The sequence below is a fragment of the Nyctereutes procyonoides genome, unplaced genomic scaffold (genome assembly GCF_905146905.1).
Source record: "Nyctereutes procyonoides isolate TBG_1078 unplaced genomic scaffold, NYPRO_anot_genome, whole genome shotgun sequence".
NCBI classification, from domain to species: Eukaryota; Metazoa; Chordata; class Mammalia; order Carnivora; family Canidae; genus Nyctereutes; species Nyctereutes procyonoides.
Genome location: NW_026575146.1, coordinates 45,849,619 through 45,993,797, shown reverse-complemented (window position 1 = coordinate 45,993,797; position 144,179 = coordinate 45,849,619).

Sequence of the window (144,179 nt, the reverse complement as noted above, 5' to 3'; positions counted from 1 at the left end):
TATCATTACTCGATAGGTCATATAAAAGCAAAGTAAGCTATCTTGCAGAGATTGCCAAATTTGGAAGAAGAAGACCTGGACCCAGGCCATGGCTCCATCTCTTGCTGGCTGTTTGATCTTGAGCAAGTCACTAACCCCTCTGTGCTTGAGAGCTCCATTGTCTATAAAATGGATAACAGAGCCGGACCTCTCCACCTTCCAGGCGGGGTGCAAAATTAGAATAAGATCCCCCAAAGCACTCAGAAGCTGCAAAGTGCAATGTGGATAAAAGCTTTTGTCATTTTTCCTCTGCTGTTGTGCTTTTTTTTTTTATGAGGGATTTAAAACATCAATTTAAGACATTAATTTCAATCCTGGGAGGCTTACTCTATCAAGAAAAGCACACTAAAGGACCTGCTGGTCGCTGGAGGACCACTGGAGCTTTTTATGGTCTCCTTTGCTTGAGACAGTGCAGCCACTGGCCTCTCTGGACATGCTTTCTAGTAGCAATGATGGAGTCTCCATGAGCACAGCAAGCCCTCTGGTCAAGGAATCGGCAAGATGCGCATTGAGGGTTGGGTTCCTGGTGAAACTCCAGAGAACACAGGGAGGCAGATTGGTCTGAGCCACTCTGACACATGCAGGCATAGCTGAGACCTGGCATGCATGCTGAAATCTCCATTTTTCAATCTTGGCATCATAAAAAGGAGCGAGCTTGGAGAGGACTGCATTCCCACCTAAGAGACAAATCCATGAACAGCCCTACTGACAGTCCAAGAGCCAGAAGTTTGATAGCTATGTGTTGTCCATCGAGTCACTTAAACTTTCTGAGCCTCTCAGTGTTGTAATCTAAATTGTGGGTAAGAATACCTCATAGCACTGTTCTAGCAATTAAATGAGGTAACCGTAGAGAGCCAGGCACAGCATTTAACATGGCATTATCAACCCTCTTTTCTCTCTTCTCTTCCTGCTCCCCACCTCAAAAAGTCATAACCCAGGGGATAATGGGGTCTGATTCGGCAAAAAACAAAAACAAACTTGCAGTAACATGACACGCAGCAGAGCAGAGTGATCAAGAATATGGACTCTGGGGCCAGATTTCTAGGGCTCAAATCCTGACGCTGACCATTACAAGCCATACACTGTCTTTCACAAGCTAGCTCAGCTCTGGGCTCAGTCTCCTCATTTGTAGAATAAAAAGAATAAGACCTAAGGTATGAAGATTAAACAAATCCATATTTGTAAAATGATTAGTGCCTGGCACATTCTAAGTGCCAGGTGAGCACTTGTGAACTACAGTCCAGTGTTGTGTGCCAGTCTTAGAACAATGACAGAAGCCGTCTGCCTAGAAAAACTCTAGCAGAGAGGGACCAGCACTTCCAAGGCATCATTTGGCTTCATTTCTTGACTGACAGCTTTAAAACCTAGATGCTGCAACTTTGACCATCCCCAATGCTACATAAATCTTTATAGAACTGGATTATAAAGAGCCAAATATTGGAAAACTGAAAACCCTAACACCCTAATCGATTGCCTGAGAGTAGTTCAATGGCATTCCTTTAAGCTCTGTAGCACCATCCAGGACCCACTATAATAGTCCTCCACCTTGGGCTCAGAAAGCAGAGGGCAATACCATCCTGCAGTTTGTCCCGGTGCCTCTCTGACTGTTGTCAAGTAGAAAAAAATAAATGTTCAAAGGAGTCAGTGTTCTTATTTAACACCAGCGTGTGGGATCCAGCTGTTGGCCTTACTCCCTCTAGCATATCCCTAGATTAGCTGCATCTGATCATATGTTGGGTGGGGGAAGGGAAGGGAAGGAGGAAGTAAGGTGCTGAGGGAGGGGAAATGCCACAATTGTTGCAGCCACAATATACTCTTGGTCTGGGCCAGAAAATGGGAAAAACAAAACAAAACAAACAAACAAACCTTTAAAGAAGAGGAGGCATTCAGCAAGATGGTGGTGTTAGTGTCCTTTCCTTGGGTCCTATGGATAAAATTCAAAGTCTCTTCTCTCCTTGACTGACCACAGATTAAAAAAAAAAAAATGATGGATAAAATCCTTCTCCAATGAGAGCAGCTGTCCCTGTCATAGTCTGTGCCTTCCAGCTCACACAGCCACAGAGCAGGCTGGGGTCCGAGCTCCCCACCAAGAGAGGCACAACGAACAGAGCCCTTGGGAGCCTGAGCCCTCTGCCCTTAAGAGGAAATGTCCCCTGAATGCCACTTCCAGCGCGTCATTATCCTCACTCCGTCTTTTGCTTCCTGTCCTCGCGACCCTGAGCCAATTTCGACCAGGCCGGCTTCAGGCTTGTTTGGATTCCTGCGCGCTCAGTTCTCGGCAGCCCTTAAAAGCTTGAGAGGAGACGTTCGAGAAGCCGTGATTGAGGCCAGCTGTGCCGCACCCCAGCCAAGCCCCGCGAGCCACCCTTCACGGTGATGGGCTGGCATTGCTGTGGCTGCGGGGCCCGCTCCAGGTGGCCGGGAAGGCCCCGGGCGCTCGGGGCCACCAGCCGGGCGGTCCCGCCAGGCCAGGACGCGTCCCTCCCTCAAAGCAGCTCTCAGGCAAACACCACTCTGAGGTTTTCCAAAATGACAAAATCACCTGAAGGGAAAGAGAGGAAAGAGTGTGTCAAAATGTCCTCTGAATGCTGGGTCCTTCGTCAGCCTGTCAATTGCCTGGTACATTTGCTTGTGGGGCTGAAGCTCAGGCCTCTCCTATTAGTCCCTTCAGCCACCCCCACGCAGGCTGCAGTTTGGATCTCTCGGGATGCGCACATCGTGCAGATGCCTATAATATAATCCCCTCGTCTCTCCCTATGTCAGATCTCTGTGTGCTGTGACTTTATAGGTCGGCTCAAGAGAAAGTGTCTCTTTCCTCTGCCCTTGAATTGGGACTTGCCCTGGTTCACTTTGGCCAGAAGTAGAAGGCTGCAGACATGACAGTGTGACATTTCCCAACTCTTGGCCTCAAGAAATACTTCTGCTTTCTCTCTCTCTCTCTCTCTCTCTCTCTCTCTCTCTCTCTCCTCTCTCTCCCCAGCCCTGCCCATTTTCCGTGTTATCAAGCCCAAGCTGGCCTGTTGGATGACAAAAGACCACGTGGAACAAAGATGAACCATCCCAGTTGAGGCTGTCCTGGACTGACCAGCCCCTGGCTCGCCCACCAGCTAACTCCAGACACATAAGTGAGCCCCGCTGAGACAAGAAGGAAGCCCAGCCCAAACGGCCAACCCCAGACTCATAAGCCAAATAAGTGTTTGTTATTTTAAGCCACTAAATATTGAGGTTGTTACATAGCAAAAAGCTCCTCATGTGGCGGATAGTTTTCAAAATGACAAAAATCACCTTAAAAGGAAGAGAAAAAAAGAAATTTTAAAACGGGGTTGGAGGGGGTGTTATGCAGAGAATTTCTGAATGTTCTTTCCTCCAGCGTCAATTACTTGAGATGTACTTACTCTGAATCTCACCAGCCCCGGTGGCCTCCAACCACATGTGGCTGGGAATGCCCAGGGCTTCTGGCATGTGTAAGAGGTTTCTCTTCACCAGGATCTCCAGCCCAGCTGACCCGTTTCTGGTCCTGGGGAAGGAAAAGCCTGTTGGGTGGACAGTCGATAAAATCCCACCTGTTCCTTTTATGGTAATTCTCCTGTAAAGGGGAAAGTGGTGTGCTCTGAATATGAAGTAATTTTATTAACATAGAAAAGCACTGTTTCTTATCTTTGGGGCTGAAAAACTGAGATGCTCCAGAGGCAGTAGACTGTATTGAGAAGCAGCAGATTCCCATGCTTGAGTGTGTGGGCGTGTGTGCATATGGATGTGTTTTTGTACGCCCCTTGCAAGTGGTGGGGAGAGCTAGCACTTATCCGATGCCCATTATTTGACTGGCATATTCTATGTCTCTGCTCTTTTTGTTACAATCTCACAACATCACTGTAAGAAGCCTTGATTAGTGTTGACTTATAGGTGAGGACACTGAAGTCCCAGAAGCTTAAATAAATTGCCCAAAGTAACACAGCCAGCAAATTGTAAAGCTACAGCTTGCCCTGTGCTGTCACACCTGGAGCTTTCTTAGCTGGATTGTCCAAAGGCAAGGCTCCTGCATGTAGATATCAGAAGTTCTACAAATATTTGATTAGAAGAGTTTTCTTATATTTCCCTATTTAAAAGACTATAATAAAAATCCATATACCCATAATATGCTACATTCCAACATTTAACATATTAGAGAACCCCATTACCATGTTATTTTAGGGTGTTCGTGTGCATTTTATTGCACAGACCTCAGAATAAAGCTGTCCTGATATATTTCACAAATATTTAAATACATATAGGGGCATCTGGGTGGCTCAGTCAGTTAGGTATCCGATCCTTGATTTTAGCTCAGGTCATGATATCAAGGTCATGAGATCCAGACACACACTGGGCTCCATGCTGGGTGTGGAGTCTGCTTGCAATTCTCTCTCTCCCTCCACCTCCCTCCTGATTTGTTCTAAATAAATAAATAAATAGATAGATAAATAGATAAATAAATAAATATTCTGATATGTATGCTATTGCTTGAGAATATTAAAAAAAATCCACATTGTTCTTTTTCTTTTTTCTTTTTTTTAATATAGGCCCATACATATCAGCTAAGTAGGTGAACATGTGACCTTGTTTTTAAATGATTTTATGTATGTATTTATTTGAGAGAGAGAGAGTAGAGGAGCAAAAGGAGAGGAAAAAACAGACTCCACACTGAGCATGGGGCCCAATGTAGGGCTCGATCTTACAACCCTGATATCATGACCTGAGCCAAAATCAAGAGTCGGATGCTTAACCTACTGAACCACCCAAGCACCCCTACCTACACCTGGTTTTTCTTATTAAAAACCAGGATTGCCCTGTGCCCAGATATAAGTCACTGCACAATTATTTGGGAACACATCACAATCCATCTATATTGTGGATGATTTCAAACTTTTTGGGGATAGTTTGGAGTATTCCCATCCTGCCATTTTTATTTATGATTAGAAGGGCAGGCATTTGTTGGGAAAGGAGAGCCAAGGTTAAAAGGATCATATGGTGACAGTGTCCAACCATGCTTGGAGTTACAGCTACCGAGGGGATGACAGACTGCACCATGATTGAGGTGATAGCTCATCCCCAGGCTCCTGGCTACCATCCAAGTGGTGAGGCTACTAAAAAGGGAAGAGGGAACTGCCCTCTAGCCTGCAAAGTGGGCCTGTACCACCTCTTCCCTGGAGGAATCCTCACTGGACCATTGCCACTCTCCCCACCTTTCCAGTGGGAAGAAAGAAAGTCAGAAGCAGTCATGACTGCGTTGGGTAAAAAGGAGAAAGCTGCCTTCCATGTCAGAGCAGAAGTAGTCTGGCTGAGTGAGACAGAAGGCCAGGTTTGGCTCTCTCAAATCTTGAATCGGTGGGTGATTCAGCTTTGAGACAGAAATGCCTAACTATTCCTATTCCAAACTTCTTTAGCAATTTAATTAAAGCTTCTTCTGAGATTGAAAAGCTATTTACAAAAAGTAAAACAACAAAAATTCTGCTCCTGTTTGTATACTTATTTTTGTGAATCCAGACTCTTTGGACAGAAAAAAATGTTAATGATCAGAAACAAAGTCAATGAAATTAGTAGAGTTTGTCTTTGTTTGCAAATACTGTAGTATGAAGAGCATCTGCTTTAGGATCTGACCAATCTGGATTTATTTTATTTTAAGATTTTATTTATTTATTCATGAGAATACACAGAGAGGAGAGAGAGAGAGGCAGAGACACAGACAGAGGGAGAAGCAGGCTCCATGCAGGGAGTCTGACGTGGGACTCGATCCTGGGTCTCCAGGATCACACCCTGGGCTGCAGGCAGCACTAAACCGCTGAGCCACCGGGGCTGCCCCCAATCTGGGTTTAAAGCAGCTTTGCCATTTACAAACTGCATGGGTTTGAGCAAGTAACTTCTTGAAACTCAGATTTCTAATCTGCAAAAATGTGGCTAATACCAATTCACAGGTTATTCAGAAAAGTTAATGAGATAAATATGTGAAATTTCCTAGCACAACAAAGAGTTGTCAAATAGATCCGCTTTTCCATTTTTATCCCTAGGGCCCTCTCCAATATGGCACTTGATATGCCATCTTATTTTTCTCCTACTTAACAAAATCTATAAGTCTGGTGAACTAAATCCATTCTGAGTTGTCACTGATGCTCAATGATTTTCATTTTTACAAAGGTCTGGGGCTGAAATCGGATAATTTCAGAATCAGATACCTGGAAAGTCGACATTATTTTGGACAGGGAGACCTTAATGACATCCCTAAAATCATTCCTCTATCTAGTTGGTGAGCAAAATCACCCATAGTCTAGGTCAGTGACCTTCAAAATGATCTTCAGGTGTGTGTTACCTGGGGGCTTGTATCGAGCATCCACCAAGGGGTAGGGAGAAAATATTGGGCCCTTTGTTTATATTTATGTTAAAAAGTAAGAACAAAATTAAACTTTCCTAATACCTAACATATAGATTGGTGCTAGCACTATCCATGGTCTTTTATGTCTAAATGTCATATACAGGAAAGAGCCTGATTTCTGCAACATATTGATCCATTTTTTCATTCTTTGCTTTCACTCTTTACCTGGCTGGTGGATCAAACCTTCATTCCAAAATGCAAATCATTAGTTGTCTCTATAGTTAAAAGTTCTATAGTTTTCCATTAATATATTCCACTGGACATGGGATTAAGGAGACTCTGTGGAGAATATTCTGGATTGAGACTCATTCTTCTACTGTATGGAAGCAATCTAAATTTCCCATTGATTTTCAGGAAAAACCACCACAGCCAGTAGAGTAGCACTTCTTGGTTCAAGGCATAAGAAGCCTTACGACAAAATGGCCAGATGGCAGTCCCAGCTTCCAGCTCAATGGGACCTTTGTATCCCCTGGCTGAGGCATTCATCCTTTGCGCATAAGACTTTTCAACCAGCAAAGCTCAAAGTTATAGTAAAGAGAAGTAAAACTTTTTCTAGTATGTAGAGATGAGTCACTCCCATCCCTGCCTCTTGGTACTCTGGTCTGTATATCAGGTTTTAAGAGAAATGCACCATATATTGGTCACTAGATCATAGCATATACTGTACTTTTACAGAATTGTACTCAGTCGCATGAAAAGCACTCAATTAGTGCTATACCTAAGTCTTCAATAGACTACTCCAACATTTCACAAGGTCAACTGCTTTGGATGACAGAGTATAAAGTAAAACAGTGAAGTCCATGGGCTGAAGTGATTGTTGCAGTACTTCACAATAAAATGAGCCCCTGGTCAGAAACAATGTAGTGTGGAATAAAGTAAATAAAGTCCATGTATCTACAGGCAGGTAGGCAAATCCAGTGTATTCCAGAGAAATCAAAGCACTTACCATGATGGAAATCTCTACTGCTGTGGCCAATTCATTCATCCATGATCCCACTGAGCAAGAATTGTGGTTGCTAGAGAAGGAGACCAACTGATATCCACACAATAGGTCATCTTGTCCTCTTGATTATTGAGGCTGTCCTCTGTAGTAGTTTTCCTTTGTTAAACATTGATGTGGGACACAAAAAATCCTCAAACTTTGTGCTTATTACAAGAGCCCTGTCTGTAAACTTCTTCCCCAGACTTCCTTTTTTCTTCCAAATCCTTGACCGTCTAGCCAAACCATGAGACTCCATCCATGAATGAGGAGAGATCCGTACTTCCCTACATTCTTCCCTACCATGAGGGAAGAAGCAAACGACTATGAGAAATTCAATGGACTTGCCTTCCCAATGTGCTTCAGAGCCACTTCTCTGGCAGACATTATAAGTGTGAGCTCCAATGACTTGCACCCTCATAGAATCCCCTCCCTTTTGAGTGTGGGTGGAACTTGAGAATATGGTAGGATATCACTCTCATGGTCATGTTACCTTATATGGCAAGAGGAAGATTTCCAGGTGAGCCCTTTAAAAGCAGAGCATTCCCTGTAGCTGGTGGACTGAAGTCAGAGAGACTCCAAGATGTTGAGCCTTTGCTGGCTTTGAAGAGGGAAGGGGCTGTGTGAGGAGGAATGCGAGTGGCATCTAGGAACGCAGAGACCTCCTTGCTGATAGGCAGGAAAGAAATGCGAACTTGAGACCTACAGTGAGGGCTGGATTCTGTCAACCAACTGAATGGGCTTCCGAGTGGATTCTTCCCCAGAGCCTTCAGATAAGAACTTAGCCCAGCTAGCAACCCAACTTTCACCTTCTGAGATCCTAAGCAGAGAACCCAGTAGAGCCCACCCGAACTTCTGAGATAGAGAACTGTGCAATAGGGATCCCTGGGTGGCGCAGCGGTTTGGCGCCTGCCTTTGGCCCAGGGCGCGATCCTGGACACCCGGGATTGAATCCCACGTCGGGCTCCCGGTGCATGGAGCCTGCTTCTCCCTCTGCCTATGTCTCTGCCTCTCTCTCTCTCTGTGTGTGACTATCATAAATAAAAAATAGATAAATAAAGAGAACTGTGCAATAATAGAAAGGTATTGTTTTTAAGCACTAAATTTGTGGATAGTTTGTTAGACAGTAGAAAACTAATATAAGTCCTGAATGGGGATAGACTTCTGCAGTTATCCCACTCTAGCTGGTAACCAGAATATCATGATTTGTGTTTGCGTGTATGTTTATTTCTCGGTCAGTTGATCACTGGGGACTCCCTAGAGACCAGAGGTATGAGCTGAAAGAGAGAGGGAAATTAAGCAAGAGGAGGTAGATATTCGTGTGCTAGGGCTGCCATAACAAAATCCCACAGACTGTGTGGAGGGATAATAGAAATTTATATTCTTACAGTTTTAGAAGCTTAAAGTTCAAGATCCAAGGTATCTGCAGGTTTGGTTTCTTCTGAGGTCTCTCTCCTTTGCTTGTATTCAAATGGCTGCATTCCCACTGTGTCTTCAAACAGCCTTTTCTCTGTGTACGGGCATCTCTGGTGTCTCTTTTTGCGTCCAAATTTCCTCTTCTTAAAAGGACTCTAGTCAGATAGGATTCGGGTTCACCTCTTTAAAGGCCCTGTCTCTAAAACAGGAACATTTTGAGGTACTTGGGTTTAAGCCTTTAACATATGAATTTGGGGGACACAATTCAGTTCATAACAAGGTACCACAAACATGGTTCATACTGGATCATATAGAAGCCAAGTAGCTTGAGTGGAAGCATCAAGCCACTACAGAGCCTTCTCTTGCTCTGGAACTCACACAAAATTGATGGCCTCATGTAAAACTGAGAGCAACATGCCCAAATATTTATTGTGTTTCTTCTGTGTTTCTTCTTCTTCTTCAAGGAAGTTTACCAGATGTTGTACCTGTTTTTCAGATATAGGTGGGGCAAATTTAAGAACTATATCCATTCCATATAATATTCCCAAAGTCTAAAAAAAAAATAAAAAAAAATTCCCAAAGTCTTAAAAGGTTGATGTATAAGTCTGATGTTAAAAACCAATTCAGTTTATCCCAGCTAGTGAAAAAAATGTTTCAGTTTGTATAACCGTACAGCAGCATTATTTACAATAGACAAATTATGGGAACAGCTCAAGTGTCCATTGATTAATATTGAATGGATATAGAAGATGTGATATATGTGTACACACACACACACACACACACACACACACACACACACACTGGAGTATTACTCAGCCATAAAAAAGAATGAAATCATGCCATTTGCAACAACATGGATGAAGCTAGAGAGTGTAATGCTGAGTGAAATAAGTCAGTCAGAGAAATACAAATACCATATGATTTCATTCATATGTGGAATTTAAGAAACAAAGCAAATGAGCAAAAGGAAAAAAAGAGAAAGAAGAAAGAAAGAAAGAGAAAGAAAGGAAGGAAGGAAGGAAAGAAAGAAAAGAGAGAGGCAAACCAAGAAACAGATTTTTAACTATAGAGAACAAACTGCTGGTTACCAGAAGGAAAGTGGGTGGGGGGATGGGTAAATAGGTGATGGAGATTAAATCAAGGAGTGCACTTGTTGTGATGAGCACTGGATGAGGTACGGAATTGTTGAATCACTATATTGTATACCTGAAACTAATAAAAGAAGGTAAAAAAACTTTCCTATAACCAAAACATTATCCTCACTTCATCAGACCCGTAGCAATGAGATTCTAGATTCCATTCAAACCTCTAGGCCTGCCTGCAGCAGAAGCTATGTGCATTAATGCAAACCATCAAGTTTTTACCTTGGTAAGAGAGAAGCAGAAAGCCCAGTAAGCCTGTTATATAAACAATGTCTACAGATGGTAGACAACCTACCCAAAAGAGCATAGATACATAGTCAAAGCTAAATATTAAAGCCACTAAGGTCAGGACTACAACTAGCCCATAGAGTGCCTTTGTGGTTATTAGAAATGGGCATCCCATGCTCCAGGTGGATGTAGGGCTACAATAGGAAACATGGCCTGCTGAAAGGAGCATAGTCCCACCCACTCACTCATTTAGTACCCTTGCAAAGGAACCAGTCTCTACAACCATTTGTTCACAATGACTCTGGCAAAAATCATGCATGAATGCAAAGACACACAATCAGCCTATTTAGAAAATGCTACAGGAAAGTGCAGACATGTATAGTTCTCTCCTGAATTCATAGGCTCTTTCTCCATGACTTATGGGAGTGAGAGCTCATATATGCAGAGAGAGAAAAACTCCCAGTAGCCTAGGCATCCAGGTAATGTTTGCTAGAATGGATTAGGGTAGAATTGAATCTCTTTAACTTGACCTTATCTAAATGTCTGTCTGTCTGTCTTTCTTCTTTCTTTTTTCTTTTTCTTTCTTTCTTTCTTTCTTTCTTTCTTTCTTTCTTTCTTTCTTTCTTTCTTTCTTTCTTTCTTCTTTCTCCTTTCCTTTCCTTTCTTTCCTTTCCTTTCCTTTCCTTTTCTTTCCTTTCCTTTCCTTTCCTTTCCTTTCCTTTCCTTTCCTTTCCTTTCCTTCTTTCCTCCTTTCTTCCTTTTTTATATTATGAACACATCATCTAAATAATGAAAATACAGTAATAACTTAAACAACCAATTAGTTTTGCCAATTAATTTTAATCATCAAATAGTTAATTAGTTCATATGATACATCTGATTCTAAACTAGGGAATATAAAAGTCTCATAAGAAATAAAACCCTGGAGATTTTAGCCACCTAGCTAGGGAAATGTTATTGATGCACAGGAAATAGGATGATTTGGCCCATAAGCATTATTTACCCCAGCTGGCAAGGAATGTGACAGTGACATTTGTTTGAATATTCTGCAATTTATTTGTAAATATTTATCCTCTAACCTTATAAAATATATAGCTCTCCTTTCACCACTTTTTTTAGTATCTAAGAAAATTTCATGGCCCTAAATATTTTTTCTACATCAAAGTTTCATCCAAGCTAAAACTGTGAAACCAGTCTGTGATGTGAGCCCTAGGCAAGAGTGCTTTCTAAGTATTTATAAAGTTAAGCCAAAGGGAGAGGGAGCTAGGAACAAGAGGGTTTGACCTCCAGAAATATCATATCAACACTACTCCATGCATCAGTAAATTTGTTGAGGCATTGAGGTATCCAGCCCCCATAATATTTCTAGAGCCAGCAGCCTCTATATGTGTCCACAAATATAAATCACTTGCAGAGATGGATCTCTGCATGGCCTCTGCTGCATCCCATTCATCACCAGGCATACCTGCTGTTGGCACCTCTGATAGTCTCACCCTGACCTAGAGGTACCACCTTTGCTGAGAGGCAGAGGTGAGTGAACCTCCTTCATCCCTAGTGTTTCCAGAATGTGAGTCCTTTCCCTGACCAATGAGTTATGCTCCTTCCTCCAACTTCACAGGGCAGCTTGTTTTGAAGTTTGAACCACTATAGCACCTAACACTAAGGCAATGTTCAACTACAAAAATAAATAAATAAATAAAAATGAATAGGACTCTGAAAGTTGGGGCACCTGGGTAGCTCATTGGGTGAGCCTTTGACTCAGGGTGTGATCTTGGAGTCCTGGGATCGAGTCCCTCATCGGACTCACACGGGGAGCCTGTTTCTCCCTCTGCCTGTGTCTCTGCCTCTCTCTGTGTGTCTCTCATGAATAAATAAATAAAATCTTACCAAAAAAGGGGCTCAAAGTTTATGGGGAGAGAGAGCTTGATGTCTCTTGCCCTTTTTTGTTTCATTAATTAAAAATCAAAACACTTGACATTTTTCTTTTATTTTTTATTTTATTTTTTTTTAAAGATTTTATTTGAGAGAGAGAAGAAAGCACAGAGGGGAGGAGGGGCAGAGAGAGAGGGAGAAACAGATTCCTCACTGAGCAGGGCTTAGGACCCTGGGATCATGACCTGAGCCAAAGGCAGACACTTCACCAAGTGAGCCACCCAGATCCTCCTTGATAGGCTTCTTTTAAAGATGAAGTTACAAATGGAAATTTGTGATGTGTCCATCTTATTCATACAGTGGTCTTTAAGAGTATTTAAGGATCACCTAACAAAATTGAATTCCTGGGCCTCGAGTCCTAAGAACCTGACACCATACAACTGGGGTGAACCCATGACTGGCATCCCCATTAAGCATAGCAGGTAAGATTCTGATGCAAGTGATTATTGGACTGCCCTGTGAGAACATTAGTATTTGGCCATTGTTCTTGTTGTTGCTGCTGTATTGGTATTTGTAGCAGCATTCCCTTCACATGTACTCATCAGTTGTTTACTCACTATTTACTGGTGGTGGTGGTGGTGGTGGTAGTGGTGAAATTCAAATCACAGAAAGGGTGTCTGGGACAAAGCATTTGCCAGGAGTCAGGAAACCTGAGTCCAAGTTCTATCACTAAACAACTGTATGACCTTAAGCCAATCAGTTAGCCTCTCCAGTATTCCATTGACATAAATAATTTTCAAGGGTCTTTTCAGCTTAAAAGATTTAGATATAATGAGCCCTAGTTACAGTGACCAATCTGTGCTTTCTTTATTCCACCTTTTTGAAGGCATTGGAGAATTCTGACTCCTAGTGTTGTGGCTACCACTTTATCATCTATGTTTATTTGAAGAAGTTACTCAATCTCCCTAAATCCCATTCTTCTCATTTGCATAATGAAAGATTAACTCCTCCTCTGTTTACCTCCTGGGGTAATGTTAAACTCAAATGCAATTAGGACAGCAAGATTTTTATAAAGTACTATGGAGACACATTATCTCATACTCTTCAAGTCAGAAAATATAACTGCAGGTCATAGGGCCTCATAAATATATCTTGAAGAAAGTCCAGTTGGGTTGGGTTCAAACAGAATGGGAGGTAAGAAAATGGAGATAGGCAGTATAGATGACACTTTTAGGAGTTCATTTTGTGAAAGGAGCAGAAAAATAGACCAGTCACGGTAAGAGTACACTGAGACAAAGAAGATGGAGGCAAGTAAGGTCAGGGATATTATGGCACATTTACATATTCAAAGTGGTGATCCAAAGAGAATGAGATAACAAAATGAAAGAATCAGATTGTAGGAAGCCATCCTCAAATAGATGAGCGGGTATGGGATCCAAAGTATTAGGTTGGAACAACCATAGCTTTTCTGTTGTAATAGGAAAAGGATGATACACAGGTATAAATGCAAGGAAGTTAATCTTTGGTGGAGAATGTAGAAGTTCTTTCTTATTCATTATATTTACCCAGTAATATAAAATCAAGGTCAGTATCTGAGACTGAAGAAGGAGATGGCAGCGTTGGAGGTTTGAGGAGAAAGGAGAAGATACCAACTTTTTTTTGAGGATAGTGGGAAGTGAACTGAAAGAAAAATGGTAACACTAAGAATGCACTTCAGGTTTAAAGTGACAAATATCAAGTGAGACCGTTCTATATGATTATGTGTTTTTCTTTAGCCACATGGGCTGCTTGGTTCAGGTGCAGAGTAGGTGTAAAATTGGATCTTTCAGTGTTGATTTTTTTTTTTTTTGACTAGTAGAGTACGATGGAGTGAATGAGTCAAGGACATGAGGATTATGCAACAGGGTGATTATGATGATGGGCTGTTATATATAAGCTTAGCAGGGACATATATCAGTGGATCGGTAGTTCTGATCATTTTGAAGAACTGTAGTCTGATTAGTACATGAAATAAACTGGAAAATAGGAAGTGGTGGCCAGAGAGTGAGATGTATAAAATTGAAGGAGTAACCTTGACAAGGTATAGGAAATGACCATGGAACTGTGTGAATAAGATGGAGTGAAAGAAGTATCATGGAGTTTGAGTAGGACAAGGAACTGAGAAACTAGGGTGTTGGATGTACTGTCTACATCAGTGTTTAACTTTCCAGAATGCCACATGAGTGTGCTAGTGGGATAGCTACAAGGCCATGAGCCAGTGTCTTCCTTTAGGAGAATGAAAGGAATAACCAGGGAGATGACGGAGGAATGGATAAGATAGTCCTCTGGCTTGTGCTTCAAAAGAAGATATTTGGAAGGGAGTAATGGTAAGGGAATATGGATAAATGGTGGTCCTAAAGAGACCCTGAGGAATGCAAAAGACAGCTACAGTCCCAGCAGTATGCAGGTGATTTTTATATGAAAATCCAGATTTTTATTTCTCTTGAAAAGGAAACTAGAAATTCCATCACAAGGGACCTTATTTCCACAGGTTAACATATAGCTGAAACTGAGCCTGGCTGCCCTCTCCCTTATTTTAGAGAGAGATTGAGAATCTTAAGCAGACTCCGTGCTGGGCTCTGGGGCTCATGACCTGAGCCAGAAATCAAGAGTCTTAACTAACTGAGGCCACTCAGGTGCCTCCGGGCTGCCCCCTTTTGATGGGTCATGTAATTTCCATTCTCCCCTAGTTTCAACACATCCTCTCTTCCCATTGGAACAGGGATCCTGGGTCAACTCCTACTTACTATGAGGTGTGTTATCTAAAAATAGATCTAAACCATCCATAATGTTTTACTACATTACTATTTTTATTAAAGAAGGGATCAAGAAAGAACAGGGGAAAAAAATGTTAGACCAAGAAGACTATATATTTAACTTAGCCTTCTCTTTTTTGTATTATCTGCCTGACCCTAGTAGGCATTTGATCATGAGACTCCTGCTCTAAATCTGTCTGATGAATTTATCCCAATTAAAATCTGCCAGAAGTTATTTTCCATAGACCAGAAATTAGAGTTTCTCTTATGTGATAATCCTATGGCTTTGAAAACCCAATTAGGCTTGACAGCACAATAAGAAATGAAACTCAGAAATAATAAGGTAACCTAGTTGCAGCTCAAAAAGAAAGTATTTGCCTAACATATGGGTGTTCCGAAGAGTAGATATAGCCCTCTGTGCATTTCCCTCCAACCTCCTGCCATCACGCCAGCCTTAAATCTTGGACTAGAACTACCGGTGTAGGACTGGGCAAGCCCACAGTTCTGGGATCCTTTGTCCTGGTGGATCCCTCACGCTGCACTAGCTGTCAAGACCAGCACACTTTGAATGTGCCCCTAGGAGAAGCAAAGGACACAGCAGGAGTTGCATCCATTTGCTCTGTCATGGACCTGGGACTTCAAGTGTATCTTTGGCATGCTCAAAAGTTAAAAAGATAATAAAGCAAAGGGAAAGTGACCAAGATCAAGTTATGCCTGACAGTACATCACGCGTGGATCAATCTTCTGGTTCTGGCCTACTTACTCTGCAATGCAGTAGGTTCCTAATCTCTTTGGAAGTTGCATTCTTAGAATTTTTCCCAATAAAATACTTCATCAGAACAGGTCATATTTGGGAGACTTCTTTAAAATACTCCATAACACTTAGAGTGTAGAAATGTTCTAGGAGCCTAAAACATAATTAAGAAGTTCCACAAAACATAATTAGGAAGTATACCCAGTTGCCTGAAGCTGAGTTCTAGATTATAATTACAGTGACCTTATGATTTATTGTCTAAACTAGGACACCTTTGAGAATAAGGAAGTATCGCTATTAAAGGTCATTCCAGGACAACAGGTGTGAACAGGACTTGCCAGCAAACCAGGTGGCATGGTCACCTTAGTTACATGCCATTCATCTGGTAAGACTACAGACCATGTTGTCTGGGGACCAGAAGAGCAAAGACATGGAAAAGATTTAGCAGGATTTACCCTTCTAGCAGCATTTACAGAGCTAACCTAGATTTGCTCACTCTCCCTGCTCAGAGTCAGGGACAAATTTTCCCAAATATATGCTTAATAAACTAACTTTCTTTGATCTCTGCAAAAAACTTAGAGGGATTTAGGGGAGTAATGGGTGAGGCACTTCTTCGGCAGGAGGCTTTTATGCCTAGCCCTAAACTGTTCATTCGCCCTCCTCCCCTTGTTTCCTTCCTGGCACCCCTACCCCCACCCCTACCCCACCAGCACCACCCTCTAGCATATCCCTGTTCACAGCCTCGCATAATTGGCAACAGGCTTTGTTGTTGGTTTGCCTTGCTGATGCCTCATTACTGGAAGGTTGCCAATGTTAGCATACCAGCTACATGCACCAATGGTCTGATCTGGGATGGGAAATCCTACTGTAGATTCCTGTGCAGGAGAGAGTACACTAAACAGCTCTGAAGAGGAACTAGACAAATGTTTGAATAAAAAGCAACTGAAGGGTAACTGGTAATTCAAAAGAAGAGATGGTCCCAGCTGACTTTCTTGGCTCCGTTCCTTCCTAGATTTTCCTGTGCTCTTTTGTTATCTGTGGTTTAATCCTCAAATACAGTTCTGGTACTATCCATGAGGCAGCATTTGTAAGTGCTAACATATTGGCTCAATTATTCCAAAAGAAGGGAACTAAAAATGTTTTTCCTCTTGAAGCTCCCACAACTCTGGACAGCTTACTTGAAAACACACATGTACAAAATGGTTCACCCCTTGCCATCATCCTCAAGATTTCCTTTTCCTAAAGAGGCTGCAGGATATACATATATATTTTTTTTTCATTTGTTCATATCTTTTTTGAAAGTTTTTCTCTAGAGAATTTTCTCTCCTTATTCCAACTCCCCCAGCAAGGAGGAGTTAAAAGTATCTTAAGAACTAAAAGAAAGTTCCCATCCTTTTTCAGGTTAGGTTTTCGAAAACTTTTTGTTTTCCACTTTAAAACAAAGAGCTGTATTAATTTTTTTGTTCTCATTTATGGGATAAGCAAATAGGTATTTAAAGAATCTTAGTAAAATCTTAGAAACTGTTTCATCAAAATTTCAAACTCATAGGTATATGTGTATATATATATATATATATATATATATATATATATATATATATATTCCTGTTGCCTCAAAGATAAGGAGTGACTGTACTCAGGATTCCTATGGGACTATAAGGGATCATTTTTTCCAAGAGGGAACTGCTACTGGAGGTTGCATGGAGACTTTTTTTTTTTAATCTGCTAACTGGTTTCCATTGTACTTATTAAAATCCCCCAAGCTACTTCTGTTTGTCTCCCACCCTCTTCCTTCAATGGAAAGCAAAGACACAAAGGACAAGCAAAGCCCTGACTTATTCTTGATAAATATGGCCCATATAGCATCCCATACAACTTGGAGCTGAGACCATTATTTCAGTGAAGCCTGTGATTGTTCATTAGCACAAAGAGTGTGTAATAAATATAATGAAAGACTGCCGGCTTTACTCTATCTTTGTCATCTAAAGCAATTCCATGAATAACTATAGGGATTTGTCTCCAAATGACTTATTTGCTTCCTTTCTAATAAATAACATGTAATTAGGGTAATATATTGTTTCCTAGTTATGTTAGCAATGTAGTGAAGGGAAACAAATGCACAATTTTAGATATGAAAGAATAGTAGATAATTTTTATATTATCCCTTAAAGTATTTGGACTCATGCATAAGTTAAACTGCTGGGAGGTCTAAGTACAAAGCAAGAGCCGAGATTCTACATTTAATGAGTTTCTTTATTACTCAGGGCATGAATTACCACCCTGATACTATAAAACTGCAGTGAGTGCTCTGCATCTCAGATGAGATTCTCTTTGAGGAATGCACTCGTCAGTGAACTGTCAGTGATGGGATGGACTAATCTGATTTAGAAAGGATTAGGTTGGGAACTGTGCCTCTGAATGTCAAGGTATCTACATCTCTCTACAGAGGAGTGGAATGTTTAACTCTTCATATCCAGGGCCACGGGTGCTAGGAGAGCCTCGTGAGACACAAGGTCACATCTATTACTGAGCATTGAGACAGAAATAAATTGCACTGATGGCCTCCTCGGGTCCCGTGAGAGAAATCCATCCTTGGTCCCATGATAGCAGGAGCTCTTGGCAAGCCTTAGCCTTGGAATTCAAAACATTCTTCTGGGAAAAAAAGAAAAGAGAAGGAAGAAGTCCTCTGTTAATTATTAGAGGAAAAAATAACAATATGAACCAAATCTAATCTCTCTTACAGTTCCCCTCCCTTCACTGGGCAAGAATGACTGGATAGTTACTGGAGGTAGAACCTGCTGAATGCCTGGATATAGGGCAGGGAAGAGAAAGGCATTAAGGAGTCACATCTTAGTGGACCAAAGTGAGGTCTGTGGAATCTTGTGACAGTACAGACTCTCTAGAGGTTAGGGTTCATTACTTTTGAAAGCCAGATTGCCTACCTGGGTGGCTCGGTGGTTGGGCGTCTGCCTTTGGCTCAGGTTGTGATCCTGGGGGTCCCAGGATAGAGTTTCACATCAGGCTTCCCACAGGGAGTCTGCTTCTCCTTCCGCCTGTGTCTCTGCCTCTCTCTGTGTGTCTCTCATGAATAAATAAGTAAAATATATTTTTTTAAAGCTAGATTGCCTATAAATAAAACAGAAGTTGGTTCAGTGAGGACTCTCTAAGCCTTGTCATGTAAGAGGCTCACTTCTTGCCCAGCTCCCTCAGAAACCTGAGTCCTGTCCCACCAGTTCACAACAGCCCAGCAGGCTCTGCACAGGTATTCAGCATGTATTAAGAGGAAAGTTAATTGGAAAAAAGATCAGGAGTATCTACCTGGCCTCAATGTGAGCCAGGACACACAGGTCCTCCAAGCTGGGGATAGAGGTGGGAAAATGGGTGCTTAAATAACTTTGATAGGGTCTGTTGAGCAAATCTAAGTTTGCTCTAAGTCCTCCATATGTATCAGTTCTTTCTATCTTTGCAACAGCTCTGTGCACAGGTACAGCCATCCCTATTTTACAGATGAGGAAATGAAGAGACAGAGGAGAAGTACCATGGCCACTGCCTCACACTGAGGAAGTGTCAAGATCCGAATTTGAACTTAGCTGACTGACCACAGAGCCCAGGCTCTTAAACCATTCCAGTGTCTCCCTGAAAGTAAACATCACTTCGTTTCTCAGTTTACCTTCCCACCACGTTAGAACTGGAGCTAATTCCACACTAAACAGCAACAAATCTGTGTCAGGAATGTTGAACTCTCAGACTTTCTACTTGGAAAAAGAAAAAACAATAGGTGTCTTGTCGATTCAAGAAAAAAGTTCAAGTTTGAATCTCAGCTGAAAGTTCCCATTTTCCTCCTCATATTTGGAATTGTAGAGCCACTGTTAAATGCATAAAGAACTCGTCATTTGAGGAGTAAAATTTTAGGTCCAGAGAGTCCAACTTTAAGCATATTTATGAAATAACTTATTTCGATGAAAAATCATTTTGACAGAGAGCCAGAGAGAACAGAAGAAAGCTTTCTTCTCAAATCCAGGGTGGAGAGTTCTCCTTCCATATTGTACAGAATTGATCAAAACTAGTTTCAAGTAAGATGCGGGAACAGCAACCAGTGTTCTAAGCAAGTAAATTGGAAAACATAAAAAGGCATGTTGGAACACATCCTTTAATAATACATGCTGGAAAAGTAATTTCTATTAATTAGAGTGTACATTATTAATAAAGTATTTAGAACTCTTACCTTAATTTAGGTGTTATCAGGAAATTAACGTACTACTAATTCCACTCTAAAGGTTGATGGCTGAATATTCAAAAGATAGCAGGCAAGTCCTGACAAGTTGCAAATGTGCCACTTAATGTGAAGGAAAAAGCTCCGTGGCTCACAAAGGACATATCTGATTTTAAGTAACGCACGTCCCATTTTTACTATCATCAAGCATGTGCACCAGCTATGCAACTTTTCCCTTAGAAATTCTTCCAGCACTTCCACTAAGTAATTCTACCTATAACTCTGCACACCATTAGCTCTGAATTCTGGAGAGGTCATTAGCATTTCCCTTCACATTTAGCTCTCAGGATAGGAAGGAAGCCTACCAAAAGGACCCGCTTTATGCATAAGCAGACTTAAGGGGTTCCTTGGGACCCCAAATTTCTTTCTCATTGATGCCTAAAATTTCTCTTTGTAACTTGGCTCCTACCAATTTCTCCTCATTCCAGTCCTCCACATATACATTACCAGTTTCATATTCCTAAGGCCCTAATAATCTGTCACCAAGGGCTCAAGGCCCTTTTAGTCTAGTTTCTGGGTGTGATGCTCTGGACCCTTGTATGGCTTCTCACATCATACCCAATGCCACATCTAGAATGTTCCCCTCTTTGCTAAGAGTCATTCATCGGTCATGTCCTGCTCAGATTCTCCTTTGTCCATCAGATGGTGTTGACTCGCTCTTCCAAACTACCATTGCCTGAGCATCTCCATGATAGGATTTACAAGTCATAACACGTCATAATCGGTTGTGTTGTTATGCACACAGGGGCAGTTTAAGCACATGGCCTATATTATTTCATAAAATCCTCAAAGCCAGCCCTGTGAGATAGGAATAATTGCTCCCTACATTTTACAGATGAGGAAACTATAGCACACAGAGGCTAAGTAACTTGGCTGAAATCACAAGGGTCACAAGTGGCGGGACTGTAATTCAAACCCAGCCAATATAAACTAGGAGTCTGTACTTACCCTTGTGAAATCTCCTTCTGAGGCTGTGTGAATGTTGTCTTGTTATTTATAGCATTGTCATTTCACTTTTGTGCACTTATTTTTGGTAAGCTCAAGGAATATGTCAGCTTCTGAAATCATGGGCCATTTCTGAGAATCCTCACAGTGCCTTACATATTTGGCACCCAATAAGTAACAAGTGAGAGCTATTAATTGTTACTAATCTTTTTCATTATCATTAATTACTGATTGATTTTATTTCACGCCTTGTCTTCTTCCTGCAATCCTCCTTCAAAATGCAACTTATCTTCATGCCTTGAAAATATTTCTGTGCTTTCCAAGTACTTTCATGTGGATTTCATGATTAGGTTTAATGGCCAGAGAAATAAACAACAGAAGTGATGGGAAGTTTTAAAAAGAAAAGCAAAGGTGATGCCACTGAAAGCAAGCCAACTCCATCCCAATTATCCACCTACAGCTGACTCTGCCATGTGACATATTGTTCTTGATTAATTGTACAATCGCTAATAGAAAACATTAACTAATGGATATTAATATTAATTTGTGATGAATAGTCATTGGCATGAGTCTCCGCAGTTTGCCGTATGACCGTCTGAATTTGATTTTAGAATCTGCATGTATGCCTATCAAGAGCCTTTTGAAGACCATGGGAGCCAAGGGTGTAGAGTGCATATGGAGAGAATAATGTTCATTATCTTATTAAACCCCAGTTCCTCCCAGGGAGGTTAGGATACAGCTGGCAAATTTTATCCCTCATTTACAGATGGAGACTCGTTGGCTTACAGTAATTCCATAATATGCCTTAAGTCCAGAAGGGAGCAAAAGCTAAGAATGAACAGCAAATTCTCTGGTACTGCCTGGAACCTACCTGCAGTTATCACATACCGAAGAACATAGTGCATCATGACAAGGACCAGTACAGTAGCACTTTTATGCCTCTGCTAAAGCAGGAATTCTTTATGCTAGCATCTGGCACAATCAGTTACCTTCTTTGGTTCTCTATATCTTCACCAAAGATGTTATAAGCTCAATTATAATATGTGCTTTGAAGTTTTCAAAGCATATTCACAAACCTGGTCTCACTTAATTCACAGGGTCTTCATGAGGTGTTGTTCTAGTAAGGCCCGATTTTTATAATCACCTGCCTGTTCATGTTTCAACTTGGAGAGTAAAATAGTTGCTCAAGTGCACCCAGCTAATAAGTGGAAAAACTGGGAACTGCCCCCGAGGTCTTGCTGCAACATGGCCAAAGTTTCTCCCCATCACCTATTTAAACTTTTTTTTAAAGATTTTATTTATTTATTTATTCATAAGAGACAGAGAGAGAGAGGTAGAGACATAGGCTCCAGGAAGCCCAATGTGGAAGTCGATACCACCCCTGGACCACTACCTAAGCCAAAGGCAGACACTCAATCACTAAGACACCCAGGCGTCCCCTGTTTAAACTTTCTGTTTGCCTCCCTCTTCCCCACAGATGCTTCTCACATAATGTAAACAAAGTGTTTGATGATGACGATGTTGAGCATGATGCTTGAAAAATGCTCACCTGAATACTGTCTTCTACATTTGGCCCACTGAGACCTGGTTCACGTTTCTTTCTTTTTTTTTTTTTAAGATTTTATTTATTTATTCATGATAGAGAGAGAGAGAAAGGTAAAGACACAGGCAGAGGGAGAAGCAGGCTCCATGCCGGGAGCTCGATGCGGGACTCGATCCCGGGACTCCAGGATCATGCCCTGGGCCAAAGGCAGGTGCCAAACCACCGAGCCACCCAGGGATCCCCTGGTTCACATTTCTTAAGGAAGAAGCAAGGTTTTGAATTTTAATTCTTCTTCCCAATTCTAGACCTCTAGTATAAACAGGAACCATTGAATATTAGCCTTTCTTGGTCATGGAAGCTATTCATTTTCTTTCTCCAAGGAACATTTCTTGATTATCTACTTACTATGTTCCAACCACTACCTACACAATGACAAATAAGAGAAGCACAACCCAGTGCCAGTTTTCAGGAAACTCACAGTCTAATGAGCAAGATAGAGACAGAAATAGTCTAGACTTTGGTTGGGATCCTTATGCCATTTAATAATTTATTGAATCCCATTTCCTGTATTTTGGAAAGTCCAATGTCCTCTCGAGGAGTATGAGATCCCCAAGGCCTCACATATTCATTCTGTGTCTGGCTCTGAGCATCCCCTTCTGCTGAATTAGTTGGGTTTAGGAAGCTTTTCACTGTCAGTATGCGTTAGTGCTATTCTGTCCTACATTTTCACCAGACATGAGATTCAGCTCTCTTCCCTAATTTACACACACGCATACACACGTATGCACCATTCATAGCACTACTGTAGTGAGTGAGTGAGACTTAATGGAAGTTTTGAGAAATGGAGAAATACATCTCAGCAACCCTGACAACCCCATCTTCCAAATACAGCTAGAATTTGACCACTTCTCACCACCTCCAAATTGATATCATCTCTCACTTGGATTATTGCCACAACTTCCTAATTGGTCCCCCATTTGCTTCTAAAACCCACTTTTAGGCAGCATCCAGAGTGATCCTTTTAAATTACAAATCAGATCGGGGAGCCTGAGTGGTGCAGTTGGTTGTGCATCTGAATCTTGGTTTTGGCTCAGGTCATGATCTCAGGGTTGTGAGATCTAGCCCCACATAAGATTCCATGCTCAACACAGAGTCTCCTTGAGATTCTCTCTCCCTCACCCTCTGCCCCTCCCATTCACACTCACTTTCTCTGTCTCTCTCTCAAATAAATAAATAAATAAATCTTGAAAAAATAAATAAAATATGAATAAGATGAAGTCCTAGTCTGCTCAAGATCCTCCACTTTCCTATCTTAGCATAAAAACCCATGGAGGCTACCTGTTTATAACCTTCACTTCCTTGCTGACCTCATCTCCAGCATTCTCACCCTCCCTATCCTGCTATAGACACAACAGTACCAGAAGTTTCCTCAGAAACAACAAACACACCCCCCACTCAGGGTCTTTGCATCTCCCACTCCCTTTGAATCACCTTCCCTATATATATGCATGCATGACATTGCCACTTGATTTCTCCAGGTGTCTAATTAATTATCAGTGAGCTCATAGCTCATAGTGAGCTATGAGCAAAGCTGCCTCCCCCTGTCTCCGAGCACCAGATCTGAGAATGATGTCTAGCATGTAGTAGATGCTCAATAAAAATTGTGGAAGAATGAATAAATGAGCTCAAAGTCAAATACTTAGAAATCCCACTTCTTAAAATATAGACCTTTGGCACCTCCACAGCTTCATCTCAGTCTCCCCTGTGTGGTATGGCTTTCAAGCATCACTTCCCCTCTGCCTGTCTTCTTGGTCACTTCTGTCTTCCACATCCCTACTCTCTTAGGACCATATTCCAGCCATATAACATATTCCCAGTGAAGCCTTAGGAAAGATTTTGCTTCTTTATAAAATAAGGATAAGAATGGACCTCTTTGAGAATGATGTTGTGAAATTAAGTGAGGGGCAGCCCGGGTGGCTCAGTGGTTTAGCACTGCCTTTGGCCCAGGGCCTGATCCTGGAGGCCCGGGATCGAGTCCCACGTCAGGCTATCTGAATGGAGCCTGCTTCTCCTTCTGCTTGTGTCTCTGCCTCTCTCTCTCTCTCTCTCTCTCTCTCTCTCTCTCTCTCTCTCATGAATAAATAAAATCTTAAAAAAAAAAAGAAAAAGAAATAAAATGAATTAATACATGGAAGACCCTTAGACCAGGCCTGGTCTTTACATTGTAAGTACCCAATAAATAGGGGAAATAAGTCAGTCAAAACCTCTCTTATTTTTTTAGGCAGAAGAATTAAAATCTTTCTATGCCCAAATATAACTCAGCCCCAAACCCAATTTTCATTATACAAACCCAAGACACTCCACAGAACCAGGGGGCTGCTCATCTGAATAAGATCCAGTCCCTTAGAAGGCATCCATGGTTATAAAAAGCACTCAGTTTTCTGGTCACACAAGTTACAACAATAAAATATTAATATCATGAGACTAGATATACATGGGGTGATAGGAAGAACACAAAATATCCTGGATTAGAAATCATCAAGGAATTCTTCTCCAAAGAAGTGATGGTTATCTGAGACTTGGAAAATGAATAGGAATTGCAGGATAAAGAAAGGAGATTTCCAAGCCAAAGAAGCAATGTGTGTGGAAAGCCCAAGAAGTGAGAGCATAGTGTGCTCCAGAGTTCTGAAAATGGAGCTCAGTTTGTACCATAAGGTCAGAACAAAGGTTGGAGTGAGACCACAATGGTGGTGTGGGGTCAGAAGTCTGGAGCCAAATCTTATAATTTTGTAATCTGAAAGTGATATTTTGATATTATCTCAAAGGTAGGGGGAAGAAGCCATTGAACTTGTTAGGACTGATACTAACAGTATGGGATTTGCTTTACTGGAAGATCATTACGAATGCAGATCAGGGAAAGGATCAGACTCACATGGGAGAAGAACCCACCCAGAGGCCATCAGGTAGCAGGGCAAGAGAGAAGTGTCAGTGGAGAATGAAGGCCATGACCCATCCCCCACTCTATTAGGGAATTTCTGGGTAATCCTTCAGAGTAGCTCTTGTTCCTACATCTTGTGGCTAATAGCACTACTGTAACCCATAGAGGTCTTTTTGAGAGTCAGATGGAAGTGTCCCTTTTTCAAGATACTTACTGCCTGCCATCTGCCAGGAAACTATTTGATTCACTTACAAAAAAGCAAGTTCATTCTTAACAATAACTAAAAGTATTTCTTGGACACAACTGTTGAATTGTGTTCTTACTCCTCTCATGCATAAAGGCCACTTCTTGGCCATTTCTTTCTTATTCATCCCTCTCTACAAGCTTCTCTACTTTTTATGTTAATCCAAGACCGTAAAGAAATATGTGGCAGCTAATGTGACTGAATCGAATAATTCGTGTTACTTTCTATTAATTTTGGCAAATCTAATTTGTCTTGGTTGTGAGTGGCAGCCATCTAGAACCAAGTCCCTGAAAAATCCCTTGTATGCACGAAATTAATATAATTCTGCTTGTGAACTTAGGTTCCTAAGGCAGTCTTCCCACTAAATACTACTTTGAATTCTGTCCTTTGTGTCCATGTTCTATTAAAAAGGTAGTCATCTTCCTCTAAAAATGTTCTATTTTTGCCAAAGTTTGTGCCTATCTTGTCCAAATCTGAGCCTCAGGACAGCAGTGTCATATAATGTGAAGAGTGGTCAATGGGCAGGAGACCTGGTTCAATGTCTGACCTTCTACCCCTGATTAAGTTCATGACTCTGGGCATGTCTCAGCACCCTCTGAACCTTGTTGGAAAGAGCAGTGGCTGGACATTATTTCAAATGAAATATTACCAAGACTTCTGCCCAATAATTAACACTAATTAAGGCTGCTTTGGCAGTATGGCCGGGATCTCAATCCTGTGCACTCAGTCTATTTCCACTTCACCAGACCTCAGGATGTCATCTGAAACTTTCCCAGATCACCTCAAAGATCTCTGCTCTCTCAAAGTGTCTTTGGTCATATTGGCTGTGACTTGCATTCCAAAACATTATGTGTAAATGATTTCCTTGACTTTAATGTTTACCATGGTGACTACACCATGACAGTGTCTCATGATTTCTGTTCTTACTAACTCTATCTCTTGATCCCTGCACAATATAACTCAACAAATACTTATTATAAGAATAATGATATGTTTGAAGGGCATTTGACAGTTTTTAAAACTTTTGCCTTCATCTTACTCAAACCTCATAACAATTTGTGAACCCAATATGTAATCACCACTCATCTTTGACAGCTGAGAAAACTGGAGTGCAAAGGATTTAGGTGACTTGTAAAAGGGCACAGGATAGGATTTTGTCTTTGTTATTGCTGTTGTTGTTGTTGGCTCATGTGTTCATAATCTGCTCCATCTGTGAGGGACTTGTGATAATTTAGAGAAAATTATTGTCCAACATCTTACAATAGCTTTACAATAGCCTTCTTTTTTTTTTATCTTACAATAGAAAAGAAATAGGTAAATAAACACATATTAGGACTACTGGAAATTAAAATAAAAGATCAAGATCAGCAGTGAAGAAAGGAAAAGATACATTATAGTTCACTTATCCACCATGGGGAAGAACTCCAGTGACACTCTTCCTGCTTTTCATCCAGGGATTGTCCTAGACTGCTATACCTGCCTATGATACACAGTGCACTGCTTTAGAGACTTGGAAATAGAGAGATGAGCAACCCTCTGTTCTAACCTTCTAATGAAAATGCATGTGATAAAATTGTTAAGAGCCTCTACTTCTTGGGGTATAGAAAATTGGAAAATTTGGGGATATTTGTGACAATTTGAAAAAAGAAAACTTGAAGATGAACAGCATAGCCTAGAAATACTCCCCCAAAAAGAAAAAGATATTATTGTAAGAATATTATGTATAATATATATAACATACAGAATATGTTAACTGACTTTATGTTATTGGTCAATGGTAAGCTATTAATAGTTAAGTTTTGGGGAGTCAAAAGTTATACAGAGATTTTCGACCAGGTGGGAGAATCTGCACCCCAACCCCCATGTTGTTCAAAGGTCAACTGTATTTTTAATCTCTCTTCAGTATTAGAATTATTTTTCCTGGTTGTTCAGGATTCAATCTTCTTAAACATCACACTTGATTCATGCCTGCCCTCCTGTTCTAACAAGGACAGGCTGGACATCCTAGACATCTCCCAGGCCCAGGCAGATGAGGGTGCTCTCTCACATTCCCTCCCTTCTACTGAGCCTGCTAGTCTGCACCAATTCCCTTCCTTGACTGTCTTCAGGAAAGCTGTTCTCCCTGTGTCTTGGTTGCCATTGCTTCTTCTCTCTCCTTGATCAGCCAAAGTTTCCTCCATTGAAGGAGGTTTAATTTCTGGATCCACCCCATAGGTCATTACTCATTCTTTGAAGGGCCCATGCAGACCTCCCACTGCATAGCCCCTCGAGTGGGTTTGCAACTTCACGGTGACTTTCTCGTGTCCCTCACAACTCTGTAAATGGCACATTCTGTTCCCTTTGGCTGTTGGGGATTTTTTTTTTACAGCCCACTGGGGCACAGTGGCACTGGGGGAAGGGGATAGAATTCATACCAACCAGCAAGCCTGATCCCAGGTAGCTTTAACCCTTCAGGCTGAACCCACAGGAAATGCTGTGGTGCTATGCAGGTTATCCTACCAGTACCCCCTCAATATTCCACCATCTCTCTCCAGATTCTCCTTATTCTAGAATCATTAGGGGCTCTACTGGTTCACTAACTTGGCAATTTTCAAGCAAGAAATAATCACCAGTCCCCAACTCAGAGGAAGAGAAAGACAGATCAGGCACTAGAAACAGTTATGGAGAGGTGGAGAGAGAACCTTTTTCCAAATGGCACCCCTCTCAAGAGCCAACCTCCCTCATCAGGCCTCCTCTTACAGCAAGGAAAAATGAGGAGAGGAGATTGTGATGATGGAGACTGTTTCTCTCAAATAAACCCACTCAGGAAGCACTAGGGAGATGATGCCTGGTCCAGAAAGTCTGAAGTTTCTATCGGGGACTTAGTACAATTTCCAAAACTTAGGAGAAGTCTAATGAGAAAGAAGTTCATCCTGTTATAAGTGCCTGGGAGTAAATATTTAAATTAGCTGGAAACATAAGAGTAAGAAATTAAATTCAAATCTAAAAACTTTCAGCATTAATAGAACTGACATTTTCTTTTGCCTCAGGCTCCCATATGGTTCAGCGTGGCACTGGTTAAGGGCTGCATTTTATTTTATTAGGAAATAATAAAATGAGTAGAGATGAGGGTGCTGTAGGCCCAAATGCCAACACATCTCTTCGCTGAGACAAGTGGGAGAAGAACTGAAAGCCAGGCTGAAGTGAAAGAGAAAACACTTTGAAGCAGATATCTAAAGACGCAGGGTTATCCAATATCAGGGGTTGGGGGATGCTGGTAAAAGTTCATGGACAGTCAATGAATATCTAGCATTTTCTCATCTCCCCTTTCTTGTCCATAATTCCCCCATCCCTACCATTTGCTTATACCTTGTCCAGAACTCATCTGATATAAGACCAAAGCAATCAGCTCTCCTCTCATACTCTGGACATGTAAATCTCTGGATTGATTCTATTACCTGTGTCTGAGCAGGTAACACACACAATAAATCTTCAATTCTGTTATGTTTTTGTTAAAAAGAAGTAAAAGGAAAGAGGAGGAGTTTGGAAGATGGGTCCCCATGCAAACAGGAGACACGTATTACCAAACCTCATTGAGTGTGCAGAGCTGGGCAGCTGGATGCTGAACACTGGCCCTGTCCCTGTCCTCTGATACTAGAGTGATGCTAGCAAGAACTTAGAAACAAAAAGGAAGCCACTTCTTCCCTTTTCCTGCCTCCTGATCTCCCTCTTTTACCTTCATTGGCAGAACCTAATCAGAAGCCAGCTGTCAAGTGCATCTAGGGAAAATAATTTGTAGACCTGACTAAAACATCATTGAGCACAACAAAGTATTGAAGAATAAACTTGGAGCCTGAAAGGCAATAGTTCAAGAGGTAGAACATGGGAAAGGAAGGAGGGCACAATAGGCAGGAATAGAAGGAAAAACTCAGGAGATGAGGCAAAAAGATCAGGCCAAGTTCTTGCTCCTGTGTGGCTAAAGCATTTGGTTCTGGGGGAGAGGGAAGAGCATATACAGGTTTATAAGATTAGGAAGGGAAGACTGAGTTCACATTGTAGAGAGCCCCTCATGCCATATGAAAGAGTTTTCATTCTTTCATTATTGGGGAATCATAAAAAATGTTTTGCTAACAAATAACATGTCCAGGCCCTGTTTAAGTGTGATAAATATGTATACTGGCTGTCACCTCTGGACATGCCATCCAAAGTGTCCTAACAAATGGTTTCTCCAGGTTCATTCACTTTGGCAGTCAGAACTTTGTGATAGGCCATGATAGTTGGATGAGGAGTTGGGAATGATAGCATGTGCTCTCCATGTATTCCTCACATGAGGGGTCCTGGGCAGAAGGGCAGGTAAGGAATAGTCAGAGCCTCACAGAGAAGCTCCAGGCCTAGTCCTCAGGGAGGTAGGAGTGGAAGGACAGAGAACTGGGCAGTTTGCTGAAGGATTCTGATATTTTTTCATTGAAAGGGTTAAAGGATATCATGTCAGGGGAAATCGTAACACCAAACTTTGTATTAGTACTGTCATCTCTGTGATAGAAGTTACCCCAAAGCAAACAAAATAAAAGACTTTTTAAGGTCATACATCCCATGTATCTTCAAATTCCCCAGAAATTCTGTTCTTATAGAAAAATAATACATGATTCTGAACAATATCAATTCACTTATTCCTTGTATCCATGGTCAGTCATTTATATGTATTATATACATATACATATGTATATAAATATGAACTCATGCACCGACCTTGCAAAAATGACATTCTTTCATTTTAAGAGGGAGTATTTCTGTATGTGTAAATATTTTTCTTCCCTCTCTGCTTGTGTAAGTGTCACTGTTTCTTTTCCTGTCATATATATACACATGCAAAAAGACTGCAAACTGCAAATCCAGCAGCTAGGGTCATTGGGCTTATTGCAGACTTTGTGTTTTCACTCAGTGGAATTGCCTCTACCCTCGAATGAGAAAATTTTCCACTAGGAGAACAGGTGCAGGAGGAAAAATAGAATATTAAAGTGCAGTTTTCTGGATGGGAGGTTTCTTTTATCCCAGTTAACTAGGGTCGAAGTAATTTTTGTCAGTGGACCTAAAATAATTAATCAGAGAAACTGTATCCTCTAATTAACTTGAGGAACATCCATGTAATGGGACAGCCACTAGGTGCAATAAGATGGTGAGGTGTTGCCTCTTTGCTAGTGCGGGAAAGAGAACTGTGGAGTCAGAAAGGGAAGAATCATCTGTCCTGCTGGAGGGTGTGCACCATTTATCATGCTGACTGGGCTGTCATATCAGTGGGAGGACCCTAGAGAGCCTGACCGTGAGATTGAAGGTTGGTGCCAATTTACAGCAACACAAATGCATTGAACAGGAAAGAGATAGCTCCTAATCTCTTCAATTTTCTTACATTACCCTGAAGGCCAGAGAATTAAATGAAACAGTAGCTGATGACAACTTTAGAGGGTCCTGAATGCATGACAGGAAAAGTATTAAAATAGCTCAATAGTTTTATTGTATATGTGTGTTAATCTTGCCCCTGAAAGAGGAACAAGGGTAGAAAATGCTGCCTTTTGGTTTTACCTATTTCTCAGTGAGAAAATGATACACTGTTTCTGTTTGCCTGTCAGATTCTTAGGCAGAGCACAACAGAAAAAATGAAGAACAAGACACAGAGGGGAAACTAAATCTGAAGATACCCTGCCACACACACTATCTGGATAATGGGACTCACAATTTGTTGGTGTGTCTTTAATGACATAGTGAATCCATTAGTCTGTGCCTTCCAGCAGCGTATGTCAGGAGAATATCTTTTAAAGAATTAAAATTAACCCCGGTCACATCAGGCAAAACAAGTCTCTGTTTAAGTACAGGTTTTATGCATCCATGTGGTTAGTTTGGATAAGATAAAAACAACCAAGCCATTTCTGTGCCATGTTCCATAGAAACTGAACAAGCACATAGCCAAACACCTTCCCAGAGCCTATCCCATTTTCCAACTTACTAAATTGTCATTGAAGGCCTACTAAGTTCCAGGAACTAAATTGGGTTCTAGAAGTGTCAAATTTCATTATGTTGTTGTTTTTGTCCATAATGATAATTTATTAAGAGCAGTGAAATAAAAGAGACAATTGAGTTTAGGGGTCAAATAACTTGTTTCAAATCATAATAGAGACACATCAGCAGTGCAAATTTGGGCAAGTCATCCTTACTAAGCCTGTATCCTCTTCTGAAAAACTGGGGGTGATAATAGTGGCAGTACTACAGAATAAGTGGGAGGAAGCATACAGTAAGCATTCAATAAAATACTCATTTTTATGGGCTACAATATAATGTGTAAAGAGTCATGGCTAGAGATGAGGAAGCATTTAATTCTGTAGGAGAAGGAAAGCTGGAATAAGGAGGTTTAATATCTGAGCTATGTTTTAAAATATGAATATAATTTGCCTGCTAGAAGGGATGATCTTAAGAGCATGAATACATCAGTTCAACTCAACTAACTAAGGCAAGTAGTTCTTTTCCCTTGGTTAGAGCATGGAGATCAGAGGTCAAAATCAGAGTAAAAATTAGAGCTTCTGTACCTAAAGTAGGAATGTCACGTCACACAAAGAGAAAATTATTATTCTGTGACCTCAGGTCATGCCCCCAAGCCCTACTTATTGGATATTGATGATCAGTGGGCTGTTTGAGGCTAATAGTGTAGGTTAAGCCCATGGAGAGTTTAGGATTATCAAAAATGCTGAAGATCACAAGTATTATCTTTCTACAATACTTGGAAGTTACCAAATTAATAAATCAGGAGATGCCTTATTCTATTTTTCTTTAAAACTAAGATCATAGGAAAATTTCAAGTTGAAACACATGCCACTAAATTATTCAACAAATATTTCTTGGGTAGCTATGTTGCACCAGGAACTATGCCAAGTGCTAAGAATACAAAGTAAAAACAACATAATCGAAGATCCAGAATATTCATTCTAGAAGAAAAAGTTTATAGATTTGAATTAGTGCAAGTTGATGATGCGTAAACTTATGGTATAACCAAGATCAATTGCATTTTATAAATACTCAAGAAAAAAGTATAGGCTAACTTTCTAACAATGAATACAAACAATGAAAGAAATTGATCAGGGAAATAACTGGCATATTTAATGATACAAGATTAACTTGCTGAGTTATAAAAAACTTGCTGAGTTATAAAAAAGAGATCATAAATAAAAATACAATACAATATAAATACAAATAGATTTTAAAGGGTTAATATCTATTACCAACTCTTCATATTGATGATAAACACTTTCATACTGATGAGATCCTGCTAGAGTCAAGAGACAGAAAACACCAAAAGCTTGAAAAATACTGTATGGAAAAGGTCAGCTTCACTGGTAATCAAATAAATGCAAATTAAAATGAAGTAATATTTTTGTCTATCAAATTAGCAAAAGAAAATAAAGGATAATTTCATATACTGATGAGGATGTGGTGAGACAGATGTTTTCATGCACTGCCGGTTGTCAGTAAATTGTAATGACCTTTCTAAAAAGTAATTTTGCAATACATATTGAGGATCTTAAACTGACACTACTCTCAATACTACAATTTTATTATTAAGATGTATTATTAAGATGTAAGAAATTGTTGAGAAATTTGGGCAGTGATTTATGTACAAAAAAAATCCAACTTTTTTATACTAGTAAAAAAAATTAAAATCACAATAATATAGATTTTTCCCAACAGGAAAATAGTTCAATAAATTCTGGTATACTATCAGGCTGAGGTACTCTTTGAAAATGTGGCTCAGTTGGTTAAGCATCTGCCCTCAGCTCAGGCTGTGATCCCAGGGTCCTGCCTGGTGTCAGGATCCCTGCTCCGTGGGGAGTCTGCTTATCCCTCTCCCTCTACCTCTCTCCCTGCTTGTGCTCTCTCTGTTTGTCTCTCTCGCGCGTGCTCTCTCTCTATCTCTCTCAAATAAATAAAGTATTTAAAATAATGAAAAGGTACATCTTAGAAGGGGTCATGATGCAATATTTAGAGGAAAAAGACAAGTAAATGGAAATTTAGTCAGCAAACGAAGTCAAGAAAAATAGTGTTTCTACTGTTCAGAGTTACATTGAAAATCAAAATTAATCCAGGAAGTTATTTTTACTAATTAAAAAGAGAGTTTAGCAAGATTCTTGGATATGAAATCAACATACAAATACCAAAAGCATTTTCATTTTCAGATAATAAATATGTAGAAAAGGTAATTTCAAAAGATACCATTTGCAATAACAATAAAAATAGTATACAGAGGAAAAAATCTTATAAAAATATGTGTAAGAACTTTGAGGAGAAAATTAAATTATAAAATGTATTAGGAATACATTAAAGAGAACCTAAAAGGTAATGATAGACCTAGTTCATATATGGTAAGATTCACTATTATAGAGATGTCAGCATTCCCCAAGCTGATTTATGCATTCAGATTTGAGTTAAAATCCCAATGGGAAATTAACAAGTAAACTTGAAAGTTTACTTGGACAACAATAACAAGGATATCTTAAAGTAGTAAAAGACCTGGCATGGCAGATCAGTGGGAAAGGAAAGGCTCTTGATAAACAGCCATAGGGTAGTTGGGTATCTAATAACATAATATAGAATTGAATCTATACCTCATTCAATATATAGGAATTAATGCCAAATGGATAAGAATAAAATGTAAATAGAAAAACTTTAAAGTTTTTAGGAAAAAACCTATAGGAGAATCTTTATGTCACCAAGCCAGGAAAAGATTCCTTGAATAAGACATTTAAAAGCATAAGCCATAGTAGAAAAAATTTTTTTGAAATATTAATCTATATTAAATTGAAAAATGCTGTTCATCGGAAGATACCTTTAAAAAATATTTTATTTATTTACTCATGAGAGGAGGCAGAGACACAGGCAGAGGGAGAAGCAAGCTCCTCATAGGGAGCCCAATATGGGACTTGATCCCAGGATCCTGGGATCATGCCCTAAGCTGAAGGCAGACGCTTAACTGCTGAGCCACCCAGGCATCCCAGAAGACACCATTTTTAAAAGAAAATCCACAACCTGTAGAAAGATGTTTGCAACACATATAGTTGACAAAGAATTAATTTCTAGATTCTATAAAGTACTCCTAAAATGAAGAAAAGAGTTAATAAAAGAACTCCTAAAACCAACCCTTATTAGAAAAAAAGTGGCTAAAGGGATAGGAATAGGCAATTTATAGGCTAGGTAGCAGAGAATGGCCACCAGTGTATGAAAAGATGTGCACCCTCAGAAGCAGTCATGGAGATGCAAATAGATAAGATATCAATTTACAGACATTCCGTTTGGCAAAGATTTAAAAGACTGATGATATCAAATTTTGGTGAGGATGTAGAGCAATAGAAACTTAGTAGTTGGGATGTAAATTTGTATAGTTAAAAATGGGATCTAAATCCCATAAAAGATTTTAATAGATTAAATTAAAATTAATTTATTGATTTTTAATCTATTAATAAAATTAATAGATTATCATAATAGAATTGAGATTTTAAAAATAATAGCAACTGCTGAAAGGGGCAAAAATATAGATAATGCCCAAAATAAGGAGGTATGAATACCAGAAGGGCAATAACTAGCAGGTAAATTATTTCTATTCAACTCATAATCCACATCTTGTACAGAAATAAACTTTCCTAATTCATTCCCCTACAATTTTTTAAATAAAATATTTTGAGGATTTTTTCCCCATCATTTTATATCTCCAGCTTTATAATGATCATGGTAGTGGACACCAGTTGCTTTATCTGTCCCAAAATTCCTTTGAGAAATGCACCTCTTCCTTTGGGACACATTAATTTTCCTGCCTAGGTATTCTGGGCTGATATTAACAACCTTGATTTCACTAACCACAGGGATTGGTCAAGGACTAGGAACATCATATCAGAGATAAGGAGTCTCAGTCCTTCTATAGAAGGCTAGAAGACATAGCCTTATAGTTATTAGTGGCTACGTTTTTACTGATATGGAAAATTCTAGACTAAGTGAATAAAGTTTGAACATCTGAAGAAGCAGTGATGAAAAAAGGAGATAGATACTTTTGAGAGAATATAATTCCCTATAGTGAGGCCTATGTACAACCTTGCCCTTCTTGCAGTTTTATTATGTGAGCCAATGTATTCCTATTTTAGTGTAAGCAAGTCTCAATTAAGTTTTGTTCTTGAAATCCAAAAATTCTTAACAATAGCTAATTTAAATTTAAAATCAATTTACCTAATTTATCATATGGGTGATTTTGTTTAAAATTATATAATTGAGTAAAGGCACTTCTTACAATGAGACAAAATCAAAATTTATAAATACAGTCATATTTATATTTTAAAAATTTATTTATTTTAGGTTATTTTCACAAACATGTATGATAAGATGAAATAAATTACAGTGAGAATTTCTTAGAGATATTTGATCTGAGTTATACCAATTGTTTTTGTAATATTGCTTCTAGTATGTGCTTTTCAAATTGTTTACATTCTTCTAGTATTGGTGATACAAATAGCTATGTGTAATTTCAAATGATTGGTTTATATCATATACTCTTCAATATTATAAATATTTTCACTAACTTAAAGTTGAGGTTAGTTTGGATTTCTGGAGCAATGAGATTACAAAAAAAAAGAAGAAGAAAGAAAATTAAAACTCAAGTGGCAGACTAGAAAAATATATTTGTATTACACACCTTCAATGAAGAATATATTATGAAAAAAATATATTTTAAAACCTACAAATCGATAATCAACACAAAGAAAAATCAGCATGAATTTGGACAAGTACAAGAGCATTCACTTCATAGAAAAGAAAAAAAGCTTTTAAATACATGAAAATATGTTTAATCTCATTAGGAGTCAATAAATTACAAAATAAAACAGTTAACATTTTTAAATCATTATATTAAGTTACTGTTTAAGAGTATTACGATGCTAAATGGCATCATACTATAATAATTGTAATAACCATGCAGCAACTAAAGTGATAGCTTTGCTGGCAAAAAATAAAACGATTGGTAGTATCAAATGCTCATTAGGGGCATAGGTACAGAAGTATACTTTCTACCATTGATGAGCATATGTATTGGTTTAGTTACTTCAAAGTCAATTTGAAGCATCTGTGATTCCTTGATGTTCCCCAATAAATTTTCACAAAAATAGGGGAAAAAACATGTATACAGCTGCTTCTTACAGCACTGTTAATTGATAGCAAAAAAGAGGATGTAAGGTGACTACCAATCAAGTATTAAATTATGCTACATATATTCTATAGACTACTATTCAAAAATTGGAAAGAATAATTTTCTCACTCTGTACTGACATGGAATATTCTCCAAGACATACAGTTATGTGAAAAATACATCCAACAGAACAATTATTACAATATTATTCAACTATTTAACTTCATGATAGTTTATCTGGGTATAGAATTCTAAGTTGCGTGTTCTTTCCTTTCAATACTTTTAGAAATATAAATTCATTGGCTTCTGATGTCTAGTTAATGTGAAGTCCTCTACGTATCTGTCTGTACTTCACAGGTCTTTTATCAAAACTGCATTAATTCTAAATGTCTACATTTCTAGGTATCTATATAGATTTATTGTTATTTATCTAGTTCAGCACTTAGTAAAAACTTACAATCTGAGGACTCATCTTTCTTCAATAATTGAAAATTTTCAATCATTCTTTTGGAATATTATTTTACTTTGACTCCTTGTTCTCTATTTCTAGACCTCCCATTACAAATATGTTGGAACATCTTGTCTCATCCTCCATTCCATTTATATTTTTTATTCTCTGATGTCTGTGCAATTTGTTCTAGATGTTTTCTTCATTTTTGTATAGCAATCCATTAACTCTTTCTTTGATTTCAAGTCTATATTATTTCTTATATCTGCAATTTCAATATTTTTTTCGAATTCTGGATTAATAATATTTCATTTTGTTCTGTTTTGTGGGTTATTATCATTTTATCTTTTTGAGAAGCTTAAACTTCCAGATTTTAAAATTTCTATCAGATTGCTCTATTATTTAGATTTTTTACTGAATATATTCTTTGCATTATTGTATTTATTAGTGTTTTTATTGCTAGGGTTAATTTTGCTCATTCATTTGGAATTTTATTTTTATGAGTAATTTTCAGTGAACATTATCTCTTATCCTTCCTTGTCTGGTAGTTTTAAAGAAGCCCTTACCCTTACTCCTGAAGCCCTCAGGCGATAATTTGTGTCTTACATTGGCTTTCTAGGAGTTTTGTTCTGTACTGGGATTACAGAAAATCCAGTCATCAAGCCAACAGGCAGTTTAGCACACTTCCTCATTATGTCATCACTTTGCTTCCTTTGACCACATTTGTTTTGTAACTGAATAAAACCTACATCCCTAGGAAGCATTCACTGAAGCATTCACTGTTTTTATCATTCGCCTTTATCAGTTTTGTGCTTAGGGACCCACTTTTTTACTCTAGCCAAATGTGAATGACACTTTTTAACCTACTTGCCCTGCAATGGTTTAATCTGTGGCCATTTCTGTCTGTGTGGGATTCCACACCCCAATAACCCTCAGCTTTAGCTGCCATATGTTCCTGATCCATTTCTTTTCCACAAGATTTCCATCATGTATTTTAATCCCTGCTTGATCATTTTTTAACTGAAGATGAGTGAGCACTTAAAGCTGGAACTCACAATGACATTTTTACTAGATTTGTGAAAAGAACTTGTCTGTTATGCTACCCTCTGAGAGGATGAATGAAAATGATGCAGGGGAAATATTTATGGCACTTTGACTTATGAAAGGTACTAAAAACTTACATTTGGACCAGAGAGAATAATTTTGATCTAACTAAATGAAAAAGTGATTAGGGGTGCCCGGGTAGCTCAGTCAGTTAAGCATCTGCCTTTGGCTCAGGTCATGATCCTGGAGTCCCAGGATCCCACCCCACATTGGGTTCCCTGCTCAGCGGAGAGTCTGCTTCTCCCTCTCCCTTTGCCCCTCCCCCTCAGCTCATGCTCTCCCGCTTCCTCATTCTCTCAAATAAATAATTTTTTAAATAGAAAAGAAAATGATTAATATTTATAAACATAATATATGAAAGTTGCCAGAATTCTGCCAGAAAAAGCAATTGATGTATGCATTATGACTAACTTGAGTTTACAAAGAAATTATAAACTAATTAAAAAGGAGTCAGCAAAGTACATATTTCAGAATAAATTTTTCTTGTTTTGTAAATTTGATCCATTTAATGTCATGTAAATTGAGCATTATTATTTGTAGAACATACTTAAAGTGTTCTGTTTTGGTGTGAACAGGGTGTAGGTAAAATCTGAAAGCATCTCCACAGATTAAATTTACGCAGTACCGATTTTGACTATTACACTACTGACTCAAAATAATGGTACCTTAGCAAATTTATTGGCCTGTATTTCATTGGCCTGTAAATCTTGCTTAAATCTTTAAAATCCTAATTAATAATTGTTTTTATTGGCCAGCCCAGGTGGCTCAGCAGTTTAGCACCACCTTCAGCCCAGGACCTGATCCTGGAGACCCGAGATCGAGTCCTGCATTGGGCTCCCTACATGGCCTGCTTCTCCCTCTGCCTGTGTTTCTGCCTCTCTCTCTCTCTCTCTCTCTCTCTCTCTCTCTCTCTCTCTCTCTCATGAATAAATAAATAAAATCTTTTTAAAAATTTACTTTTATCCTAAAACAATAATAAGAATAGGTGATTAGCTTTGTTCTAGTAAAGGTTACCCACAAATACTGCCTACAGCAAATGTAACTTCCTTAACACCAAAAAAGAAAAAAAATGAATTTAATTCCCAACAAAGTTGTGTTAACAATTTTATCCAAACCCAATCTCCTTTCCTAAGAAGAAATCTTCCTTTCTCTAGCTTTGTGATATTGTGTTTGAAGGACATTTTATGAAGAACATGTCATATTATCCTTTGAGGATATTAGTGTATCAGGTATTCAACCTGGATTAAACAGCCCTGAACCCTCATCTTAATTTCTTCCCTTACATTCAGATATGTCCCACATCATTTAAGAGACAGCTTTCAATGCTGCTGCTGCTTCTGCTGCTGCTGCTGGTGGTGGTGGTGATTTTAGTTCAGCTGTTTCAGTTTGATGGCAGCACACTAAATTAACTCTGAATGGAGACAGTAAAATTAATTCTCACTATACCCCTCAGCCATCTCCAACTATGGCAAGCACTGGCATTTGGAATAAAAAATTTTTTCTGTCCCACAAAAATCTTAGTGCCAGCAGTGCAGAATTATAAAACTAAACCTGAAGAATGCATTCCCTGTAGAGGCCAAAATATGTCCATTTCTCCTGTACAATTCTATTTTACTGCAATTTGCTATACTACTTCTTGCATCCATTAATCGGTTTTAAAACTTTTCCCGAGTTCTCTGAGAGATCTAATAGGAATACATTTACTGGGGTGGGATGATTGAGAGTTTAAAGATGGGGATACTGGTTTCAATCTTCACCCTTCCCGCCAACTTGGGCTGCGACTTCTGGGAGTGACTTAACCTTTCAAGGGGAACACACCTTCTATTCTGCTTGCTACATTCCTGCTATGCCAGTGGGTTCATTTGAGTTAAGCTACTCAGATTTCCTTTATGAAAAGTGAATTCTAATTTTCATAAACCTTTTAATACCAAAGTTGGGGTGGAAGGAGTTAAAGGAAGTGAGACTGAGTAAGAACAATGAGTGTACAAGTCCATGAAGGAAATATGAGAATACAGGACCAGCAGCAGATTCTTGCTTAGGGATCAACTATGTTTGCTCTTCTATTTCAGTCAGAGTCTAGAAGGCAGCTTGAACTTTGTGGGGGTGAGGAGGGAACAGTATCATTTTTTTTCCCATTTCTTATCTTCATAAATATCCTCATCACTGCCTTATTTCTACTTTTCCTATATCTTGTCATGGCATTTGGTCTGTCTCTGTCCTAAACAAATGGTCCATCATGTGGTTAGTATGGTCACCTGAGCTACCAGCTATACCAGCCAATGCTTTCCACAAGTGCAAGGACACAGATTAAATTTACAGTAATCCTTAGACTTTGTCATTAATGTAAGTAAGAACACGATTATACCATATAAATGTACTGCTATTTTATACTTGAAAAGTATAAATTATGAAATTTGTAAGCCTAATCAAAATATTCAAAGGGAGCTTACATTCTAAATGGAAGATGTATTCTGACTCTTAACTTTTGTCTTAAAAAAAGCAGCTGCAAATATAGAAACAGAAGAATCAGTCCCTCCCCTCATGTTGACTCATTGCTGGCTGGTTCAGCAGGAAGATTCAGGTGTAATCATTTTCATTTCAGCAGAGTCCTATAACCAGATTTTGAGATATAGCCTAAGATCACCTATTTACACTTGTCATATTGTAGTAAATGTCATGCACATTTTCAAAAATGACAGAATCATTGAGGTGACATCTTCTTACCAGAAAGGTAACTTATCAAAGTTGGTTTCTGAAACAATCAATTTATCTTTAGCTTCAACCCAATAGCCTCAGTAACAATGCCCTTTTAGGTAGGAAATACCATGACATTTGATCTAGCCATGGAGGGATTGTATGTGAATTCACTTCAAAAGAAAGAAATGATTAAATACTTCCTCTAAGAGAAAGAGTAGAATTGAATTACTGCTTCCAAAAATGAAATTATGATCGATGAACTAATTAGCCTCCAATATTTCCTTATAGAGAGATGAGGGAAGGGATGAAAAATTCACATATACTACCCAAAAGAATAACTAAGTACTCATGGTAAATGATCTAAGGGATGAGGGTAATGCTAAAATGAATAATTTGACAATATAAACTGTCATTGGAGGGTCTATCATTAAATTGTCATTAGAACGACCTCTTGTTATTGAGCAACACTTTTATGAAGAAAATAAATATTGCCAATCATAAGGAGATATAGAATTATATTTTGTAAACCTTAAGACACAACCTCAGGAGAAGTTTATTATAATATTATTTTTAGATGAAGAGGGCAAGAAAGAGCACACTCTCTGCTAGAGCAGCTATTAGACAAACAAACTGATAAAAAGCCACAAACAGTTCCAAACAATACTATTTATTCTAGAACAAGAGATCCTTAAAACTCAACTGCTTGCAAAAAACAATTTCTTCATTTTAACAATTACAAAATCAGTGTCCTTAGGGCTTCAGGGTCCTGTTTAAATAATTATTTTAATTAAAATTGTGTGGTTGTATTATTGATTACAATAATAGAATTCTCTCTGTGGTTGACCAATTTTCAGAAGACAATGTGGACTAAAACTAGATCATTACTAGTTATGTTTAGTTGGGAGAAGGTGTGAAATTAAAGCCAATCTATCACTCTAAATATAAGTTTGGTCAATAGCATCAACATTTAGTAGAAAATGCCATGCCAAAGAAAAGAAGAATTAACAAAAGATATTTTCTATTTTCATTTCCATAAATCACATTGATCTTTACCCAAAATTAAGCATCAGAAGGAAGAAGAGCAACATTTTTGAAACAACTATCTCAAGTTTTAGTGATTTTGCTGTGACAATGGAAACAGATCCAAGTTCTAAATTGTTAAAGAGCAAAATAATCCCACAGTGAAATTGGAAGCATTATAAGCCAGTATAATTATCACCTAATGCAGAGTCCAGACAATTTACCTATCAGTAGGTGTTTCCACCTTCTGCGAAAAGTTCAACCAAAACCCCAAAAATCATCCAGAGGCTTCCGTTGCTCTCAATTCTCAAATCTTCATCTCCAATCTACCAGCGAGTCTTAATGGCGTCACTTCAAAATTACATTCATTGTTGGCCACTTCTCTCCTTTTCCATGGCCATCATTTCTCATCTGTTCCGTGGCAATATGTGGGCTTCCTGAGTCCCCTCCCCCACAATCCATTCTCTCAACAGAGTTATTGACTCTTGTGATTGATAACCCCACAGTTTACCTATGTAATTTATGCTCAATTTGCCCCATAAGAATCCACACAATCTGGTAGCTTCCCACTTTTTCAGTTGCATCTCACACTTCTCTCCCCTTCTTCTGCCCTTTGGTCTTCAGCAGTATTAGTCTCCTTCCCAACCCTGAGAGACTTTGCTTTTAATGTTCTCTTTCTGGAAGGTTCACAGGCTAGCACCTTCCTATCAATGATGAGCTCAAACATCATCTCTCAGAGAAACTGTCCTTAACTACTATTCCAGGTAGCCTTTGAGATTACTCTCCAGCCCACTTTCCATTAGTAATTGCTTATTTGTCTTTCTCTGTTCACTAAAATGTGAATTCCATAAACAATGATAATTTACCTCACTCATTCATTCATTTATTCATTCCACATATATTTTAATCTCCCACTATTTGTCAAGCACTCTTCTAGACTTGGAACTTGACAAAGTATGTGTCCTTGAGCTTACATCCATCTAGGGGGAAAAAGAAAAATAAATGGCATAAAATTTCAATAGCAAGAGCTGTAAATAAAAATTAAAGCAGTTTGAGAAGTTAGACAAAGATGGAAGGTGTAGAAGGAGTGGGTAGATAAGGAAGGCATTTTCGAAGAGGTGACTTTTGAGCAGAGACTGAATGAAGTAAGGGAGAAAGCCATGCAAAAGATCTAGAAAAGGCCAAAGTGCCTGTTAAGGACTGTCTGCTCAAGGAAGAGGAAAAAAGCAAGTGTAACAGTCTTGTGGATCTTTTTCTGTGCCAAATGTCTAGGACTTAGCACAGGGTCTACTATTCTCAGTTAAATTTGTTCTATTCAATAAATATTTATTGAATGGATGAGAAAACATCCTGTAAAGATTTATTGAATGAATGGGAATTTGGTGCAAAATCTGCTAAAATGATGAGCTACTAGTTTGAGTTGACCAGTGTAGAATCAAATAAGAATTTTTAGCTGCTGTGAAAAGGCCATCAATCAAATGGATATAAAATTTCTCCGATTTATTCTAAGCATTGCTGGATTAACCAGGTCAAAAATGACCTTTTGAGAGTTAATTATTGTTGTCTTTTGACATAATTAGCCTGATATCTGATATGGGCTGAGTGGAAGGATAACATAAAAAGAGTATAACATTTGGTCAGGCTTTTAAGAAAATACCTGTATCAGATAATTTAAGTGGCTATTACTCAAAAATGTATTTCACAATGAACAGTGCTTTCTTTTATGTATTGAAAGATTTTCAGACTTTAGATCTCATATGGCCAACCAATTTTCAAAATAATCAACCACAGTCCTAAATCAGGTAGTCAGGTAACAGAGATGTCACTAAAAAGACAGGTACACATTTGCTTTTTCATCTTTGATAGCCATTTTTCCCTCTTGCCTCTGAACTTTTCTTAAAGTCAATTCTTTTTCCTGAGATAATTTTTACCTATGCCAACACTAGGTGCCAGACCTATAGGATTTCAATTTCTGCTAAAATTGTAGCTGGTATAGTGGATGCAAAGCTAATCCTCACTGACAGACTACTTCACTAAGCAGTTACCCAGTGCCTACTTTACCATGTTTTCCCAGATCTTGGACTGAGTGACTAAATCTATCCCATTCATTTGCATCTTTTTGATCATTACCACTACAAATCTTAAAAATAAAATTCCTATTGATATGTTATCTGAATTCAATAGCATCAGGTACTCTCAATCTCCAGTGCCTTCCACTTATCTTTTTTAAAGAACAGGCAATAATCTCTCATGGACTGTTTCTACTTTTTCCCATGTCACACTATGTACACTCTGCCAAAGATGAACTTATATGGAGAGGAAACACTCCATCTACCTGAGCAGTGTCTCCATGCTAAAGGAACCTCCTTTTTCTAGAACTGTGCTAGATTTTCTTATTCGCAGTCAGATTTTTCCCTTTAAATTTTTTAATTTATACTTATAGCTATGGCCTTTTAGGCATTATTTGTGCTTTCTTCATTTTTATGTGGAATTAAAAATAAGTAAGAAAAAGGTCCTACATTTCCAATATTTCTATAGGTCTGATTTCTTAGAGCCTTGTCTTTCTCCTTACTTGGCACTGTCTAAAATAGTTTCATACTAAGAATATTATTGGGATGGTGATTTGTGTACATCTCATTTGATCCTCAGTCACCCTGAGAGGTAAATACCCTTCCAGTCTGCAATTCACAATAGGAAGAAACTAAAGTGAAGGAATGTTAAATGACTTGCCCAAGATCACCCACTACTAATGGTGTAGATCTAGAACTTGAAGATGGATCCTTCCGATGTAAGTTTCTACACTCCTTCAGCTGTGCCCAAACACTGTAGGCCAGTGCATCTTTCTCATCTAGTCAACTGTCTCTCATTCTTATTTACATGTAACTATGACTCCTTTTTTATTTTCATTCTAACAGTAATACTTTTATCATAAACAAAGGAAAGATTATGCACACAGGTATACTACTTTAATATGTTACACATATTTTTCTAGAAATTCATGGATAGTAATCTTTTGGAAACTGCTTTTTAAATTAATGATAGATTTTGATGATTTCCTACCGTCTTGTACCTCTATAATTTTTAATGGCTTCTGTGAATCCTTTCTTCTGCAGCTATTCTACAATATATTTAGCCATTTTCCAAGTTGGGGACAGTTAGTCTGTCTCTAATTCTTTAGTCTTACAAACCAAATTAAAGGAGTCTCTTGATTCTACATTTGTTCGTTTCTATAAATATTTTTGTTGGGATATGTAATTTGAAAATGAATGTTTTGTTCATGATATAATTAGAATTAGCCAGATAACCATTTGGAAAATTTTCCCTACTTAGTCTTCCAACAGAACCCTAAGTGTACATACGTTTCAGTGTTCTCCAATGTAAGGTAATATACATTTTTAAAATTCTTGTCCAGTTTGATAGCCACAACATGGTTGCTTGTTTTCATTTATGATTTCTTTATTTAGAGTGAAATTGGATTTTTTCAAGTTTATTCATATTTTTATAGGTTGCCTGTCATATTTCATAAATCTTTTCCTTAATTATTGAGATAAATTTATGTATGACTTGCAAATATTTTTCTAGTTTATCTTTCATCTATAAATTATGTTTATAGCAGTTTTGACATATAAGAACATTGTTTTATCTGGTTATATATATATATATATATTCCTACATTCCTACATTCCTATATATATATATATATATATATATATATATGCAAAACCTAGAAATATTTTCCTTTATGCTATCTGGTAATTGGTATCCTAATTAGAACAGACTTCTACTCCCTAAGGTTATATAAATATTCACCTGGTTTTTCATCTACTTCAATGGCTTCATTATTTATGTATATACCTAAATTACTTTGGCTTGCTCTGTAAAGCAACGCTTTAACTTCCTTTTTTCTCCAAAAATCAACCAATTGTTCCAATAGCATCTGGTGAATCATCCTTTTCCTCACCAATTTCAAATAGCATAACAAACATGCTTCAAAATTTTATGTCTTTGGATTGATTCATAGAATTTTAATTCTCTCCTATTTTTCTTTTCCCTACTTAGGGTCAGTTCAAGTTCAATTATATACTTTTTTATCCAGAGACTAAGTTTTCTCTCAGTGCTCTTTTTTTTCTCAAAAATTCCATAGCTATTCCCAAGCAATTAGTCTTCCAGATGAACATTACAATAATTTTGTTAACTTGCAAAAGTATTACTCTGGAGACCTCCTTGAAGAGAATCGATATCTTTACACTAAATGTCTCCATGGAATAGCGTGATATGATTCTCCATGTATTCAAATAATCTTAGAGCCTGTGCCATGTAAACGCCATATAGTGGAGAATACATGACATATATGGTGATGTAAATGGAACCATGTTTTTCATTACATTTTTAAACGATTTTTCTGAAACATTAGAAAGCCATTAATTCTTGTGTATTTATTTTATAATCAACCACTTTTCTGAACTGTTTTATTAGTCCTAATGTTTTTAACCAATTATTTACATTTCTAACAATCAAATTATCTTCAATTGGTAACAATTTAGAATCTTTCTTTATGCATATTTGTATATTTTCCCCTTATCTTACAAAATGGAGTAAATCTTCCAGAGCAATAGTGAATCCTGTTTGGCTTTTTTTAGTGGAAAATTTGGAAGTTTTCATTAAGTAAAATGTCGACTGTTGATGTAAGAGATATTCTTTACTAAGTTAAGGAAGTTTCCTGTTATTTTTGATTTTCTGAGAGCTTTTATTCAGAAAGAATTTCAATTTTATCAAGTGCTACTGCAGCATTTATGAGTAATATGTTTTCCTCCTTCGGCCTCGATCATCTGGTGAATTATACAAGTGCAGCTCCTTGCACTGAACTATCCTTTCTCTTTAAGAATTAACAATAGTTGCTCATGCTATGCTGTTCTCAAATTTACCGTTAGATTTTTAAATAATTTGTGATTTTTGAATTTTTAAAATATAAGTGAAACTTGGGTCTGTTTTTTGCCTTTTAATATACTACAGCTTTCAGAATTTGGTATCAGCCTTATGTTATTTGTATGAAATAAATTAAGATGATTTCATGTGTGTGCACTTCAGAATAGTCTTAATTCACATTTTTAAAAAAAGATTTAATAGCCTGAGTACTATTACAATATATATACATACTACATCTTCCTTATCCACTCATCGATCAGTGAACACTCAGGCTGCTTCCATGTCTTAATGGTTTCCTGGGAAAGTATTCCACTTATACTAATTTTCTAATTAATTAATAGAAATATCCCATGGTATTCTAATATTTACTTCCATCTATCTGAGATTATATCTTCTTTTTTATTCCAAATGTTCTGCATTAAAGTTTTCTCTTTTTTCATTCAATTTCCAGAATCTTGCTGTTTATTTAATCATTTTAAATAATTGGAACTTATTTATTTTTAAAAATCAATTTTACATTTGGGCTTTCTTATCTATTTTTTATTTAATATATAAATTACTGATTCCCATTTTCTTTTTTTTTTAAGATTTTATTTATTTATTCATGAGAGAAACAGAGAGAGAGAGAGAGAGAGAGACAGGCAGAGGGAGAAGCAGGGCTCCTTGCAGGACTCAATCCCGGGTCTCCAGGATCATGCCCTGGGCTGAAGGCGGCGCTAAACCGCTGAGCCACCCGGGCTGACCTGATTCCCATTTTCTTAGGTTTAAGTCATTATTCTTCTCTTATAAGCTTATTTATTTTAATTATTTCCTCTGTGTAGACTTCTGGCCCCATCTCATAATTATGGCTAATCAAAACTCTCATTAAAATTATATTCTAAATAATTAGTAAGTACATACTTATTTCTATTTTTGTCTAGGAGTTATTGATTAAATCTCAAAATTAAAAAGTCGTGTTACTATTAATTTCTAGTGCTACTCTTCTGTGTCAGACAGAAAGGTCTATACAATTTTATAATTTGGGGAATTTATACCTTTTTTGACCTAGATTGCTATCAGTTTTTATAAATATTTTATAACCAATTTAAAAATGCACATTTTCTGAAAGGGAGAAAGTTCAGCATAAGTCTATTAAGTCAAGCTTATTAATTTTGCCCACGTGATTTATCAAAGACTAAGAAATGTGCATTAAAGTTGTTTATTCTGGGGATCCCTGGGTGGTGCAGCGGTTTGGTGCCTGCCTTTGGCCCAGGGCGCGATCCTGGAGACCCGGGATCGAATCCCACGTCGGGCTCCTGGTGCATGGAGCCTGCTTCTCCCTCTGCCTGTGTCTCTGCCTCTCTCTCTCTCTCTCTCTCTCTCTCTCTGTGACTATCATAAATAATAAATAAAAATTTAAAAAAAATAAATAAAGTTGTTTATTCTGTTATGATTTCTTATATATTTATAATATTTTTGTTTTATATTACTTAGTACAGATATACTCATAACTGCAAGAGTTTCACTTTGAATTATATTGTATGGCTCTAACTTCAAGATTAATCCTTCTTTTCCTTATACTCCACTTTGCCTAATATTCCTATTGCCAATAGCCAATATTCCAATTGCCAATTGTTTTTCCATTTCCCCAATACAATTTTGCTCATTCCTTTATGTTATGGGTTGAATTATGCCTCCCTCCAATTAATGTGTTAATAACCTCAGCATCTCAAATATGACCTTATTAAAAATTGGATTGTTACAGATGCAGGTAGTTGAGATTAGGTTATAATGGAGTAGAATGGTCCCCTTATCCAACATGACTGGTATCCTTATAAAAAGGGGAAATTTGGACGTGGACATGCACACAGGAAGAAAGCCATGTGAAGATGAAGGCAGATATCAATGCGGTGAGTCTACAAGCTACAGAATGCCATGCCAAAGATTTCCAGCAAACCCCAGCAGCTAGGTGAGAGGCATATCACATACTTCCTCTCAACCCTCAGAAGAAACCAACTCTGTCAACACCTTGATTTTGGACTTATAACCTCAAGAGACAACAGATTGCTGTGGCTTGAGCCACCCAGCTAGTGGGCTATGTTACAGCACCTGAGAAACTAACACACTTTATTTTGAGCCTTCCTGTTTGTTTTTACCTTTGTTACAACTCTTGTGAATGGTATACGATGAATGAACTCAAAATTAATAAGGATAATGTAAGCTATAGGATCACAGATAACCCCAAGTCACTAGCAAACCAAAACTCCAGTGACATTTTATTGTCCAGTTTGTCCAGTTAACATTCAGTTTAATCAGAGTTTAGATTTGCTATGATTAAGGTCCTACAGGTAGCTAGAACTCACTAACTTTCCAGCGGGTGTAATACTTGGGTATTTGTTTCTTTATGCTGATTATTAGTCCCTCATAGTCAGGATGAGATGATACAAGCCTTGAGGTGAAACTAACTTAATTTCTCCACACCTTGAATTCAAAAGGGCTACTATATGTTCACCTCTGATCTCCTGTCCTGAGGGAACCAGAAGCACTAGTCAGATTTATGGTCTCCCTACCTTCCTACCTACCATTGCTTTGTGGTTGAAATGACCTGGAATTTTAAGCCAAAATTATTGGTATTACCTTTTTCTTGTGTATATATATATATATATGTGTGTGTGGGGGGGGTGGGTGTTACATACACACATATTCTTTTTCAAAAATTTCTATTAATGCTACATGTTTCATAATTGTGTTAATATGACTTCTCTATGTTTTATTATATTATTATGTAATATTTAAGGCCACATTTTCCACATCACTTAGGTTTTTATGAATTTATTTTTCAATTGCTTATAACTGTTCAACATTTATTCGGAATGTTACTCGTGTTTCATTATTTTTTACCTTTTACAGAATCTGAGAAATTTTTTTTGGTTGCCCTCACACATATATGGTGAATATACTGGATACAGAAATTTTTTTGCAACAATATTTTAATATTGAAACTCCATAGCTATTTCTGTACTTTTCCTGGCATTTTGGGTCGCACAAAAGTCTGTTGCCAATCTTATATTTTTTCCTTCTTTGATAACCACCTTTCTCTGTGTGGATGCCCATCAGATTTTTCTTTAATACTGGCAGTCAAAAAAATTCATGAAAATTCATCTAGTTGTGCATCTTAGTTACCAATTTCAATTGTCACTCAGTGTGTCCTTTTATTTTAAATTTATGAGTTCTTAATAGGAAAATTTTCTTTTGTTCTACTTTCAGATATTTCTTCTCTTCAATGTCTCCTCTTGTTCTGGGATTCCTGATACACAGAATATCCTTTCCCTAATCAATACTTTTCCTCATCTTTTAAATCTCTTTTTTCTTTCCTCTGAGTTCTTCAGAGAATAACTAGTTTGTGCTCTAAATTTCTGAGGTTGTTTTCTTCTGTATCTAATGCAGTATCCAATTAATTAAAAAATATGATAAATATTTAAATCCCAAACTCCAACCTTTTGGACTCATAGTGAGTTCAGGTCTCAAATGGATCATGCTGATACCAGTTTCTGCTTAGAGCTTTGGCTTTGGCTCTCTGATATGTGAGTTTTACTTTCTTCTGAGCTCAACTATGGATTTATAATGAAGCAATGAGATTAGTGTCTGGCCTGGTCCTATCTGGCCCATATTGCTTTTATCCCATACAGTGTGGTCTACAATGGGATGTTTGCACCTTGCTTCATTCATGATCCTGATTAGAGATCATAGCATTTCTGTTCTGTACATGTTAAACCTAGTAATAAGTAGTATATCTCAGATTATCTGACTTAAATTTACCTTCACTGGAGATTATATTTCAAAGTGATTCTTAAACACCTAATGTGTAAACTTAGCTCCTCTTAGAGACTCAGTGAATGAATTCCCCAGTTGTTCAGTGCAGGGACACTTCCTGTGTGACTTACTTAAATGGCCCAGGGCCCAGATGCCTCCCATGTGACATTATTAAATTCCTATGCCGCCTTTTTACTCCATAACAGTTTCTCAGGAGAGCAACTTAATCACTACAAATGTAATTCTGGGTAGCTATCACTGCTACAAATAGAGAATTAATGCCATATTTAAAGTCTCTGAGCCACATGTTACTATGGACAGGCTGATTGAAAGTATGGGAGGACACAGATTTACCCAAGGCCCCAAGAGTTATGCTAAGACCATGTCTAGGTTGATAAGAAAATATAAATGCTTTATTTTAACTATCTGAAAACAGAGTAAGTCTCTCTCGCAGGCATTACTTTATACAATCTAATTTGTCGTAATAGGTTTTGAAGTCATTGCATTGCTTTAAAACAGAACATTTGATTTCAGTGGATCATAAAAATCATTTAGTCCAAATTTAAGATTTTAGAGATGAGGGCATTCAGGCCCAAAGGGTATGGTTGACCTTGGACAAGTCAACCACATCTAGCTAGGAGTTATGAACTGGGTTTCTGTCTCCTAGTGTAAGTGCTGTTTCCTCTACTCCATGCTATAAAACATATAGAAAAATTCTACATGTCATTATATAGTATTATGCAATATATTTATTTCTTTGCCTTTTAGCTTGAAGCAGTGATTGTGATTTTTTTAAATCAATATTTTAGTCAATTATAAGCTCACTATTAAGCTCCTGGAAAATCACAAAGGCCCTTTGGGGGCCAGGAGAATTTGCTAGGGACCAAATGCTTGACACTATCACTTATTCACACTTGTTCAAGGGATAGGAAATTTTGAAGCATGTAACAGTTCAAAAATCCTGACACATGCTGTGGGGAAGAAAGGAATAAAGTAATGCTCCTCATTTTCCAGGTTGTCAAGTTGACAATCAGTGTTGGGTTTCATCTCTGAGGCCTGCTGACTTGGCACTACCAAGCAATAGATAAACGTAATCCAAGTGACAGTGTTCAAATCAGAACTGATTTGATTGTTCACTTGTAATAGATACCAGGAGCCAAAGAACTCTTTCACTCTCTTTTAAATGGGAGAACTTAGAAATGACAAAAATGCTTTGATTTTAATGTGCAGTTTTTATTACCTTGATGGGGATCTAAAGCCCTTGCTGGCTCTCAGAGAGAAGCCAAATTTTCCAGTGAAATTCACTAATTTATGAAATTATATCTACATTTGGCAACTGGATTTTTTTTTAACTCTTCATTGCTTTGCTCCATGGAATTAAAACAGCTAAGATGTTCAAGAGAACCTACAATTTATAGATTGGTAGAAATGACACAGCTCACTTATAATCTCCCTTAGAGAATAAAATGAAAGCTGCCTGAACCAATATGAGAAAAGGCTTCTTTCAAATTCTATGCCACGAACAAACTCATTGTTGCTCTTTGAGAATAGGAAGACATGATGGATCATATCTTATTATTTAATATTTAAATAAAAAGTGGAAAGAGTTTCATTTATTTGATCAACAAACATTTATTGAATGCTTAGTATGTGTTAATCCATGTGCTAGAGAGTAGGGTGAGTAAGATACGGCATCAAACAACTCACATATACAGAAGAGAGAATTAACAGATAATCTACTAAGCATAATTATATACCACAAAGAAGAAAATACAAACTATCAAGGAACATAGAAAGTGAAGTAACTACGTCATGTCATAATTGGGTAAAGAGGGAGGACAAGAGGCAAAATGGAACACATAAAAAATATTTTTATAAATCTATATCCATGTTCAAAAGGAATAAAGTAAATCTCCAGGGAGCAACAGTAGGGAACATAAAGTGAAAAAAGGTAAGCAGAAACTGATGTTAACCTGACCCGTTTGGGAAGCAGACTCAGAAGCCTACAAAGCTGAGGGCCAGGATTATAAATGTTCATGGGAAGAGAGATATCATGGTTCCTAGGCCTGCAGGGCAAGGGACTGGTACTAATAACTATGCTTAAAACCTCTGTTGAAAGACTGACCTCTCTATTAAAAAGGAATCAAGAACATTTTTGCTCATTGTCCCAGAGAAATGGCAATTAAACTTTCATCTGTTAAAGGTGGTGGATGAGGAGAAACACACAGAGGGAAACAAAACCTAAGCCTGAGTCATATTTAATTAATAGAGAATTGTCAAAGCAGAAGAAAGTAATGGAATGTCTTCAAATGACTGAGAAAAGATAAAAATCAACTTAGACTTTTATATTCTTCCAACTATCATTCAATAATAATGGTAAAACAAAGTTTAGTATACACGTGGATCCTCACCAAAAACGTATTAAGGAATATACTTTGCAAACTAATGATATTAATAATATGATAATGATAATAATTACAGAAGGAAAAATCAGGATAAATAAGCAATGAGAAGCAGAGGAATTGATAGGTACTTTGGCAATATAAATCAGCATTGACAATGATGATGATGAGATGACTACAATACACACACTGGGGTTTAAAAATAAAGATGGATTCATACTGAATATGTTATAACTGCCTATTATACCCCTATTTCAATTAATTTACCCTTCTTTAATCAAAATGATGTTTTACTTATTTTACCTAAGCTTTATTTTGGGGGGGTACTTACAATAGCTTTTTAATTTTTTTTAAGTATTTGCCTGATATATATTTTTCCATCCTTTTACTTTTGATCTTCCTGATCCTGTATTTTTGGTGCCTCATATAAATAACATACAGTTGAATTTTGCTTGTTTTAATCCAACCTCAGAATTTTTTCTTACAAGTGATAATTTACTACATTTATATTTGATCAATAAAATATTTGAAACTCTACCACCTTATTTGTGCTATTTGTCCTACTTTTTTCTATGCTTTTTTCCCCTCCTTTATTTGGGATTAATATCATTGCTATCCTATTATCTTCCCTTTATTGTTCTAGATATTATACAAGCTATTTCTATTGTCTTAGAGTCTCAAGTTAATCGATACCTCTGGAATAATACAAGACCTTTAGAATACCAATCTCATACGCTGTCTCTTACCTATTACTGTTGTCCAATATTTAATCACATCTTGTATTTATAATCCTCAAATTTGATAATATAGTTACTGTTTTTATTCAGTTAAATATTTACCCATGTTTTTGACAATTCCTTCCTCTCCACTCTTCCTTAGATCTCAAACCTTTGCCAGGATAACTTTCCTTCTTTTTTACATAATCTTTAAAAATGTCTGTTAATATCATTTGGTTGCTGGTAAGCCCTCTCAGTTTTGCTTTGCCAAAAATGTGTTTATTTCACATCTATTATTGAATACCTTGCAGGGTAAATAATTATGCATTTACAATGTTTTTCTATATATTGATGGTAAGTTACACAATGTTTTTCTATTATTTTAGTGGTTATCCTTCAAATTTTAACACCTAGAGACTTTTTTTTTTTTTAGAGACTTTTTTAAATCCCACCTAGGCTTCATTATGAATACTAAAGCTAAGGATTTCGATCTTTCTCCATTATCAAAAACTCATTTGATATTGCCTCTCCCTCATCATATGCTTTGATTGACAAAAATTTAAAGTTTGGAAATACCAAGTATTAGCATTACATGTGGAAAATTGGAAAGTTCATATATCTCAGAGGAGAATATAAATGGGCAAATTGCTTTAAAGAGCAGTTTGGAATTATTTAACAAAGTTGAAAATGTTCATTCCCACGATGTAGCAATTCCACTTCTAAGTATATACACATAGATACTCACGTACATTCACAAGGAAATGTGGGCATCCATAGCAACATTATTGGTAATTGCAAAAATGTGGAACCACCTAAATGTACACTGAGATGGATAAACAAACTACTATATTAATATAATGTTAAATTAAAAATTAATTACACAGCAGTTGAAATTAATGAAAGCAATATAACTATATTAAAATGGATAGATGTTGAGTATACTTGCAGTATGATGCCTTTTATTTATTTATTTTAGTCAGTATTATCTTTTGTTATGTACATATTAGCAACTTGTGAAGATTTGGATGCATGTCACCTTCAAGGAAAGAAGGGAAGAGAAAGGTTTGAGAAGGGAGAAGGAGTTAGAAAGTTCAGGGGATTCAACTATATTTATTTATTTTTATTTTTTTTTAAAGATTTTATTTATTTATTCATGAGAGAGACAGGGAGAGAGAGACACAGAGACACAGGCAGAGGGAGAAGTAGGCTCCATGCGGAGAGCCCGATGCAGACTCGATCCCAGGACTCCAGGATCACACCCCGGGCGGAAAGCAGGCGCCAAACCGCTGAGCCACCCAGGGATCCCTGGATTCAACTATATTTAAAATGTGTTCCTTTGCAAAATGAAAATGGGCTAAAGCAAAATGTTCACATTTTCCAGATTTGTTTGTAGAGCAAATATTTTTGATATTTTCTACTTTGATTTTTGTCTATCCCTCTCTGTATTTTTTTAATTTAAATTCCATTAGCCAACATATAGTACATCATTAGTTTCAGATGTGATTTTCAGTATGATTTAATAATTAAATTGTATGTATAAATAGCAGTATGTATGTATAAATAACAGTATGGAATTAAATAGCATGTATGTATAAATAGCAGTATGGATTTAAAATCTAAGAGCGACAGATTTCAAACACAGTTTCATCCTCTTGATTTATGCTTCTAAACATTCTAAGACATAGCTGGCTGCCACTATCTCTAACATTCTTACCGTAGTTGCTCATCACTTCAATATGCATGTAGACAATCATTCTAGTCATGGGTTCTCTTCAGTAATCACTACCTAGATGTCATTCGCTCCATGACCACTGGCTTCTACCACCTAACTACCCAGTTTGTTCCATCTTATACCTCAATTCAAACAATTCCTCAGCCACAAAGAAAGCCACAATTCGAACTTTACCACTGCTCTGACTGCATGTCGCTCCATGTCCTCTGACTCCTACCTCAAGTACTAAATCTGTCATTATCTCTTCCTTGCTCAATACTCTTCTAGCTGAACCAAAATTTTACTTGATCTCCTTGCTTTGTCTACTCTGGACTTGTGCCAAGATGGGTGAATATAGCTGGAGAGAAGCCCACAAACTGCTGAAGGGTTTCTCTTTTAATTTATGACTTAAACCTTCAAAAGACCCTTATTGCCACCCACCAATGAAACTAGTTTCTTTATCCTCTCTTCCAAAATTTTAGAACATTATTTTATTTTATTTATTATATTTCCTTTCACTTCCATCATGTCCTTCTCCCTCTTCAATCAGTTAATATTCTTGCTAGGAAGCAATAAATAAATAAATAAATACATACATACATACATACATACAAGCAATTAGAAGAGAACTTGTACACATTCCCTTCATTATACTAACCAGTCTTCCTGCATCTGCACCCACTTTCTCTGCCATCTACTGCTCCCTCTTTACTATAGATAAACCATCTTTGCTCCTATTTATATGTAATTTCCCCCATTCTGCTCTGATCCTATTCCCACTCACCTACTCAAATCACCCCTCCCTCAATTCTTTCCTCCTTCTTCTATATCACCCATTTTCTCTATATATAGATTCATTCTCATAAGCATGAAAAAGCTATAATTCCTCCAATATTTAAAAAAACTCACCTTGTCCCAACATTCCCCTCAACACTCCATTTCTCTGCTCTTCTTCATAGCTATACCTCTTGAAAGAGTTATAACTCCAGCTACATAGCTTTCCTACTTCCTTCTTTCCCTGATGTCTTGAACCTCTGCTAATCAGTCTTTCATCCCTACCTCTCTACAAATAGCTTTTGTCAAGTTCACCATTCATCTATACATTGTCAAGTCTAGTGGATGATTTTTTTTTACTTCATCTTATAGGATTTAGTTATGATATTTGAAGAGTTGATTACTCTCTCCTCCCTGAAATGCTTTCTTCACTTGGCTTGTTAAGTTCCACTCTCATTCTCTTTCCATGATGGTGGAAATCCAATGTAGTCCTCTTTTCTTCCTCCTTTCCTCATTTTCCTGACCTGTGAGCATTGGAATGTCCCAGGCTTCAGTCCTTAAACTTCTTCTCTTATATATCTTTGGTAATTCTCTTGATGGTCTCATGAAGGATAATGGATATAAAGGTCATCTATATGCTGATGACTCCAAAAAGTTTTATCTCGCAACACTAGCCTCATAGAGCAGCTATCTACTCAATATTTCTGTCTGAATGTCTGATAGTCATCTCAAATTTATTATGTCCTGACAGAACCCATGATTCCCAACTCCTCTCCAACCTTAAACCTGAGCACCTAACAATCTTCCCTGCTCAGTTAGTGGCAAGTCCATTCTTTCTGTGGCTCAGACTAAAATCCTCAGCTTTCTTGACTCCTCTTTTTCAGCTCATATAACATTGACTCTGTTAGCAAATCGTATCAGATCTACCTTCAAAATATTTCTGGAACCATTCTATTTCCAGCCATCTCCATCTCTACCACACTGCTCCATGCCACCTTCATCCATCTTCTGGACTGCTGCAGGAATCTTCCACTGGTCTTCTGTCCTTGCCCACTCCTAACACTCTCTCCACTAATGCTACAAAGTGATCATTTTAAGATATAAGTCAGATCTTATCACTTCTCTGCTCAAACCTTCCAATAGCTTCCCTTTGTAAGTTAGAGTGAAAAGTAAAATCCTTAAAATACTACCCTACCCATGGTCCTCTCTGGCCTCATCTTCTGACTACTTCTCACATTGCTAATCCTCCTCTAATCACTTCAAGGTTTATTTTTGTTCCTAGAAAATGGGTACCCTATGGCAGTTAACAGTATAATTGCCAGGGCTATTATTACTTGTTGAATTCCTTTTTTTAAAAAAAAAGATTTATTTATTCATGAGAGACAGAGAGAGAGAAAGAGAGAGAGAGAGAGAGAGGCAGAGACACAGGCAGAGGTAGAAGCAGGCTCCATCCAGGGAGCCTGATGTGGGACTTGATTCCCGGTCTCCAGGATCATGCCCTGGGTGGGAAGACAGACGCTAAACTGCTGAGCCACTCAGGGATCCTCTACTTGTTGAATTCCAACTCAACCTACTAGATGTATGATCTTGGCTAGGTTACTTACTCTCTCTGTTTCTTTCTATAATTAGAAATGATAACCATAGAATTACATCAGTGGTTCTCAGTGGGGGATGATTTTACCCCCGGAAGACATTTGGCAATTTTGGGGACATTTCTGTTTTCCACAACTTGGAGGTGCTACTAGTATCTAGTGGATAGAGTTCAAAGGTACTTCTAAACATCCTGCAACACATAGGCTAGCTTTCCAAAAAAATTATCTGGCTCAAAACATTCATAGTGCAATGATTGAGAAAACTTGGATTATGTTATAATGATTAAACAACTCAATATTTGTTAATCGTTTAGAACAGTACATAGTATGTATTAAGTACTTAATAAGTATTGGTTAAATTTTTTAAAATATATACCTTATTTATATGTACAGCATATGCACATCCAGCAGTCCTGGTAGCTCCTTGTGCATGGAATGCTCTTCCCACAGATAGCCACATTGTATACTTCTCACAAATCTTGCTCAGATATCACCTCATCAGAGGGAACTTCTCTGACTACCAGTGTTTCCACTTTCTCTCTTGTTCTGCTGCATTTTTCTCCCATTGCATGTGCAGCACATAAAATACTACCTACTGACTTAATGGTTGATTGTCTAAGCTCCAACAATAATTGGTTGCTGCTCCAACATTACACTTATCCTGCTGTGCATTTGTTTTAATGCTACAAAATAGATTGCAAGATGTTTGCAGTCATGAATCATAATTTATTATGTGTTATCAACTGTGAATTCTAGTGTAGCACTCTGCAAACAGTGGGTGGTCAGCCAAAATTTGTGGAGATATTCAGCAAGCCATTGGAGACATAGCCTTTAAGTGGGGAAGGAGTATGAAGTCAGATATGGCTATTTTGGAATCATTTGAAGTATGCAATTATCCAAATAATTTAGACCCAGAAAATATCTTTTAATTTAAAAAGTACTTACTAAGAGGAAATTACCCACCTCACTGATCTTCATTAATCTTAGTCTTATGATCAATCCCCAAATTCTTCCTCTGAGGATGTAACGATTTTGATGATTGTGGAATATAAGTCAGGTAGCAGTTCAGAGTTTCAGAACCAATTGCCAGAGGGCAATATTATATCAGGAATTGAAAAAGGAAGGGGAAGGAGAGCAACTGGGATTTTCTTGAGTAAATACAATATAGAGTAATTCAACTGTGAAGAGCACATATGAGACCCCCAGTGCATCTACATTTGGGGAGAAATGGAACTTTAAAGATGTGCTTTCATGTGGGAAAAGCCCTTTTTATTACAAATATACTCCCAGTAAGTGGCAGTTTTCATACCAAAATGGTGCCGCATTCATAGCACATCACCTGTCTCATGTGACAAAAGCATGGAATGTGCAAGCCATTTCTGAGTGCTTTAAATTCTTTGGAGACTGTGCAGATTATATTATATGGTATTTACGGAAGTAAGTGCTGCTTTAGTCAGCTGGTAAAAACACTTCCAGTGTTACCCTCCCCCATTTTCACAAATCTAAAACTCCTGAGATGAATTGTCAGGGGCTGATGTCAGCTAACAAGTGGTGTTTGTTGCTTTTGTTTTAATTCTGTTTCTCACCTCCCATTAGTATGATTTAAAATCATCTTAACACATGTGAATTATAATAATTACTTTTATTTCATTCTCATTTCAAGAGAACTTTTTTTAACTTAAGCAAATAATAGACAAGCTTAAAGTACAGACTTCATGAATGCCCAATTCCTTGGAAAATTGCTATTGTATTCAGGAAATAAAAATGTTCAACAAATTTGATATATGCTAATTTGTTGTAATGCTTTTTCATTATACTTGTGTGTGTGTGTGTGTGTGTGTGTGTGTGTGTGTGATCCAGGCAATAAGAGACGTTCCCTGGAGATACTTTTTTTTCTATTTTCTTGAGGATTTTTTTTCTTTGTTAAACCATCCTTCAGTGTTATTCATTTAATATGAACCTCCCTTCCTCTACAAGCATATTATTTACTAGTGATCCTCACCATGGGCTTTGTTTGGAGGACCCAATGGCATCCTAATTTTTTTCCTCATGTATTCTCACATATATGCCTGTACATTTCCACCTTGGCCTCCTTTCTCAGGACATGCCTCCATCTCCTCCTTCTCTGCATGTCCAAATCCTGTCCTTTCTTCAGTTCATACCTCAAGCCCTACCTACATTATCAGATTTCTGCTTGACCCACAATTATTCTCTGTCCTCTAAGCTTACAATAACTAAATAGTTGTAAGTTTAAAGGGTAGATTAAGGAAGAGATGCCTGCAAAAGAGAAAGAAATGAGGTATAGTTGATTCTGGTTATTCACTGTAGTCATAGTCTGTTAGGTTACCACAGACATTGAATTAAAGAGCACTGAGCCTTTGCTCCTAGGGGAAGTACAAGATTGGTTCCTGCAAGCCTCTGGTCATATTTTCATCAGTCGATAAGCACATATCGTTTTATGGGTTTCTATACAAAGGTATCTTAATTAATACATATTACTGATTTATTAGCATTGAATTCATGGCCAACAGCACTATACCTTATGCCTGAAAGAACACATTTTTTTCATAAGGCACATCACGGTTTTCTTGCCTGTAGATGTTAGCACTTCAGCAATATGCTTTAAGGCCATCTTAAACAGAGACAATCACTGATAAGAAGCACAAAAATGCAAAAAAAAAAAAAAGGCACTAAATTGACTGTGACAAGGACACTTGTTTTCAGTATGAGAACTGAAAAAGAAAACCAAGCATTGTCTTTGTACAACCCCAGCTAGGAACATACACATCAAGCACCTCAAATTTTTAATCACTCTGTGCATATCCACGAATGACTGAGAAATGGCTACAACTATGATTTGGGAGCTACAAGTATGTTTTAGCGACCAGGGAAAATACAGAATCTTCCAATAATGAGGAGCTGCTATAGTCAGACATGCTCTAAGGAGCCCTGGTGAATTTGTAGTTCTTAGATCATAGGAAAGGAGGAAGAAAATTTGCAGTGGAGTGAAGAGTAAGAGTTTAGTGATTTGAAGCGGCCAGAGTGTTAAAGGAGTAAATCTAGCAAGTTTGAAGGAGAGAGCCTACAAAACAGAAGGCTTCTTAAGGGTTTAAAAAAAAAAAAAGACCTACCCTTTCCCCCAACCAAATCAATGATACAAAAATTAAACTGATTCCAATATAAGTATATTCTACCTAATTTGAGAAAGGAGCCAGAAGAAAGTGGGCACTTTGAGCTTTAATAAATATCCCTACTTGGGTCGCCTGGGTGGCTCAGTGGTTGAGCATCTGCCTTCAGCCCAGGGCACGATCCTGAAGACCTGGATTCGAGTTCCGCATCGGGCTCCCCACATGGACCCTGCTTCTCTCTCTGCTTGTGTCTCTGCCTCTCTCTGTGTGTCTCTCATGAATAAATAAATAAAATCTTTAAAAATAAATAAATGAAAATAAATATCCCCCCTTGATAGCTCTATATGCAAGGTTGGCAATAAACTTTGGTTAAAAAAAAAAATTTAGCCTTCGTATGGAGCAACCAGCCCTGGAAGGGTGACTCCATCAGTGGCTTATAAGATGGTTCTAAAAGAACACAATGATATTGACACATTTTCTTTTTTGTAGATTTTGAGCCTCTCACCTCACTTGACGTATTAGCGGACTCACTGGAGGAAAGTGGTTTCCAAATGCATATTATTCTTTAGTGTTCACAAAGTAATGTTTATCTGAAGTTAATTATAACTTCAGATAATTAAAAGTACAACATTTAACATTTAAAAGTACAAATAAAAAGAAAAAATCTGTGTCTGTTAAAACTCTGTATAAAGCTAAGAAAACTTCTTTTAAATTGAAAAATGATATATCCTTAATCTGTTCTTTTAAGGGACCACTAAACACATCCTTTTACGTATAAACAATTTAAATAAAATGAAAGGAACAAAATTCTTCAATTTGCAGAATGGCTGTTGAATCAACAACCAGAGAGAATTTGCTACAAGAGAAGACAGATGTTTTCAACTTTTTTTTCTCACATAATCTCTAAACTCATATTTTATGTGGAGAAAATCACAGTTTGTAAGAAAGACCTCTGTGAAACAATTTATAGGGTATTATTTATGTTTTCAACCATTTCTATTACATTGTTGGAATAAAACACTGAGTAGCCAAAATAAAAGGGGGTATTTAAGCACCTGGAAAAAATTCACTGTGTAAACATAGTTTGACAATTCAGGTGAATATCAGGTTAACCTCTGAAGCCCTCAGCATAATAAATATGTCAGAGTGAGTAGTAAGAATGGCAATATGGAATTCCACTTCTGGACTAAGTTCCCTCTGGGCTGACTCCAGCCAAACCATGAGATTCAACTACCTGAAAGGACTGAAAAGTGAACAAGTGTATAGCTTAAGAAGGAAGTCAACACTTGGAAGAGGAGACCTGTATAAGGTGAGTTCCCCATCAAAAATTTGGAGAAGCCCAGCTAACAATGACACAGTTGATGATAGAGCTTCTGTATGAGGCCAACAAAATTCTCTTCTACAGTGGCTGGGTAGCTGCTAAAAGATGACTCCCCCACTGAAACAGTTCATCCTCTTATTCCACTGAAAAGTGAAATTCAGGGCAGCCCTGGTGGCTCAGGGATTTAGCGCCACCTTCAGCCCAGGGCCTGATCCTGGAGTCCTGGGATCGAGTCCCACGTCAGGATCCCTGCATGGAACCTGCTTCTCCCTCTGCCTGTGTCTCTACCTGTGTCTCTGCCTCTCTCTGTCTCTCTCTCTCTCCCTCAGTGTGTGTGTGTGTGTCTCATGAATAAATAAATAAAATCTTTAAAAAAAAAAAAAAGAAAAGAAAACTGAAATTCAAACTCCAACTTCATCATAGCCTCATATCCTTAAAAGCTGCAGACCCTGTAGGAGTTCACTTTTCTCAGTTTCCTTTGGGGCACTTGCCCTCACCACACCAAAAAACAACGTTGAAAATATTGAGAAAAGGTTCACAGAGAAGGCCTACAGCCACCAAGTATCCAGTTGGTATGATTTTTTGCCCCCATGGACAGATTTCAGATGTTCAATTTCAACGGCACACAAGCTCAGGACTCTCATTCTATGACCTTCTCTACATGCTATTGTCTTCTGAGGAAGTGCTCTCATAAGAGTGATCCTTAGGTTTTTGGATGTGTGAGAATTTTGCATCAATGATGAACCCTGTTGGTGGGAGTCTGGTTGAAACCTGCTCTTCATGTATTTGTTTGTCCAATTGGAAGGGGGTAGCAAAGAGGGGTTAGAAATGTTGTTTTATTGTCTTATTTCATAGTAAGAAGAGGTATAACCTCCCTGAGAGGGTGACAAATTCAGTTATAGTCAACCAGTACTTGACAGGCTTTATCAGAAAACCAAACAAGGAAAGAGTATGTATGCCTGCTACCAGCTGTCACAGTATTGAACAATGAATGTTTGATGAAGCCGACCTGCAAATACATCTCTGTGGAAGTCGGCTTTAAGTAGCAACTAGCTGACAAAATTAACAAGAAAAGGCCTTGGTGGAGGATATCAAAAGAAAAGGGGGGAAAAAAAGGAAACCAAAAACCTCCCAGTCCCTTTATTTGTTTAGGTGGTGTATTGAAAGAGTCTCCACACAAGGTAGAATTTGAAATGCAGTTGCAGTTCCGTTAAGATACATACACGGTCTTCATCTCAGCCTCTGTTGAAAATACAGTTTGGTTAATTGTCAGATTTTCCAAATGAGTTGTGCTATGAAAATGAAAGCTGGTCTGCTGGAAATATGAGGGTTTGGTCGTGCTTCTGAAGCTGCTCCTGGCCTCCTGCTGACAGATCAGGGATGGACAAGTAGCCAGGGTGGCACAGATGACAGGACCCATCCAACTGCCCTGCATTGCACAGGCCAGCCACAGATCTAGTTACCCTGTTCAGAAGCATTTTTTCCTGAAGACTGAAAAGGAACTAAAAAATCTCCTTGAGCCAACAAAAAGACCTGTAGTTAAAGATTCCTTTTTTTTTTTTTTTTAACTCCAGCCTCTTTTCCTCTGAAGTCAAAATCAGTGGCATTTTCTGCCTTCAAAAGAAAATGCCATGATTATATTAAGCTATATAGTTAACCCAGTTTTTCTCAGAACTTTAAATTAGAGAAGAAAAACAAGCATTATTAGTGATACTTCAGGGATGCCCGAGTGGCTCAGTTGGTTAAGTGTCTGACTCTTGATCTTGGTTCGCATCTCAATCTCAAGGTCGTGAGTTCAAGTCTACACTGGGCTCCATGAAGGAAGTGGAAACTACTTAAAAAAAAAAAATGAAACCTCAGATCAACCAAAAAACTGTTTTCCTCATCTGTACACTCCCCTCCCTGGTATTTACATTGTACTTTTTTGATATTTCTATTACTAAGTCCAAGATGTGTGTTTTGTTTTTTTAATTTTTTGTTTAAATTCAATTTGCCAATATACAGTATAACACCCAATGCTCATCCCATCAAGTGCCCTCCTTAATTCCCCTCATCCAGTTACCCTATCCCCCACCCACCTCCCCTTCCACAACCCTTTGTTTCCCAGAGTTAGCAGTCTCATGATTTGTCTTCCTCTCTAATTTTTCCCCACTCAGTTTCCCTCCTTTCCCTTATAATCCCTTTCATTATTTCTTATATTCCACATAAGAGTGAAACCATATGATAATTGTCCTTCTCTGGCTGACTTATTTCATTCAGCACAATACTGTCCAGTTCCATCATGTCAAAGCTGAGTAATATTCCATAATATATATATACCACATCTTCTTTATCCATTCACCGAGATGCATGTTGACTTGCGTTATTACTTTGTGTGTTTATGACTTCCTTGATATGGAGGATCCAATCTTATTTTGCCTTCATTCCTCTGCAGCTCTAGCCAATTCTAGCCACTACTCAGGGCAGGCCTCAGTGAGCATGGTGGTGGAATTGCCTGTAAACTCAGAAACAGTTAAGGGACTTAAATGAACCAGGCTGTGGCCATCCCTGACAGAGTCCTATAGCCCCTACGTTATTACTGTAATGATATGCCTCTAGTTCTTCTTTGGCAAAGCAGAAGAGTAAGTCCAGTAACTATAGAAGGAAGACACAAAAGGTTACATCCCACACTTTCCATTTAGCCAACCAAAATGAGTAGAAAACTCAGGAAAGAAAGTCCACATCCATATCTCCACATAGAGGTGTTAATAAAATGTAGTATATCATAATTAAGCTATCTTTCAACCCAATAATGCATTTTCACATGTGCATTTTCCTTGTGAACTTACATTCTGTCTATACATTTTTAAGGCCCACCTCATGATAGTATCTTTTTTTTTAATATTTTATTTTTTTAAATGTTTTTTTTTAATTTTTATTTATTTATGATAGTCACACAGAGAGAGAGAGAGAGGCAGAGACACAGGCAGAGGGAGATCAGGCTCTATGCACCGGGAGCCCGACGTGGGATTCGATCCCGGGTCTCCAGGATCGCGCCCTGGGCCAAAGGCAGGCGCCAAACCGTTGCGCCACCCAGGGATCCCTAGTATCTAGTATATTATGGCAAATAGAGTGGTGTTCTATACATAAATGATGCATTCTGTCAATCTGAAAAAGCCACAAATATTATCTATTGGGTAATAGATAGATTATCTCACTTCTTATCTCTGCTTCTCCAAATTTTTCCAATCCATATTGTGTTAAAGAATTTTGAAGATTTTTTAAAATGTTTCATTATTTATCTATTTCCAGAGTGGTGAATAAGGTTTAATCTTAGGCAATAAAGATATGGAGATGAAAAATGTTTATGATGGATTCAATAAGTAAGAAATACCTGTAAAACTAAATTACTCTTCATGCTGCACAGATGTGGGTCTTCATATGCACCTGAAGGGCAATAGTTGACTGTAGATTGATAATTTGCTATTAAAAATATGAAAGAGGGAGAAATTGCAGAACCCGAATACATTTATATAAACAAAGGAAGGGACAAAAGTCCTCAGAGAGAATGGTCACAAAAACATACTCTATGGAGACCAGTTAAAAAAAAACAAAGGTCAGGGTTAACTTGACAATGGCTGTTGTATAGAAATGCAACTTAAAAATAGGAGAAAAGACCTACTAAGAAACATGATATCTATCTTTAGTGTAATGATTGAGACACCATTTAGATATCCTTATGGCCAATATCAGGAGGAAACCTAGGGAACAGTTCAGGGAGCTCACCACAATCCCAGGCCCGCAAGAGGCAGAGGAGGAAGAAGAGGAGAAGGAGGAGCTTGGGGGAGGAGGAATAATATTAGCAGTTATGCAGAAAAACCATAATAGGTAGTCGAATACAGTTATACTGATGGTGGGTATGTGCATCCCTTAACCTAGAGTTTCAGAAACCAGTGTGGAAATGGGGGAAAACTAAATTTTTAAAAGATTTTTTATTTCTTTATTCATGAGAGACAGAGAGAGAGAGAGAGAGAGAGAGAGGCAGAGACACAGGCAGAGGGAGAAGCAGGCTCCTTACAAGGAGCCGGATACAGAACTCAATCCTAGGACTCCAGGACCATGTCCTGGGCCGAAGCCAGGCACTAAACCACTGAGCCACCCAGGCATCCCAAGAGCTAAATTTTAATACTGTTCTTCATCTGCCTCTGTTACATCAGTTTCTGTAGCTGTATTGCAAATACACATCACACACCTGTGAGCTGGATATGTTGTGTCCATGATGTAGCAGACTCTCTTACAAATATTCTTGCCAAACCAGAGACTCAATTACATATAATGGAAACAGTCCATTCCACCCTGGAGCTTCGTACTCAATGAGGAGAATCTGGGCTCTTCTTAGTATTATCAGTGTAGTTAGACCATATGATCTAGCAATCCTACTTCTGGGTATACATTCAATGGAAATGAAAACAGGGTATCAAAGGGATATGTGCACTCCTGTGTTCATTGTAGCATTATTCACAATAGCCAGGACATGGAAACAACCCAAATGTTTGTCAGTGGATGAATGGTTTTAAAAAATGTGAGATATTATCTGCCTATCTATCATTTATCTATCCAACCATACACACACACACACACACACACACACACACACATGTATACATACAATGAAATATTATTCAGCTATAGAAAAGAAATCCTGCATTTGTGACAACATGGGTAGAGCTTGAGGGCATTATGCTAAGTAAAATAAACCAGAGAAAAATAAATACCAGATGGCATCACTTGTATGTGGAATCTAATAAAAGTGGTTGACAGGGGCTTGGAGGGGGTGGGAGAAATAGGGAGAGGTTGGTAAAGGTACAAACTTTCAGCTATGAGGTGAATAAGGTCAGACGGTCTGAGGTAAAACACGGTGACTATAGCTGATAACACTGTATTACATAATTGAAATTTGCTGAGAGAGTAGAACTTAAATGTTCTCACCAAAATAAATAAATAAATAAATAAATAAATAAATAAATAAATAAATAAATAAATAAATAAAGTGATGAATTTATTAATTAAATGAGGGGAACACTTTCACAATGTATATGTGTATCAATTTGTCACAATTTACACTTTAAATGTTTACCATTTTATTTGTTAATTATACTTCAATAAAGCAGAAAAAATATCAGTGTAGTCAGAATGCATTTGAAACTAGGAATGGAAACTGAGATACAGAAGGATAAGGTGAGTTTCTGAAAATTAATAGAGAATCAGTAGCTGAAGAAACAGATTCATTTTTCTGATAGAATATTGGCATTCACCTTAAAGAATTTATTGATTCCATACATAAGATGTGCAAGGAGTATTAATCAATGTGTATATATATGTATATATATATATATGCATTTTTTTCCTACTTTTCTTCTTGAGCACCAGAAAGAAACTCATTGAGGAAATATGATTGATTCTATAATGCATTGGCTGAGAAATCATGTAAGTGGACTTATTGCTGGTGTTCTGTGTTTATGCATAAAAATGCATATATAGACACTATTTATAGCACATATAGACTTCTTGCCATTTTGATAGAAAATATAACCTAAAGAGAGAGCTCACTGCTGTCTGATTGTTAATTAAACACCCAAAGAAGGCTGCCATAAAAATTATTTGAATGGAACACACCAAATCTGTAGAGAAGCCCAAAGAATGGGCTTGAAGGATTCATAGATGTTAATTGCTATTACTGCCTGCATGTTGAAAGTAGCCTCCTCAGTAACAGGATTTAAAAGGTACCAGGAAAAACCACTACCCCTAATTGCCTCCTTCAAGTGCCACCTGACCTGAAATTCTACCACTAGAAAGTCATCTTGTAAGCCTAGAAGGAGCTGATCAATAATTCTTACTGATTGGTGAGAGTATGTGTGACTTATTTTTTTCTTTATACATTTTTCTTAATTTTTTCAGATCCCCTATTTTAATCACACTGTAATACAAAGGTATTTTTTAAAATGATTCTTTTGAGTAACTGAGCCTATAACTCTGTAGTCTCAAGGATCTCTGGTGCAGTGACAAACACAGAGTTGGCACATAGTAAATATGGTGCTGGACAAAAATACCTATTTATTTTGTTTGGGCCATCATCTCCAGGAGTTGTTCAGTCAAATTTCCTTAAGGTACTGACACATTTTCAGCAGTTCTCAGGCTTTAGTAGACATCTGAGTCATCTTGTTCCCAAATCTACTGACAGTCATGGTGTTTGCATTTTAAAGGTGAGCAGGAGTCCGCAGGGGCTACCAAGAGGAAGACAGGAGCAGGGAAAATCTGCAAAGACATCTCTGCTGCTAACAGAATGTGGTCCACATTGTAAAAATAGCCAGAAGAGATAAGAAGAGTGGGTCTCAAGCCACATTCCACTGAGTCATGGGTTCCATGTTGATGTATCAGAGAACATTGAAAAGGCAAAGGGAAGGGTATTCCTAGTACGTAGCTTCCAGGTCCCTCATCTGAACTTCAATTAGAGCAGTTCACTGTGGATCAATTAAATATATTGACATCTCAATTAAATATATATATATTAAAAAAATATATATTTGACGTACCCACTAGGAATGTGCCCACTTGAAGAAAGGATTCTTTTGCTGACAGAGAAATAAAGGAAGGATGGAAGGCCTGAAGGAAGAAAGAAAGAAAGAAAGAAAGAGAGAGAGAGAGAGAGAGAGAGAAAGAAAGAAAGAAAGAAAGAAAGAAAGAAAGAAAGAAAGAAAGAAAAGGAAAGAAAAAAGAAAAGGAAAGAAAGCAAGCAAAACAAAACAAAGCTTCATTGGTTTCAGGTCCTGACCCTGGAGGAAATTTCCATTTCTAAATGCAAATCATTTGAAAGGCTAGAGAAGGGAGAGGGTTGTCTACTTTGTGAGCCGATAACAGAAAGCCTCTGCTCCATTATGCAAGTCTAGAGAAAAGAATGGTTTATAAACATTGGTTTTTCAGTCCATCAGGGCGCCAGGACCCTGCGTTGCCAAGAGACACCTCCAGCGCTGAAATGAAATAAGAAGACCATGTTTACATTAACATCCCCATTTGATTCACTGTTTGATTAAGACGGAAGAGAGGGAAGAATCAACCTGCCCAGCGTCCTGATTGGAGAAGACATAACACGAAGGGAAGCTGTATACACAGTCCCCATCAGAGACAGAGAGTAAAGCAGGCATTTTGTGCTCCAAATCCCCACTTGTCTCTGCCCTGCCCCGCGACTCCAGTGCCCCCTATGATCCCACCATTATAACCGGATAGTTAAGAAAGAAACTGATAAACCTTCTCAGCCAGTGCAAAGAGGTCTGAGAAAGAAACACAGAGCACTGAGAACAGGATAGGTTTTGGCGTCTGATGGGGATGGGGTTGGGAAAAAAGTAATTTATTTTCACAGGAAAATGAACAAAAAGGTCTCGGTTGCTAGGAAGGCTTCCACCTATTACCTCCATCTGCCATGTACTTAATTACTTCTGTGGGGAGAGAATAAGAGTAAGAGTGCTGTCGCTGAATGCCGCAGAGGCCAGGAGGAGAGTGTTTTCATATGCCTACTCTGTCCCTATCCTTTTGAGAAAAAAGGTCAGAAGAGGTATGTGCAAACAGAAGCATTGTGTATTGATGATTTAAGGCAGATGTTCTTACCACGACCCTAACGCGTGAGGGACACGTGGATGAGCTGCTGTTGGTTAGGGGAAGGGGAGGGAAGTGTGTAGAGTGATATTCCTAATGAGAGCTAATGCCCCCGAATGTCTAAATAGTTCATTTGCTTTTCTGCATTCAACAAAATTCAGTCACTCCCATAGTAACATCAGTTTTCCTCATCCATATTTCAGCTTTCTAGAGTTGAGTGAACTAGGTCACCATATAGGTAACCAGGAAGTCATTGAAAATGTGCCCCACCTCTACTCTTAGCCACACAAGAACCTTTTGGGGAAGCTTTCAGAAAGATAGCGCCAGAGACTTCTGACTGACTTCTCTGAACTTTCTGTCAAAATCTTAGTATGAGAGTGTATTACGCCTATAAACATGTCCTATGTCATGGTTGAAAAGAGCTGAGGACCTCTGGTCAATAAGAAAATGTGTTTCCCTTGATTTTACCACATCACTTCCTGAACTGAATGGCTTCACCCCCAAGGAGATTTCAAATGGGTTAAAAAAGTGGAACACGCCCAGAACAGTGCCTGATGCCACATGCATCAGTGGCAACTGTCGTGTCCTGAGTGAGATTGGGTCCCAAGCTTGAAAGACGCTGATAAGACTTATTTCTTCAAGATTTGCTGGAATGAGAAAGGAATACCTTTGCACTCTCTAATCTCTGTTTAAAACGCACTAAAAGGCAATAAAGCAGAATCAGGAGGAAATTATTAACAAATGGTCTGCCCTTTTATCTGTCCTCTAAATTAGTCTGCCACTGATTCTGCTCTTGCCTGCATTTTCTTTCTTCTCAGATCACTTGAGACCAGGCCTTTATACTCCTTCTTCTTAGTTCACTTCTATAAACATTTCTCAGTAACTTCCTATATGCCAGAAATTGTGCTAAATAAGTTCAAACAAAGACGACATCTGGAACTTTATTCTTCCACCCTCACGTAAAAATCTTGTTCCCTTGCATTCTGTGTCATTCTGCGGTATACCCACTTCTCTTCTTTCTTCTATTCTCTTCTCCCTTCAAAGTCATCTACAAAATTCATAGCCACTACCCACATTTAGTTAAGATTTGAATTTATAGTCTTTCTACTCTTCTCAGCTCTTCTCAATATCAAGTGTGTCTTTAGTTCCCTATAGGTGACCCTTTCTTTTCTTTCTTTCTTTCTTTCTTTCTTTCTTTCTTTCTTTCTTTCTTTCTTTCTTTCTTTCTTCTTTCTTCTTCTTTCTTTCTTTCTTTCTTTCTTTCTTTCTTTCTTCTTTATTTCTTTTCTTTCTTTTCTTTCTCTTTCTTTCTTCTTTCTTTCTTTCTTTCTTTCTTTCTTCTTTCATCTTTTTTTCTTTCTATCACAAGCAGGGGGAGAGGCAGAGGGAGAGAGAAAGAATCTCAAGCAGACTCTGCATTGAGCATGAAGCCTAACACAGGGCTCAATCCTATAACCGTGTGATCATGACCAGAGCTGAAATCAAGAGTCCAACGTTTAACCAACTGAGCCACCCAAGTGCCCCTGGATGACCCATTTTTTTAACAACCTAATATCTTAGTTCTTCCTTTACTTCCTCAATTCCATTGAGCTTGCTCTCTACCCATTCACCCGCATTTCAGTCAGCATCCATGGCCACATCTTGGATCTTATCATTATCAAGACTGTTCTACAATGGAAATTACCATTTCAAATATCCTACCCCTGACCACCTCCTATCTGTCCAGCTTCCTTACTCCACTCACCACAGATATTTAGATCTCATTTAGATCTTATTGAGGTGTGTGATCTTTGGATCTCTCCTCTTTGTCTCATCACTGCTTCCTGTCTGCTCTTCTACCCATGTCTGGCTCAACTTCATGGTTGCCTCCAGGATTCATTTCCAAATAGTCCAAACCCCCCTATCTTCATGTCCTTCCAACATGTATGAAACAAACAAACAAAAAATCCAACCAGTCATTAAAACTGTCCTCTTGGGGCCAAGGGCAGAATATTGACCTCTGCTGGAGTTAATTCCATATGCACAAAGATTGGTGCCACAGTAGATTTGTGATCTCCAATCTCAAAATTAAAATTCACATATGCCTGAGAATCCTTCCATTTTTTTTCTGGTTGGTCAGTATTCCATCTCCCAAACTTTCTATTTAAAGCTTTCTCTGTTCTTCTCAAATTCTTACCATCTCTTCACTCCCAAAGAGAACTTTGCTTCTCGTTTGCCTAAAGGTAAAAGAAATGCTCAAGTGGGACTTCTCTCAGATTCCTATCTGTATTCCTCCATGAACTCACCGGCACTTGCTTTCATTCTTCCCCTGAAACTCTCAGGCATTCCCCTCCTCTTATGTAAAACTAACCTTCTGATCTGTGCCCTGGATCCCAAGCATTTCCCCTCGGGGATGTTGTTCCATTAGTTACAGATTCTAGTGCAGTGCAGTGTGGCAGCTAAACATGAAGGCCCTCACAGAGAACTACCTATCTTCAATTCCCAGCTCTGCTCCTTATTATTCATGGAAACTTGAATCTATGATACACTATCTCTGTTCCTCAGTTTCTCACATAAATGACAACCTTCTTTCAAAGCCTGGTACATATTTCCCACCTCCATTTCTCCTCCTTCACCTGGCTAGTTTTTACATTATCTCAAAACTTAGAAAATGTCACCTCCTCCAGAAGCCTTCATTAATCCTATCTGCTGCCTATCTCTGTGATCTGGAACAAGTCGAATACCTACCTGCCTCCATTTCTGCATCTGTAAATCAATGATATGTATAACAATATCCACCTGACAGGTGCATTGTGAGGATTCTATGAAATAGTGGTAAATAATGTTTGTCACTGTGTCTCCTGTTGTTCTCATTCATGTTATTCTTCCTATTTTCCTAAGGTTTCCTTTCATGTGTATTTTAACCAAAGGATAAAATCAGCAGGAAGAATGCCCCACATAAGACTGTGGCTGCCGAGGTTGCCCATGTAGGAAGGAACTTTATATCGATGCTGCCCAGCTCGTCGTATTTGAAGGGACCAATGTGTGCAATCTTCCTTCTGGCTCTGGTTCCACACCTACTAAGAGGTGTAGAAGAAGATAGGAATTTGGCTGAGCATGAACAAAATTTAAGGATGCTTCATGGCATTTAATTACTTCGGTGCATGTCAGAACTTGCATGGTCATGAGGTAGAGAAGAGAGCTCATAACGTGAGAAAATCTAGCAGACATACATTTTATTTGGTTCATCAGTGAAAAATAAGGTAGTTAAGTTTCTCTGACCATTTACGGAGAGTCCTGTTTTCAATGGCTCAGAAGCACTGACATTAGAGATAAGTAGATTCTACAACTGCCTGCTGTAATTTCACAGAGTTTCCTACTATTCTCCCTTCACTGTATCTAAAATGTTATTGTTGGAGCTTGGTTTTGATCCTTTTTAAGCATAAATGTCCCCTGGGGAGTAAACACTTCAGGCTGTGATTGGTCATTTGTAGCTGAGGATTAATGAATGTCAGAGTCTGTCCTGAGCATGTTTTGATAAGTCAGGTAGAGGATAGGAAGCACCAGGTCATCAAATTCCCTAAACTATGAAGACAGAAAGCTACCGAGGGGGGAGAGATTCTAATCCAGGAGACAGAGTGTGGTGAACATTCACACCACATGCTTCATCATACACCTAGCAGCAGGCCTACTTAGAGGAAAGAGATTCAACATTTTTTAACAAATGTGCCATGCTTAATCTCAGCCTCAAGGTGTATCATTTTGAAAATAGCTGAGGAAAAGTTCCTGAGGCATTTTGAGGCACTGGAGAAAGAAAAATAATTGATAGAGGTTTCCCATTTTAAAAATAGACTGTATTTTGAATGTACTACAACTTACTAATATTTTGCACAGTATTAGTATCGGGCAGATTGTTTATTCATTTAGATTGCACACCTTGCCGTGAAAATCTCAGCAATGTTCTTCTCCTAAAGTTTATCAGATAAAGGCATTATCTCTCTGAGCTCAAGACTCATTACACTACAAAATAAAGTTCCTGCTAAATCAGAATAAAAACATTTCTGACGTTTAGATTTTTTTGCTACCTTGGTATTATATGTCTGTATCATATAACTCTTTATATATCAGCCTAAATATTATTCCACACAGAGTTCTTCTCCTAAAACACTCAAGTGGTCTCCATACAAAGTAGCATGTTTGGTGGTTTGGTGGAAGGAAGGGTTTGTATGCATTCTCCCCCTACCTTTGGAGTGGGTTTAATGGAATCTGTGCTTCACTTGCCTTTCTATGAAACAACTATACTACCTACCCATGGGCACTGTGAGGTATTGTACTGTGGCTATTAACTGACACCATGCATATGACTGTACTTTGTAAACTCCGTACTCTGTATTTTTTGTTTTATGAGTGTCTTATACCTCATTATGTGGAGACACATACAAAAATCATAGCAGAGTACCTGGGTGACTCAGTCAGTTGAGCATCTGACTCTTGATCTCAGCTCAAGTCTTAATCTCTGGGTCATGAGTTCAACTTCCACATTGGGCTCCACTCTGGGTGTGGAGACTACTTTTAAAAAAAATCACACATTTCTATGTATAAGTATAAAATTTGGCCACTAAATTCTCCGTGGGGGGAAAAAAAAATCCCTATATGTAAAGAAAAAAAAGAGAAACATGGTCACAAAATGTTCTATGTTCATATTTAAAACATGGTCATTTAATAATTCTCTATACACGCATGAAATATGCATAAAAACAAAAGCAAGAGCAAATAAATGACTGGGTTAGCCCTCGACTCCTCAAATAAAATATCCTGCTTCAGCTCCCTGGCTCATCGAGCTTATCACTGGCTGATTCACTACAATAAGATTGACAACAGTCTCTAAAGGCTTCTATACGTACAGCACGTACAGAGCACCAACACAGTGACATATGTCAAAGGTCAGATGCCAACTCTTCAGAGGAGACTTTACTATTACCCATTCTAAAGAACTACCATCCCTCTAATCACTCTCTGTGCCAAATTTGTTTGCTGTCAATCTGAAATATCTTACTTATTTTTTATTTATTATTATTTTTATTTATTATTTTATATGTCCATATAACCCTCATCCCTACAAATATATAAAATGTGAATGTGGATTCCTAAAGAGTAGGGGGTTTGCTTGTTCACTGTTATATTTGCAGCACCTGGAACAGTGCATGGAATTGTATTTAATAAATAGACATTAAATAAATAAACATCCATGTAAAAAGCATAATCTCTGTATATAACGTGACTTATAGGTTTATTTCTATTACATCTGTTCTTTACCTTAATCAGATCTGTTGACACCATGTAATGTGTCTTTCTTCTAGAACTTTGAAAGTACTGGATCAATGACTCTGCTTTCTGACCCTGATTTTTCCCTGACAATCCAGGTATTGGGTCTTGAAGTATTGAGGCCATTTCCTCAGAACTGGGGAAATATGAGCTAACAGATTGTGAACTGCCAAAAATCTCCCTCCAGCTCAGTCAGAACATTGTCTGTGACAGTAATGTTGACAGTTTTCACTTCAGAAAATATAGGTATAATGTGATTTCAGTTATTCATCTCCTCAGGTTGATGGGTGGAATTTTGAAACACTCTTTTTAGACACTTGGCGAGGAATCTGTAGTCATCCATTTCCTCCTCCTCCTGACAAAACTGCCATCATACTGTTGTATCTAAAGAATCTTCCAGTACATGAAGGACAAACAAGTTTTGTTAGCTTACTTCTAGACTGTCTTCAGTATACACAAGTATCAAGAATTTATATTCAATTACTTACACCTACTCTTATCATCCTGCAGTACTACGGTTATGAAAGCACCTTTCTTTTTTCTATGATGCATGTAGATTTTTACTACTAAATAAAGTAAAGTTTGGCAATCTGGACAAAAATGGCGTAACTGGTCCCACTATTTTTTTTTAGCATACCAGAACTCTGAAGATAATACTAGTGGCTTGGTGACCAAACACTAACTCACTCCAAAATAATGTAAGGCAAAATGTAATAGGTGATCTGTAAATAGCAGATTCCCCTTCCCTTGCAGAGTGAAGAGATAATGATTAAGATAAGGAGTGGAGGGATCCCTGGGTGGCGCAGCGGTTTGGCGCCTGCCTTTGGCCCAGGGCGCGATCCTGGAGACCTGGGATCGAATCCCACATCGGGCTCCCAGTGCATGGAGCCTGCTTCTCTCTCTGCCTATGTCTCTGCCTCTCTCTCTTTCTCTCTCTGTGACTATCATAAATAAATAAAAATTTAAAAAAAAAAGATAAGGAGTGGATATTTATGTTATATGAACAAGAATAAAGACTCTGTGTTGGCTTGTAAGAATAGTATTGGCGGGTGGTTATTCTAATGAGTTATTAGGATAAATCTCTCAAGTGTCAAAAGAACTTGATTTGGTAGCAGTGACTTTCAGGTCATCTTTGATGCAAGTTCAATATATATAATCCTTAGGCTATAACATGTAAATTGGGGCATGAGATTGTTAATCTTATGTGTCAACTTGACAGAACCACAGGATACCCAGATATTTGATTAAACATTATTTCTGGGTGAGTCTGATGGGGTGTTTCTGGATGACATTTTTATTTGAATCAACAGACTGAATAAAACAAATTGCCTTCCCCAATGTGGGTGGACATTGTCCAATCTGTTGACGGTCTCAATAAAACAAAAAGGCTGTAAAAGGGAGAATTCACTGTCTCTGACTTGCTACTTTTGAGGTGGATTGTTAGTGTTCTTCTACACTCAGACTGGAATACATACCATCTGCTGTGCTTGTTCTCAGGCCTTTAGATTTGGACTAGAACCAAACCATTGGCTCCTCTGGGTCTGCAGCTTGTAGATGGCAGATCATGGAACTTCTCAAGTTCCATTATCACATGAGCCAACTTTATATCTCTATCTATCCATCCATCTAGATCTCCTCTTGATTCTGTTTCTGACCTGAAACCCTGACCAATATGGTGCATATATATAGTCCTTGAAGACCCATGAGATAAAAAAAAAAAAATTACACTCACAACCATGTATCTTTAAAAGAGTTTCTTGCAGAAGGGGTGTTTGGTTGGCTCAGTCATTTGGGTGTCTGACTTGATTTCAGCTCAGGTCATGGTCTCAGGGTTGTGAAATCAAGCCCTGTTGTTGGTCTCCATACTAAGCATGATCCCTGCTTAACATTCCCTCTCTTCCTTTACCAACAAAGGTTGGAGCACCTGGATGGTGCAGTAGGTTGAGTGACTCTTGGTTTTATCTCTGGTCATAATCTCAGGGCTGTGGGATTAAGGCCCATGCCAGGCTCTGCTCTCTGTGGAGTCTTCTTGAGTTTCTTTCTCCCTCTCCTTCTGCCCTTTCCCAACCCTCCCTCTATCTAAAATAAATAAATACATCTGGGATCCCTGGGTGGCACAGCGGTTTGGCACCTGCCTTTGGCCCAGGGCACGATCCTGGAGACCCCGGATCGAATCCCACATCGGGCTCCCGGTGCATGGAGCCTGCTTCTCCTTCTGCCTGTGTCTCTGCCTCTCTCTCTCTCTCTCTCTCTCTGTGACTATCATAAATAAATTAAAAAATTAAAAAAAAATATATCTTAAAAAAAATATTTCTTGCAGTCCAGAACATGATCTTTGATTCCAGCGTTTAGTGGAGTAAACATGGTTGTTTTACCTTTCTCCTTTTCATAATCACCTAATAGCAACAAGAAGATTAAAAAACAAGAGTTCAGTGGTGCCTGGCTGGCTCAGTCTATGTAGTATGTGACTCTTGACCTCAGGGTTGTGAGTTCCAGCCTCATGTTGGGTATAAGGATTACTTAAAAAATAAAAATAAAAATAAATCTTTAAAAAAACAAGAGTTCAAACTCATTCTTGCCAAATTTTGGAGGCGTCTATAATCTAAAATTACAAACTCAAGGAAAGCTAATGAAGGCATTGAAGGTCCAAGACGAGTTCCAGAGGAAAAAGATGCCTATAGTTGCAGGTCTCAGAGACAACCTCAAGAAATAGTTCAGAATCATTGCTTGAGGGGGCTGGGTGGCTCAGTTCTTTAAGTGTCTGCTTTCATCACAGGTCATGATCCCACGGTTATGGGATAGAGCCCCACATCAGGTTTTCTGCTCAGCAGAGAGCCTGCTTCTCCCTCTCTCTCTCTCTCTCTCTCTCTCTGCCCTGCCCTCCCCCCGACCCTGCTTATGCACTGTTTCTCTCACTCTTTCTTCTCTTTCAAATAAATAAATAAATAAATAAATAAATAAATAAATAAAATCTTTTTTAAAAATGTCACTGCTCCAAATCTAGAGGTAAAACCAAAAGTCCCCTGCCTGGAACATTGAGGTGACAATTTTCCTGAAGCAAAGGTAGTACTGAGTCTCAAGAAATGTACTGGGCAGTCATATTTGCAAGGCAAATTATTTGTGAAGGTAGAGAAGGAAAAGTTGGCACTATGAGTAGTTCTATAGGGTCAAACTTAATTAGGAAAAGTAAAAGCTAAGAGAAATTGCTTACTCACACAACACCCTCATTATTTAAATGGTTTTCTTGCAGCCTGAAACATGATCTTTATTCTTTCTACCACATGAACCTCCAATAAGCACACCTTAATGCAAACATAAATAATAATCAAAAATGAGGGATCCCTGGGTGGCGCAGCGGTTTGGCGCCTGCCTTTGGCCCAGGGCGTGGTCCTGGAGACCCGGGATCGAATCCCACATCGGGCTCCCGGTGCACGGAGCCTGCTTCTCCCTCTGCCTGTGTCTCTGCCTCTCTCTCTCTCTCTCTCTCTCTCTCTCTCTCTCTGTGTGTGTGACTATCATAAATAAATAAAAATTTAAAAAATGAGCAAGCACAGGAATTATATGAAGATACTATGAGAAGAATATGAAGATAGCAATGAGAATAACAAAGAGCAAATGAATAAAACACACTATGGAGATGCTGCTGTAAATACATGAAAATTTTAAATGAACAGGAAAGTTTTAAAACTATATAAAATGCAAGAGCATAAAGCACATGTACTAAAAATCAGATAAGACACAAAAGAATTAAAAAAAAGACACAAAAGAATAAAACATGAATATGCCGAGCTCAAGAAGTAAGAAAAGCAAAATAACCACATTAAAGAAAGCCAAGTTAGAAGGAGCATAAATGAGAACAAATAGTTCTATTTTTTTTTCATTTTATTTTTTTATTCATGAGAGACATAGAGAGGCAGAGACACAGGCAGAGGGAAAAGCGGGTTCCCTGCGGGGAGCCCGATGTGGGACTTGATCCCAGGACCCCAGGATCATGACCTGAGCCAAAGGCAGATACTCAACCACTGAGCAACCCAGGTGCCCCAAGAATAGACAGTTCTGAAACTATATTAAGAAATATGGGGTCTAAGAAAGAAGTCCTAGAAATACACATGGAAAACCATTTTAAATATCAAAATGTGAGCATTTCTGAGTATTCACAAAACTGAACCTATAAAAGAAAAAAATGATAAAATGATAAAATGAGGTATAAAAATTAGCTATGTAAAATTCAAAAGTTTCTGTGTGACAAAAACATATTTTAGAAATTCCAAAATATGACAAATATTATTAAAAAGTCAAAAATTAAAGGTGCCTGGTGGCTCAGTTGCTTAAGTATCTAATTCTTGGTTTCAGCTCAAGTCATGATCTCAAGGTGTGAGATTGAGCCCCAAGATACACTCAGCACTCAGAGGGAAGTCTGCTTGAGATTCTTTCCCTCTGCCCTCCACATGTGTGCACATGCTCTCTCTCTTTCAAATAAATAAATCTTTAGGAAAATAAAATCAAATTAAAAAGTCAAAAGTTTAAAAAAGACAAATGAAAACAGAGGAAAATCTTTCAACTCATATCACAAAGATCTACTATCCTTAATATGTAAAGAATATTTACAAATCAATAGGACTAACAACACAATAGAAAAATGGGAAAAGGATACAAAAGGGCAGGTAATAAAAAGTGAAATACAAATGACAACAGTTTGGTTAAAACATTGTGTTGATGAGAGTTTGAGAAACAGGTATTCTCATACATCAAAAGTTATTACAATCTCTGTGAAGAGCAATTTTTCAATATCTATCAGAATTTAACATACAAATATAATTTACAAATCCAGAATTAAAATACAAATTTAAAATACAAATAAAATGCAAATACACATCTAGGTGTTTCTCCTATTAGTGTATTGTAACATGGCTAAAATGATGTATTTGCAAGGTTGTTTTTTTTTTTTTATTTAAAGTCAATTGACTAACATATAGGGTATTATTAGTTTCAGAGGTAGAGTCTAGTGATTCATGAGTTGTGTATAACACTCACTGTTCGTTATATCAAATGCCCCCCATAATGCTCAATCACCCAGTTACCCATCCCACCACCCACCTCCCCTCCAGCGACCCTCAGTTTGTTTCCTATAGTTAAGAGTCTCCTATGGTTTATCTCCCTCTTTGATTTTGTCTTGCTTTATTTTTCCTTCCCTTCCCTATGTTCATTTGTTTTGTTTCTTAAATTCCACATATGAGTGAAATCATATGATATTTGTCTTTCTCTGACTGATTTATTTTGCTTAGCTTAATACCCTCTAGTTCCATCCACACCATTGCAAATGGCAAGATTTCCTGTTTTTGATGGCTGAGTAACATTCCAGTGTTTGTGTGTGTGTGTGTGTGTGTGTGTGTATTATATACACATATATACATATATATGAATATATCCATATATATACCATATGTAGATAGATAATAGATGATAGATAGATAGATAGATAGATAGATAGATGATAGATAGATAATAGACAGACACACCATATCTTCTTTATCCATTCATCTGTCAATGGACATCTAGGCCTTTATCATATTTGGGCTATTATGGGCATTGCTGCTATAAACATTGGGGTGCCTGTGCCCCTTTAAATTAGTGTTTACATTCTTTGAATAAATATCTAAGTAGTGTAATTGCTGGGTCTTAGGGTAGCTCTATTTTCAACTTTTTGAGGAACCTCTACACTGTTTTCCAGAGTGGCTGTTTCATATTGTATCCCCACCAGTGCCAGAGAGTTCTCCTTTTCTCCTTTCTCTGCATCCTCACCAACATCTGTTGTTTCCTGTGTTGTTAATTTTAGCCATTCTGACTGGTGTGAGGTGGTATCTCATTGTGGTTTTGATTTGTATTTCCCTAGTGCCAGGTGATGTTGAGCATTTTTTTCATATCTTGTATGTCTTCTTTGGAGAAATGTCTATTCATGTCTTCTGCCCATTTCTTGACTGGATTATTTGTTTTTTGGGTGTTGAGTTTGATAAGTTCTTTATAGATTTTGGATATTAGACCTTTATCTGATAAGACATTTGCAAATATCTTCTCCCATTCTGTAGGTTGTCATTTAGTTTTGTTGACTGTTTCCTTTGCTGTGCAAAAGTTTTTTATCTTGATGACGTCCCAGTAGTTCCATTTTTGCTTCTGTTTCCCTTGCCTTTGAAGATGTATCTAGCAAGAAGTTGCTGCAGCCAAAGTTTCAAAGAGGTTGCTGCTTGTGTTCTTCTCTAGGATTTTGATACAGTCCTGTCTCACCTTTAGGTCTTTCATCCATTTTGAGTTTATTTTTGTGTGTGGTATAAGAAAATGGTCCAGTGTCATTCAAGTGGCTGTCCAATTTTCCCAACACCATTTGTTGAAGATATTGTCTTTTTTCCATTGGATATTCTTTCCTGCTTTGTCGAAGATGAGTTGGCCGTAGAATAGAGAGTCTATTTCTTGGTTCACTATTCTGTTCCATTGATCCATGTGTCTGTTTTTGTGCCACTGCTATACTGTCTTGATGATCACAGCTTTGTAATACAGCTTAAAGTTCAGAATTGTGATGCCTCCAGCTTTGGTTTTCTTTTTCAACATTCCTTTGGCTATTTGGGGTCTTTTTTGATTTCATACAAATTTTAGGACTATTGGTTCAGCTTTGTGAAAAATGTTGATGGTATTTTTTATAGGGATTGCATTGAATGTATAGATTGCTATGGGTAACACAGACACTTGAACAATATTTGTTCTTCTAATCCATGAGCATGGAATGTTTTTCCATTTCTTTGTGTCTTCCTCAATCTCTTTCATAAGTGATCTATAATTTTCAGAGTGCAAATCCTTTACCTCTTTGGTTAAGTTTTTTTCCCTAGGCATGTTATGGTTTTCGGAACAATTTTGCAAAGTTATTGCCAAATTGTTTACAATATCAAAGATTATAAATAACTAGAAGTGCACCTACAGCAGACTTGTTAAATAAATTTCTATTTCTTTGCAATGAAATGTTATACGACTTTAAAAAGAATGAGGTAGCTCTATACAGACTGATTAGAATGATCTATAAGATACATATTTTTAAGTGAAATAAACTTCTATAGACTTTAAAATATATTGTCATTTATGAGAGTATATGTTGTATGTGCATAGAATGTCTTTGCAAGTCTATGCTAAAAACAGATAAATTTACTTCTGGGAACCAATGTGGCCACAGACAGGAATAAGAGGTGTATATTCACTTTCCAGTTCCTTTCAAATTGTGTTTCATGGATATGTGTCAGCTACTCAAAAACAAATGAATAATTTAAAATAAAAATTAATTTTAAAATAAAGCACAAAAAATATAAAATATTAACTACACAAAACCTCAATGATTTTGCTTTTAATTTAATTCTACTATAGAGCTTCAAGGAGAACATTGTAAAGCTTGAAATATTGTTCTTTATTTGGTGGGTGTCATGTGATTCCCTAAAGCTATGTAATGAAAGAAAAGATGTGAATGACAGGGTTGTGGTCCTTGGACATGCACTCAGGAGTTCTCCTGGGACTGGGAGTGAGGTATTGTTAAAAACTGCTTTTGAAATTTTGGAAAACAGAATGAAAAAAATTGGTCTTGCAATTGGTACTTCAAAATTCACGTCTTAAATTTACTATGAGAATTGTGATTTTATAATTCCCAAAGACGTTAAAGGGATTAGACCTCTACTTTAAAAAACAAAAACATTTTTTCAAAGAACTCTTCCCCCAACATTTATTTAGTTAGTTATTTAAGACTTAAATAGAGGTAAGCTGTGTGGTCTCCTTTCAAACCATCCTAAAAGACCTTGTATTCATGTTTCCCTCAACCTATACCCTCACCTCCTGACTTGCTTGAGAACAAAACAATGGCTAGATTTTAACTGACCATTTCTCTTTACAAAAGAATCTACATTTGAAGGGTAAAGAGAGCTCTCTTTGGGAGTCTCAACAAAGAAAAGTGCCTTCACCAAGGAAAACACAACAACCACCTGTAATCTTTCTTAATGCTTTTCTCTGCCTTCATTATGCTCACATACTGAAGCAAGACAGAAAGTTCGACACTGTTCCGTCTAGTTTTGGAAGAAATGACTTTTTAAGTTGGTTTAAACAAACAACAGGCTATTAAATTTTGTGGAATGAATGAAAAATGTTTATCATCCACACTTTGCTCTCTTTGGTAGTGTTATATGTCACAGTGCCCCTTAAACTGAATAAGACATCATCAGCATTGGAAAGAATGCCCCCTTTGCTGTATTTATAAATGTAGGAAAACAGATCTATCCATAAAGTGAAGACTGAAGTTATATCTTGGTAAGGAATGATGTGATCACTATTGCAAAATACCTGATCAAGGAATAAGCTTACCTATTAAGAACCAGTTGTCAACCAAGAAAAAATTCACTGAAAATTTAAGCAAATGGGCATTGGGCAATTCAAATTGCAAAATCCAGAAAGCAGATTCTGGTAGAAACAGGACTCATTCCCAAGAAAGACAAAGAAGAGGCAGAGTTCCGAAGATGAGAGGTCACAAGTGCAGTTCTCATTTAGGTCCTCTATGCAATACAGGGACTGAAACTAGGTTAACTGGAATTGGTTGTGTTAATACGCAAATGGCAGTTTAAAACTTGTCAAATCCGATTGGCTCCTTAAGAAGTGAAAAATATGAACATTTGGGTGTCCTGGTGAGGAGGGAGTTAAGTTCTGAAAACTGAGGGCTTGCAGTTAAAAAAAAAAGTTCATAGTTTCTCAGATGAGGGCAATGAGGATATGCATAAATCCCTCCTCCTTTATGGCCTCTGAGCTCTATTTTAAAAGAGACTTTCTTCACTAGGCTTGCTTGCTCCATTTTGAAATCTCCTTTTACACAATAATTCTATACCTCCATCTTACAGGGTTTCAATCAAGGTGACCAGAAAAGCATATAATCATAAACAAATATCCCAAAGGTTAAACAATCTCAGGGAATCAAGAGAGATGATTATATGCCACCCACTCGATAATGGAGAATATCGTAATTTATTCCAGCAGCTAATTTTCTCCCACAATATTTTTCCTTTGCCAAACAGAACATTAATATCCTTCAAATGTTAGTCCTCTCTCATATGATTCCAAATTAAAAAATGCACACCAAGGACTCACGTGCATTACCCCCCCACACACACACACACAGACACACATATTTGTAAACAGCCTTTCAATTTCAAACTCAAAATATAGGCAGTCAGTTCTTAAAGTACCACCTGTTGCTACATGGATCATGGGAAAATGGGCTGGCTTTCCCCTGCCCTGCCATCATCCATCAAAAATTCAAATTCACTTTAAAATAGCCTCAGCCTAACATAATCAGGAGACTAATCCACTGGAAAAAAAGACATGCAGTAAACCCTCCATAATCCAAGAGGTTAGTATTTGGCCTTCAAGAAAATAAGCACCAAAATGCCAATGAGGAAAAGAGCTCATGGCACATGTACTCAACAAAACCAGAGATCCATAATAAGGATCTTACCGCTGGAAATCTACAGATTTGTCTATTCATTAGTACTTTGTCATCTTCTGACAAGCCACTGAGTAGGTAAGTCTGCCTTTCCATAGCCACTCAGTGATTTAATTTACAAACATTTTTTTTTTTCAATTACATGTTTCATGCAAAAGGAAGAATGACAGTGACACTCTTTGTTAAAATCTGTGTACACTGGCATGGTGCTCATGTGATCACAAAAATCATGCAGGACAGATGTTGTATTAGTTTTCTACTGCTGCTGCTGTAGGTTACCAGTTTAGTGGCTTAAAACAACAGAAACCCATTCTCTTTCTGTTGTGGAGGCCAGATGAGTTTTATAGGGCTAAGAAACAAGGTGACAGCAGGGCAGTTCCTTCTCGAGGCTCCAGAGGGAAATCCCTTCTGGTGGTTGCTGGCATTCCTTGGCTTGTGGGTGCATTGCTTGAATCACATTGCATTCTCCTCTTCAACAGGTTTCTCCCTCTGCTTTTCTCTTACAAGGATACATGGAATCAAATTTATGGTCCACAAAGACCCTTTCCACCTCAAGGTCCTTGACATAACCATATCTGAAAAATCCCTTTTGCCTTATTAGATAACAATATATTCATAGGTTCTGAGATTAGGATGCAGACTTCTTTAGAGGGCACTATGTAGCCTACCACAGATGGTATTATTCCCATTTTATAGATGAGGACACTAGAAATCAGAGATGATTACCTGGTTGCCCACTTTCATGGGACTTGTACATTCATGATTCAAAGTCCTTGTTGCTTGTTGATTCCCCTAAACCAGGCAAAAAAGATTTTGTATTTGAGAATTATATACACATATATAGATATACAGATACACACACACACAGACACACACACACACGAATGTTTTAAATTGACAATGTGATTTGAGATCTTTGTTCATAATTGATGGCTTTATGTGTTTCAAAAAGACATGAAATAGGGAAGACTGGTGGCTCACCCAGTTGAGCATCTGGCCCTCAGTTTCAGTTTATGGAATCCAGCCCTGCATTGGGCTCTGTGCTCAGCAGAGAATCTGCTTGAGATTCTTTCCCTCTGCTCACACACTGTCTTTCGATCTCTTAATAGAAGAGATCAATAAATCTTCAAAAAAGGAGGAATGGGGCAGCCCGGGTGGCTCAGCGGTTTAGCGCCGCCTTCGGTCCAGGGCCTGAACCTGGAGACCGGGGAACCAGTCCCACATCGGGCTCCCTGCATGGAGCCTGCTTCTCCCTCTGCCTGTGTCTCTGCCTCTCTCTTTCTCTGTGTCCTTCATGAATAAATAAATAAAATATTTTAAAATATATTTAAAAAAAAACAAAAAAAAGACACGAAATAAAGTTAGTACTATTGTAAAAATATACCTAAGGTCCATGCTACAAAGGGGTAAAATCCCACCTGCTTTCCACAAAAAACAAAACTTCCAGGTATATTCATGAAAATGTTTAACCATGTGAGTGTGAAGTTGTTGGCTACAGATCATCTGTGGTCATTTCCTTTTAAAGCTAAATAGAAGTGTTCTCTGGGATTCGAGCTCCAGGAGACGCTCCAGAGGCCTGGAAATGGGGAGGAGGGACAGGGCAAGACAGAAGGAGGAGGTTGAGCAGGCTAACATGTATACCTGACAACTGGAGCTCTACTTGTCTCTCTTTGATATTTCGGACTCCTGACTGAAAATCTACCTAGAAGTAATTTTTCTGCTGCTAAAATTAACTTGAAAAATCACTAGTCTTAGCCTGTAAAGACTTAAATAATTTCTTAGGTGTCTGCTATACACCTAATACATTTGTGTGTGTGTGTGTGTGTGTGTGTGTGTGTGTGTGTGTGTATGTGTGAGAAAGGGACAGGCAGAGACAAAGAGAGAGGCAAAAGGGAGAAAAAGACATGAGACTGAATCTCTACACAGTGGATGCTTCCATCATTTTCCCATTCCAAAATAGCTGCCGGCGCCTCCAGACAACTTGGCCAGGTGAGTCTTTATAGGTTGCGAACCTGCTCAGAGGGAATGGGTCAGCTCTCCCTGACACAACATGTTCAGCCACTCTTTCCAGCCACTAGGGTCTCTTCTGTAAACCACTTCCTCAAGTGTGCTTGTCTATCATTACAGCAATAAATGAGGAAGCCCTTTCAACATTGGCCATTGACTCCCTTCTCTGAGAACCATAAATGCAGGCACTTTAGTCATGTCTACAAACATATACCAGGAGTAGAGGGGAAACAAAGTAAGAAACTGTTTATCTGCAAATGACTGCTCAAAAACTGTATGATCTTCTAAATTTATTTTCAAAATAATTTGGCCGAATATGATTTGTTTGCGTGGTTTTTGCACCTTCAAGCCAGCCGTTGTTCATTGATGCAGCCTTTTATATTTGTGAGAAGTACATAAGGACTTCAATGTCCTGTGGTCCCTAGTGTTATCAGCTAGTAAGCTCAGCCCCCACCAGGAGATAGCAGAGAAGTTACTCCTATTATATAAACTCCTCTCCTTATAACAGCTTAGTAGTCTAGAAATCACACTAGTGCTGAAGGACTACCAAAATACTTCAGTACTTCATACCATCACCCAGGCTCCTGGAATTACCAGAAAGATATAAAGCAACTTCAAAAGTAGTAGCTTAAATCAAGCTACGCATTAGGTCAAACTGGCTCCTTTAAAATAACTCATTCATTCACTTATTTCTCCCCCCACATGTACCATTCCCTCTTTCGAATTAGTGAAAGGATAAAAGCCTCCAGTTTTGATGTCGCATCCCATTTTTGTTCAATGAAGTGTCCAATGCTTTTCCTCCCTTAAGAATTATTTGCGGAACCTGCCAATTTCATATACACTTTTTCCTCCAGTGCTCATTGAGAGTTACAAGAGATGCTTTAAGTCAAAAAGAAAAGCTGTAACTCTACTGGATATATCCCAAGAAAATACCATGGATTGAAGCTACCACTTTCAAAATGGTGTGCGTGTTTATTATTTGTAAAACATTTAGAAAACATGTCTTAAAACACTTGTAACATCCTATGGTGGGCATACAAATACCATCACTCCCTGTGAATTATATTTCAGGATAACAGCTCCTGTGAGTTAGCAGTTCTTGGAGTCCTAACACGTAACACAGAATATCCCTGAGTTGGGAGGGTGGGAAGGGACTTCTATGCTGACAGAGCACTACAGACATATGCAGAGGAGATAATCAGCTATCACTGGGATAGGCTTTGAGCTAAGTGGCTTAACAAGCATTATTAAAATTGCCTCTGGCAGCAAACAATCAGCCCAGGAAAGACTGAAAAGAAGGTGAGGACACCAAGGTGGGGGGCAGGTAATTGCCTAAAAAAAGAGCTCACCTACTTAAGTTCCATTCCCTAATACATGAGGCTTTAGGAAGAGAGATTTCTCTCTGTTTGCAGGTTATGCTGGTTCACGATTATTACTTACAGCCCTCACTACCTGACTTAAATCTTTTTCCATTATGTTTCCCAAAAAGACCACATTCCTAAAGCATGCTCAGTAGAAATGGAGTTGCCCAGATGAGCAGCCCGTAACACCAAAATCATTTGTAAGGCAGCAGAATGGGGCTCTGGAATTGGAGGGCCTGGCTGCAACAGCTCCACACGCTTTCCTCTTTCCATGAACATGTTGGCTGTGTGTGCTCTGGTGAGCCAGAGTTCAAGTGCTGTTATGAGTCACATTTCACACCCCTTGGCTACCACAGAGTGTTTCAGAGGCAAACACCTCATCAGCCTTGTAGACTTAGATGAACAAGCCTCTTGAGAATCACAAGTGATTTTTTTTTCCCTTTTCTGAGTAGGCGCCCTCTCTGTTGCTGTTTCAATGTAGTCTCTGAAAGAAAATCTTCAAAACAAAAATGCAGAAACTCAAGCAGATTAGACGTGCCAGTCAATGAAGTTGCAAGAGTACAAGCTGAGATTGAACCAAAGGACAGTTAGTGCCATCCTCCCATTTCTCCTCCCTGCTTTATCTCCTGTGGCTGTGATAGAACAGAATGTCTGGTCCCCGGGCATCCTACTCTATGAACTCATCGAAATTTGGACTGGTCCTCATCTCCTTTGGTAAGCATGAGCACCATAAAATGAACAAGTTGCCCAAGTCCAGCCCCTATGCCTCTCACCTTTTTATGCTGGTGAGGGCCAGCTGACTGCAGCTTTTCACCCTAACTCCATTTTTGGTCCCAGAAATGTTAGCTTCTTCAAAATTGTGTTGAGGATTTGAAATACAAGCTGCTTCTGTGGGGGGAAAAAAGTCACAATCTCATGTTTATGCATCAAGAATCTGCTTTCTGATGAGTCAGTTCATACATGTAATGGGCTTGATAAGCTATGATGGAGAAAAGCACACTTTAACTAAAGTGGATTTTTTAAAGTATCTTTTTGGTTATGAAAATATTTCTGGTACTATTTATTGCAATTTCTAATGGAATAAAAATTCAACCACATATCATGAACTGTGCCTACCTTATCATGATTACAGCTGTAAAAAAAACTTCCGCTATTCTTTATTGAGATTGAAAACCAACTATTCCTTCCATCTCTATCATATGAATATGACCTGATCAAAATTGGGTTATAAATACCTAATTTTAAACTTCTAAGAAGTCTTACCAATTGGATCCTCAGCTTCAATGCTTTTCTGTAGACTGACCAAGTATAGTCATTTTTTTTTAAGATTTTATTTATGTTTTAATTATTCGAGAGAGAGGAGCATGCAAGTGTGCAAGGAGCAGAGGGAGAGGAACAAGCATACTCTACACTGAGCACAGAGCTGACATGGGGCAGCCCCATGAACTGAGACCTTGACCTGAACCAAAATCAAGAGTCAGATGCTCAGTCCATTGAGCCACCCACGGCTCCTGACCAGGTATAATCTTTAAATCACCCATGCCCAGGGATCCAGTTGGTTAAGTGTCTTCCTTTGGTTCAGGTCACAATCTCAGGGTCCTGGCATGAAGCCCTGCATCCGGCTCCATATTCAGCAGGGAGTCTGCTTCTCACTCTGCCTCTCCCCCCAGTTCATGCTCATGCTCTCAGTCTCTCTCAAATAAATAAATAAATAAAATCTTTTTAAAAAGAAAAAGAACAAATAAAACACTCATGCCCACTACAACTTAAAAGCACAACTCTTTGCCTTTGTCTATCAGGACTTACTTTGTTCCAATCTGCCCATCACATCTTACCTTGCTCTCCATGCTTTAGAAGACATTTTTGTTCCATTCCCAACATCCATCCCTCATCTGCCTCCTCTCTTTCAGAAGCAAACAGATATCAATCATCTCACACATAGATGTGTGACTGGGAACACAGTGAATCTTGTTTGGTCTGAGTCAATTTTAGCGTCTCATTCTCCTTGCTTGTAATCAGAGGAGGCACGGGTACAAGAAGTGATTCTGACCAAAGAGACACAAGGAAGAATGCAAAGGGGAGCTGTGGATAATTTTTCTTTACATTGAAAAAGAGAGAAGAGATTACCTCTGGACATTTTTAGGACTGGATCTGATGCCTGAATTCCTGAAGCAATCTTAGAACAGTAAAGTGGACTAGACCCACTCTGTTCATCAGCCTTAGGTTGCTATTGAGCATTTGAGATGTTGCTGTACCAAACATCTCCCTACTAAATATATTGATATATATGTTGAAATGATAAACACTTTTTATATATTGAGTTAAAGACAACATATTATTAAAACTAATTTTACCAATTTCTCTACCCTTTTAAGTGTGGCTACTAGAAAAGTTTTAATCTCATACATGGCTTGCTTTATATTTCCATTGGACAGCATTGAACTAGTCTGAGGACAAAATCCAAATGCTAAAAATTGAAGAACTGAAATGTGAAGAAAACTTAGTCCTAAATGATGTCATTAACCAATATATTGACTTCATTTACAATTCTCGAGTTGATCTATTTCAGAAATTCTTTCTCTGTAGAATAGGAAGTCTCCCTAATTGTTTAAGACATTGTAAGTGGAGTTTTCTGTTACTTAGAGCTAAAAAATCTTGACACGCTGCCTCATCCATCATTACCTGGAGAGACCACTTGGACTATGGCAGTCTCACAGTTGAAAGTTGTGTCCCTGAGACACAAGACCCTGACTTGCTATGAACACAAGGCAGAAAGCATGGAGTTTGGGATCCTCATTTTCACTGGAATGGTGATGACACCTCACAGGAATATTGTTAAGTATTGTCACATAGATGCTGTGTTGGTTTACTGGGGTTGCCATGACAAAGTATCACAAGTGAGTAGCTTAAACAACAGCAATTTATTGTCTTACATTTCAGAGGGTAGAAGTCCTAGATCAAGGTGTTGGTAGGATTGGTTCCTCCTAAGGGCATTGAGGAGAATCTATTCCATGGCTCCCTTCTTCCTTTGGAAGGTTTGCTGGCAATCTCTGGCATTCCTTGGCTTGTACCCCAATCTCTACATCATGTTCACATTGCATTTTTCCCTGTGTGCACATATACCTCTATGTCCAAATTTCCCTTTTAAAACAAAACAAAACAAAGCACCAGTCAGGTTGGATTAAGGCCCACCCTAATGACCTCATCTTAACTTGATCATTTACAAAGACTCTAGTTATAAGTAAGGTCACACTCACAGGTAGTAAACATTAGGACTTCATCATTCTTTTTGGAAGACAAATTCAACCATAAGAGATGCTATTGAGTTGAAATTAACTGTGCTTTAAAAATTGCAAACCTCCACCCAAACCTATGCACTATGTGCTTACAGAAAAAGCAATACATGTCCCTGCTGTCCAAAAGAGGGCATAGTAAGTGTAGACAGCAAACACTGCATTCACCAGATTCTTTGAGTGGGTTCAGAAAGATAGTTGCTGTAACTAGATAGTTAATAATCAAATATTTTGGTCACTGATATTTTAAAACTGTAGTCAATCTGTATATTCTAATGAGTAATAGACTCATTTTATGTCAACTTGCATTTTTTTTCTGATTTCTGTTTTGACTTAGATGAGTCATGTACGTTGACCCTTCTGTGGTGGCATTTCCCACAACCTGCTGCTAAAACAGCTATTAGTTCTCAGAATTACTCCTATCCTGTAAGCCCCAGCTGCTGGGATTATAGCTAAATAGAGAGTTCATTGGAGCTGAATGAATGGCACTTGTGTCACAATCCAATGCAAGTTTGTCTTTAATAAGTTATTTAAGTTTAAAGAATTGATTAATAACCCCAATCAATGAAATATACTTTGAGCTAAAAATTTTCACAGCCCTCACTATTAACTATTACAGACAGATTTAGTACATTGTCCTGTGTCAACCATGAATCCTTTTTATTTCCTTTTGTTCCCCCAGAAATACAAAAGCATAAAGATCTTGGGTTCCAGAGATTTTCTAATAACTGACAGTAGGTAAGAACAAAGATGGAGGGATCCCTGGGTGGCGCAGCGGTTTGGCGCCTGCCTTTGGCCCAGGGCGCGATCCTGGAGACCCGGGATCGAATCCCACGTCGGGCTCCCGGTGCATGGAGCCTGCTTCTCCCTCTGCCTGTGTCTCTGCCTCTCTCTCTCTCTGTGTGACTATCATAAATAAATAAAAATTAAAAAAAAAAAAAAAGAACAAAGATGGAGAAGATTGTCTGCTTTTGTTCTCCAAATTAACTTTTCCCCAGTATGGCCGCAGTGTTTCTCTTCAGCTTACCTAAGTGCCAAGCTCTGCTCCGTTGGAGTGGCATCTGGCTATAAATTAGACAAACAAAGTCATGAAGCTTTCCCATGTTTGCATTCCAGGTTCAAATATCCACAGGGAATTTTCAATACTTGTTCTTATTTTACAAAGATGTTTTAAACTACAGGGATCCCAAGTTGTGCACTCTTCAGAAGGAACAGAAGAGGAAGAATGATGTTCAGTAACACCTAGTAACAGTGGATCATGCTTTAGGAACTGTGCTAGGTGTTCACATACTTTAGCTCCACCCTCCAAGTGAGTCTTGTTTGGTCTGAGCCAATTTTAGTATCTCATTCTCCTGCAAGAAAGGTATTATTGTTTCCTCACGGCAGAGGAGGAAAGACTCAGAAAAATTAGTTGGCAAGAATTAGAGCTAGGATTCTACTCCAAGCATGACTGCCTACTCTCTTGCCCTTTTATCATAACATTAATACTTAATATTTTTCATTTCATAAGCTAAGTAAAAGGTAACCCCAACACCCACTTTTGATATACGCATGAGAAAAGATTATTACAGTAATATATAATTGTTCTTATTGTTTGAAAAAAATATTATATGAATATCCTTTCTACTTCTGCTTAGAATGGAAATCTGCAGATATCTGAGTCATTCATAAGGAATTGTAGTTCTAACAGGATAGGGAGAGAATGTCATCTTACATGCCAGTTTTGAAAATAAAAATTTATAAATGAATCCCTACTTGATTGAATTCAGCAGAAAACTAATAAGAATTTATAGCATTCAACAGAGGTCAGTAAACTATCTCATCATGGACCATATCCAGCCTGCTACCTGCCTTTGTACAACCCATGAGCTAAAAATGTTTTTTGCATTTTTGAATGGTAAAAAATAAATCAAAATAAGAAGACTATTTAAGAAGCCTATTTCATGAGAATTATGTGAAATTCAAAGTTCAATGTCCACAAATAAAGGGTTTTTTTTTTTTTTTTTTCTGAAATATAGCCACCCTCATTTGTTTATGGACTATCTGTGGCCTTGAGCTACAACAGCAGAGATAGTAGTTGTGACAGAGATTGTACGGCTCACAAAGCCAAAGATATTTACTACCTGACCCTTTACAAAAATTTTTGTCAAACCCTGCTATTCCAGTTGCTATGGAAGATTCTATTAATGTGATCAAGATAGAACAGACTCTGCTCTCCCGGAAACTACAATCTAGGAGAGGAATAGGATGCATACACTTATCTTAAGAACAGATTAAGCAAGAACAGTGTCATAAGGGATGTTATAGCTCAGTGACTATTCAAAGGAGAGGAAAATATAAAAGGACATGGATATGATGACTTAGGCTTTTTCTTCTATCCTGGTTTATAAGTAACTGAAAATCAGGGTTAGTGCACACTGGGCCTCTTTCATCATTCTTTACTCGGCCTCACACACAGATGCACACACAGACACATGTAAGATCGTAAAAACTATTTTTCAAGCATGACTTTATTTTCAAAACTCTCTTTTTGGGATCCCTGGGTGGCGCAGCGGTTTGGCGCCTGCCTTTGGCCCAGGGCGTGATCCTGGAGACCCGGGATCGAATCCCATGTCAGGCTCCCGGTGCATGGAGCCTGCTTCTCTCTCTGCCTGTGTGTCTCTGCCTCTCTCTCTCTCTGTGTGACTATCATAAATAATAATAAAAAAAAAAATTTAAAAAAACTCTCTTTTTATTAAGTCCCCCAAATATACCAGTTGAGCCCAAGTTAAGTAGATGAGACTCTCATCGGTTGCCCATGAATTTTAGAGCTCAAAGGAATTTAGACTTTATTTAATCCAACACCATTATTCTACAGATGAGAAAACTGAGCCCAGAAAAGTAAAGAGGATTTTCCAAGTTCAAACAACTGGTCAGTTACTGAGCTAGCCATGGAGCAAGGATGGATCTACAATTTGTGGAATACCTGCTTTCACATACATTTTCTAATTTAACTCTCAAAATAATCCTGCAAAACCAATATTATCTCCATTCTATAAAAACAAAAATGTAAAGACAGAGAAAGTAAAAAAACATATCCAAATTCTCACAGATACCTTTTACAGAAGCTACAAACTGGGGACACCTGGGTGGCTCAGTGGTTGAGTGTCTGCCTTTGGCTCAGGGCCTGATCCTGGATTCCCAGGATTGAGTCCCACATCAGGCTCCTTGCATGGAGCCTGCTTCTCCTTCCTCTGCCTGTGTCTCTGCCTCTCTTTCTGTGTCTCTCATAAATAAATAAAATCTTAAAAAAAAAAAAAAAGAAAAAGCCATAAACTGAAACTTAAGTCCTAAATCCTCTGATTCCTCAACTTTATAATCTTCTGGAGACCTTCAGTAGAAATCCTTTTATTACTCTAGGGTACACTATTTGCCTAGTTCCAAAAAAGAAGATATTCAGCTTCAAAGCCATGTATTGCCCAGAAAAACTGTGGTTTTTCTTAAACCACCACACATGCTACCTTACCCTTGACATAGATTCAGTAAACTTTCTAAAATAATATTGGTCATCCTTTCAGCTACCATATGCCATTTTTCCTAAAATTGAATTTGTCAAGATGAACATTTAGAAATGTTGATTCCCATGCAGGAGGGCATGAGGTAAAAATCTGATTGTAATACTCTTATTATACATTAGATGTGCACTTGGTAAAACTAAAGAAGCATTTCTCTTCATTCAAAATACAGGCTTACATGTTAACTGAACTTTAGTAGTCAGACTCTTGACCCACTTAATTGTTACAAAATGTGGTTATGGAGTATATGCTTATATGTTATATGTTATAGTATGTTGTATGTTATATAACACTGTACAATACATAGTATAGTATAGATAGATAGTATAATAGTATAATATGTTCAATTTTATAAAACCGAAAACACACTGTAACTCTTAGCCCTCAAAGGCCCTATTAGAAACTGGCAAGACGTTCACTTTGACCATTTCCTCTGCTTCCTGACCCAAGGACTAGACTACATTTCCCAGCTTCCATTGCAGTTAGGTGTGGTCATGTGACTGAGTTCTGGCCAAAGAAATGTGGGCAGAGGGAACCACACTCCTCCAGGCCTGCCAATAAACCCTTCAGCACAATCATCCATAGTGCCTCTCTTTCCTCATCTGTTGGCCACATACCAAAAACTGCTGGTGATCCTCAAGACCATGCAGAAGGTGACTGACTCACTGAAAGGAAAAAAACTTGGTCCCTAGTCACAAGAGCCTGGGGCAGAGCACTTCCCTCTCACCTCTACTGACCATCATTGGATTGCTAGAAAAGATCAAAATGGCTTACCTTGCTAAGTCTCTGAGACTTAGGGTTGTTTTCCAGCATTTATTCAGCTCTAAAGATTCAAAAGTGATTCCATTAGAAGATGATGTATCATGGCTCAAACGTTCCTAGCTGTTTGATTTTCTTATTCCCTTTGCACCTCAACCTCACTTTATTTCAAATGTTCATGTTCTCAGTTGAGGCAGCTCTTCATTGTTCAGAATGAATTTGAATATTGGCAACAACAAATGACACTTGATACCAAATTTTGTAAATAAAGATTAAACAAACTTTAAAAACCTGTTAAAAAATTTAAGCAATTAATTTTTATGAGTCAAAAGTAATATGTGACTTTAAAGCAGCGCCTCTACTGCAAATCCAGCCCACTGCCTATCTTTATAGATAAAGTTTTATTGGAACGAAGCCATATTCATTGTTCACATACTGTCCGTGGCTCCTTTTACATACCACAAGAGCAGAGTGGAATAGGTGCCACTTGGCTGACAAAACTTATGAGTGTTGTTATTATGGGCATAATTGTATGCGTGTGAAGACACTGAGTGATCTTGAACTGTTAAAGTAATCAAGAAGTATAACAAATAAGGAGGAGAGAGAGAAGCTATAGAAAAGCTTATAAAATGGAAAATATGGTATTCTTGTTCTGTGCAAAAGAGTATACCATGATCTGCTGGAAATTCAGATATAGCATGTGCTCTTTGCCCTCAAGCAGCTTGCAGTCTCAGAGAGTAATATGTGTACATGTTAAAAATGAACAAATGATCCAACAGTCGTGCTCCTTGACATTTACCCAAATGAGCCGAAAACTAATGTCCACATCAAAACCTGCACATATTAAATATTTAAAGCATTAAATGATATTTAAAGCATCAATAATGATATTTAAAGCGTTAATGATATTTAAAGCATCATTATTAATAATTGCCAAACTTGGAAGAAACCAAGATGTCCTTCAGTAGGTCAATGGAAGAATGTGGTACATTCAGATAATAGAATGTTATTCAGAACTAAAAGAGATGGACTATCAAGGCATGAAAAGACATGGAGGAAGCACAAATGTGTATTACTAAGTAAAAGAAGCCGATCTGAAAAGGCTACATGCTATACAATTCGAACTCTATGTCATTCTGGAAAAGGCAAAACTCTGTAGACAGTAAAAACTCAGAGATTGCCAAGGGTTAGGAGGAAGGGAGGGATGAATAAGGAGAGCAGAGAGGACTTTTAGGACAGTGAAACTATTCTGTATGATATTACAATGATAATACACATCATTATACATCATATACATCATATACATCAGACCCCATAGACAACACCAAGAGTGAACCCTAATGTAAACTGTGGACTTTGGGTGATAATGATGTGTCAATGAAAGTTAATAGATTTTACCAAATGAACCATTCTGCTACTGGCTGTTGATAGTGGGGGAGGCTGTGCATTTATAGGAGTAGGGATATATGAGGTATCTCTGTGTTTTCTGCTCAATTTTGCTATGAAATAAGATTATTCTAAAAAATGAAGTCTTAGGGGACCCCAGGGTGGCTCAGTCGATTAAGCAGCTGCCTTCACTCAGGTCATGATCTCAGGGTCCTGGGATTGAGCCCACATCAGGCTCCCTGCTCAGCAAGGAGCAAAGAGCAAAGAGTCTCTCCCTCTGCCTCTCCTCTCCACTCATGTTCACTCTCTCTCTCTCAGATTAATAAATAAAATCATTTTCAAAAATGAAGTCTTGGGGGGAGGAAGAAAAAGAAGAAATAATACAGTCCTAAGTTCCAAAGGTGTGGGTAAGCCAAAATGCTAAAGATCCATAGAACAGGGCCATCAAGGAAAGATAATAAGAAGACAGAACTGGGCTGGGCCCAGGAACCCAGGAAAAATCCCTGAGGCTGACAAGGAATCCCACCCATCTAAACCCTGCTGAGGAGGAGGAAAAGGAGACCCCCTTTTCCCAAGAAGAAATTTAAAAAGCTATTATCCAAACTGTTTGCATTAAAAAGAGCAATAAACACTCATCTCAATAAAACTCCTTAAATACAAAAATATTTAGTATGCCCAGTCTGGCTCCTCTTGGTTATTTATTTATTATTTATTTATTTATTTTGTTAAATACTCAATGCAGAGTACAATTTACTTCTCCATTAAAAAAAAAATTTTTTTTTTCCGTTCTGTTTTGGTTTGTGGGTTTTTGTTGTCATTTCTTCCTAAAGCGCTGTTTCTTCACATTTGCATCTCCCAGCCTTTTTAATGTGATATTCCATTTAAACTGCCTTTTAATTGTACGTGCTGCCTTGGCAGAACATGACTGATGTACTCGCGTTAATTAGGGCTCCAGTCAGCAGCCCGTGCCAGCTGGAAACTGAGAAACAAGCGTAAATTATTCTGTCATCAATCAGCTCGAAAATGTTTGAATCACTAATTAGTTTGCAATTTGGGTGACAGTTTATCTGACGCAGGCGGTGTCAGAAACTTCAGATCTTAGATGAATAATTTGCCAGGAACAAGCACAGATTCCCTGCTTTTAAATACATGAAGGTTTATCTGCATGTTGAAAGGTGGCTCAGCAGTCTTCATTAACTTCCAACTGGGGCTATGTAAATCAGGAATCAGTGTGAGCCTCTTCAGGCCGTGGTGGCTTAGCAGATGATATTTAGGACAAGAAAGCCTCTTTTTCTTCTTCTTCTTTTTTTTTTATTAATAATTCATAAACTGATAGACAAGGATGTTTGGGCTTTAACAGCTTAAAAAAATCACAATGGTTTTATAAAAAAAAAAAAGCAATCACCCCCCTTTTACATGAAAATTAGTTGTGCTGTATCTTGCTGCTTAACTGATTTATTCTCCTTCCCCATCATGTGACTGGAATGTTAAACGGGGGAGTGATTATTAGCCCTTGTCCTTTCAAGAAGGATTGTTATTGGGATTTTATTAAATGGCAGACTTATGTTTCCGTTTAAAGAGAAAAGCATGTGGACTAGGGTGAGGGCAGGATGGAAGAAGAAGCAATAAAAAAATAGAAAAGAGGAATTTTGTCTAAATGCACCATAAAAATCTGTTGTTTACTTAGTTATGGATGTTAGAATGGCCCCCAATTGTGTGAATCAAGGTTCAGGCCTGCATAATAATTCCTTGCACTAACTGTTGATGGGGGAGGGGGTGTTGTCTATGGGAGACCTGAAGATTCCGGTGAGATTTGGATCTATCTGTGTCTCCATCAGCCCCGCATTTATAGGCCACGCACTGCTGTCTGCACAGAAGACCCAGGATGGAGGAAGTTGTCACCTTTCAAAAACTCATTTGCAAGAGGTCAAATCAGGCCATCCTATTAATTGCGATAGACCTCATGAGCTGGGAGTGGCAAAAGCAATGCTGTCCACTTCTAGAATGGAGAAGGAGAAGAAAGAAATAAGGTGCGTTGAGACTATCCCATGCCATGTTCAGACTCCACACAGTTTCCTAGAGGGAAATATTAAGTTGACACCACCCTGCTTTGCTCTTGATTCAGTTTACCCCCAGTTCTGCTCTAACCTTGGTATCCCAGTTTTTTAGACATGGAGTTACTATCTAGTCCTCATAACTGTGTCCTTCTTTCTCACTGGCTGAATACTTGGTTTGACCCCCATGAATCAGTTCCCTTCTCATATTTCCTTCCTATTGTGTTTATTTCTTGGTCCTCTTTCCATGTATAGCATTCCCCAAACTGGGTTTCTGCATTATTCAAGTGGAATCGCTACCCCATTTATCACTCAATTTAATGATGAGATGATTGAACCCCAGTCTCTTTGGAAGACAAGCCACTTGCTAAGCTAGGCAGTCGTAAATTACACAAACTATCTCTCTTCCTCTCCTCTGTCTCTCTCTGTTTCACACACACACACGCTATAGATACATCTAATATTGATCTATTATTAATTGTATTATCAATTATGTGTCACTTGTCATTTTTCCCTCATTGACTTCTTTCCTAGTTTGAGATCAGCCTTCAGATTATTGTCCTGTGTGTTCATCCCTTGAATCACTAATTTGGGATCTAATTACCATTTGTAGACTTCTAGTCCTTTTTTTTTTTTTTAAGATTTTATTTATTTATTCATGAGAGACAGAGAGAGAGGCAGAGACACACACAGGCAGAGGGAGAAGCAGGCTCCACGTAGGGAGCCTGACATGGGACTTGATCCTGGGTCTCCAGGATCAGGCCCTGGGCTGAAGACAGCGCTAAACCACTGAGACACCCAGGCTGCCCTAGTCCTTTTGTTCTACCCCAGGTCCTGATATTGCCTTGTGCTCTTAGGCAGAGCACATAACTACTTTAATTAGAGTGTGCCTTCCTGGAGTTTATGTTGTAGTTAGCTTTTGCTAGGCTGTGCTGCAGTAACAAATAAATCAAAAGTTCAACAGTTTACTACTATAAAGGTTAATTTTTTCACTCAGGTTACGTGTTGACTGTAGTTCTATTCCATGCTCTCTTTATCTGGGAACAATGTGTGAAGGAGAAGCCCTTATCTGAATGTGCCAGCCTCAAGACAGGGGGAAAAGAGGTAACAGGATAAATGATGGCTCTTGGAGCCTCAGCTCAAAATTGGCACACGTCACCCCCACACAGGTACCATTGACCAAAGCAAGTCACAATGCCAAGTCACACACACCAATGGAGTAGAAATTATCATCCTTTCACAGAGACAAACCTGATAGAAAAGGGCCCTGTGTCTTTTTTTTCTTTTTTTTTTTTTGGGGCCCTGTGTCTTTTAACAGAAATAAAATCTACCAAAAACTATCTAGAAATGTTCCCAAGAGCTTTCTGGGCTGCCTGGCAATGGCTATTTAGGAGTAGGGATGCCTTCCCTGCAGTAGGAGATGCTGAAACTTTACACATCTCTTATGGTCTCCATGGACTGGGTAACAGGCTTTTGCATCCTTTACTATAAACATTTGACTCATAAGCTAAGTGTTTTGGGCATCCAAATAGTCTCTTTAATCCCCTACTAACAAATATGCTCTCAAGCCTGTTCCATAAAAAGGAGAGCAATAGAGTAGACAGGATTTGGGAAGGGTCCTACCCCAAGAGCATAACCACCAAGCTTCCACCAGACCCCAGCACAAACATGCCTTCACACAGCTCATGCAAAGCTACAATCTGTACGCCTCTTCCTTAATCCCTACTGGGTTGATGTTGTGGAATTCATTCTCACTCCAATCTTCCATGTTGGGGCTTTGATTGACAAGGCCTCAGTCAACAGACTGTTTTCTTTCCTCCTCAATATCATAATCAAAATGTTGACACACTGCTATGTTGGTGAGCAAACCACAGTCTTATATTCCAAATAATCAACTTCCTATATTCATAGTTATCTACATCAAAAAGGATTTAGTGACCTCTTCCATTCTATGTGATTGTTCTCAAAAACAAACAAACAAACAAAAAGAAACATAGCTGTTAAATGCCAACAATTATTAACATTAGTCCAATGCCCTTCATTTTAAAAAATTTACTTATTTTACTTTTGCCAAGAACTCAGTCTTTTCCATAGCTTGGCAACACGATTTACCTATCACTTTGATTTTGATTTTGATTTAATAAGGTTTCTTCCATTCAATATTTCTCTTTGGTTGCCTGCCCTCTGTGCCAAGAGTTTTGGTTACCGTATTTTATTTTGAATACTTAAGTCTACATAGAAATTTGCAACAACATTAGTACTATAGCAGACTATATAATGGACTCTCAGCAAACTGAAGTACTTTCCCTTTCTACACCTTTGCAAGCATCAAATTTTTTAGCACAGATAGAAAATAATTTTTATTAAGTAAATGTCTGGGGTTCTAAATAAGCAACTGCAATTTCATGGTGTATTAATTTCCTAGGGCTGCCATAACAAAGTACCGTGGAGTAGGTGGCTTAAAACAACAGAAATTTATTATCTCACAGTTCCAGAGGGGACAAGTCTGAAATCAAGATGTTGGCAGGGCAATATTCCCACTAAAACCTGCAGAGGATCCTTCCTGGCTTTTTCCTAGCTTCTGGTGATTTGCCAGCAGTCCTTGGGGGTTCCCTGGCTTGTGGCTGCAACACTTCAATCTCAGTCTCTGTCATCACATGGCATTTTCCTCTCCTGTGACTGTGTCTCTTTGTTTCTTCTCCTCTTCTAATGAGGACAGCAGTATACATTGTTTTAGGGCTCATCCTAATGTCCTCATCTTCACTTGATTACATCTGCAAAGATAATAGGGTCACTTTCATAGGTACCAGTGGTTAGGACTTTAACATACATTCTGGGAGGACACCATTTAAGCCAGAACACCAGTTAATACAGTTTAAATATCAGATACAGTGCCAATTATCTAAGTTACCAGGTTTGAGCCAGTTCCGAATTCAGGGAGATAATGCACCACCTTCTTGTGAAAGGTGTATCTCAAGTAGAATCTCCTTGGCGGGGGATGGTGTCCTTCTCAAACATCTCTGTTTCCAAGTCAGATACGATACACTGAATGACAGATTTATTAGCCATTCTTCACATATGCAATCTTGCCCCAAATTAATAGGCACTTGTTCATCCAGCACATGTTGTACATAGGTTCCAATTCCTCTTCTTTGAACAATATGTTAAGTCTTGACAGTGTCGCTTGCAAGGCATAATGAATCTGGATGGAAAGAAAAGTATTATTTTGTTTATTATATGTCATGTATCAATGTTGTTGGTTTGTCCTTTTTACAAAAATAGCAGTTTGGCATTATGGAAAATGTAAAAAAAAATAATAAATTCTGAAAATTGTTTAAGAAAAATAAAACATTATAGCCCACCATCCTCATTCACCTTACTAGTATTTTATATAGCTCCTTCTACCCTTTATGCATACATTTGAAAATAATTATGAACAAACCATAAATACAAATCTGTATGCTTTTTTAAGTGAGTGGCTTTAAATCTATAGTTAATTGTGATGAAGGAGACAAGGGCCACTGGTTCCTACTATGGGGAAAAAGGAAAAGGAAAAAGAAAATATCCTATTCATAAACTCCAAGTCTTAAAATTACAGGATATGAGTGAGAAGTTTTTAATAGATAAGTATTAAGTCTTTAGTTTTTAAGAGGCAACTAAGACAGTAGGTCCACCCAACAAAGATAGTAAGTTAGATAAAAGGGGTCCAAATAATGCCATTTTGCATTCACCTCAGGCACATAGAACGTGACAGAAATGAGTCTGGTTGGGGTTATCACATACACTGCTAAATAATCAGCAGTGTAGAATCCCCTAACTAAATAAGTTGCTGTAAGTTTCCTGCTTTTCCTGAAGAAAATGAGAGGTGATACATTTCTTAGAACTAGTAAAATAGGTGATGGAAATATAGGGCAATATCTTTAGTTTCTGACTTGTCTTCCTTTCTTGTTATAATTCTCAGCAATTTCAACACACCTGCACTGACAATTCCCCAGACATCCTAGCCTCGCAGTCATCCTCCTCAACTCAGGACTGGGATGTCTATGCAGCTAAGTTACTCACTGATGAAGCCACGCCTGAAATCCAGCCAATTCTCTCAAAATTCGCTCTACCTCTCTATCTACCACCTCCTTAACTTCTGTCCTGCTTATTCTCTCATACTTAAAGCATGTGCAGTTCCTTGGAAATTACCAGTTTTCTTTCTTATGAATCTCATCTTGACCTCAGATCTCTCTATAAATCCTCAATGTTTAGCCACTCTCCACCTATTTGTTCCACTTCCACTATTGAGCAGAATTGAAGAAGGCAGGAAACTATGATTTCTAAATGCAACTAAGCCTTCATTGTTTAAGGTCTCATCTTGGCGTATCACAGATCCCACACTATTTCCATTTTCACATTCTCCAAACCTCAGCCCTTCCCCAAGATTCACTCCCCATACCTAGGAAATGGCCACACCTGCACCTTCAAAGGGAAAATCAGAGCCTTTGTGCTCAGGCAGATCTGGGACCTCCACCTGGTAGCTCTCTCACCTTGGGGAAGTTAGTCTGTTTCCTGAAAGCCTTGGGCTACTGTGAGGAAATAAAAAACAAGTTTTATGAAAGGACATCATCCAGTGCCTTGAAGTGTCAAAGTGAGTAGAACCCAAAAATTGAATTTTAGACAGCCACCTACACTGTGTTTGCTTACGTCTGGCCCAACCAGAGTTTCTGACATTCAGACTCTCCCCTCACAGAGACAGAGGGATAGAAGGTGGTGATGAGAACCAACAAGTTGGATCAACTCAGGTTACCTGAGTTTGCTGTCTCTCTTTTGCTTTTATTGGCCTCTTTCCAAGATGAGTGGACTGAGGATTTGCAAAAACCATTGAAGAGTCAGAAGAGAAGCTCATGGTATGAAATCGAGAGAGAGCAGATCTGCATTTGTCAAGATTGGTTAAGGTTTCTTTTTTTTTAAGATTTTATTTATTTATTCATGAGACACACACACAGAGAGAGAGAGAGAGAGAGAAGAGAGAGAGAGAGTGACAGAGAGACAGAGACACAGGCAGAGGGAGAAGCAGGCTCCATGCAGGGAGCCCGAGGTGGGACTCGATCCGGGGACTCCAGGATCACACCCTGGGCTGAAGACGGCACTAAATGGCTGAGCCACCCAGGCTCTCCTTGGTTAAGGTTTCTATGTTCACCTGCTAGAACTAAGTGGCAGAATTTCACGTCAGCTCATCCATAGTGATGTACAGTGAGGGCTAACCTGAGGCACAGTGAGTCTTCAAAAGTTGGCTTTTGCGGTGCTTTCCCACTCATTTTTTATGTTCCTTATTAGTGGTGGGCTCTTCCTGCCCCCCCTGGCCTCTACCAATTTCACATTCCATCCAAACCTCCCCTCCTGGCTAATCCATGAGCTTCTTTTTCCTATCAAAATTTATCTCTCCTGTGTTCTATTCCCTAGGGACCAAGTGACAGGCATCCTCTCTAAGAAAGAAATTTTGCCAAAGATTGCTGAGATGCTTGTGAGCTCCTATTCCAACTAATGTGCTGTCTTATTAACCCAATCCTGTGGCTCTAATGCTGAGAATTTTGGTCATTTTAACAGAGCATGGGGAGATACTTTTAGACATTCAGTATGTACCTTGTAGCCCCACTATGGAAGTGACCAACTTTATAGTTTCCATGGAAGTTTAAGCTGCTGTCAACAGCCCATAAACAGCAAAAACCCACAGCTACTGATTCAAAACAAAACGAGATGCTTGAGTGATCTGGGAGTTAATGAATGTCCTGACTCAGATGAGCTTTTTCAGTGAGAGGCAGTTACCATGGACCAAACTTTCATCTCTCAATGGAGTTGCAGCATAATGTCTCCAAATGCTAAGCACCATATAATTTTTTTAAAATCTCACCTAAAATAAAAGTCCTTACCCAAATGAGAGGAGGAGTATGATGATGCTAATATATGCTGACATCTGCTAGTGGCAGACCCTGTGTCAGAGACTACATCTCCTGCCACTACTCACAGGTAGGATAATATTGGGGGGGGGTGCCTTTATGTTCCCAGTGTTATTCAAAGCACTTTACTTGTAATAATGCATTTAAGCTCACAATAGTCCTCTGAAGTAGATGCTATTATTAACTCCGTTTTATAGAAACAAACATAGAAGTGCACAGCTGGCAAGATTCAGAGTATGCACCACTTCACTCAACCCCCATAGCAATCTGTGAGATGCATGTTATTGTTTCTCCATTTTATGTAAGAAGAAACTGAGTCTCATAAAAATGACATAAATTGGTGACAGGTAAAGGTCACATAGATTTGGTCCTAGATCTTTTGGGCTCTGAAGTCTGTCTCATCTCATCATGTCATGATGTCTGATACTCTGAATTCACAAACTCCTCCATGAAGAAATGACAACTGACAACCAAATGGATTCCCATCAACAGGCACACAGGATAGATGAGGTCAGGTGTCTTGGCAGATCTCCCCTGTACATTATGGGTTCAGCAAAGAGGGCTATGAAACAGGGACAAAAGGGCTTACAAATACCAAAAGTCTATAAAATCTCCTTGGATTTGTTTTCTAACAAATCAAATGTAAAGCAAAAGCCATCTTGTCTGTCTCTGAGTTCAGCAGAGAAGACCTCATTCTCAGTCCTTTCTCAATAGTTCATAGTTTGCAACACAAAACTCATCTTCTGTTTTCAAGATGCTGTTATTTTTGCATGGGACAGCTTTAAAGCTGGTCAGTGCTTCTCTTAAGAGCTCTTGATTATTCCCTGATTCTGGACTGTGTAAGAATTCCCTCCCCCACACACTGAAAGAGGACATGTTTCTCCCCTCCATTCCACCTCAGAAGAAAATGATTTCTGACATCAAAGATCCTTGGAGACATGTTAGTGTCCTGCAGTGGTTGATAAATAATAAAAGAAAAAAAAAGAATTTTAAAGATGATTATGAAGGATGTGGCCACTTGGACAACAGAGAATGCATGGATGGGTTGGATAGAAATATAAGCGCAATATAACTTATAGCTGTTTGACCATTGAGATAAAAATTTTGCTCTGCCAAGGAAAGCCTTAGAAATGTTAGATTCACTCACTTTATAGAGTTTGATATTTATGTGGTATTAAAGATATTCCAAACACATAGTAAGTTACATTCAGTAAATTACTGTTGAAAGAATGGATTAATACAGTTACTAAAAGGGGATAATGCCATCTCTAAAATTTTTTTTTAAAGATAGGCAGAGAAATGCTTTAACATTCATGATTTACTTTACATGTTGGGAAAAGCTTATTTTAAGATATTCATTTTCTTTCACCACAGCTTTTGCAGCCTTTTCCCCCTTATGAATAATGCTAATACATTGAGTAAGAAACATGTTGTTAAGTATACTTTATTGAGACTGTTACTACTGAGTTCTTGTGGATTTTCTCTTCCCTAAAAAAGTTAACTTTGGCTGTTCTGAAATGACAATCAACGGAGGCAAGAAAGGGGACCATGATCCATTGTTCTGTCTGTCTGTCTCTTCACTCAGTATCTCACCAAAGAAAGAAAGAATGTAAAACCAGCTGTGGTAACAATGTCTGCTGTACATTCCGTTCAGGCTATTTATCCAAACGAGGCAGTCAGCCTTGACTGCCAAGTTGAGGTTGGATTAACCCCCCACTGGTGGATACAGATAGCAGAGAAGAACCCGCCGAAATGGGGTGTATTTGCGAGGGTGAGGAGTGGCTGGTGGCAGCTGAGATCTCTAATAACATGGTGATTTCATAGGAAGAGTCTTTATCAAGAAGTCAGCCAGAAGATAGAGTGAAATTAGGGCAAGGCCTGGCAGTAGGAGTGACGGAAGTGGTGGAAGCAACAACTGGAGATCAATTATAAATATTTCAGGTAACATAATGAGGAGGAGGACTATAAAGACCCATACAGTAGAGTGAGTCTGATTCCCAATGAAGTGGATGTCTAAAAACAAATTAAGGAAAATGAGCACTAGACTGACTGGGAGTCATTCAGCCCACCTGGGTGGCACTGGGCAGGCTCGGTATCCAGGGTACCAATGAACCAGAGAAGGGAGTGTAAGTTATCTAACTGGGCATCAAAGAAATGCAGGCACAAGGGACCACTCAGAAGGCCTGGACTTCCTATGAGGCTGTAGTAACTCTGTGGGGATATCTGGTGCTCCTGTTTCTTAGCTTGGAGAAACTAAGATTGTCCCCAAACATCTCAGGCTCAGAGAAAAAAGATAATCAAGGATGTATGCTGCCAGCAGTCCCCAGTTGGTTCCAGGAAGAGAGGTGAAGGTCTGGGGCAGATTGGCAGCTGGATAATATAAATAACTGAAGGTTCAGGATTCATTCATTTAGTATGAATTTATTGGACACCTACTATTTCCTACTATTGGGCCCTGTGTGGAGGCTTTGGCTGTGGACAAGACAGAAAAGGTCATTCTGATGTGGAGTTGACAGATGAAAAGCAGTTACTGATACAGAATGAGAAGTGCTACCAGCATAGTAGTCCAAGGTTGGGTGGAAACACAAGAAGGGCTGCTAGTCTAATCTTGGGAGTTAAAGAGTGTTTCCAAGAAGTGACACCTACCCTGGAACATAGGAATAATGAACTCTTCTGCAGATAAAAGGGTGAGTGGAATGCTGAAGAGAAAGGAAATGTCAGGGTTTAGGATGTGGAGACTGCACTGTGGAACGATGGAGAACTGGAAGTTACCCAGCTTCTACTAGAGTGGGGTATATTCAGAAATGTGACAGGAGAGATACCCAAGGGCCAGATAAAGAAGAGCTTTCTAAAGATGTTAAAGAGGATAATCATCTATGCATTTCAACCCACCCCAGTGCTGTTACACGAATCCGGAGGGTCAAAATCCCATCATCTATTTTGTTAACACAGCTTGAATGCTACTGTTGAGCAGAACTGGTTTCCATCCTGGCTTTGCCATGTCTTGGGTGAAGGTGGATGATGCCTCGAACACTTGGAGCCTCAGTTTTTCATTTTGTGAAATAGGAATTCTATTCCTATATTGCATGGTTATTTTTAGAATTAGAATGATTTGCACATGGAAAGGGAAGCCATCCTTTTGGGGAGGAACATTTGGTAAATAGAAATAATGATTCATTCATATTTCTTGCACTATTTTTAATGTTGTACAACACTATTCAAATTTCTCAGTAAGAAAAGACAATGAACAAAGGAAAAGATTTAAAACCCTCTCTCTAATGTGCTGCGAACAGTGTGAACCAAGGTCCAGAGTAACGTGGTTTCCCCTCTGTAATATAGGGGCAGTAACACTTGATTCCTCACTTCCAGGCATGTTGTAAAGTTTAATTAGATGTTATCCATAAAGTACTATGAACTTCTTAGAGGAAGGCAGCATATAAATACAAGTTATGGAGCTCTTATTATTCATCTTCCGTCTCTTGATTTATCTACAAGTCCCCTGTAACTCAGAACCTTGGCATTTTCTTGTCAGATATTCCTGATATTTCTTACAGGAAGAGGTAGGCTCTTATACTTTTCCTTTATCTATGGATGTCTGGTGCTTTGAATTTCACTCAGCTTCCCCCTGTTCACTCATTTATTACATCTTCTGATGGATTTCCTTCCTCACCTCATGTACTTTGGTCAGAAGATGCTTCAGACCACAGAGACAGCTTGATCTGCCTTAGCACTCTCTTGAACTTTCAACTTTAAATTTTAATGGGCATCAGTGGGATTCCAGTCAAGGTAAGGTAGATTATTGGTTATTTGGCCCTATTGTGTATGCATGACTCTAAATCTTTTAGAGGCCCCCGGTTTAAAAGTGATTGATAAGTCATTAGGATTGAGACAGTGCCCTTCTAACTGAAGACCAATTTCTAACTTTTTCAGGTGACTTGCAGCCTAATGTTTTAGGATTGTCACTTCAAGCAAGACAGATGTCACCTGCTTTCTTTCTGTGGGTCAGAATTCTATGTATAAAACTAAGAGCGATATAGTCTCATAGAACAGCTAATACATGTGAACAGTTTCCAGTTCCTGTTGCTGCTCAAATGAAATGCATTGTTTTCTTGCTAAGTGCAAAACAGGAATGAATGTTATTAATACTTAATGAGGAATTTTGAATTTTAATGAAAATCAACAATGGGATTTTTCAAGGTTGGACTCAAGTATTAATCTCTTTGGTATTTTCAGTGTTTACAACAGATGCTGCCATATGTCACAAACCACAACTATATTGAATACATAGACAAAACACTTTTACTGGGAGTGAGAAGGGATGAAACATTTTCAGTATGACCTAGAAGCTTCCCCAAAAATCAGTAAGATACCATTTGGACATGATTTCTACCAAAATTTAGTTGGGACACAACAAATATGATCTAAATTCTGGGAAGCAGAATAGGTGAATGGGTTTGAGGAGGGGCTTGCAAGATTGTACGCTTGTATCCATAATATTTAAGTTTTTAAAGAAAAGATCAGAGCAAACAAGGCAAAATGCTAAGATTTTATAAGTGGCAAATGCATGGCTATTTGTTGTATTATTTCTATTCTTGTCTGTGTTTAAAATAAAAATATAGTTTTGCAATAACAGTACTACTTACAAAACTTGTAATTCTGAAAAAGAATAGAATATACATATAAATTGGCTTCCACCTTAGGAAAGCTTCAAGGACCTTGTAAGCTTTCTTTGCTGGTAGCATTTATGGGTGAAAAGCTGACACCGAACATGAAAGCAAAAACCTTAGTTTGGTTTTAAGAGTGCCATTCAGGAGCTAGCTCTATAATTATCGATAACTAAAAGCAGAAATTCGCATTTGTCCTTGTTATACTTCTTATTATGGGCCCACAAATCTCACCTATTGAGGTATTTTTTTTATTGAAGTAAAATTGGACATAACATTATGTAAGTCTTAGGTGTACAACATTTAAATTTGATATTTGTATGCACTACAAAGTGATCACCACCATACATCTAGTTACCATCATTACAACTGAGATCCATCACTCATTTCAGCCACCCCCACAACTCCCTGCTCCTCTGGTAGTCACCAGTCTGTTCTCTGAACCTGAGAGTTTTGTTTTGTTTGTTTGTTTTGTTTTTAGGTTCCACATATAAGAGAAATCGTACAGTATTTGTTTTCCTTTGCCTGACTTATTCCACTCAGCATAATATCCTCTAGTATCATCCATGCTGTTGCAAATAGCAAGATTTCCTTCATTTTATGGCTGAGTGGTATTCCATTATATGGAACACACACACACACACTATACATACTGTTTTACATTATACAAATTGGTTGCACCAATTTTCATTCCTACCAACAATCTATGAGGTTTCCCCTCCAACACTTGTTATTTCTGGACTTTTTGATAATAGCTAACAGGTTTGAGATGATATCTGATTATGGTTTTAATTTGTATTTCCCTGATAATTAGTAATGTTGAACATCTTTTCACGAGTCTGTTGGCTATGTATGTCTTCTTGGAAAAAAAATGTGTATTCAGATCCTCTATCCATTTTTTAGTTTGTTTTTTTTTCTCAGTTGCATAAGTTCTCTATACATTTTGTATGTTAACCCCTTATTGGATCTGTGATTTGCAAATATCTTTTCCTATTCAGTAGGCTGCCTTTTGTTTGTTGATATCTTCCTTCACCAAGTAGAAGCTTTGTATTTTGCTGTTGTTCCACTTGTTTATTTTTGTTTGTGTTTCCCTTGCATTTGGAGTCAAATCCAAAATCAAACAAGCAAAAACACTGCTAAAATGCTGACAATGAGCTTATCATCTGTTTTCTTCTAGCAGTTTTTTTGGTTTCAGGCCTACATTCAAATCTTTAACCCACTGTGAATTGATTTTTCTGTATGGTATAAGATAGAGGTCTAGTTTCATTCTTTTGCATGTGACTATCCAGTTTTCCCAACACCATTTACTGAAGAGATGGTCTTTTCCTCATTGTATATCCTGGGCTCCTTTGTCATAAATTACTTGACCATAAAGGCGTGAGTTTATTTCTGAGCTCTCCATTATGTTTCACTGATATATGTCTGTTTTTTATAACAATACTATACTATACTATACTGTCTGTTTTATACCAATACTACAGCTGCTTACTGTAGCTTGGTGGTATAGTTAGAAATCAGAGAATGTAATACTTCTAATTTTGTTCTTCAAGATTGCTTTGGCTATTCAGGGTCCTTGGTAGTTCCATACAAATTTTAGAATTACTTGTCTTAGTTCTTTAAAAAGGGTTATTAGGATTTTGATAGAGATTGCCCTGAATCTGTAGATGGTTTGGGAAGTATGGACATTCTAATAATGTTAATTTTTCCAATCCATGAGCATGGAATATCTTTATTTATTATGTATCTTCTTCAATTTCTTTTTTTTAAGATTTTATTTATTTATTTATGAGAGACACACAGAGAGAAAGAGAGAGAGGCAGAGACACAGGCAGAGGGAGAAGCAGGCTCCATGCAGGGAGCCTAACATGGGATTCAATCCCGGGACTCCAAGATCAGGCCCTGGGCTGAAGGTGGCACTAAACCACTGAGCCACCTGGGCTGCCCTCTTCTTCAATTTCTTATCAGTATCTTGTCTTCAGTATACAGGTTTTTCACTTCCTTGATTAAATGTATTCCTATATACCTTATTCTTTTTGATTCAATTTTGTCCATTGATTTTTGTATCCCTCAACTTTACTAAATTTATTTATTAGTTCTAACGTCTGTTGGATAGGTGTCTTTAGGGTTTTTTGTATATAGTATCATGTCATTTGCAACTAGTGAAAGTTGTACTTCTTTTCTGATTTGGATGCCTTTTAATTTTTTTTCTTGCCTAATTGCTCTAGCTAAGATTTCCACCACGATGTTGAATCAAAGTGACAAGAGTGGACATCCTTGTTATGTTCCTGATCTTAAAGGAAAAGCTCTTAGTGTTTCACCATTAAATATGGGTTTTTCATATATGACCTTTATTATATTGAGGTAGGGTCTCTCTATACTCACTTTATTGAGAATTTTTTTTTATCAGAAATGGATGCTAATTTTGTCAAATGCTTTTTCTGCATTTGTTGAGGTGATCATATGATTTTTATCCTTCATTTTGCTTACATGGTATACTAGATTGATTGATTTACAGATGTTAAACTATCCTTGCATCACTGAAATAAATCACACTTGATCATGGTATATGAGAATTTTAATGCATTGTTGAATTTGATTTGCTAATATTTTGTTGGAGATTTTTGCATCAATGTTCATTAGGGATATTGGTCTGTAATTTTTCTTCTTCTTTGTCTTCTTCTTCCTTTTGTGGCATCCTTATCTGATTTGGTGTCAAGGTAAGGCTGGCCTCCCAAAATGAGTGGAAACTTTCTCTCCTCTTCAGTTTTTTTGAAAGTTTGAGAATGATAAGTATTAAATCTTCTTTGAATATTTGGCAGAATTCACCCATAAAGCCATCTGGTTCTGGAATTTGTTTGTTGGGAGGTTTTAATTACTGATTTTAATCACCTTGCTAGTAATTGGTCTATTCAGATTTTCTATTTCTTCATGATTTATCCTTGGAAAATTGTGTGCACCTTTTTTAAAGATTTTATTCATTTATTTGACAGAGAGATAGAGCCAGCGAGCACAAGCAGGGGGGATAGCAGAGGGATAGAGAAGTAGGCTCCCCACTGAGCAGTGAGCCCGATGTGGGGCTGTATCTCAGGATTGTGGGATCATGACCTGAGCTGAAGTCAGATCCTTCACCAATTGAGCCACCCAGGCACCTTGGAAAATTGTATGTTTCTAATAACCTATCAATTTCTCCCAGGTTGTCCCATTTGTTGGCATATAATTGTTTGTAGCAGTCTCTTATGTTCCTTTGTATTTCTGTGGTATCAGTTATAACTTGTCCTTTTTCATTTCTGATTTTGTTTATCTGAGCCCTTTTTTTCTTGGTAAGTCTAGCTAGAGTTTGTCATTTTTTTAAATATATTTTTAAAGAACCAGCTCTGAGTTTCATTGATTTTTTGTCTTTTTAGTCTCTATTTTAATTTATTCTCACTCTGATCTTTATTATTTCCTTTCTTCTACTAACTTTGAGCTGGACTTATTTTTCTTTTTCTAGTTCCTTTATATATAGGGTTAGATTGCTTACTTGAGATTTTTTCTTATTTCTTAAGATATGTCTGTACTGCTATAAACTTTCCTCTTAAGGGGAAAGTTTAAGGGTGTTTTGCAGCATTCCATAGATTTTGGACTGTTTTATTTCCATTTTCATTTGTCTCCAGGTACTTTTTTTTCTCCTTTGATTCCTTCATTGACACATTGATTGTTCAGTAGCATGTTGTTTAATCTCATATATTGATAATTTTTCCAGGTTTCTTCCTATAATTGATTTCTATTTTTATAACCATTGTGGTCCAAAGAGATGCTTGATATGATCTCAGCTTTTTAAATTTGTTGAGGCTTTTTGTGACCCAACATATGATCTATCCTGAAGAAGGTTCCACATGCACAAGACAAGAATGTGTACTCTGCTGCTTTAGGAGGGATGTTCTGTGTATATGTATAAAGTCCATGTGGTGTAATGTATTGTTTAGGGCCAGTGCTTCCTTATTGATTTTCTGTCTAGATTATCTATCCATTGATATAAGTAGGATATTAAAGTCCCCTAGAATTATTGTCTATATGCTATCCATTTATCCCTTTAGATTTATTAATATTTTCTTTATGTATTTAGGGGTTTATGTTGGGTGCATAAATATTTACAAATGTTAATATCCTCTTATTGGAATGATGCTTTTATCATTATGTAATGCCCTTCTTTGTCTTTATTATAGTCTTTGTTTTAACATCTTACTGTCTGATATAAGTGTAGCTACAGCAGCTTTCTATTCAATTTCATTTGCATGTAATATCTTTTTCCATCCCTTCAATTTCAACCTGTCTCTGCCCTTAGATCTGAAATGAGTCTTCTATAGGCCACATATAGGTAGGTCTTATTTTTTTTTTTCTTAACCCATTGAGCCACTATATATCTTTTAATTGGAGAATTTAGTCCATTTATATTCCAAGTAATTATTCATAGGTCTGTACTTACTGACATTTTGTTGATTGTTTTCTGGCTGTTTTGTAGATCCTCTTTTCCTTTCTTCTTATCTTGCTCTCTTCTCTTATGGTTAGTGTTGTTTAGACTATTTTCTTATTGTCTTTTTTTTTAATAAATTAATTTTTATTGGTGTTCAATTTACCAACATACAGAACAACACCCAGTGCTCATCCCGTCAAGTGTCCCCCTCAGTGCCCGTCACCCATTTTCTTATTGTCTTTTGTGTATTGACTATAGATTTTTGCTTTCTGGTTATCATGAAGTTCACATACAATATCCTAAACCTGTAACAATCTGTTCTAAGTTGGTAGCATCTTAAGTTTGAGTGCATTCTAAAAACTCCACATTCCTCTTGCCAGGTGTTCTATTTTTAATGTCATATTTTGCATCTTTTTTGTATCTAACAAATTATAATAGTTATACTCAATTTTACTACAGTTGTTTTTCAACCTTCATATTGGCTATATAAGTGATTAGTCCACTACCCTTAGTAAATATTTACATTTAACAATATAACCTTTACTTTCGTGTGTTTTCTTGTTACTAGTTAGTGCCTTTTCTCTTCAGCTTAAAGAAGTCCTTTAAGCACATTTCTTATGATGCTGATTTAATGATGATGGACTCCTTTACTTTTTACTTGTCTCAAAAACTCTTCATCTAGCCTCCAATTCTGAATGATAAGCTTGCCAGGTTAAATATTCTTAGTTGGGAGTTATTTTCCTTTCAGCGCTTTGAATATATCATACCACTCTCCTTTGGCCTGTAAAATTTCTGCTGAAAAATCATCTGATAAACTTTTGGGAGTTTCTCTTATGTGTGACACATTGTTTTTCTCTTACTACTTTTAGTATTCTCTCTGTATCTTTAACTTTTGAATTTTTTTTTAACAATTTGACATTTTAATTATAATGTACCTTGGTATGGATCTCTTTGAGTTGGTCTTATTTAGAACTCTCTGTGCTTCCTGGTTTTAGACATGTATTTCCCTACCCAAGTTAGGGAAGTTTTTACCCATTATTTCTTGCAGTAATTTTGCCACCTTTTTCTCTCCCCTCTTCCTCTGGGACCCTTATAGTGTGAATGTTAATCTACTTGATATTGTACCAAAGGTCTCTTAGTCTATCTTTACTTAAAAAGGGTTTTTCTTTTTCTTTTACTGTTCTGATTGGGTAATTTTCACTGCCCTTCCATGTCACTAATCTCTTCTACTTTATCTAGTCTGCTGTTGAATCCCTCTAGTGTATTTTCAGTTCAGCTATTGTGTTCTTCAGCTCTGTGTCCTGTTTGGCATTTCCTTGTGTTTTCTATCTCTGTTGAAGCTCTCACTGTGTTCATCCATTCTTCTTCCAAGCTCAGTGAGCACCTTTATGACTGGACATTGAACTCTTTATCAGGTAGATCACTTATCTGCATTTTATTAAGGGCTCTTTTTCGGGGGGGGGGAGTTGCCTTGTTCTTTTGTTTGGAATATATTCCTCTTCTCATTTTGCTTGACTTTCTAAGTATGTATTAGGTGACACAGCTACTAATTCAGTCTTAAGAGAGTGTTCTTATGTAGGAGATCAATCTTATTGTTCAACCTTGCCTTAGCTTTTAATTGTTTCTCAAGATTTTGTGATTATCTGAGAAAACTGATTTGTTCCTGATAGGTTCCAGTTGAAGATGTGCCAAGAGCTGTAAGTAAGTCAGATCCTCAGGCAGGAAAAGCCTTTAAGATATGTAAATATATGTAGTCTTATGGGTCCAAGTTATAAACCCTAGTGAATTCCAGTCCAGGAGATCTGCAGGTGTCCCTTGGGTGACAGTTGTAAAAATTGCAGCTTTGGATGTTTGAGCTCCTTTCTGAGTGGTATTAGTGATCTCGGAGGAAGGAGGGAAGGCACTAATATATATATTCTTGCTCATGTTCCCTGGGGGTGACTCTGTAGCCTCTGGATATGTGGCAAACCTGAAATCTGCCTCATAGTCTAAAGCTCTGGGACAAGAAAATAGGTATTTTTCATGTGAAGACTGGGGGTGTGTTTTAGTCTGCTGTTTGGTAGCCTACCAAGGACTGTCTCTCCTATTATTTCAGACTCATGGGGTCCAGAAAAGCCCCTTCCCCTGACCACAAAAGGGAGCACTCCAGGGATATCCCCTGTGTTGGTTGTGTGTGCCTGCTGGCTATAGTAGGGCAGCCTTGGCTGTAGCACACAGGGACAAGCACTCTTGTCAGAGCTAGCAGGCTGGGAGGGGAGGGGGGGTGAAAATGGTGCTTGCCAACACCAGCACAAATAAAGCAGAAGGAGAAAACAAAAAATGGCAAACTCCAGTGCTTCCATCTCTAGGGAGAGTCCCAACAGCTTCCTGCCTCCCCAGCAAATGCTTTAAGACTAACAAATAAGTCTTCTTTGCATATGGTCTTAGATGCTTCTTCTGCTGTTGCTCTTGTGCTGGGTCCCTGAACAAGTGGGTCTGTGTGTGAACCCCTTAAGAGTAGATTTTCTGTTCCTATAGTCCTGTGGTTGTCCTGAAAGTAAGCCTTAATGGTTTTTAAAGCAAGATAGTTTGGAAGTTCATCTCTCTGGTATAAGCTTCAAGGGTTGGGGTGTCTGATATGAGGCATGAATCCCTCACTCCTAAAAGACAAACTCCATATTAGGAGATCCCTGGGTTGTGACACTTGGGTTGGGGCTGTGAAACCCTGTCTCCACCTTTCCTACCAGTCTGGATGTGGCCTTCCTATCCTTTGTTGTGGAGGTGCTGCTCAGCTAGCTTTCAGGTCCCTTTTAGAGGGAAGTGTTTCTTATGTAGCTATGTATATGGGAGGAGGTGAGTTTAGGACCCTTCAATACTGCTATCTGGTACCTCTCTCCTTGAGGTATTTCTCCTAAAAGCATTTGTTATTTTTATAAAATTGATGCACATACAATTTTTTTAAATAAGCAATACAGAAAAAAAGAAAGCAATAAATCACTGAAAATGCCACACTTCAAAAATAGAAACATTATTCATACACCCTTGCATTCACAAATTAAAACAAAAATAAATGAATGTTCAAGTGGATAAGAAAAATTTTATAGTTAACACATTTTCAATTTTAAAATATATTAAATTTAATATTATCTTAACAGAAAAAAAGACTAAAGAAATCACTGAACTTCAGATAAATGAGACTTTTCCACAAGAGATATTAATTCTATGCTATTATACTAGCTCAAAATGCAGATTGTGGACTTCTGGATTCTGGTCTGGCATGTAAGGAACTTAGAAATGACCATCACTCCATCCTAACAAGTAAGAAACTGAACAAACTGAAAAACCAGCAACCCTTTTTAGATTTGTCATAGAAGTGAGTCACAGAGCAAATCACAGCCCCCAAAATGAAGAGACAGAGAAACAGATATAAAGAATCACAGCGTATAGGAGCAAAAACCCAGAGATCAGAAATTTCTGTGGGAAACAGTATTAGAGTAGAAAGACCTGAACTGTAACTGACAAATTTCTGGAGGCTCAGTGTGAACAAGTCTCAGAGAGAAAACCTCCAGGGGGACCCCAAATCTCGCACTTTTGTGAGTTTTATTTCTGGGAGCTCCTCTAGGTTCTGACAGTAAAGAACAGAGAAAAATCCCCTCTGGCTTCTCTCAGATGGAGGGAGGAAACTGACCATTTTGAAAAACATCTGAGCATTTTGTTAATTATCAAGGCCTGACCACAAGGGAACTATTTAATCAGAGCCTAACATATTGGAGTTTATCAGAGCCCAACCAACCTGGGAGGAAGAAAATACCCAACTCCAGACTCCTCTAACCATCCCGCCCCACATAGCAGGGTAAGAACTGAAAAGCACTTGTGAAGTTTGCAGCCCAAGGACACAGACCTACTCAAACAGTGAGACCTAAACGTAGGCCTGTGGAACACTTCCCTCCTTTCCCATCACACCTGGCCATCATCACATCACTGAGGCCTACTTCCCTCAATTTCTTTTCTCATCATGTCCACTATCAACAAAAAATTAGCAAGCACACTAGAAGGCAAAAACTACACTGTGAAGAGACAGAAAACATCAGAACCAGACCAAGATGTGGCAGGGATGTTGGGATTATCAGATCATGAATATAAAACAACTATGATTGATATGCTAAGGACTCTAATGGAAAAGAAGAAAGAAAGAAAGAAAGAAAGAAAGAAAGAAAGAAAGAAAGAAAGAAAGAAAGAAAGAAAGAAAGAAAAGAAAAGAAAGAAAGAAAAAATCTAGATACAGATCTCACAAACTTAAAAAAAAAAAATACCTCAAAGCAGATCTTAGACCTAAATGTAAAATGCAAAACTATAAAATTCCTAGAAGATAACATAGGAAAAACCTAGATGACTTTGGATATGAAGGTGGTTTTTAGATACAATGCTAAAGGCATGATCTGTGAAAGAAGAATCGATAATCTGGACTTCGTTATAATTCAAAACTTCTGCTCTGTCAAAGACAATGTCTACAGAAGGAGAAGACAAGCCACAGATTGAAATAAAATATTTGCAAAAGACATATCCAAAACATACATAGAACTCAGAATTCAAAAGTAAAAAATCTGAATGACCTGATTTAAAAATGGGCAAAAGGGGGCAACTGGATGGCTCAGTTAAGCATCTGACTCTTGATCTTGGTTCAGGTCCTGATCTCAGGGTCATGAGTTCAAGCCCTGTGTTGGGCTCCACACTTGTGGAGCCTCCTTAAAAAAAAAAAAAAAAAAAAAAAATGGGCAAAAGACCTGGAGAGATGCCTCACCAAAAAAAGATATACATATGGCAAATAAATTTATTTAAAGATACTCCACATAATTTGTCATTAAGGAATTTGTCATTAAGGAATTGCAAATTAAAACAATGAGCTATACCTATTAAAGTGCCCAAAATCTAAAACTCAGATACCAAATGCTGGTGTGGATATATAGAGTAAAAGGAACTCTCATTCATTGCTAGTAGGAATGCAAAACAGTAGAGACCCTTTGAGAAACAGTTTGGCAGTTTCTTACAAAAGTAAACACACTTATAGGATTCAGTAATCACACTCCTTGGTGTTTACCCAAATGAGTTGAAAACCACATCCACACAAAAGTTTGCATGTTAAAGTTTATAGCAGCTTTATTAGTAATTGTCAAACCTTACAAGTGACCAAGATGCCCCTCAGCAGGTAAATGGGTAAATGAAGGCGTATCCAGTCAATAGAATATTATTCATCACTAGAAAGAAATGAGCCACCACACCACGAAAAGATGGGGAAGAATCATAAATGCATATTACCAAATGTTATGGATTTAATATTTGTGTGCCCTCAAAAATCATACATTGAAATCCTAACTCCCAAGGAGATGGTATGAGGAAGTGAGATTTTTAAGATGGTGGAGCCATCATGAATGGGATTAGTGACCTTATAAAAGAGGTCCAAGCAGGGCCATCGGGTGAGATTGCAGGGAAAAGACAGTCTATGGACAAGAACTGTGTCCTCATCAGACACCAAACCTGTGGACACCTTGATCTTGGACTTCCCAGCCTCCAGAACTTCAAGAAATAAATATTTTTATTTACAATCCCCCCCTTTTATGGTATTTTTATTACAGTAGTCTTAACAGGCTAAGACACTATATAGAAGAAAAAAGGTCTTTCTATTTTTTCTATTTTAGTCTTTCTAATAGAAAAAATGTGTTGTAGACTTTATAAAGTCTATATATTGTATGATTCCAACTATATCATATCCTGGAAAAGGCAAAACTATGGAGACAGTAAAAAGATCAGTGGAAGGGAGAAATAGGCAGAGCATAGATTTCTAGGGCAGTGAAACTATTCCCTGTGATACTAAAATAGTGGGTACATGTCATTATACATTTGACAAAAGAGTAGAAAATAAATGAGTGAACAGTGAGTGAACTCTAATGTAAACTATGTGGTTTGAGTAATAATGATGTGTGAGGGTAGGTTGATTGTAACGAATGTATTACTGTGGTGAGGGATGATGATGGGGGGGAGCATATGAAGGTGGAGGTGGGTGTACTTTCTACCCACTTTGGCCATGAACAACTCCTCTTAAAAAAAATAAAGTCTATTTCTTAAAAAACAAATTGTGGGAAAACACTACAAAGTTAGAATCTTTATGCTTTTTTGGTATTAGTTGGTTCTATACCATGAAAAATAAGCTCTTATACTTATTTCCTAACCTCTTCTTACCACCTGATTTTCAGTAGTTCTCTCATAATTTTATCACTTACTGATTTTACCACAGAGTAATTTCACCACATAATTGTACTGCATTCTCAATTCCACTATTTTGAGTCTTCATTCAGTGGGATGGTAACATCATTATGAAGTTTCTTTTTTTTTCAAAGATGACTCATAATGTTGTATTCCCAAGTTCTTTTATGCTTGAAAATATTTTTCTGTGACTGCTTTCTTGCAAGGACTACAATTTGGCTGAGTTTGACATTCTCAGGTCACCCACCCCCTTTACTCAGAATTCTACAGTATTTTTGCTACTGAACCACTGTGGAGAACATGAAAGCCAGTCTGATTTTTTTCTATATGTATCTCATTTTTCACTCTGGATGCATAACTTTTTAAATGTTAGATGTCAATAGCTCTGCAAGAACGTGCTTCAACATTAATCATTCAGTATAAAGTATTTTATGATATGCAGAGATTCTCTTGATGTTAATATTCAGTTGTTTCTTCATTTTCTTCTGTATCTGTCTGAAAAAATTTTGCTTTTCTCTTTTTTGTTCTGTACCTCAATGGTGGCAATTATGTGTATGTTGGATGTTCTTTGTCGTTGCTATGTATCATTGTCCTCACTATATATCATTGTTATAGGCTTTTTCCTGTGACTTTACCAGAATGACCTCAAGTTCTCTCTCCCTGACATCTTTTTGTTTTCAGCTGTGTCTATCCTGTTTCTTGCTGCTTCCAATCTTATTCATTTTCCATTTCCATAAATAACCATGTAGGGTTTTTTAATTTAAATTCAATTACCCAACATATAGTACATTATTAGTTTCAGATGTAGAGTTCAATAATTCATCAGTTGCATATAACACCCAGTGCTCATCACATCACATGCCTCCTTAATGCTCATCACCCACTTAGTTTTATCTCAGTTTCTTTTCTTACCTCCATAAATTCCCTTTTCGTACTATTGGGCTTGTTTTATTACTTTCTTTATTTTTGTTTTGTTTTATTGAATTCACCTTCTAATTAAAATTCATTTTGTAAATTCATAGTGTAAAATATCCATAAAGAGTTTTCTTCTAGTTCCTAGATTATATTTTCTCCCAATTTGTATTTTTATTGGATTTTGTATGCTATATTTCCTCCTTTCAACTTTTTTAGCTATACTATATCCCATATTTAACATTAGCCACTCTCTTCAGACTTTTTGTTGGCTCTGATATAGAGCAAGTGAATCAAACTCTATCAGGCACCTGATATTCTTCTCTGAATGTAGTGTTGCTCTTTAATTTTCTATATCCAGGGGCACCTTGGTGGCTCAGTCAGTTAAGCATCCAACTCTTGATTTCATCTCAGGTCATGATCTCAGGATCCTGGGATTAAGCCCCACCTTGGGCTCTGTGCTCAGCAGGAAGTCTGCTTGAGATTCTTTCTTTCTCTATCTTTCTATATGCCCTTCTAAAATAAATAAATAAATCTTTGGGAAAAAATTTTTTTTCTATATCCAGTATGGTGATCCTGAGAGATGGTGGATGGTGAACACAGGAGGAAAATGGGCTAGCTAGAAATCTCATTAGAGTACCTATATTAGAACCCTCACTAGCCACTAAGGACATGTTCCATTTCCATAATCTCCTTGCCCTAATTCATCAGTTTTCTGAAATGTGTCATGCTCTCATAACCCTACTGCTTATGCCATGACCCAGTGGTCAGTGTTAGAAGAAATTAATTTTATAATCCTACTGCCTCAGAAGTCTTTACTGACAATTTTCTCAAAATCACTTTGAATGGTAATTGTTTCATCTAATATATTAACTTTGCCTTCCACCATTATAGCTTCCTCGAATGTGATAAACATTCCTGTGATAGTTAATTTTATGTCTCAACCTGACTGCACCATGGAACACCTAGATATTTCATCAAACATTTTTATAGGTGTGTCTGGGAACGTGTTTCTGGATGAGATTAACATTTGAATCAGTAGAATGAGTAAAGCAGATTGTCTTCCTTAATGTGAGCCTCACCCAATCAGTTGAAAGCCTGAATAGAATAAAAAGGCTGAGTAAGGTGGAACTTCCTGCCTGACTGCCTTGGAACTAGGATGTCAGTTTTTCCTGCCTTCTGATATGAGCTGAAACATTGGCACCTTCTGGGTCTGAAGCCTGCTGGTTCTCAGACTATAACTATACCATCAGTTTGCCTGGAGCTCTGGCTGGCTGGGCAACTGCTGATCTTGGGACTTGTCAACCTCCATAACTGCTTGAACCAATTCCTACTGATTGTTTTTCAGAGAACTCTAACTAATACAACTAGTATTAATAATAATAATAATAAAAACATGACATAGCACAAATAGTAGCCACTCAAAACTGAACTCTTGGCAAATATTTGTTTAACCACATCCAAATGAACGTTAATTTTAATGTCACAGATACAGGATGTATAGCTCTAAAAATCAGAGAAGCCAATTCCTACTAACTGGTTTTCAGAGAATTCTAATACAACTAGTTATTAATTTAAAAAAAATGTGGCATGGTACAAATACTAGCCACTCAAAACTGAACTCTTTTGGAAAACATTTGTTTAACCACATCCAACTGAACCTTAATTTTAATGTCACAGATATATGACATATAGCTCTAAAAATCAGAGAAGTAGTCCAGGTCAGATATTATAAAACACCAGTCTATAATTCTAGAACCCACTTTTACTTCCCTTAGAGAACAATGTTTCCCATCCCTGTCCCACAGATTCTTGAATGCTGAAGTCATCTACAAGTTTGTCTGCCCCATAATATATAATTCAACTGGGCTTGGAAGTCTGAGATTCAATTAGCATGCCCAGGTGCTTCCTTAGACTACTCTTCTATTTAATACTTTAATTTCCTCTTTGAAATGCTTTATCTATCCTCCCCAGTTTGAAAACTATTCCCCCTGAGGAGAAGACAGAAGCAAAACCATGTTTTGGAAAACACATGGGCTTGGAAGATAGAGAGTCAAAATGTCAGGCCGTAGAACTCCCATTAACTCATTGTATGATCTTCAGCAAGTTATTTATGCAGCCAACATGCAGCTTTCCCACCATCAAGTGATATTCAATAATAATCAGCAGCACAATGTTTAATCAGAATAATATTGTGATTATAGAAAGACAACAACAGACAAGTTCTTTTAACATTGATAGAGAATAAAAACACAACTGACTTCACACATATGACTTCAGAGATCAGAGGAGGCAGCATCAATCTTCCTTCGAAAGACAAGCTTCCCTGATCCTTAAAATCCTAAAATGAAGACGTCCTACCATCAAGATACATCCTGAACATTGTGAAGATACTTTCAAGTTCTTAAAGAAGTTTCCTTTGCCATGATGGCCCAGTTTTACTTCTCTTTTCTTTTGCTTTGTCTAGCTTCTGAATGTCTTCCTATCCACTAGATGCAAGTAACTGGTAACACCCCCAAAACATTCCTGCAAGAATAAGTCTAAGGGAGTTCTGCCTCTCAAGGTCGATTTCCCAAGGGAGCATCTCCTTGCAGGTTAAGACTTTGGGTTTGCTGAATTTATTACTATATTTTCTATTCTTGGGGATGCTGAGAGGATTAAAATTTTGAAATATTAGGAAAATATAAGTTACTCAAAACAAATGTAGTACCCAGTTAACTTACACTATATTCCCTGTTTTCTGGTCAGTTAAGAATATTTGGGTTGCAAGTGACAGCCACATTCAACTCAATTCAAACAGTCTCTAATAAGGGCAGCCCCGGTGGCACAGTGGTTTAGCGCTGCCTGCAGCTAGGGGTGTGATCCTGGAGACCCCAGATCAAGTCACATGTTGGGCTCCCTGTGTGGAGCCTGCTTCTCCCTCTGCCTGTGTCTCTAACGAATAAATAAATAAAATAGTAAAAAATAAAAAAAGTCTCTAATAAGAAAAAGTACTTATTATCTCACAAAATTTAAAATTCCACAGACAATTCTGGCTTTAAGAGAGAAATGATCTAGGAAGTCACTGTGGATCCATGTTTTCTCTTCTCTTTCCCCTTTGTCTTTAATGGTTTTCCATCTCATTTCAAGACTCTTCCCACTACAATAAAAAACAAAATGGCTACAATGGTGCAAGCCTTTACATTGTCTTCATACCAAATTATCTGAAAGAAGGAGTGTCTGATAGCTTATACATTTGTTGTGGGATTCATAGTTTTTCACTGGGTCAGATACCCATCCCTGAACTAAATTAGGGAGAGGATAAATTAATTGGATTAAGTAAATCAAGATCCATTGCTGGAACTGAAAATGGAATCATTCCCACACAAACCTCAAGTATGAGAGTGAATTCATTGAAGGACAATTGGGGTACTTTTGGCAAAAGACATAGGAAAAAATGCTAGAGAGACAATGAATAAATGTCAACGACATGGATTCATTTTTGCTTTCAAAAAAATGGTTAAAGTACTTTTTGACTCTATCTAGTGTCAGCCCCTGTAATGCCTTTCTTGTAAGTTCCTATTCTCCTATATTTCTCCTAATCTCATGTCTACTGCTTTGTTTTATTTTTTTTACTACTTTGTTTTAAAAGATGAATCTACTAGAGAATTTCTTTTATTTTTAAGATGTTGTTTATTTATTTATTTATTTATTTATTTATTTATTTATTTATTTGAGAGAGAAGGACTGCACACCAGCATGGTGAGAAGGAACCGAGTTGGAGAGGGAGGGAGAGAGAGAATCTCCAGCAGAATCCCCACTGAGTGTGGAGCCCAAGGCAGGATTCAACCTGGGATTCAATCTTATGACCCTGAGACCATGACCTGAGCCAAAACCAAGAGCCAAACACTTAACCAAATGAGCCACCCGGGCACCCCTCTAGAGAAGTTCTTATACTCCCATATTGATTTCTGTAATTTCTTCCCCCTTTCCTTCCTCATTGTGTATTCAGCATTATGCAGTTAGAATTGCATTTTTAGGCTCAGCTCCCAGCATCTCTTATATGTGTTTTCCTATATATTCTTCCAAATATCTTAATAAAGCAATCTGACAATAGTGACAGAATTCTCTTTTCAATTGTTATTGAGGGAGATATAACTAGCAACCCCACTCCCCCTTTCATATTATAGTTGGTGGAGATGGGGAAGATGCATGAATGTATCATGGGAATAAGGTTGAAGGAGAACTTGGTATTTTCTTTTTTGCTAAAGGAAGAAAGTTTATGTAGCAATGTTTAAAGGGGTCAAATAAAAATAAAACAAAACCAAGGGACACATCTGAGTTTTGACCACCAGCCTAGAAATCTTTTCTCCAGATTACTTCTTGGGCCTACCTCTCTTCTAATCTGTGTTTTCTATCTGTGAAAGAAAGAAATTTTTGTGCTGGTGAGAAAAAAAAAAAAAAAAAACCCTCAGGCTGATTGGCTGATTGTATGCCATTTTGTTTTATCCACACTCCATTAGCCCAGGTAATTGAAAGTTGACTCCATTATTCCGTTTCCCTCTCTTTTCTCTCTCTCTCTCTCACCGCTCCCCCAACTCAACCTTGCCCTCTCTCACACTCACACAATCTCTCACACTCTATCTCTTTCATCTGAAAGTATGAGATATTCTAAATTTTCCTTCTAGCCAGGAACTACTTGAAAACTCTTCTTATAGTGACTTGGGGATGCAGAGAGAGAAGGGGGGGGTCAATGAAATTTTGTTTCTGCTGGAATTTTTGTGGGTCTTAATGAATTAAATTACATTTGTGCATGTATTCATCAGGGGCTCATTTATTATATTTTAATTACTCCAACTTAAAATCTTTAAAAACCAAGTAGGAAGTTATTTATAATGAAGAAGTTAAAGAGGAAGTTTGAACAATCATCTTTCCCATAAATGCAGTCAAAATATCAGGAAAATATCTTCCATCAGCAATCTCCACCCCACACATGAAATATCCTGACAAGAGTTTCTGAAATTATATAACTGATGCTTGTTTCCATGACATTTTTAATCATATATTGTGATGTTTCTCATAAACTTAATGAAATTCCATAAAAAAAACAGTTATGAAATATACGTGTGTGCATTCCTTCTCAATTTTTGGTAGAAATTTTCTTAAGAAAAGCTCAACTATTATTTCAGTCTGCCTCTTAATGAAAGATTGAGCTCTCACAATTGAATTCTTATCAATGAATAGTGCTTTTTACTAGGTATTTATCTTAGCTTCATAGATACCTTATGTTAACAAAATAAATTATTTCTCTGATCTTTTTGTCATAACTTAGTCACTTGCCCATATTTATTGTGCAAGTACCAAATTTATATGATTACAATGGGAGGTTTGGTCCTAAGCCAATAGTCAACTAAGCCTTCTGAGAAATGACAGGCATTAGATCTTCACTTAATATTCAACTATATATCAGATTCTTTGTTCATTGATATTTTGACTTTTAAAAAAAGATTCAATGACAACACTGTGCATCTCTATTTTAGGTCCTGTAAAGCCCTGCTTATTTGTTGTTTCCACATAAAACATTCTGAGTAAATCTTACTAGATTGCATTTCTAGTAAAAATAAGTACTGTCTTTGCTGCATTTTACCACAAGCATTTTTGAAAGGCTGCTTAGAAATAGAACAGAGATATATTCCAAGGGAGTCCATGAGGCCTACCACACAGTGATGGAACAGAAAAAACTGGCTAAGATCAGCTGTGAGGAAGCTAGAACTCAGTAACATGTCTCCAAACCAAAGTATATCAGAATTAAGAGGTAGTTAGAAATGCCACTGATAGGGAAAACAGAATAACACTATCAAACACGAAGCCCTGGACTAACCATTAGAGGCCGATGGGGATGAAGTAGGGGTCCCGGAACGCGGTAGAAGAGAAGAGTCAAATGGAGTCACTTCAGAAGGGTGACGTTTGCCATTCCCTTACACGTACACATTATGTTTCATTGGCTACTTCTTGAGTTTTTATCTTAACAAATTTGAAGAGCCTACTGTGTATTATATAGCTTGTTGTTGCTAAGGAAAACATCAGAAATAGGTCTAAGATATTTAAAGAAGAAGAGTCCATTCTCTCCTTCCTTCACACACACACACACACACAAATGTATCATCCATACAAAGCCTAGCCATCTCATGACCCCTTGTGTGCATAATTTCATGTTAAGGGAGCATTAGTCCAGATTTCAAAATAATTGAAAAACAATGTAAATTCTTACTGCCGCCATTCATTCAAAGCGCCTAAGGGAGAACATCCAGAAGAACTTTGGAAATATTCTCTTTCTAATCCTATGGACTCCTTCCACACGTGGCAGCTGCTCCAAAGTCCCTGCTCCTCCCCCAGATCCCTGTCAGTCTAGCTGGGCAAGCATCTCTTGCATCCTGACTGATCTGTGTCTGGTGCAGCCTCATTAATATGTGGCTCATTTTAACCACTCTGACATTTTGCAAGTCCCCTTTTCCTCCTTTACAAACATCTGTAGAGTGAAAGAACGCCTAAGAACTTACAGACCAAGCAAAAAAATTCCTCTCCCTGCTTTCCAAGATGGTTTGTGGAAGGCAGGGAGATGTTGAAAACACTTGGCAACTTGTTTCTTTTATTCTGTCTCACTAATAACATGTATAGCCTTTGCTTTAAAGTAAGTTTGTTAAGTAGCAAGGTTGAAAAAGAAAACTAAGGCTTTGCCTTTGATTTACAGAATGCAGGCATAGCTTTCATTTGAAAGACAGCAAAGCCCCAAATCCTTGACCATATACATACACCAAAGGGACATGGAATTCCACTTTATATAAACACAAGTTGAAAAAACAGTCAAGTCAAGCTCAGGGATAAGCCAGGGTTACGCTTTGCAGTAACTCAGAGCAGATCTGAATATTCGTATTTCTTTTAGGAACGTGCTCTTTTACATTAACAATTTTGTCTTTTGTGGTAAAATATTTTGATTTGAATTAACTATTATCAAGTGAGAAAAAATACTCATTTATGTTTCCTGTACCTAAAATATGGCTGTTTGGACCACAGATTCCTAACTGAATCTGACTACCCACTGAACATTGTAATTGCAGGTAAAGAAAGAACTATAGTCACTTGAGTGATAAGCCATCCCAAAATCAGAGAGAATATTTGCAGGAGTGTGATAAGCATATCTGAAAATTAATAAACTTGCACAGGGGCCATTTATTTTGTATTTTTACCAGTGATCTATTTCTTCTTCATTGCAATATCCCTTTTTTAAAGTATGTCGCTTTCCATCAGTGACCAGAAAACCTCACATGGTGTCAGTTAACAAGGCCTTGAGGAAAAAAATAATAAATAAATTTTTTAAAAAAGACCTTGAGGGCTAAAACAGATAGGTGGAATAGAATCCGGGGTCATGATAAATGCGAGTAGGAGCTGCCCATAAAAGTAAAATATGAAAACAAAACAAAACAAAACAAAAGTAAAATATGTTAGGGGCGCCTGAGTGGCTCATTCCGTTAAATGTCTGCCTTCAGCTCAGGTCATGATCTGAGAGTCCTGGGATCGAGCCCTGCATTAAAAGGTAGAGCAATTATAGTAACTATGGCAACCTTCCTTTTCGGTATTAACTTTGCCTAGCCCAATACCTGGAATATAGTGGGTCCTAAATAACTGCTAGTTCATTTTTCCTTTCTATTTCTTATCATGGATTTATTTCTACACCTAAATATTGTTACTGATAGTGTGTATCCATCAATTTGGGTCCCTAGCTCAAAGTAGATAGTTCAAATGACAAATCCCAAAAATCTAACTATAGTTCTACCAGTGTTGCATAACAGTTTATATTAGTCTCATGTACTCTGTGTCTTGAAATCTTCATCTTTCAGTATGGATAATCGCTACCCAGAACCTTTAGAGTGTGACTCTTGGAATAGAACAGAAAAATCTTACTTCTTCCATATGGTGACTAGGGAGCATGAGGCTACCCCACCACCACCACCATCACCACCATCACCAAATGATAAAGGGAAGACGTTGGAAATAGGACCAATAGGACCAATAAAGTAGTGGGGCCAGGGTAGACTGTAGCTAATGTCATTCCAGAGGACTTCCCTCTGGGGCTGAAGCTATTTCTGAAGCTATTTCCCCCAGCAAATGGGGTGGAGGTATGATGTACCTTGGCTGTTTCCACTGAATTCTCCACTGCAATTACTCTAAAACTTAACAATTTAAAACAACAAATGTTGATTATGTCACAGTTTCTGTGGGTCAGGAATTTGTAAAAGGTTTAGCTGTGCATTCTTAGCAGGGATCTTTTTGAGGTTGCAGATGTCAGCTGGGGATGAAATCATGTGAAAGCTTAACCAAGGCTGGGAGATCTCCTTTACTATGGTCACCCACAAGGCCATTGGCAAGAAGCCTCAGTTCCACCCCGGTGATTGGTAAGACTCTTTAGTTCCTTCTCACCTGAACTTCTTCCTAGGCTGCTTGGGCACTCACAAAAAAGCCAAGGTGAAAGATGCGGCGCCTTTTATGACGTATTCTCAGAAGTCATGTACCATTATTTCTGCCACATTCTATTTGCTAGAAGCAAATGATAGGGAAATATGCCTATGCCCAGCCTTCACTCCAGGGAGAAAGAAGCAGGCTCCACATTACATTGGGAGAATTGTCAAAAGCATTATGGATATATTTTTAAACGACCAAACCTCTAAAGAAGCAAGACTCTTCCTACCCTAAAGTAATTCCTGATTCTGTGCCTTATAACACAGGGTTTAGGATTTCAGAAGAGATAAAATTATAATATAGAATACATGACAGCATGACAGGTATAAGAATCACATATAAGGTAAAACTGGTATCACAAGGTAGTAGAAAAAGAGGATTATTTTAAATTATGTTATAGTATGTTGAACACACTGTGTGTACAATTTATTAAACTTTTATTTTCTTAACAATTTTTGGAGTGATACTACCTAGTAAGAGCTAAAGCACATAGCCACCTTTTTTTTTCTCAAGCAGCATTGTATATCTTGTCTTTTCTCTGTAATAAGCACAAAGAAGCTATACACTTCCCTTTTATAGTGCTTTTCACAGCAACATCAATTGACCTACATTTGGCATTCGGGTAATGACCATGTTCCAGAGATTGCAAATTTAGTACAAAGGAAGATGGGGTGGAAAAAGGCAAAAGGTAAAGGAGCCATTTGACACTTTCTTAAGAATGCCAAAAGTACCAGATAATACAGAAAAGGGAATAAAAGAAAACCCAGAAAGATCTAGGAAGACAGTCACATGGAGGAGGTCCCTGGCAACAAGAGAATACCAACCACCAAAGACAGGGGACACTTGTCCAAAGCTCTTAGGAACAAGCACGAGAGAGATTGGTAAAGGTAGAACAAGTAAGATAAAATTTGTTTTTGGAATCTACATTAAGTACACAAATGAGGAAGTAGACTCTCAAATTCAAACTCATCTCAGGGTAAGAGAGTAGAAGCCATCCATTTTCTGATAATTCTGAGAAGGCTTTACAGAAGAGAAGTCATTTTGAGAACCAGGAGACTGAAGGTCCTGTTAGAAAGTATAAATAGGAGTCATGCAAAGGTGGACACACAAATTGTCCCAAACGACCTGGGGGCTGTCTAAAAAATTACTGTAAGTGAAAGTTACTTGGCAAGTCAAGCCCTAGATATGAGTTAGATTTAGAAGAACCACTTTCACGTTCTCAGGCTTACTAAGAAAGATAGTGGTTTTCTATGTAGAAGTTGAGTGTATGTCCTTCAAACTTTATTAATACTATATTTGTTGGGACTTCAACTCTGTTCATAGGCAAAGGCAGGTTCCCCTGTGTGTGCAATAAATTGCCAAAGAAGAAAATTATGGCAGCTACTGTTTTACATCTAATCTAAAACACCATGTGTTCATCATAAGATGCACCATTATTTTATGTTGTACCAATCAATGCTGGCAATTACATTTTAATACAATTTAGACAGAAATTTTGTCATATCATCCCCGGTGACTTAAAGAGAATTGATGACTCAGAATTTTTCAAAAGTGCTGCGCTGTTATTTCTAATATTTTCTTCCAAGTCACTTCTACCTACTATGCAAGTTTTGATACCAATGCTATTTTACTCAATCAGATATGGTGCTGAAGGTAAGTAGCTTCTGTTCAAAGTCAGGAAGAAGATTCTGATAATGTGTGATGCCTTAAAAAGTAGTTCCACACAATGCATGACCCAGTCACCTATGTTCCTCATTGCTTTGAATTTTCTTTCATCTATTCCAAAGGATTTGGCAACTTTTCCTGTCTTTAGTTGTATTGAGTGCATAATAAGCAATCCTTTTCTTGGATCTTAGTAATTGCTTCATCTACTGAAAGGTATCTGCTTTGCTTAGGTCAGATAAAGTACATAGGTGTTTCTCTTGCTAAATAAAATGAAATTTAAGTCTCTCTTCCAACAACAAATCTGCCTTTTGATTAGTTTTCATGTCTTCTGCATATACAATAACTTCTTTTTAATGAACACGGTATAATCTTGAGGACATCTTAAATTGTATAAATTCAACATGTGTTAATATCAGCAATGCACAAAATGTAATTGAAGTGAGAGCAATATGAATAGCAAAGACCAAGTAAGTGCATGTATTAGTGACTATTGTATGACTGCTTTTTGCTAACACTGATTGAAAGACAGATCTCCATTTCAGAAGTGAAATTCAAAATGAGTACATCTTACTGCTAAAGAAAGAAAATTTTTCATGAAAGAATGTGATATTTTTCATGTTGGATAATACTGTCATATTAGGTACTTTGGGAGCATCCCAAGGATGGGGGGGAATTATTCAACCTATTCTAACAAATGTATTATATTATAATGTGATGACTATTAAAAGGCAATAAGAATAGTCAATAAAGCAGCAGGGAGAAGCCCCAAAAGACCCTGGGATGTGTATGAATAATGTACTTGGTAAAGATGAAATAATGAGGGCAGAGTACTGGACAAATTGACCAGGAAAAATTAGTTCACTGTATGGAAAAAAATTAAGTAAAATCTTCACTTCACCCATACCCCAAAGTAAATTTCTGATAAACATTTATATAAGAAGAAAAAAAAATCATAAAATAATTAAATCATCTCTGAATGCCAGAAGGCTGCAAAAGCAGATTAGAGAAAAAAGAAATAGATTTGGTGACATAAAAATTAACTTCTATATATAGAAGAATTTTATACACAGAAAGACAAGCAACAAATAGAAAAAATGCTTGCCACATAAATATTATTGGCTGGTATCCTTCATATACAAAGAGCTCTTATAATTCAAGAAATAAACAACTCATAGAAAAATGGACTGAAGAAATAAACAGCAAATCTCAAAAGAAGCATAGTAATGGTAAATATCAATTTTTAAAAATCTAAGTCTCAAGAATTTTTAAAATGCAAATTAAGATAATAATGAAATATGTTTCATCTATCAAAGTTTGGATTTTGTTTTGTTTTGTTTTGTTTTTTTGAAGACCCAATAGCCAGTCAGCACAAATGAGCATGTAAAATGATTCTCATACTCTGCTACAGGACTGTAAATCAGGAGTCATGGGAGACTTTGAGACTTTCAAATATATACATCACTTATGGCAAAATTAACATATCACCCCATAAATTATTTCACAAATTTATCCAGAAGGAAATTTTAGCTATGTGCCAAGAGATTTACATGCAAAAATATTTATTACAATATTATTTGTGATGTTTTTAAAAATCAGAAACAACCTATATGTGCAAAATTAGACAAATAATTTTTAATGAATAATTAAATATGGTATTACAAAAGTCTCTGATGGAAAATGTACAAGCATAAAAACATGTTTTTTTGTAAAGTTTACGATAATGTAGGAGATGTTATACTGGTTAGTGATAAAATTGAGATACAAAACCGTATTCAAAAGGTATTATTTTTGAATGTTTGAAGTAATTACACTTTATGGCAGAAAATTTTGATTTATTTCTGCTATTTTTCTGTATCTTCCAAGATTTCTACAATAGGTATGTACTATTTTTATAACAAGGAAGTGGATAAAAAGGAGAGCAATTTGATGATAAAAAGGCAAGAGCAATGCATTCTTTTTTTTTCTTATCAGATAATGCAAATGGTAAAAGACATATAACATAGATATCATAATAACTGTGATTTACAATATTTCCTGTGCTTGAAAGTATAAAAATATCATTTTATGTTTTGAATTAGGAAAAGTAAAAAGACAGTATTTTATTACAATGAAAAAAATTAATTTAAATATATAATTTGTACAATTTTACATCGCTATTGTGTCCTTTTGAACTTTAATAACATTATTTCATAATGTAATGTCTTGAAAAGACAATTAGCAGCCTATCATATGCTAATCACTCTTTCATTATCTAAGACTTAAAGAAGCACCAAATAGAAACAAAAAAAATTCATTATCCATCAGAGTTTAGATATTTATTTCTGATTCACAGAGACAGTATGACACACAATTGTAGATAATTTGTTAGGTAAACCAAATTCTTCTGATACCAGAATTGGGAATACATCACTGTGAACAGAACAGAAATAGTCATAAACAAACAGAAGCAAATTTTCTATAGAAGGGATTTGAGAATAAACTTGTCATCTTTACGGGTATGGCTTTTCCATCCGGTTCCAGTAGGCTATCCAATTCTGATTACCTTCTCCAGGATGAAGGCGAGACTCAGCCTACATACTTGGGAGTGATTTTGAACATCCTCCCACTTTTGTCAGCTTGCTGTTAGAGACAAAATTTCTTTCATTTTTTACTAGATCCCTGACACACAGAGAGAATTCAAAAGGTCTCCCCAGAGACTGGAGGTTGAATGCTTAGGTAGTGTTTCACCCTACTCTTGGACTCTGAAAAACAATATTTTTTTCTAAGGGATGGAAAGCTGAATGAACAATTCATCGTACTTTGATTGATGGATTTATCGACAGTCACACAGCAGTTATATAAGTAGTAATGCAGTTTCCCCAATTGTATTATTAAATGATAGTCACATAGCGATTATATAAGTAGTAATGCAGTTTCCCCAATTGTAGTATTAAATGACAAGTCCTGGGAAGAAAAAAAAAATCACTTTTAGCAAATACACAACTTTAAAACTGTTTCAAAGTAGAGGAAAATTGAGTGGCTGTTTACCTTTCCCTTGTGCTGCAAGATTTAACACGCTTCTACTTTTCCGAAGCCACACAATTTTAAAGTGATGCCTGTCTGATTTAATGTGTTTAAGTAAAAAGATTCCCCCAAACATCTCTCATTTGAAACCACTATCTGGGTGGCAGTAACAATGGCATCAATTACAGATATGTTACTGACAACAAAAACATTCAATTCACCAACAAAGGTCAGCAGTAAATCTCTTTAAAATATGTATAGCTCATAAAAGTAATGGGTTTGCAACAGTGGTGGAAACAGATGTTCATAAAATCAGCATTTAAACATGAAGACACTGTAAAATAAATGAAGATGAGATTAATTTAACAAGTTAATTCCAAAACAGAATGGGGGAGGAAATTAACAGTAAGGCGTACTACTCAAAATGAGCCCAGTTGTGTGGCAGTCAAAGCCAAGAATATTGTAGCGAGCTGAACACAGGGGTGTGGCGACAAAGGGTTTTGTGTAAGGAGTGATTCAAGTATGGCACACATTATTTATACTGTTTTCTGACAGCAAATTGCCTTGTATGCTCAGATTATATCAGTATATATAATATAAAAGGAAAGACATTGGTCAGTTTCCTTTGGTCATCAGTTGAGACGAGTGGAGATGAGGGAGTTTTATCTCAACCAACTGAATTTTAGTTCTACTAAAACTAAAACCCCTACAATAAAGAAAAAGACACTCAAAACATTAGCAACTATTATTTTTCAAATGCCAAGTTTCAGAGTGCAAAGGCAACCGAGGAAACGCAGTTCGAACTCTCTAGAACACCTAGGGAATATTTAAGAATGTCTTTGTTAGGCAGGTGCAAGCAATTATCCAAGCCTCACCAACATGTGCCTATAACACAGCTCTCCCTGCGTTTTTTTTCTACCAATAAAGGGATGGTCCAGAAGGGTCATTTCTGGGGCAGAAAGGCTGCATGCTACTTTACATATCCACACACAAAGCTCAATCCTGAACCCTGAGCCATTTCCCATTATGCTCCTGGGTGTGAAGTAAATCTTGAAGGATTTTTTTTAAGTGTGTTCTCACCACTCCTTAGCAGCAGGCAGAAATTTGGGTGGCCTTGCTCTGTTGGGGCCTCCTGCTGTTGGCTGCCATCTTTCTTGAATATATGGATGAAGGGTGTGAGGGCAATGCTGGCTTTAAATCTTCATAAAATAAAGACAACTGTGACTCAAGTTTGGTTTGGCATGCTCACTTAACAGAAACATGGCCAGAAGTGTTTTGTACAAACTTTCTGTCATCACAAAGGGGACAAAGAAGTTAGCGCTGAGACTGGGGTAAAAAGGACTCAGCCCCAAAGGCAAGTTCCTGAAAATTATGCTCTTGGTGAAAAGTTGATTTATACTGAATTAATCCTTTCAGTGCCCACTATCGGATTGGCTTCTCCAAAGGCTATAAAGCTAGCTTTTCCTAAACCAGTAGTTTTATTTGGGGACTTCCTTTACAATTTTGACATAACTCCCTATACAGTTCAACTTGGCCAAACTCAATTGGCATTGATACAAACCCTCCAACAATTAGACACCAATCTTCAAACAAATAAAGGTCTAAGTCATCCAGTAATTAGCCATGTTGACCTTCTTAATTTAGTGTTTAATTGACTCATTTCTTCATGCCTATTTTGATCATACAGTTGATCACATTAAAACTGAACAAAAGAGGCATCTGGATGGCTCAGTCAGTTAAGCATCTGCCTTCAGCTCAGGTCATGATCCCAGAGTCTTGGGTTTGAGCCACACATCGGGCTCCCTGCTCTTGCCGGGAGCCTGCTTCTCCTTCTCCCTCTGCCTGCTATTCCTCCTGCTTGTGCTCTCTCTCTCTCATTCTGTGTTAAATAAATAAAATATTTAAAAATAAAAAATAAAACTGAATAAAAATATCAAACTGGTAATTTTTCAGCCTAACAAAAATTCAAATCAGTACGGCTAGTGTCATTTAACAAATATGTATTGATCTAGGACTATGAGTAAAGCACTAACATAGATATTATGGAGGTGGGATGCTGGAAGAAGAGAGAGAAAGGACTATTATTCTTACCCTCAGGAAGCCTACCATGTAACTGGAGAAAAAGAAAATGTATATATGAAACAATCTGAAAATAGTTTATTTTTTGACAAAGTATGCAAAGTATGTAATTTAAAATAATAGAATACATTTTCTTTTACTTCAGAAGTAATACACATTCCTTATAAACAAGCAGAACACTCAAAAATACAGAGAGAAAAAAAAATTTTAAATCCTACTACCCAGGGGGCACCTGGATGGAACAGTGGTTGAGCACCTGCCTTTGGCTCAGGTCTTGATCGAGTTCTACATCAGGCTCCACACAGGGAGCCTGCTTCTCCTTCTGCCTATGTCTCTGCCTCTCTCTGTGTGTCTCTCAGGAATGAATGAATGAATGAATGAATGAATAAAAGCTTTAAAAAAATAAAAAATAAAAATAAAACAAATTACTACCTCCCAAAGAAATGCCACCACCCAAAGAAAACCAATTTTAATATTTTAAAATAAATTCATTATTTTAAAATAGTTTAGTTTTACAGAAAAATCATAAAAAGATGATATTGAGAGTTCCCACATACCCTACACTCCGTCTTTCTCATTATATAATCTTACATTACTATAATGTATTTGTTGTAATTAAGAAACTATATGATTATTAACTAAAGTCTCTATTCATATTTTCCTTTTCATTTTCTCTACTGCTTTTTGCAGTAGAGTCCTTAACACATGAGTCCACTCAAGGGTCTTTGAGCTACAACCCACTGTTACTATTCTGGAGGCCAAAGGTGTCATGGTAAAGTGTGAGAGAGGGGACAGGTCCTATAATCTTATGATTCAATCTGTTTCTTAGTGAGTCCCCGTCTCTGGTCCGTGACCTTTACAAGTACTTTTCCAGTGGAGTAGCTTTTTTGTTTCATCCTAGTTTAGATTAGGTTGGAAGTCTAGAGGGGATACAATGGCAGGAAATTTCTTCTCCCAGCTGGAATAGAGCTCTGGTAAAACCCTTTGCCCAGGAGAAGAGGCCTTTCACATGGAGAACTCGGTGGGTATATTTCACAGACTATTTCACAGTCTTCCCCCCACTCTCACCAGAGCCACAAGGTAGATCATTTTTCCATTCACTGCGAGAATCTGGTGGATTTTCTGCAAGCAAAACTCTAAAGTGTGGGGAGCCCCCAAGACCATGGCTCCCACAGGAGTTTCTCTTTCTTAAATTAGTTCACACTCAGCCTCCAGCAGTTTGTCAAAATTACCAGTTTAGAGCTCCAGAGGCACCTGTTCCAGGCAAGCAAAGGTCAACTGTGACTCTGGATTTGCCTTTCTCTCCAGATTTCAGGGTAGTGATTTGACCTGCAATACAAGCTCTTGGCTGGGCCAGTTTGTCAGCTTTTTCTTGTTCTAAGAAGGGGAGTGATGACTTCTAAGCTCTTTACATATCAGAGCTGAATCCAGAAGGCCCACTATTAACATTCTGAATAACTTGGTTCATGTTTTTCTCTGTGCATATTTTACAAATTTTTTGCCTATTGTTTTTTAAATCTGGGATTAAACTCTCCATGATCCTTTACTAACTTTCTCTTTTTTTCCCTTTTACCAAAATAGCATCAGTACTTTTCCATGTGCCTAAATATTTGTCGACAAATTTTAATGGTTTCTAGTCTTCTATATGTGGCTGGTTAAAAAAATACAAAAAATTGGAAATACTGCAAAAATATGGCACATACTTTCAGTGTTAAATAAGGCAAATCCTCCCAAAGACTGTAAGAATAAACTGTACTATTTAATAAAGAGTTTAAATTTACTGAAGTCACATGTTAACCTATAGACTTTTTTTTCCAATTGCAAAACAAATATTTTCTTTTCAAGAGGAAATACAGCTCCATAATTTAGGATATATTTCCTTGTAGGATATTAACTAGTTTTATAACTAAATCAGCATATTGTACTATATTCATTTATTAAATTGTTAGTAAATATTAATTCCTCAAAAGATCTTTGAGCCAGTCTTAAACTTTTACTGGTTTCCTCATTAATTAATGAGTAGAATAAAATCTTTTACATGTGTTCATTTTATATTTGGATAAGAATCTTGATTTTACATTCCTAAAAATTATTCTTTACTAGGGCTTACCATAATTTATGTAATTATTCCCTGATTTGTTGACATTAAGTTTTTCTCACACTTGCTATTAGGAATAGCATTGTAATGAGTATAATTTTTACTTGTAAAAAATATAATTTTGACTCATCTCTGATTTTTCTTTGACATAGATTGCTAGAAGTAGAATTTCTAGATCAAAGAATACTGTTAAATTTTTTATTCATATTGCTGAATTGCTCTTCATGAGGATTATACAAATGAATCCTCTCAATCACAGGAATTACAAGAGTGCCCTTTTTAACTTCAATTCTCTCTACAATAAACATTTTAATTTATTTTAAATAATTGGGCATGTGATACACATAGTGTTTAGTTGTTATTGATTTTTCAGTTTTGATTACTATATTGATTACCAATGAGGTATATATCCTTTACATGTTTTGAATTTTAACTCACCCACTAGAATGTTTCCTTTGAGAATTGCAGATTGATTGTCTTTTTCCCATCTGCTTGTTGAAATGTGTGTCTTCTACCCACTGATTCATAAAAACTCTTTCTATATCCTCTGACATCTGGTTGCAAAAGTTTTTCATAGTTTGCCTATAGTTCTTAATTTCATTTATGGTGTGTTTGGTATTTATGGAACTTTTTCTATTTTACACACCCAAAATTATTTTCTACTTTTCCTTTTGTGCTTAGAAATGCCTATATTCTTACCAGTATTAGATTGTCACTGCTACTTTCTCTGATTGTCTAATAGCTCCATGGAACTTATTTTGGTGTAACTTGCCAAATAGAGATATAATTGCTTTCCAAATTGTTAAATTAATCTCTTAAAAATTGGTATTAAATAAGTTTCATTTCTCTCCAGACTTGAAATGGTACCGTTTAAATATACTAAATTCTTACATTTAAATTTTGTTTCTATATATTTTCAGTACCATGGATCTGTTTGTTCTTACATAGTACCTACTCTTTGAATTAATGATGTAAGTGCTTTTTAACAACTGCAATTCTTGTCTTCTATATGCAAATATCTTTGGTGTTCTTATTTACTTCCCTATATTAACCTTAAAATCAATTCCCAATTAGGGAAACATCAAAAAAGTCCAAAAAAGTCATTTTGATTAGAATTCCATTATTAAATTGGAGACTATTGATAATGCGAAATACTGAACATTTCCACCCAGGAGCAGGAGATGTTTCTTTTATCAGACTCCTTTTTAATATTCATCAGGAAAGTTTTTTGGTTGTCTTCATTGCAGGTGCCACATAGTGTTTCTTGGATTTATACCAAGTGATTTATATTTTTATTGTTTTCAAAGACTAGAATATGATAATTTTTATATATTCCTCAGTCATTTCAAAACTACATTTGTGTTCTTTGTTTACAAAGTGGAAGATTAAATATACGTCTATTAAATCAATCCTTTGAATTGGATTTCTCAAATTATCTATCTTATCTATCTTATATATCTATGATATAGCTTATAGCTTAAAAACAATTTCATAACAATTTCAGGCTTAATATTAACAACCATATATGTCTCCTAATTGCTCTAAGACAGGCATTAAATCAGGATAGTTCTTAATCAGAGATCTGAACCTTAGCTACACATTAGAATCACCTAAGTAGCTTTTTAAAAATACGAATGTCTGATGAGCCATCACAGAATGATTTAAAAAGAACCTCTGCAAGCAAGAGCCTGGGCTTTACTCTGTTTTAAACGTTTCCCCCAAGTGATTCTAATGAAACCAGAGTCAAAACTATTATCCTAAATTACTATCATATTCATATAAAATTTACTAAACATTTTTACAGCCAGTCACATTAACAAGTAAGTAAAATGCTATCTGGACACTCAAGAAATTTACATACTAAGCCAACAGCAAGGTAGCCTATGTATCTAAAAGGAAAATACTGAGCATTAAAAATTTGAGGTCTAATCTTCAGTCTCTAACAAGCTCTACCTCTAACTTCAGTAGTTATTTTGTTATATTCCTCTGTGCCTTATTTTTTTCATTGGTGTAAGTTGGGTGAACTAAATTATGTCTAGAAGAAATTTTAAACTCAATCATTTAAAGATATTTCTGTAAGAATAAGTAAAAAATGAACAAAGAAATCAAGGATTATATGTGGTGGGATGCACAGTAGTCCTGTTTAGCTTGATGGGGAGATTTAATATAGGGTCTCAAACTCAGATGCCTTCAGGAACCAAAAAGTTAGCATCAATTTGTGAAGCAGCCGGTCTGAGAAGTAGGAGATCTGTCATCGACTTAAGGCTTATACAATGTCTAATGACATTCAAATTCAATTATAAAGAACAATCGTCTCCAGAGTGGGGTGACTACAACCCAGCATGTATACCAAATAGTCCACTTGGCTGTAATAAAAATAATATGCTTTATTTATATTTAATACATGGATAGACAGTAATGCATATGTAAATGTATAATTTAAAATACATATCTTGGGAAGGAATGCTCAAAGCTTCTTCAGTTATTTGATACATGATTTTGTTTTTTTTTAAATTTTTTTAAAGATTTTATTTATATACTCATGAGAGACACAGAGAAAGAGAGAGAGGCAGAGACACAGGCAGAGGGAGGAGCAGGCTCCATGCAGGGAGCCTGACGTGGGACTCGATCCCGGGACTCCAGGATCACACCCTGGGCTGAAGGAGGCACTAAACCGCTGAGCCACCCAGGCTGCCCTTGATACATGATTTTAAAGGAATGATTAGACACAACTAATATAGATGAGTCACCTATCCTTGAACAAGTTACTTAACGTCTCTAATTCCTAACTGTAAAATGGGAATAGTAGCACAATTTTCCTTGCATGGCTGTGATGAGATTTAAATGAGACAATGCATACAAGTCTCAATGAATGTTAGATATTATTATAACCAATTAATATCTGAATTAGCTCTCCCACAGTCCACTGAAACCATTTCTCATCTGGCCTTTCTATTTTAAATCCCTCTGCTATATTGTTAACTCAACTGTCTTTCTAGAACACAGACCAAACATGCCACCATACTGCTTAAAACATACACTTGTTCATGCACATGCATATGTGCAGGTGCACACACACACACACAGATCAATGGTTGGTTTCCCATTGTCTACAGAGCAAACTCAGTAGCCAGCCCAGCAGTCAAGACCATTCGAAAATTGACCCTTCTACCTCCCCTGGCCATTTTGTCACCACTCCTTGACAGACTCAATGGTCCAAAGGCACTGAACTCTGTCTTTTCTTCAGTGTACCAAGCATTTTTACAACTCTATGTTTATCTCATTTAGTAATTCTCTTCTTGTGGTTTTTTTTCTCCCAAAGTCCCACAGCAGGGTTTGTTGATTACTTACCATCCCTAGAGTATGTCTGGTAGAAATAGGAGTAGACAAATTAGAACATATTTGGGATGTCTTCAAAGACATCAAGACTTGCCAGGTGTGACTAGACAAATGCTTAGTTGTTTGAGACAAACTGGGAAAATCACCAAGCCTAAAATCATCCAGGTTGTTGTGATCACTATCCAGTGGGTTTGGCACTTACTATGACACCCAAAGAAAGCCAGAACTAGAAAAAGATAGGTGATGGAAGCATAAGGCAGGGAAGAGGAAGCACTAGCTCTATTAAAACGAAAAGATTGGAGCCTAGGTGTTAACTAGGTATGCAGTCATCTGCAAGCGAGTCAGTATTTCCTGCTCTTTCTTCATTTGTAAAGTCAAGGAAGCCTAAATAGAAAATGTATGAGATCCAGCTTTTACCATTCAATCCTCCTCTGTACAAAAAGCCCAAAAGTAATTATTACATGCAAGTTCACAGTTATGTTGTTCAGCTTTAATCTAGTGAATGTGTGTGTGTGTGTGTGTGTGTGTGTGTGTGTGTTTAATCCTGGAATCCGAGGGAAGATAGTGGTATATCTTTTACATGTTGGACATCAGAAAATCTCTAAATGTGATCTAAATAAAATAAGTGCCGTGTTAAAATATCTGAGTATAGGTATTCCAGATGGTATGTTATCCTGACTCACTTTTCACCTCTTCTCTATTTTATTACCCAGGAGGACTGAGGTTTGAATTCCAATCAGATCCCTTTACCGTAAGGATATACAGGTGTTTTTTGGCTTACGTGGGGTTTGTGTTGCTCTTTTAAAGTTGTTTGAGAATTACATTTCCATTAATTCAATCGTTTGAAATAAACCAGATGCTCTCACTCATAGGAAATCTCTAAGAATTGCTTTGTAAGGATATTGTGGGTGGGATAGAGATACTCATCAATGTCTGAAGATTGGGCTTTTTTTAAGTTTAGAACATTAAGAATGCAAATGTAAATATAAATGTCCATAAGCTATTACGAAAGGTAGAAAGTTCAAATGAAAATAGCCATCTAATATAATGGGTGCTGTCCAGTATGTTGGCCGCTAGTCACATGTGACTATTGAGCCTCGAAATACGGACAGTCCAAATTGAGATATATAACCAAACCTGTAACACCAAAAGGATGATATTCCCCTTAAGCAACTTTTATTCTGATTACTTCTGGAAATGATAATTTTGGATATATTGGTTAAAGAAAATACATTTCAAAAATAAATTTCACCTATTTCTTTTTACTTTTTAATGTGGCTACTAGAAAAATTGAAATGATGTGTATGGCTCACATGGCATTCCTATGGAAAGTGCTTATCTAACAGCCTTAAGTATGGCATTTTACCTGGGGTAATGCATACATGGGCCTTCTACACCTATATTTATCAGATACAGGAAAATGGAAATTATAATTCTGAGTGATTTATTTTCTTATTCTAGCAGAACTTGTTTCTCCTATTTCAAAGTGCACATCTAATTTGGAATGGATCCCCCTGATGACATTTCTCCAAAAATTTTATATGTGAATATAATAAAAAAAAATTGTCAGTGATGTTGAAAGCCTTTCTTCATTAAAAGATTTTCTAGATGCACTCAACAGAGCTTTATATAACTCGCACAGAAAAAGTGCTTGAGGTAGCAGAATGTATAAAAACAAACAAACTAAATGCAAATATGGGAAGTACAGAAGTAGCTTGAGCTATCAGGCAATACTTTGCTGCTTCTAAGTCAAAAATATACACTATGTATTTAATTAGTGATTGAACACCTAGACTCAGGAGGAGCCTTAATCTGGTTTAAAGGGTGACTTCCTTTCACAAAAAAAGGAAAAAAAAGCCTTCCTTGAAAAGTTCTGAGCCTATCACTTAAAAAAGGTCAGACTTGACTCAGATATAAATTTTCACAGATATTAATATCCTTTGGTGTAACACTTTTGAAGTGGGACAGATGTAATGATAATGAGGGGCTAAAATTTTGAAATCCCTGAGAAAATATCTTTTCACAAAGGTTTGG